The sequence below is a fragment of the Sorghum bicolor genome, chromosome 9 (genome assembly GCF_000003195.3).
Source record: "Sorghum bicolor cultivar BTx623 chromosome 9, Sorghum_bicolor_NCBIv3, whole genome shotgun sequence".
NCBI lineage: Eukaryota > Viridiplantae > Streptophyta > Magnoliopsida > Poales > Poaceae > Sorghum > Sorghum bicolor.
Window position 1 is genome coordinate 147,865 of NC_012878.2, and position 138,277 is coordinate 286,141.

General features: G+C 45.0%; 18 protein-coding genes across 26 annotated transcripts in view; 10 read left to right on the forward strand and 8 right to left on the reverse strand.

Moving 5' to 3' along the window:
* LOC8065276 (protein MEI2-like 3) overlaps positions 1 to 5,536 on the reverse strand; it is a 7,476-nt gene extending 1,940 nt beyond the window's left edge. Inside the window, exons 1-8 of one of the 4 annotated variants that reach the window (XM_002440354.2) lie at positions 5,101 to 5,535; positions 3,193 to 3,476; positions 3,061 to 3,109; positions 1,980 to 2,303; positions 1,499 to 1,815; positions 1,267 to 1,418; positions 665 to 744; positions 176 to 568 (exon numbers count right to left, since the gene is read on the reverse strand). In XM_002440354.2, the coding sequence (XP_002440399.1) occupies positions 176 to 568; positions 665 to 744; positions 1,267 to 1,418; positions 1,499 to 1,815; positions 1,980 to 2,303; positions 3,061 to 3,109; positions 3,193 to 3,300 (1,423 nt within the window). In that variant the 5' untranslated portion in view covers positions 3,301 to 3,476; positions 5,101 to 5,535. Of the gene's footprint in view, positions 1 to 175; positions 569 to 664; positions 745 to 1,266; positions 1,419 to 1,498; positions 1,816 to 1,979; positions 2,304 to 3,060; positions 3,110 to 3,192; positions 3,477 to 4,059; positions 4,575 to 5,100 lie in introns of those variants that run through there. The other 3 variants (XM_021447336.1, XM_021447337.1, XM_021447335.1) reach the window with 3 other exon arrangements.
* On the forward strand, positions 10,653 to 13,764 carry LOC8066585 (charged multivesicular body protein 5). Its single transcript, XM_002439046.2, has 8 exons — positions 10,653 to 10,891; positions 11,068 to 11,234; positions 11,331 to 11,482; positions 12,044 to 12,137; positions 12,237 to 12,308; positions 12,447 to 12,558; positions 12,715 to 12,851; positions 13,363 to 13,764. Exons 2-8 carry the CDS (start codon positions 11,166 to 11,168, stop codon positions 13,411 to 13,413), a joined length of 687 nt encoding a protein of 228 aa, XP_002439091.1. The 5' UTR covers positions 10,653 to 10,891; positions 11,068 to 11,165; the 3' UTR covers positions 13,414 to 13,764.
* Positions 15,245 to 18,242, forward strand: LOC8065277 (photosynthetic NDH subunit of lumenal location 5, chloroplastic). The gene is made up of 7 exons (XM_002439047.2): positions 15,245 to 15,403; positions 15,495 to 15,674; positions 16,344 to 16,494; positions 16,597 to 16,685; positions 17,373 to 17,427; positions 17,514 to 17,599; positions 17,743 to 18,242. The coding sequence occupies exons 1-7, from the start codon at positions 15,368 to 15,370 to the stop codon at positions 17,893 to 17,895; spliced, it is 750 nt and encodes a 249-aa protein (XP_002439092.1). The 5' UTR covers positions 15,245 to 15,367; the 3' UTR covers positions 17,896 to 18,242.
* Positions 18,936 to 19,772, forward strand: LOC8065278 (zein-beta). Its single transcript, XM_002439048.2, has one exon. The coding sequence runs from the start codon at positions 19,051 to 19,053 to the stop codon at positions 19,627 to 19,629; it is 579 nt and encodes a 192-aa protein (XP_002439093.1). The 5' UTR covers positions 18,936 to 19,050; the 3' UTR covers positions 19,630 to 19,772.
* Positions 24,780 to 25,766, forward strand: LOC8066586. Its single transcript, XM_002439049.2, has 2 exons — positions 24,780 to 24,929; positions 25,074 to 25,766. Exons 1-2 carry the CDS (start codon positions 24,916 to 24,918, stop codon positions 25,318 to 25,320), a joined length of 261 nt encoding a protein of 86 aa, XP_002439094.2. The 5' UTR covers positions 24,780 to 24,915; the 3' UTR covers positions 25,321 to 25,766.
* On the reverse strand, positions 32,879 to 34,119 carry LOC8065280 (leiomodin-2). Its single transcript, XM_002440356.2, has 2 exons — positions 33,937 to 34,119; positions 32,879 to 33,753 (listed from the first exon to the last, which is right to left on the reverse strand). The coding sequence occupies exon 2, from the start codon at positions 33,734 to 33,736 to the stop codon at positions 33,176 to 33,178; it is 561 nt and encodes a 186-aa protein (XP_002440401.1). The 5' UTR covers positions 33,737 to 33,753; positions 33,937 to 34,119; the 3' UTR covers positions 32,879 to 33,175.
* Positions 34,708 to 39,219, reverse strand: LOC8066587 (ankyrin-3). The gene is made up of 13 exons (XM_002440357.2): positions 39,053 to 39,219; positions 38,897 to 38,959; positions 38,622 to 38,795; positions 38,247 to 38,378; positions 38,014 to 38,153; positions 37,277 to 37,363; positions 36,482 to 36,607; positions 36,147 to 36,299; positions 35,983 to 36,036; positions 35,678 to 35,779; positions 35,343 to 35,513; positions 35,166 to 35,245; positions 34,708 to 35,055 (listed from the first exon to the last, which is right to left on the reverse strand). Exons 1-13 carry the CDS (start codon positions 39,090 to 39,092, stop codon positions 34,995 to 34,997), a joined length of 1,383 nt encoding a protein of 460 aa, XP_002440402.1. The 5' UTR covers positions 39,093 to 39,219; the 3' UTR covers positions 34,708 to 34,994.
* Positions 39,531 to 43,302, reverse strand: LOC8066588. The gene is made up of 13 exons (XM_021447939.1): positions 43,103 to 43,302; positions 42,513 to 42,586; positions 42,330 to 42,407; positions 42,161 to 42,236; positions 41,561 to 41,631; positions 41,236 to 41,337; positions 41,015 to 41,104; positions 40,849 to 40,923; positions 40,723 to 40,755; positions 40,562 to 40,642; positions 40,368 to 40,427; positions 40,082 to 40,201; positions 39,531 to 39,977 (listed from the first exon to the last, which is right to left on the reverse strand). The coding sequence occupies exons 1-13, from the start codon at positions 43,137 to 43,139 to the stop codon at positions 39,762 to 39,764; spliced, it is 1,113 nt and encodes a 370-aa protein (XP_021303614.1). The 5' UTR covers positions 43,140 to 43,302; the 3' UTR covers positions 39,531 to 39,761.
* LOC8066589 (formin-like protein 14) lies at positions 48,080 to 51,854 on the forward strand. The gene is made up of 4 exons (XM_002439050.2): positions 48,080 to 49,644; positions 49,734 to 49,894; positions 50,477 to 50,721; positions 50,869 to 51,854. The coding sequence occupies exons 1-4, from the start codon at positions 48,347 to 48,349 to the stop codon at positions 51,622 to 51,624; spliced, it is 2,460 nt and encodes an 819-aa protein (XP_002439095.1). The 5' UTR covers positions 48,080 to 48,346; the 3' UTR covers positions 51,625 to 51,854.
* LOC8065281 (transforming growth factor-beta receptor-associated protein 1) lies at positions 51,984 to 58,742 on the forward strand. 4 transcript variants are annotated; one of them, XR_002447567.1, is made up of 14 exons: positions 51,984 to 53,239; positions 53,753 to 54,028; positions 54,519 to 54,715; positions 54,801 to 54,942; positions 55,089 to 55,358; positions 55,427 to 55,499; positions 55,772 to 55,820; positions 56,283 to 56,547; positions 56,643 to 56,698; positions 56,814 to 56,882; positions 56,999 to 57,078; positions 57,830 to 57,892; positions 58,068 to 58,238; positions 58,340 to 58,742. XR_002447567.1 is itself a non-coding variant. In XM_002439051.2 (14 exons), the coding sequence occupies exons 1-14, from the start codon at positions 52,301 to 52,303 to the stop codon at positions 58,433 to 58,435; spliced, it is 2,805 nt and encodes a 934-aa protein (XP_002439096.1). In that variant the 5' UTR covers positions 51,984 to 52,300; the 3' UTR covers positions 58,436 to 58,742. The 4 variants fall into 4 exon arrangements, 2 of the variants coding, with proteins under 2 accessions (XP_002439096.1, XP_021303247.1); XM_002439051.2 differs by having other exon boundaries at positions 56,999 to 57,110; positions 57,803 to 57,892; XM_021447572.1 differs by having other exon boundaries at positions 56,999 to 57,110.
* LOC8065282 (polygalacturonase inhibitor) lies at positions 61,723 to 62,953 on the forward strand. Its single transcript, XM_002439052.2, has one exon. It carries the CDS (start codon positions 61,854 to 61,856, stop codon positions 62,922 to 62,924), a length of 1,071 nt encoding a protein of 356 aa, XP_002439097.1. The 5' UTR covers positions 61,723 to 61,853; the 3' UTR covers positions 62,925 to 62,953.
* LOC8065283 (polygalacturonase inhibitor) lies at positions 66,422 to 69,623 on the forward strand. The gene is made up of 2 exons (XM_002439053.2): positions 66,422 to 67,492; positions 69,533 to 69,623. The coding sequence occupies exon 1, from the start codon at positions 66,450 to 66,452 to the stop codon at positions 67,485 to 67,487; it is 1,038 nt and encodes a 345-aa protein (XP_002439098.1). The 5' UTR covers positions 66,422 to 66,449; the 3' UTR covers positions 67,488 to 67,492; positions 69,533 to 69,623.
* On the forward strand, positions 69,552 to 70,795 carry LOC8065284 (polygalacturonase inhibitor). The gene has a single exon (XM_002439054.2). The coding sequence runs from the start codon at positions 69,700 to 69,702 to the stop codon at positions 70,723 to 70,725; it is 1,026 nt and encodes a 341-aa protein (XP_002439099.1). The 5' UTR covers positions 69,552 to 69,699; the 3' UTR covers positions 70,726 to 70,795.
* LOC8065285 (serpin-ZXA) lies at positions 70,887 to 73,346 on the forward strand. 2 transcript variants are annotated; one of them, XM_021446731.1, is made up of 3 exons: positions 70,887 to 71,609; positions 72,419 to 72,908; positions 73,009 to 73,191. In XM_021446731.1, the coding sequence occupies exons 1-3, from the start codon at positions 71,193 to 71,195 to the stop codon at positions 73,062 to 73,064; spliced, it is 963 nt and encodes a 320-aa protein (XP_021302406.1). In that variant the 5' UTR covers positions 70,887 to 71,192; the 3' UTR covers positions 73,065 to 73,191. The 2 variants fall into 2 exon arrangements, with proteins under 2 accessions (XP_021302406.1, XP_002439100.1); XM_002439055.2 differs by having other exon boundaries at positions 72,419 to 73,346.
* On the reverse strand, positions 76,220 to 79,227 carry LOC8065286 (E3 ubiquitin-protein ligase CHIP). Its single transcript, XM_002440359.2, has 8 exons — positions 79,014 to 79,227; positions 78,624 to 78,691; positions 78,465 to 78,528; positions 78,234 to 78,305; positions 77,303 to 77,436; positions 77,011 to 77,161; positions 76,805 to 76,915; positions 76,220 to 76,701 (listed from the first exon to the last, which is right to left on the reverse strand). The coding sequence occupies exons 1-8, from the start codon at positions 79,122 to 79,124 to the stop codon at positions 76,576 to 76,578; spliced, it is 837 nt and encodes a 278-aa protein (XP_002440404.1). The 5' UTR covers positions 79,125 to 79,227; the 3' UTR covers positions 76,220 to 76,575.
* Positions 80,119 to 83,572, reverse strand: LOC8066590. The gene is made up of 9 exons (XM_021447231.1): positions 82,928 to 83,572; positions 82,668 to 82,826; positions 82,292 to 82,339; positions 82,108 to 82,167; positions 81,865 to 81,957; positions 81,626 to 81,769; positions 81,128 to 81,235; positions 80,621 to 80,672; positions 80,119 to 80,540 (listed from the first exon to the last, which is right to left on the reverse strand). Exons 1-9 carry the CDS (start codon positions 83,249 to 83,251, stop codon positions 80,509 to 80,511), a joined length of 1,020 nt encoding a protein of 339 aa, XP_021302906.1. The 5' UTR covers positions 83,252 to 83,572; the 3' UTR covers positions 80,119 to 80,508.
* Positions 84,581 to 95,710, reverse strand: LOC8066591 (methionine S-methyltransferase). 2 transcript variants are annotated; one of them, XM_021447320.1, is made up of 12 exons: positions 95,220 to 95,710; positions 89,511 to 89,704; positions 89,017 to 89,223; positions 88,835 to 88,930; positions 88,173 to 88,361; positions 87,847 to 88,035; positions 87,506 to 87,742; positions 87,284 to 87,418; positions 86,878 to 87,198; positions 86,587 to 86,766; positions 85,379 to 86,344; positions 84,581 to 85,174 (listed from the first exon to the last, which is right to left on the reverse strand). In XM_021447320.1, the coding sequence occupies exons 1-12, from the start codon at positions 95,557 to 95,559 to the stop codon at positions 84,857 to 84,859; spliced, it is 3,372 nt and encodes a 1,123-aa protein (XP_021302995.1). In that variant the 5' UTR covers positions 95,560 to 95,710; the 3' UTR covers positions 84,581 to 84,856. The 2 variants fall into 2 exon arrangements, with proteins under 2 accessions (XP_021302995.1, XP_002440406.1); XM_002440361.2 differs by lacking the exon at positions 95,220 to 95,710 and adding an exon at positions 90,775 to 91,216.
* On the reverse strand, positions 133,911 to 136,566 carry LOC8066592. Its single transcript, XM_002440362.2, has 3 exons — positions 136,041 to 136,566; positions 135,317 to 135,540; positions 133,911 to 134,841 (listed from the first exon to the last, which is right to left on the reverse strand). The coding sequence occupies exons 1-3, from the start codon at positions 136,468 to 136,470 to the stop codon at positions 134,272 to 134,274; spliced, it is 1,224 nt and encodes a 407-aa protein (XP_002440407.1). The 5' UTR covers positions 136,471 to 136,566; the 3' UTR covers positions 133,911 to 134,271.

Sequence of the window (138,277 nt, forward strand, 5' to 3'; positions counted from 1 at the left end):
TAACACATCAATGTTTGTACCCATATACCCGTGCTTGGCAACATTACATATGTGTAACTAAATCCAGTGGAAATAAAAAAGAGCACCAATTTTACAAATCCATGCTAAACAGGTGAAGCAGTTAAGCAAAGCATTGAAAAGACAAATTATAAGTAGTTTGCCGAAGAAATTTTACCTTCATTTTGATCAGAGGAATGACCATGAAGGTCACTGTGGTCAACTTTGTGATTATTGTAGTCCATTCCTTCAGTTAATCTGAAGTTAGAATTCCTTGCATTTAATGTCATGGAGTTAGAGCCATTGCAAATACCATTATGATACTCTGGCAGTGAGTGTGGGTGGAAGGCTTGCAGTCCACCTCCAAAGTTGCCATGACCAAGCGATCCACTAGGTTCACCAAGAGCAGTTTGATTACTGTGCTGTCGTGTAGATTCAATTCTGATAGGCGATGACAACTTCTGAGGAGCATTCACAGAGAAGCCATGTTGTGCTTTATCGTGTTGTGGTCTAACTGGAGAATATAAATTACGAACAGTGCTGCCCTCCCAACTTTTAGGGTCTAACTTCCCTGTTTGACATGTGAAAAGAAAGTGCGGGCTCAAAATGTATGAATAGTAGGAAGGGGCGAATAATGTTAAAAATGACAACAACTCATGTTACATACCAATGGTCCCAAGTGGAGAGTTCTTAAGTTGGTGAGGTACGGCATTTTGCTTCTGTTCTCCAGAACATTGCTCTGTGAAGCTGGTAAGCACAGAGAAAACATGTTACTTCACCACATAAACTGATAGGGTTTGGTGGCTCTATAGTATAATTTCATAATTTGCCAACCAGAATTCATGGGAATGGAAGTTTAGAATTCCGTTGAAGTTGTACGTTACTCAACCATTAGGCATGATAAAAGTACTAGTTATTGGCTATTTGTTTTGTTCTCATGCAAATTCTATTGTTAAAAGGATTTGTGCAAGTTGGTCTCGAATTACCGTGATGGAAGCACCACAAAGGCTACAAGAGAAACCGTGAAAATGTGAAGCACATTTTGTTTTACTTACACCTATAAGCACTTGATTACCTTTTTTTGTCCCACTATCCATATATTACTACTTGCAATATCTTTGGAAAATCTGCTATCGTATTAGTCCCATGTAATGAAGAAAGATGATAGTGTTCGAGGAAAAAAATGAAGATGATAGTATACAGTGTATGTATGACATCGTTATGAGATCCTACTGGAAATGGTGAAATGATGCCAGCCAAGTTAATTACCAAGATCCTGCTCCTCCAGAATAGCTATGCTCAACCTTGATTTGTGAGCATGACATGTCACCCTTGTTGAGGTCATTCAGTGTTTCTTGTGCTGCTCTGGTATTATAGAATTCTACAAATTTCTTATTGCAGCTTGTAGGAGCCTTGTAGATCTATAACCCAAAATAAAAAGAAGATCGTCAGAATAGTTTGGAACTCGAATTTCACAAAGAATTTTCAGAAGTAATATTACCTCGTTGACATCGCCAGAAAGTTGACTTTTGAAGGACACTTCACGAAATTTGTCGACATTGTTGGAATCATCATGCTCTAGCTCCAAACCTCCTCCAGTGTAGAATATATCTTCATCAGCATCATCCTTGTTAGACAAGCCAGTGTATTCGAAGCCATCTATAATCCCCGATATCAAGTCATCGTCATCAGGAAGGAGATCTCCAATAGTTTGAGCTTCCAATTCTTTCATGGACCCTAGAGGTTCATCTCCCTCACAACCAGAACCATTTGCATCAGCTGATTGACCATAAACGCCACTTGCCACCAATCTTGCTGCTGCAGCGTTGAGGCAAGGGGGGGAAACATTGTCAAGGTAAATAAAGAAACTGGGTAATAGCACATTTCAGACGAAATGATACATGCCGCAATAGTGATGGTACCAGCTTTCCAATTCCTAGCAAGTATTAGTTTCTTGAAAAAAAATGCAAAGGGGAACTCACATTTGCTACTGAAGACTTCGGTGTAGGAGCTGGATGAAGGGCAGTCTCCATAGTCATGCACATGTTGATCAGCACTAGTTGGTCCAACAAAAGCTGTCCCTCCAGTAGACAAGCCAAGACTGGACCTGGAGCTACTGAGGACATCGTCCCAAGAAATCGATGGTATGCCAGGAGCATTTTCTTGTTGACCCACCAAATTACCAAGGTTAAGCATGCCCATCTGCCCCTTAAAGGCTTGACCTTGCTGATGTTCCAGACCACCTGCAGGACTTGAGCCCATCGGATGGACCTTATCAAGTGGAGAAGTGAAAATAGGCTCGCTCCCTGACATTAATGAACATGAACAAATATACTCAGTTCCTGAAGAGTTGTTCAATCTATTGTCATGTTACAGCCTTCAACAAATGAGTCCGACGATATGTTGATCAAGGCATTTAATTGCTAGCTGTGCTCACTGAACCATTCAACTAACTCCTACCTAATGGTCTTGAGCAGAAGTTGTATAAACATTCCAGGAATAAGGGATGGCCAGGCTCATTCCCTGCCCAACTGCATCCAAAATGCTTACTAAAAACTGGATGCTGATGCATTAGGCAACCTAGGTGGCATGCATCTAGCAGTCCATATGGGGATTTCCTGGCAAGAGAAACGGTGAACTAAAACGATACAGCAGAGCAGCTAAGTTTCTGGTTTTAGTCAGTTAGTTATTAATAATATAAGGCGCAAAGAAAAATTAGTCGAGAATCGAGCAGAATATCTCCCCATCCCCGCACAATTTGTTAAAAAAAAACATGAATAATGAGCTTATCAGTTGGTATGTGCAGGACGAGCTGGACAGGGCAAGTTAGGTATGCATCATTTTAGGAGATTTAATTTATTTAAGGTACAATAACTCCACTAACTACCAACAGCAAGTATAGAAAGGTCCATACATTTTGCAAGGGTCAATACATGAGGAAATAAGAGAGGGAGGAAAAAAGAAAAGAAAGGCCTAACTGACAGTTTGCATCATGCAAGAAGTAACAATCATATGAAATGAAATAGCAGCCACGAATATTTTTTTAAAAAAGTGAAGCATCACCTTTGTGATGGACCATTGACCCTGATGATTTCCAGAATCCAACTTGCCTCTGCGTAAGGAAGACATGGGAGGGAGGTAAGGAAAGCATGTAGATGTACTGATTTTGCATAATTATTATTATTTGTTGCTAACCTCAGTGGGGACGAGATCCTGGGAGAAGAATGATGAAGATGAGGATTCTGACAGGGGAACAAACGGGGACAGGTGGCTCCTGTCAACGGCTCCGGATGCTATCACCATAGGTGCAGGATTACAGGAAGCTCCGTCTCTTGTTTTATTTGGCAGGGCTAAGTTAGTTGTCTGCGTATGGCACGGCACTCCACCAGTGTGTTTGTTGAGGAAACCCAAGCAACTCTCAAGTCAAAAACTGAAACGGCTGGAGGTTATGGCCCCTCCTCTGGACCATTAACTGCTTCCTGCTTAAGAAACATCGAAGTGAGAATGAGGCGACGAGGAGGAGGAAACATAAAGCCAAAGAAAGTCGCATTCATTTATTACAGGCAGGTAGTTATCTCATTGTCATAGATGAATAGACAGCAGGAAATGAAGACAAGTTTTGTGGCCATGGAATGAAATTACAGTATCTAATCTTTTAATAATAAAGTAAATAATACTAGTAGTAATAATAAAACTATGCGAGAGAGAAATTATTTCATAGATAGATATAGGAGTAAAATTGATTAAGGGAGGGAACGATGTGGAAAGAAAGAAAGAAAGAAAACGTGTGCAGGTAGGAGAAAAAGGTGAGAGGACAAGAAAAGAAAAGGGTTGCTTTTGCTTGCTAGTTTTTCTTTCACCATAATCAGAAGAAGAAAAACAAAAAAGGTCGCGTGCTGCCTGGCAGAAACTAGTAAGAGAAAAATACAGTAACTGGAGGCGGCATCAAATCCATGGCCATTGGTATTTGGTAACCAATTAAGAGCAGCAAGAGAAGAGGGGGGGAGGAAGAAAGGGAAAAGGACAGGAAAGGGGAGAGAAGAAGAAGAAGAAAGAACTGACCGAGACAATAAGGGAAGGCAGAGGAAGGGAAATCAGTCCGGTGCGGTGGTTCTTGAATGCTTTGCTATTGGCTTATTATGGGGAGCATGAATGTGGAAGGTCCCCTCTCGTCCTCAACCCCGGATTAATCAGCAGGTGCCTGTGCTATGGATAGATGGATTTGTAAGGAGGGGTATGTGAGAGAGAGAGAGAGAGACTGATTGGTGCTCGGAAGGCTGATTGGTGCTTGCTTTGCTGATACTAATACTAACGAGAAGATGGTGTTGCAACAGCAAAGCATGCCCTGCCTTGTGAGATGAGAGAAGGAGAGAGGAGTACAAGTGGAGAAGGCATTGCTTTGGCTTGAGATGGATGATGGGATTGGAGTGGAGTGCAGTGTTGGACAAGGAAGGAAGCAAGACATTGAGAATGCAGAGGAGACGACAGGCGAGGCGAGGCCTGGGGGGTGGGGGAGAAACTGATGAACGGAGGAGGAACGGAGGAGGAATGGAGGATAGGCTACGCCTGCTGCCTACGGGATTCCAATCCAATCCAACCGGGCCGCCACCGCCATGCCTAGTTGCCTTTGCCTTGCCTTCCCTTGCATTCATTCGTTAATTAAGAAATTCTCCCGCACCGCAAGCAAAGCAAGCCCCCCCACACACAAATGAAATGGCCAAATCACCTTCTTGGCTTGGATGGCTTGCCGCCGCACGCAACGCCCGCCATCCATTACGCAAAGGGAACATCAGCAGCAAGTAAATAAAATCAGGTGCTTGTGCTTGTTACTGGACTTTGGATTCACGGATCGGAATCCATCTCTATCTCTATGTAATCTATCTTATGATGCAAGAATATATAGATGGATCGATCCACATACTCCTTCTCCTAGTCATTCCTTGCTTGCTTGCTAGACTCTGAATGAATGACTAGGAGTCCCGTCTGTCTGACTCTCAGAGAGGGAGGGAGGAGGGAGAGCTATAGAGAACCATAACGATGAGAGCAAGCAGCAGCAGAATAAACAGACAGATGCATGGATGGCTAGTATTGCCATTGCCGTACCTCTAGGTCGCCTGATGCAATGGCAATGCAGCACACTGCTTCCTCGTCGGGGGCGAGGGGTCGCCGGCCGGAGCCCGAGGAGACGACCCAGAGGCTGCTGCAAACTGTCTTGTTTTCAATTCTTCTTCTTCTTCTCAACTCGACTCCGAGCTCCGAGCAGGCTGTTCTCCTGTGGTTCTGTTGGGTTGTGAGGAATTGATTGACGAGGGAGGGAGAGAGAAATGGCAGGGCAGGGCAGGGCAGCTGCTCTCTCTCTCTCTCTCTCTCTCTCGTCCTGTTGTTGTTCTGTTTCGTTGGGTGGGGGTGGGGGTGGGAACAACAATCATGGCTGGCTGCAGAGCCGAGCCAGACACCACACACAGAAGCACGACGACGAGACCAAACACCAAAGAGAGGGAGGGAGTCCTCGAGCTCTGCAGCTGGAGCTCCAACACAACATAACAGAGGATGATGATAAGAACAAGCAAGACGAATCAATTATTACAACTATTTATTTATTTATTTACTTACTTACTACAAATGGTATTGGTATGAGAATAGTGCTGTCGCCTTCCCCTCATTAGTCATTAATCAATCTCGAGGAGGAGGTCCTTGTTTGCTGTTGCTGCCGCGAGAAACACGAGGGAGTGCGGGCAGTGGAGGGGAGCCACAACACAAGAAGAGAACCCCTCCCCGTCTCCGTCTGCAACCTTGGATATGCTCACGGCTGGCTGGCTGATGACCACTCCCATACACAAGTGTCGTCGTTTTCCAAGAAAAAGTCAAACGTTATTAATTTTAACCCAAAATATCAATATATGTATATTTTATTTAAAAATATAAATTTTGCTAATGTTTCTTTTTATAAAATATTGCTAGTGTTTTATATAAAAAAACTTTACTAGAGCGTGTGCGTACAGAAACCCAATTTCTACATGTGCACTTTAATTTAGAAAAATATTATTTTGATTGCTAAAAAAGATGAAAACAAACAGATCTTTTATTCTCTAACTCCGCACCCTCGCCCCCACCGCCGGCCACCGCCCGTGCGCTAGGGTTGCAACCGACCTCTTTCCCTTATCCCACCACCTCCATCTTCTCTTGCTCCGCCAAGCTCATCCGCCTCCATCTTCTCCAGCTCCAACAAGCCTCTCCCACCTCGATCTGGCAGTCCAAACACTGCTAGCTCCCCTAAATCACCCATCAACTATCCCCACCGCTTGACATATCTTCCTCCCTAAACCCCTTTTACTTTCTAAGCTTGCCAGAGTTGGAAAAGAGAAGGGAAGAGCTCGTCGTAACCCTAGATAGTAGATCCAGGAGGAGGCTCACCTAGAGGTGGATCTGGTGCCGCCATCACTAGATCCGACAGCACCATCGTATCCAGCATAGCCGCATGGGAGGAGACGATGGGTTGCGAGCGCGGACGCGGGGAGATGGTGGGCCGTCGGAGCTCGCCAAGCGTGGATCCGTCGCAATATGGGGTGTTGTATTGTACTTTTTTTCTATCTTAATATAAAGATGTGTAAATTTTTTGCGTGATCGAAAAAAACGTAAGGCACGCTAGTCTTTTCTTCTTCGTTATACTACTAATGATGTGTTCTAGAAATGTTATTATAGTGGTATACGTACTATTTTTCTTTATTGATACTAGAAAAGAATGGGGACGGAGAAAGTAATTTATTTGTCAGGAAGGAAAAATAAGGATCCATCCAAGGCCCATTTAGTTTTATTTTTTTTTACAAAATGGACAGTACTTTCATTTGTATTGACAAATATTGTCTAATTATAGATTAACTAGGCTTAAAAGATTCGTCTCGTAAATTACAGACAAACTGTGTAATCAGTTATTACTTTTATCTATATTTAATGATCTATGCATACGGCGTAAAATTTGATGTGACGGGGAATCTAATTTTTTATTTTAAAATTTTTGGAAGGCCCAAGGATGAATGAAACGTTGGAACTTGCAGCCAACTGTAGCTTGCTCTCGTAATTGGTACTGGCAAGCACATGACAATCGGTATGTAGTATATACTCTCCGGGTCCAAAAGATACAATTCTAGAGCAATACTATGTAAAAAGTATTTAAATTTTTACAATGTAGCCTTTTTATAAATTTAATAATTATTGTTTAACCACAGACTAATTAGGTTCAAAAAAATTGTCTCGTAAATTATATGTAAACTATATAATTAGTTATTTTTATCTATATTTAATGTTATATGCATACGTCTAAAGATTTGATGTGGTAAGTGATCTAAACATGGCCTATGTCAAAAAGCATATTAAGTGAGTGTTTGAGATTGTTTCGCTTCACGTTTTTGAGCTCCGTTTTATATTTTTTTTAACCAAATGATTTTAGCTCTGTGCACTCCGTTTGAAAAAAGGGTGAAATTGTGAGAAATTCTAGTTTTTTGTGCTCCATAGTGGAGTTTGTGGAGAGAGTTTGTGAGTCCTAAACACCCCCTAAATTTAACCGCTCTAGATAAATTTGGTCTATTATAAAAAAATGTTATAAATTTAACCGGGTTGTCATATGTGTATGTGAAAATACGATATATACTAGACCCTATGCTAAAGGTCAGAAATCGAGATCACATTAAATTTAAATCTACTATGGGCAGTGCCGCGGGTGGCCTGGTATGTCTAATTGTTTATTATCAGTAGGGAGTAATTATTGCTGTGCCAGCTACAATAACGCGGAGAGTATCCGACTACTGTTATATTTAGTGATTAGTGCTTTCTAATACGTATATTTTGGTCAAATTACGCATTATATAAGACGTGTTCTGCTACATCTCTTCTCATATATAGTACGCTCAGCCAGGGACGCCCTCTCAAGGATGAGCAAGAAGTTAGAAATAATCGCTCTAGAAATATCCAATAGAGGTTGGAAATATTTATATTGTTTGCCTTAGCGTCCTGGTCGGTTTATAAGACTATGGCTCTCGCTGTATTTCTCCAAAACGCTGTAATAATTGGCTGTGTACATCTTTTGATGTAGAGGCCGGATATTTGTTTATCCATTAAAACTCTAACCATAATATAGCAGCCTTCACGTTTTTTTAGGAAGAGCAGCCTTCACGTTAATCTTCATAATAAGATGTATAGATAAAAGATAAAGAAAAACACCCTAAAATTCTCGTAAAAATCATAAACACCTTGCAAACAATCATTTCATAGACTGCAACGAGGACGACGGCCATTCGAATTATTCAGTTTTTTCTTTCATTTTTAAATTAAATACAGTACTCACGTGTGTCATTGTTAAAATATTACTTATATCTAAATTACTCATCCGGATCATTATTAAAAAAATAATGAATCGATTATATTCTACTACAGCTGCAATGGATGGGATGGATATGGATAAGGTGGAATGAAAGAAGCACATGCATGATTAGACTCATGATTAGCTTGAATAAGAAATTATTGTATGTATTGCTTCGCTGCTCATTTGCTCAGGACAAACTGAACTCTAAGCGTGTTCCCAATTATTCCCAAATATCTAGTCTAGAAAAAATTGTATTGACTATAGAAAAGAGATTAAATAGCTAGTGACTCTCAAATAGCTAGTCTACTACGATCTCCTAGGAACTCTAACGTACCTGTTAACTAAAGTATTTATTATTTCTATGTCTCATCTAGATAGCTATTTGCAAATTGTTATTGCAGACGCCTAAGGTAGCACCGCATGAACTGGAATGGAATGGAGATAAGACCACTAGGCCCTGATTAGTTTGCAGAAAATTTCGCAAAATGGCTACTATAACACTTTCATTTGTATTTGATAATTATTGTTTAATTATGGACTAACAAAGGTCAAAAGATTAGTCTAGCAAATTATAGAAAAATTATATAATTAGTTATTTTTAATTTATATTTAACATTTCATGAATGTGCCGTAAGATTCGAAATGACAGATAATCTTTAAAAAAATTGTATTTTTTTAAAAAACTAAACAGGCCTGTAGATGCTTGGCCGGCCCAGCTGCTGCCACTTGGGCGTTGGGCCACCCAGCTTCCATCCCTGCCGCTACTATTGTCGTCTTTTCTCCAATTAGTTTTCGCCATTTTTGAATCATAAATAAACCATGTCTAGACAACAATTTAAAAACATACCAATTGAAACTTTCTTAATGTCACAACACACAAACTACAAGTACAAAACAGTGAGTATCTCTAAGGCCAGTCTCAATGCATAGTTTCATGACACAGTTACCAAGACTATAAACTAGGTAACCGAGCCACAAGAGTTTCATGGGGATAAAACTCCTCTCTCATCTGATGAAACTCCTTCATTTAATGACTCTGCCAAGTCAGCAATTTTGCTTACGTGGCACCTTATTTAATGTGCATGACACTCTCATGAAACATGCATTGAGACTGACCTAAGCTACCCCCGAAGCCTCGGTACTTGACCTCACAAACAAAGTACATACCAAGGAAGAATAAACATATGAATACATTTCAATCCATAATGATCGTCTATACATTGGTGTTAGTTATTTACCATATTATTCATCAAATCATAGAATTTTTATTGCCATATCAAGATAAGAATTGCATATATATATTTTTATTTGCTGGATAAACACGTTTGTATTGCACGTAACTTCCTTGTTCGTTTGGCTGATAAGCCACTGTTGGCTGATTTGTTGTGAGAGAAAACATCGCTGAATGACTAACAAATTCGGTTGATAAGCTGAAGCAAATAGACGTTTTCCTCAACCCATCAACCCTTACTACCACCCATACTAGCTATTTGCCATCTCTCATCTAGGTTGAAGTTGTAAAGCCTTCACTGACTTAGCATAACTCGGCCTAGTGGACCGAGTTCGAGACGTGGGTGTAGCTTGCCATGCACATTTTGCTAGTCTTAGAATAGATATAGACAATAGCTACATATGTGTTGGTTACAGTTTGTCATACTATAAGATTAATTATTTACTGCAACTAACATTTACTGTAAAACTTATAGTTTAATTAAAATAATATGGGTGAAAGTTCAATTAAAATCGACAAACTATAATAAGTTAATAAGAACTAGTCCTTTTTGTCCCAAAACAAATATCATTTCACATGTCATCAAATATATCAAGTTTAAACCAAATATATACAGAAATGAACTATAGAAATGAACTATAGTAATACTAATGAAATGCCAAATAATAATTCTAGTGACCACACCCACACAATTTAAAGGCTCCACTGCAAGGTAGGCACGCGTCACGTCTCTAAGTTAACGATGGGGATGTCCCGATACCTACGGTTTCTTTTCTAGTGTAATTAAATAAATTAAATATACATTTTTCCTCATTTTTTTATTTAATTCATTTAGTTACATCATAGAAGAACCGCGGGTAGTCGTTTGGAGCATCGTCCCTATCATTACTCTAAAGAGTGTTTGGCACTACTCCACAAACTCTGCTCTATAAACTTCACCGTGGAGTAGCTTCACAAAAAACTGAAGTTTGTGAATTAACTCTTAAAATACTCTCACAACTCTATTCTTTTTATCGAAGGGTGGAGCTTTAAAAAAAAGTCTAACCGCCGTCCCCGTCTTGCCCGCCGGCCTCCCGAATCCCCTGGGGCTCCTGCTCCTCCATCTGTGGGATTCCTCCTGCTCCTAGAGATTGCAAGTCAGATCAGGCTACCGGTCCGCCGTCCGCCGGATCCCTTTGATTCTCCGCCCGATTCCGATTCCACCCATACCCTTTCTGGGTTTTGGGTTTGGGTTTGGGTTTGGGCCGGGGTCGGGACCGGCAGCCGGAACTGTGAGAGAAGCGTCCCGATCCCGACGAGGTCAGGTCAGGAGAAATTTCCCCTCTGCGTCCGAAGCGAAGCTAACCAACCCAAAAAATATTAACTGCACGGAAATTTCCTCTCCCCTGCTCCCTCCCTTGCGTTGCGCGTTCCTCTTCTTCCTTCCTTGATACTACGATCGATTCCAACTTCTTTATTAGCCTTATATTATTACTATCAGTCAATCCTGAGAAATTGGATTGGGGATCGCATCGCATCCAAATCCGATACACAACAAGCCAAGCGAGAGGCCGCCTGCCCACCTTCCGGCGCGGCGACATGAAGAAGATCTTCGGCGCCAAGAAGAACAAGGACCCGCCGCCCACCATCCAGGACGCAACCGACAGAGTATGTATCATCCACCCAAAACAAAGTTCCTTGCAATTCAGCAATCCCTATTCAGATTTCAGCATATATATCAATCTAATCGATTCCTCCTCGCAGATCACCAAGCGCGGCGACACCGTCGATGAAAAGATCAAGAAGCTCGACGCTGAGCTCGCGCGCTACAAGGAGCAGATCAAGAAGACGCGCCCAGGCCCCGCGCAGGAAGCCGTCAAGGCACGAGCCATGAGGGTCCTCAAGCAGCGCAGGATGTGAGCCACCCATCCCCCATCCCCCGTCCCCTCCTCCTCTCTGCCCCTTATCTTGCTCTCTCTCTCTCTCTCGACTAGTGGATTACCAATTACTAGAATTACGGTGACTACTTTACCACATACATGAGCCAGCCAAGCCTACCTACTTGCATCTACTCATCTTTTAGTTAACTGCTTTGGATTATGCTGAATCAATTAATGCATTCCATAAACATTCAACTGGTGTATTACTTGATACACACATTTTAGTAATCATAATCCTATTTCTATGGATAGTATATACTGGCATACCAGTATAAATAAATATCTATATAAATTGATTTTCTGAGGTGTGGTCATGCCAATTTTTCAAACAACAAACATATCAAATGCGTTATGACTCAACGGAGTTGAGTAGCGACAATTTTCTTCTAGGCTGGGCGGAAATGGAATTGCTTTTATACCCACCCCCTTAGTACATTCTTTTAGATTTTCAGAAAAAAAGAATTTTTAGAGAATCTTCCGTCCGTCAATGGATACTAACTCCTATCTTCACCCTCTGTTGTTATATTTTCCTTGCAGGTACGAGGGGCAGCGTGATATGCTCTACAACCAAACATATAACCTTGACCAAGTTGCTTTTGCCGCAGAGGGACTTAAAGATGCACAGCAAACTGTATGCCTCCAGTGTTACCTAACAAAAACCTTGATTTTTGTTGCTACTTTCCCTTCTAGAATCCTATAGGCTTACATTCAAGTGCTTTTCATTGGACAGATGACTGCAATGAAGGCTGCCAATAAAGAGCTCAAAGGGATGATGAAAACTGTCAAGCTCGAAGATATTGATGTACGTTATTTAGCATTCTTACTCTTAACAGAGTCATCTTGCTTTCAGTATTCACACCTTACATGCATTTCCAATTTGTTGCTTATTTTCCTGTTTGATTGATGTTGCATCTGAATATATACCTCCTATGATCCATAGAGCATGCAAGATGAGATGATGGATCTTATGGATGTGAGCAACGAAATACAAGAAACTCTTGGCAGAAGCTACAATGTTCCTGATGACATCGATGAGGAAGAACTTATGGGAGGTATGGTTCAATCATATTGGCAGTTTGATTCTCTTCGATAATAATTTGCGAATGCCATGTATTTTCTCAAACTGCATACATTGCTACAAAGTTTATGAAGAAGAACCAACTCATTTCTCTATCTGCTATCCTCATTTGGTCTCTTGGAAAATGCAGAGCTCGATGCTTTGGAAGCTGACATGGACTTTGAATCAGAGTCAGTCCCATCTTACCTCCAACCAGACCAAGAATCTGAACTCAACTTGCCTGCTGCACCAACTGGCCATGCAGCAGTCCCAGCAAATCAGCAGCAGGTAGTGGAATTTTTCTTTGATTTTAGTGCTGCTTTTCATACTTATACCATGGCAGTTATTTGGTTTTCTTTATCTTTGCTATGTGCACTAACCACCAATTAGCTCCTAGAACAATATCAAAGCCTATTGCAACATGGGGCCATGCTTTTAAATTTTATTATTATTTCTATAAAAAAATGAGCATGTTTCAACTTTATCCCAGTGATCAACAGAGAAGAAAAATGTGACAAGGAGAAGATAAAAAAAATTGAAACTCTTATATCTTTTTTGGGTGGTGGTTTATAAGGTAGAAAAAGGGTTACTTGAATTCCAATTGAACATGGATGCAATGAGCATCCACATCTGACCAACTTAGCTAGGTTCAGCTCTGTCATAGTTACGAGCATGGAAAAATCTTACGTTTGGATTCTTTTCCAGTGAGCTTGGAATTGCCTGCAGTGGCATATAATTCTCCATGGTTGATCCATAGTAATAATTTTTTTTTCTTGTTTTTCATTCCCTTTTGGTGCAGGAGGATGAGCTAGGGTTGCCGACAGTACCACAAGCTTCCATTCGTACCTAGTTAAACAGAATCACGTTTCTTGGAGTGAATGATGTAAAGAGAGTCGTATGATATCTACAATTGGATGTAAAATGTTCTTATGTACCGCACCACTGATTTTTTTGCCACTTCACTTGTGGACGGTGTAAATGTGATTGAATTGAATTGGTTGGGACATAATAAGATCCTCCTTGTATTTGGTGGTGGAGGGCTGTGCTCTGCCCTACATGGTTGTACATACATATGAGGATCTGTTGGCATCCATTTTGCTTTTCATGCTGTGCATTGTCTGCACTGATTGGGTTTAGCGAAGTACAATATGATTTGTTGTACATGTACAGCATATGACAATGCCTGTTCAAAAGTTTAGCATCATCTATATCTGTCAATGATAAAATAGCACAGGGCTCTGCCGGCCTAGTTCTGCAAGGGCAAGGATTGTAGGTTGCACAGTGTGCCCTCTCCTCACACACGAACGCTCCCTACATACAGATACAGTAGTAGCAGAGATGCTGTTATTTGTTTGGTTCGCACTCACAGGCCTTTATTTGCTTTCATGGCGACAGTACTAGCTTTGTAACAATGATAACGTGCATTGCAGCCCTTCAATGCTGGTCATAGTGAATTCAAGAACAGGACATGTTTGAGTGTCATGCCTACAGCATGAACCGTTGCAACAACTGGACTCGCTAATCTTGCGGTTTCAGCTAAACTTCACATTACCACAACCTCGTACCCTATGTTGGCAATATACATATAGCAAACATATCTGGAAAGCTAATGGTACAATCCATAAAGGAGCTAGGGGAGAAAACAAAAACTAGCTATATTTACATCTTCTTAAGCAAGCACAAATATTCATTGCTCAAATGAGTCGTGAAAGTTAGACACTCAATCTAGTCCTGCTCTGGCTACTTTCATTATACTGCTACATGGGAACCAACGTATCAAAATTTGCAAAGTTTCACTCCTGATTTAAGCCTAATAAGATTTAGTGCATTTAGAAACAGACAAAGAATAAGAGGACGATAGAATCCTCGATGTTCAAATAGACCTGATAATTGAGATTGAGTTTCTCTCTCTCTCTCTATACTACTCCCTCTATTGTAAATTATAAGACATTTTAAAATTTTAAATTGTTTGCTATACCCTTAGATATATACTATGTCTAAATACATACAATAATAACATACCTAGAAAAGTAAAAATGTCTTATAGTTTGAAACACAAGGTACTAGCCTGGTCGCTTAAGCTTATCTGTCGAATATGTCAATCATTTGGCAGTGTTTTTTTCTCATAATCAGCGAACAGTACTTTCAGCTATGACTTTTTAGCACAACTAATAGAGCCATATGTGTCAATATAGTATCGGTGCACCAAATATCTAACTGAGGCTAGAGCCTTATTTAGTTTTCAAAATTTTTTAAGATTCTTCGTCACATCAAATCTTACGGCATATGTATGGAGCATTAAATATAAAATAAAAAATAACTAATGCATAATTTACTTGTAATTTGCGAAATGAATTTTTTGAGTCTAGTTAGTTCATGGCTGGACGATAATTACCAAATACAAACGAAATTGCTACAGTAGCCAAACATAAAATTTTTCAGAAACTAAACAAAGCCTAGGTTGAAAAAAAGAATGTCGAAAGGACGCATTTGGATCAGGCAGAATGGCTGATAAGCCATGACTGAAAGTATTGTTCACTGATTTGATGTTAAAGAAAAATACGGTCGAATGACTTACAGATTCCACAGTCAAGCAAATAGGGTAGCACAATAGTTAGAACTGCAAGGCCCCAAACATAATTTCCATGATATGTGGGGGTTCATATGTAAGAGATATTTTTGGCTATCTTCCCATTTGGCCTTTCTTATCTATCCGTCGGCAACGGAGTGGAGTGCAGAGTCTCTTCCCCATCCCATTCCCATCTCCTCCTCCTCCTAAACCCTCCTCCTCTCCGTCTCCTCCAATGGCGGCGGCGGCTGCCACCTCCTTCGCCACCCTCGTAAGCCGAGGCGCCCCCTCCTCCGCCTCCTCTTTGTCCACCATCTTCCAACCCTTCAATCACCTGACGGACCCTCTCGTGTTGCTTGCAGGCCGTCGCGCGCTCGGCGGGGCAGCGGTCCCTCCTCGCCTCCAAGGCCGCCCCCTCGCCGCTCCTCTCCCTCCGCAGCGCCGGCCTCCCCTCGCAGGCCGTCTCCTTCTCCGGGGGCCTCGCGGCGTCGACCTCCCACAGCCGAGCGCGCTTCGCAACATCCGCCAGCGCCGAGCCCAAGGTACCATCTTTAAGCTGCTGTGTTCCTTCTCTCTCTCTCTCTCTCTCTCTCTCTCTCTCTCTCTCTCTCTCTCTCTCTCTCTCTCTCTCTCTTCTTTAATTAATCTATAGTATCTATCTATCTATCTATAGCGGCTGAAGTGGATACCGGGCCTGCGGTAAAGTTTGCATCTTTTTCCATTCTACTATTCTATTTTACAAAGGGGAGGGAGGTTTTTCCTTTAATATAAGGAGGCTAATTTGTAATCCTGGCAACTTAGACAGCTTTTGGACATTCCATCTGCCTTAGATGTCAACCTTCCCGCTATCCACTTTATTAAATTGGACTTACTCCTTTAGTTCAATGGGCATGCTAAATTAAAGTCACCACTAAAATTTCTGGGGACACAAGTTCTAATTGCAGCACATCATCAAGGATTTGTTAAGATAAAACGATTGAATCTTCAGACACTAGGAGGCCTTGAGTGGCCTGTAGTTGTCAGCATTATACCCACATTAGCCATTGCTTGTGCGAGGATGCAGATGCTCAATTGTATTTAACTCAAACTGTGGGTTAGGCAATTTTGTGGTTGCATCCAGTTAATATATGCAAAATACTCCTACCTATGTTACCTCAGTGTGTAATTATGGCAGGATACCTATGTTGATTTGTCTATTGTGCCTCTTGCAGGAAGCAGACCTTCAGTCTAAAATCACAAACAAGGTGTACTTTGACATAAGCATTGGGAACCCTGTGGGGAAGAATGTTGGGAGGATTGTCATCGGCCTATATGGGGATGATGTTCCACAAACAGCGGAGAACTTCCGTGCTCTTTGCACTGGTACGAGGGATTGCTGGACTACCATTTTGCTTGTTGTGCAGTCTTATTAGTTTGAGTATTGCCTTGTCCAGAAGAGAAACATAACAAGGTCCACTTTTGCAGGAGAGAAAGGGTTTGGATACAAGGGATCCAGTTTCCACCGTGTTATCAGCGACTTCATGATTCAGGGCGGAGATTTTGACAAGGGCAACGTATGTGTTCACTGGCTATCACTATGCACTTGGATATATATTTTTTTCCGCTGTGCATATTCAGTGCAGAGAAATTAAAGAATATCTGCATGCTAATGTGCTGATATGTTCTATCAAAAGAATGGATGATTTTTTAGCTTACTTTTTGTTCTACAAGTGTAACTGTTTTATCTTATTGATTATTCTGCTAAGTATTCTCGTTTTGGGATTAGTGAATTGAATTTACACAAGTTCAGAGTGGTTTATGCCAGACATTTAATTGGTGAACAAAAATAGGAATTATCCAACTCCTACATAGGTTTCTTGATAGTCTACTAGTTTTGTGTCATACAGTCACCTTTGTGACGCTGCTAAAATCTTGTCATAGTACATTATGTCCATGATTTATTTGTCTTTATACATACATGCATTTTGCAATTAGTATCTTAACTCATAAAATTAGAAGTGATTGGCATCTAGTCTTGTTTTCCAAACTTATGCACACATTTTCCATGTGTGACTTTATGAGGTCCAACTGGCAGTATATGGTTGGGACACTGAATTCTTTGTGTACAGTCTGGCAGATTGGTTTTTAAAAGACTACATAAAAGATTGGTTTTGTGCCTGAACAGTTGAACAAAGAGAAACTGAATTGGAGGATGCAGCTTTCAAGTTTTGCATGTGATTAACTAGAAGTTACATTTGCAGGGTACCGGTGGGAAAAGCATATATGGACGCACCTTCAAAGATGAGAACTTCAAATGTATGCTCTACATCTGAAACAGTAGTGATGTGCTGTGTGGTTTCTAACCATGCTAATCCTGATGGCATGCTGTTTTCATGCTTTAGTGGTTCACACTGGACCTGGAGTGGTCAGCATGGCTAATGCTGGACCGAACACCAACGGCAGCCAGTTTTTCATTTGCACTGTCAAGGTAATCTCGTACCTTGTTTAACTACCAGAAAAGTGGACCTTTTTGTTGCCTCTGCTACTTCGACAATTTATGTTTCAACCAGTCTCTCATGTACTAGCTCCAAAACTAACCTGCAACTGGTATGACTGGTGCCTTGGATGCAGACACCTTGGTTGGACGGAAGGCATGTTGTGTTTGGCCAGGTCCTGGAAGGGATGGACATCGTAAAGTTGATCGAGTCACAGGAGACTGACAGAGGTGACCGCCCGAAGAAGAAAGTAGTCATCAGCGAGTGTGGGGAGCTTCCAGTGGTTTAAGTGTTGCTCATCTGTTGTCCGTCTTACCTCGGATGGATGGTGATATCTCCCCCTGAGTTTACTGGTTCTGATGCTATGACCTTGTCTTGCTATCTCTATGCTAGTTATAGAGATATTCAAGTAAGATCCCAAATCTGAGGCATACTGTTGCTGCTCGGCTGGAATAAATGTGCTACTTTCCCCTTGCCCAGTTTAGGGAAAGGGTTTTGTTCACGAAGTCACCCTGTAACCTTGTATGTTTCATACTCGGAATGAAGGTTCAGGGAAATCATGATACAAAAATATTCTGTTGCATTGCATGCAAGAGCTGTTGATCGTCCAGAGCAATGTATATGGCCTGTTTGGTTTATGCCCAAATTTGCCATACCTAACTTTTGGCAAACTGTAGCAAAGTTTAGCAAGAACATGAGTCTATGATGTGAGGGACGGTGCTAAGAAAATACGGTGTGTCATAGTTACAGCAACGAACTAAACACACTTGACTTGTGCCATGGCAAGTTGTGATCACGAACCAAATAGGCCTTACCCCTTACGTGCAAACCGATAAAGTCATGTGGAGTGGCAATCATTCCAAGGTATTCTACTAACAACCAGCACAACATTACAAACTTGGTTTCACCAAGGCCTGAACTCACAGTACACTACCTTCACATGTAGAGTGAATGGGTGATGAGTCATGCATGCTGATTTGTCAAGGTGTGCATGAACTGATGGTGATGAGTCATGCTGATGTGTGAAGCAATACTGCTCAGCGTAGCCCAATTTATCTCAACAAAAAAACAAACAAACACACACGTATGCCATTACAAAGTTAGCTTCACAAGCGTATGAATAATTCAGTGACAATCCTTGACATGTAAAGTTGATTTTCATATGTGCTGACAGGAAGCTCAATGATCTATTTATACATCCAAATCCATGTAAAAAGGCACTTGTATTTCCACGTCATGCAATGCAACGACATTCCAAAAATCATCAGTTGCAGATGCTGCAGAATGCAGCAAACCATGGATCATCTATAAATAGCTCCCACATATGCACTACTACTCTATCATCAGATCCCACATCAAGATCAGAGACACTACTACTGCACCAAACTAATTAAGCAAGCAAAGCAGAGCCGTAGAGAGGATCGTCCAACAGATCAGGTGTAGCATGAAGATGGTCATCGTTCTCGCCGTGTGCCTGGCTCTGTCAGCTGCCAGCGCCTCTGCTCTGCAGATGCCCGGGATGGGGCTGCAGGACTTGTATGGCGCCGGCGCCCTGATGACGATGATGGGCGCCGGCGGCGGGCTGTACCCCTGCGCCGAGTACCTGAGGCAGCCGCAGTGCAGCCCGGTGGCGGCGCCCTTCTACGCCCTTCGTGAGCAGACAATGTGGCAGCCAAACTTCATCTGCCAGCCTCTCCGACAGCAGTGCTGCCAGCAGATGAGGATGATGGACATGCAGTCACGGTGCCAGGCCATGTGCGGCGTGGTGCAGTCCGTCGTGCAGCAGCTGCAGATGACGATGCAGCTCCAGGGCGTCGCCGCCGCCAGCAGCCTGCTGTACCAGCCAGCTCTGGTGCAGCAATGGCAGCAGCTGCTGCCGGCAGCTCAGGCCCTCACCCCCTTGGCCATGGCGGTGGCGCAGGTTGCGCAGAACATGCCGGCCATGTGTGGACTCTACCAGCTGCCCAGCTACTGCACCACCCCCTGTGCCACCTCCGCCGCCATTCCGCCCTACTACTATTGATGATTCTCCCTGGCCTGTTTGGAAGATCCGCTTCTCTCTACTGCAGTAATAAGACGTCACACATTATCATGTGTGGTGTGACCAATAATATATATATATGCATGATCATTGATCATAATAAAGTTTTGGTTCTAAAGAATCTACTTAATTTCTCCATCCCAAATTATAAGGCATTCTAAAAATCTTGGAGAGTTAAATTATTTCAAGTTTGACCAAATTTATAGAAAGAATTATAAAGATTTATAAGATCAAGTGGATATACTATAAAAATATAATCAATGAAGAACCAAATGATAATTAGTATCTATGTTGTACACCACCTCACTTGACTTGGTCAACACGTACGTTGTCTTAATCTTCATTCATCTGGTACTTTTCTCCATATCTATGTACGATGTGGATAAATCAAAATTTCTCTAGTCGGGCATGTAGATATTTCAAAATCTATGTTTAGGCTCAAAGTATAAGTATGCATCCGTGGTGCTTCCATAGAATGACAGATAATGCGTGAATGTCATAGGTAGCATGTTGAGATCAACAATTCACTGGCATAAGTGGTGCTTACATAGTATGTTTGAAAAGACTTAGGGTGACAAGGGATATTGGTACATGTGGATATTACTACTTCTGATCCACATGTCCCTCCCTCTTGGGGTGCTCAACATATCCTCTCGCCATAGCTCTAAGCTTGCTACCCGCTCATTGTGTTCATAGATGAAGAGTGTGTTAGCATCACTATCGATGTCGACGTAAGGGAAACGGACAAACACATCTCCAAAGACCGTGCTTACATTTGATGGCTTTTATGCAATGACCTAGTGAAGAAACGTGCTCCGACTGGGTGAGGCTACAAAGAAATCACAAAAGGTATATCGACTTCTGATATATGAGGTGGAATTGATCCACTAATTCTCCGATGCATATGCGTGAGAGCTTAGCAAGTTGTATAAGTCATTTTTCTTCGAGAAGCATGCCACAAGAAAAAAAATCATAGCATGACTGATATTAAGGTAGAGTGGTATGGGTAGCATGTTTGAGATCAACAACCTGCTGGCATTATAGTGGCGATTCCATAGTAGGGTTGAAAAGGTTTGAGCCTTCGAGGTACCAATGGATGTTGGTTTTTGGTGAGATGGTGCCAACAAATGGCTGCTTGAGGTAGAAGGGCCTCCAATTGACATGAGCAGAATTATGATAACCTAATGATGGTTTAGGATAAAAAAAGGAGCCAATTATGAATTTGCAAGAGAAGATAAAAAATCGTTAAAAAATTTAAATTTACAAGAGGGGCAAGGAACTGAACAATCTGTAGAAGACTTGGATATATAGTAGTTTTATTGAGGAATGGAGAATAAAATTGTCCGGTCTTGAGATTTAGCCTTAGTAAAAAAATGCACGGCCAGGTAACAGGGAAGCTAGGGGAGAACTGGAGAAGAGAATGAGAGTCAAAGAATTTGTTGATGATAGTTGTATAGAGTTCATGCAGATGGAAGTGATAGAAGTAGATAAAGAGAGGAAATTAGAATCAAAGACAAACAAAACTATTTACAAAAAAACATTCTCAAACAAAAAATAAAATAACAGAAAAATCTATGCAATTTGCATGGATAACCTTATTATACAACCAGATTTTTTAATTTCTCCTAATGATATGGGGTTCTCCTAACTACTTTAACTAATTTGAGTCTGATTTCATTCGCAGTGGACGGAACTGGAGTATAGTGCGTGATATGGTATGAGATGGAGCGGTGTCTTTTTCTCCTTTTTGTACTCTATTCTTCCAAAGAAGCTTTACAACAACCAGACTTGGGTTGCAATGGCCCATGCGGTCGATCTGTCCACCGTTGGTTTGTTTAATCCAACGGATTATACACAAACTAAATCAACACATGGTGCATATACCATGGTATAGGGTATAGAAGGTTCATTTCCATTTAGGCCTTGTTTAGTTCAAAAAAGAAAGTTTTTAGGTACTGTAGTATATTTATAAATTATAACTATAGTAATTATAGTCTAATCATAAACTAATTAAGCTTAAAAGATTTATCTCACAAAATATATGTAAACTATGTAATTAGTTATTTTTTAATCTATATCTAATGTTCTATATATGTGTCTAAATATTCGATGTGATGGGACGAAAAGTTTTTGAGTGAAAACTAAACAGGACTCCGCTGAACCTACCAGCCATCCAGTGATCCAGCGATGTTTTCCTTACAATAAATCAGCGAATAATATCTTCAATTATGACTTTTTAGCCAAACGAACGGGACGACGTCACGGTCGTCAGTCATCACAGCAAGAAAAAACTACCTAGCCGGCCTCCGTCTTCATTATCACACAACACAATATTTCTAGAGCGAGCGAGCAATAGCCATAGACACATGCATGTATATTATGTAGAATCATGCATCCAGCAGTCATATATCCTGCAGTAGTCTAGCTAGCAATCTTCAGATCGAGAGAGAGCACCTAGCTAGAAGCGTAGAAGAAGAAGATAGAATCGGGCGGGCGAGGAAGGAAGGAATTGAAGAAGATGCAGGACTGGGCACCGGTGTTCATCTCGTTGGTGCTCTTCATCCTGCTCTCCCCAGGCCAGGGCTCCTCTTCCAGATGCCTGCCAAGTCGCGCCTCATCGCCTTCGGCAACTTCCACACCAGCGTCGCCTCCATCATCGTCCACACCATCCTCTTCTTCGCCCTCGACGCCATCCTCCTCGTCGCCATCGGCGTCCGGATCGAGCTCGGCAACTAGGCAGGCAAAGCTCCTAGCTGATGACGATCCAGCTAGCCGTGATCACAATCGTCAGATCGATGCATGCATGATCGAGCGAGGTGCCTGCCTCCCTTGGATCACCTACCTACCTAGCTTCATCTCTCATCATACTGCGAGTATTAATTCCTCGTGTGTGTTTGTATGTGTACTACATGCATATATAGGATATAGGATTATACTTATATAAAAGCCTGAACTTTAATTATATATGCCAGCAAATTAAATTAAAGCTTAAGTCGTTGTTGCTCATTTCATAGCTCTATCTTTTAGTTACGTACTAGCTGCTATATATACTGGTCGAATAAGATATATGCATCTATCATCAGTACGTAACAGTAACAAACTAGCTATCAACCTGCAGCTAACTCCGATTCATACATGCATGCTCACCCTTCAAGGGGCTGTGCAAGCTATATATAGACAGATCCGTAGTACATACATACATACATACATACATACATACATACATACATACATACATACATACATACATACATACATACATACATACATACATACATACATACATACATACATACATACATACATACATACATACATACATACATACATACATACATACATACATACATACATACATACATGTTTCTTTAGTTTTCCTCACCAACTCTCTGACTAACAGTCTGCAAGTATGTCGTATATATATGTGAGCCAGCCACAAACTTTATTAATATAACCAGGAGAAATTGATTTATTCGCTAGCTACCCCACAAGGATCCAAAAGAACACTAGCTAGTAGTGTTTCGCAATATATCTCATGGATATATATGCATGTCAGCATGCATGTGAAGTCGATAAGTCCTCGTCTCATGTTATTGCAGTAAGTAAGCGAGGTTTGCAGAACAAGGTCATCCGAATATCCGATCCAAAACGATCCCGATTGCATGTGATCGACATAGCTAATTAATTAAAGATCGTAACAAGAAGATTCCTTGCTTTGCTCTTACGATCGACCGACCGATCGATTTGCATTTGGCTGCCTCATTTGGTTGGTGTTGCACGCACGCCACACACAGCAAAACAAGTTGTTAGTCCAAATCAGGAGTTGACACACGACAGGACAACCAAGACTCCAAGAGAGTTAGCTAGCTACTCCATTCGTTCCACAATAATTTTCATTCTAGGAATAAAAAAAAAATTCTCCCAATTACTCCTCATTTTCGGTTCTACTGATTGATTTTGCTGTTGCACTTTAATCCAAACGTGTTTAAAGGAACGAGCTATAAGAGATGGCGCACAAGAACAATTGGTTGTTGAGAGCGAGCTATATGTCATAGACTAGTTCTATGACGACTACAAGATTGTCAACGACCGTTCTATAGCAGAGAAAGCTCATGAGATTCAGACAACGGGCAAAAGAATTTGAGAATTTTCCATGTATGTTTGCCGGGTAATTAAGTTTGTGGCATGAAGAATTATTGCAAAGTTACTATCATCGTGTCCGGATTTTGTCACTTACCGAAAGCAAAAGAGGCAAGAGTTTACCATTGATGGATCTTTGGATGTTGAGAAGTCAAGGACACAAAGACACACTTGATCGAGGCGCAGGAGAAGAGTCGTCGGATCCATTATATGTTTGCTATTTGACAGATCTTTAATAACATGCATACTAGCATTTGGTTGACTAAATTATTGTGGACGAAGTAGATGGGCGCTCCCCGTTAATATACAGTGGATATATACATGCTCCAACATATATGTTGAGAATTCCACAATACTGAAGCCTAATGATTGTACGTACTCTGAAATTTATGCTCCATCCTGAAAGACACAGAAGGAAGTTAAAAGGCACACCTGAATGCATGTTGTATCAGTTGGGTTGTTGATGAGTGAGTCACGCAATTGAACAAAGACGTATTGCTCCTAGGCTTACCTCAGCTGCTCAACATATATATGCATTGCATAAATATCATTAGTTGAGGATAAGGAGAGACGTACGTACGTCCAGATAGATAGATCCCTCTCACTCTCGGTGTCTGTTATTATCACACTTTATACTTTCTAGTAAGATCGAAGCTAGAAACGCTAGCTAGCCCTGCCGCATACTGAATGAAAAAGAAATAAAGCAAGCAATTGTAATGAAGTGTCATCTGATGATGACAACTATCTCCACCACCTGACCTCTAATTAAGTAATGACCGGCAAATAAAAGTAGCTAGTGTTTTACTGTTTACGTACACAGACGACACACACCAAAAAAATAAGAGAGAGAGAGAGAGAGAGAGAAAAGCGTCTCCTGAACATACATATACATACCAGTATAATGTATATATATGGTACACAATAAGTGAAGGACGACATGCCATTGTCATGTGGGAACGGCCATGGAAAGCGAGACATCACCAACCAACCAGAAACAGCAGGCAGGCGGATCATCATATATCATATACTAGCAATATATCAATATGCAAGGCATGGCCGAGAGAGACTGAGAGAGCGCTAGAGCGAGCACCAGCAAACCAAACCAAATACGAAAAGCATGCAGGCCACATGCGTGTGATGAGGTAATAGCTGCAGGCTCACGCCTCACCTAGCTTCTCCGGCTGGCCTTCGTTGTTCCCCAGCAATTTCGTCAGCCACTCCTCCATATATCCAGCCACAAGTCAAACACAAGACACACAATTAATTAAGCGATCGATCATCATCAGGATTCAGGAGGCCAGGCGGATCGACGACGACGAGATGTCGGACTGGGGCCCCGTGGTGATCGGGCTGGTGCTGTTCGTGCTCCTCTCGCCGGGGCTGCTGATCCAGCTCCCCGGCCGCCACCACTTCGTCGAGTTCGGCAACCTGCAGACCAGCGCCGTCTCCATCCTCGTCCACTCCATCATCTACTTCGCGCTTATCACCATCTTCGTCATCGTCATCGGAGTGCACATCACCACCGGCAACTAGCTATCTACCTACCTATAATATCATATCTCGATTCAATCACCACCTTGATTGCTTGTTGTAGATTCAATCATATAAATCGTCGATCCTATTCTTCATTCGCTTCTTTCTTTCTTTCTTTCTTTCAAATTCATGCATCTGTATTACTACATCATATATACATGTCTTCCTACCTACTTCTGACTCCTCTCTGTCCTTCATCAGCATACTAGAGTATACTGTCGTGTATGTACTATGTATAGTACGGTACGGTGGATATGTAAAGGCTTTGTTTGTTTGTTTTGTTTTTTGCCCCTCCGATCCCCTTGCAAATAAAAGGATATCGGACCAACTCTTTACTTGCCTTCTCCAAGCTTCTAGCATTTCTCTTGTAACAACTAGAATATGTAGGAGCATATGTATGTTATTAGCTTCTATATATATGTATTGTATGATCCATTCTTTGAGTATGCTAATTACGTCTCTAACTAAGGGTACTTTCATAACCATATAAGTTTTTTGTGGTTTGTTAAGGGATAGGATATATATACACTGCTCCCTCCATCATAAAAAAATAATGTAATTCTAGGTTTTTAGCTAGTCAAACTTTGTTAATTAAGTTTTTAGAAAATATTATTTCTCTAAATAAGTTTATTATGGACATACATATTCCACTCCAATGGTACTTATTCCACATTATAGAAATTAGGACTTTTTTATAGATTGGTCCTTGAAAAGTGAGAATTATGTTCTTTTTTGAGACGAAGGACTATATAGGAGAAATTGTAGTGTTAAATTTTGTGTTATGGAGATCATACGTGCTATATTCAAGTCTCTCTCTCTTTTACCTTTTTGCGGGAAAAGGTTGAGCTTATATTAAATATGAACAGGGTTACAATTATCCGCCACTAAGGCTGTCTCCGGAGCCCTCATGATCCACACCTTGGAACAGAGTTGTTTACAAGCATGTTGGCCTAAACCATGAGCAACCCTATTACACATTATTACAGTGGATAAACTCAACCCCACTAAGCTCATCACCGAGCAACTTAGCTTCTTTCAGCTGTAATGCAAGCTTTGAGCGATTATCTTCATTAGATTTTAGAGCTTTGCAAATTGACAGACAATCTGTCTCCAAAACAACAGGTAGATCAATCCATTGGATTGCCAATCTCAATCCCTCAATTAGCGCCATAAGTTCAGCAACTTCGGGATCTAAGCAATGAAAGTGAAATTGGCTTTAAGCAAATAGAACTGAACCATGTGCATCTCTCGCAATGATTCCCAAACCAACAAGGCCATCCTTTAGACATGCATCAACATTTACTTTCACATACCCAGATTGTGGCGGTTGCCACTGAGATTGCAACCGAGGTGCCTCTCCATATACCCCAAATGTTATATAAGACATGCATGACATCGAGTTAGGAGGACCATATCTCAGGCATCTTATTAGTTAGGTCATGCATGCATGCTATCATAATAATCAACTTAATTCAATGCATGTCTCCCAACTACTACAACCATATCTGAGGCAGCTACTTAATTTCTCAGCATCCATCATCAGCCTCTTGCAAAATTAAATATTCTATCCTTTACAAAACTTTATTTGATAATTTTGACCTTACTGTTCAAAGTTTGATATTTGGTTGCTTCTTCATAGATATAGATATACATACATACTGCACGAGAGAATGAAACCAATATGTTGTTGTCAAAGTATCTAATTTCAACGGAAAATGTATTACACTCTTAATAGTATTTGAATTGACTAACAACTAACATTTGATAAATTATGACAAGTTAAAGGGATAGTTGTTTTTACATGGAGTGAGTATATATGTACTACACTTTCAAAAGAATACTTTCAAAGAATTAGAAAAGGCCCCATATGTTTTTTTTATTTTACATAAGAAATACATGTTGTGTAGACATGACAGAGACGTATATGATCGTCCACTACCTATCTGCTGTACATGATGATGATGAGACGATTCTTGTTCACCACTAAAGGATGATGATATGACTGAAGCTGAACGGTGGTAGCTATAGCTTGTGTGAAGATAAGGCTAAGCACATTATATATGGCTAGGCCTCTCCCTTGCGAAGCAGGAGCAGGAGCAGGAGCAGGAGCACCGTGCATCTCACTTTCTGCCTTTGGTTTCGAGAACGTGAAATGTGTTGTCTCCATTTGCAGTATATTTCACTTTCACAATGATGATCTGATGGCATGCGTGGCAGCATATATAATATAAGCTCTGAGTCTGACGACATGTATTTCACTTTCACAAAGAAAAAAATTTTCTTTTCGCGAACTAAACAATGCCTTCATTTCTTCTTCTTTTTTCCTCTAAACAAACAATTCTGGAACCAAGTGCTAATAATGAATGTCAGCAAGAAATGCAGTGGCAGAAAACAAAATGGCATACAATAGCTGATCAGACAAGGGCCTGTTCGCTTGGCACTGGCGATCTGGCATATACTCCAGATGGCACTGAGCCTGCTGCCTGCATTCCTAAAGATAGCAGCATCCAAGTCCAACAAACAATTTTATTAATAGAAATAGAGTTGCTAAACATAGCATAGCGGCTCTGCACCATCTGTTTTTTTTAGGCCCTGCTGACCTCTTTCTATTCTATATAGTAATAGTGTCATTATTTATAGAAGATTGGTAGTGTCGAATTCCTTCATCACTTCCGGTGATCGAAAAAGCAAGCAGCTAACATTACAACAGCACCTCGAGGGACGGCGATGGGCAAGGCATCATGGAGGACGCCGTCCTTGGTCGCATTGGCGCTGCTGGTGGCGCTCCTGGCGGCAGCAACGGTGGCTGCCGCGGCCGAGGAGGAGGGGTCGTCAGCGGCGCCGGCGCCGGCGGTTGCGGATGCTGATGCGCCGGCGGCGGCAGACGAGGACACGGCAGGCGGCGGCGGTGACGGAGCTCCGGCACCAGCGCCGGTGAGCGAGGAACCCAGCCACAAGACGATAGGCGCCAAGGCCAAGGCAGGGCTGCACACCGTCATGGCGAGCATCTCCAAGGGCAAGAACAAGTTCGAGTGCAAAGTCCTGGGCCGCCATTGCCCCGCCTCTGAAGCTCCCTCCGCCCAGTGATTAATTAATAATTAATTAAAACAACAACAACAACAAAAAGCCATCCATCAGATGATCATATCCATCCACACCACACCACACATTCTTCATTTGTTCAATGCAGTGATCTGCAATCTTATCTGTATGAATGTATGAATTATTATGATCACTCCCCTGCCCTCTTGGTCTCACAATGCGAGAAGAGAGCAGATGAGATACCTAATAATGCAGCCAAACATGGGTACATTAAGAATTTATTGTCATTTATATTCTTGACTTGATTCTCATTAAGAATGCCCAATCGAGCAATCAATTGGCCGGCAGGTGATTTATTCATTTTGATCAAAGCCGGCATGTAAATATTAAAACAACAAAACAGCAGAGGAATGTGTATGAATCTCACGAGTGAGTTTGCAAAGCGCAAGAATGACAGGCAGTCATCATTCAGACAGAAATTCTGTGTTTCAAAAGGAAAAATGTGGCCGAACACAAAATCCACAATATTGGAATATATTATCTTCTATATCATCAGAGCAGCAAACAGAGTACTCCATCCATTCCAAATTATAAGAATCTTTTGGCTTTTCTACATTCATGTCTTTTGCCACTATGTCTAGATACGTGGCAGAAAAGCCAAAATATCTTATAGTTTAGATTGGAGGGAGTATATATCTTCTTGTTGCCAAAACGAAAAGGAAGATTAAATGTCAAATTTCTTTGAGATCCTTAGTTGCAAAATAAAAGAGACATAGTTGTTTTTTTAGGAAAAATAAAAAATGGCCACGCATCATTCTCAGACTTCCATAGTTCTAAAACCAGGCATCACTAAGGTTTCCCTCATATAGTAGGAGATAAAACAGGATATATATTTCCTACGGCCCAATAGGAGATAATAATGGCATTGATTCACTTGGCACAGAATTCTACCGCCAATAAACTGAATAAAATAATACAGGTGGCAGGCATACATTTGTCTCATGCAATGTATTCTTGTTTCTTAATTGGGTATATCAAGAACATCCAATTAAGCAATTCATCCGTCAATTTGGTATATATTCATTTCGATCAAAAGACTATAAATTATGAACCAACAAAACAAAAGAAGAATGTAGATGACAGGAGTTGCACGGGGCAAGCAAGCACTTGCCTGACAATAGCTAAATCACTGTAAGTGAGTTTGCGAAGCACTAGAATAAAAGCCAGTTTGAGCAAATGGGACTTAACACAAGACAATGACAGTATTCAGACATACACTCTACGTTCCAAAAGAAACTCAAGGGTAGAATCAAAGATTCAAATACTAGAATACATTCTACTGATCTGATCAGATCAGCAAGCTAGAGTGGTGAAAGCATCTGTATGTTTTAGTAACAAAAAATAAAAGGCAGATTAAGTATCGACGTCTTAGAGGTCCTTGGTTGCAATTGCAAAAAATAAGAGACATGACCCTTTTTTTTAAGAAAAAAAGGTCACTTGCCTGGCCAGCACCATTCTCAGACTGAGATCTAAAAGCAGGCATCACTAGGCTATCTCATAGTCATGGGAGATAAACAGGACAATATTTTACTAACGCCAGTGAGGATATACCATTGGACCAATTGAAAACAGCAGAGGAATGTAGATGACACGAGTAGCACGGGCAACCAAAGTAACAATAGCTGAATCAGAGCAAATGAATTTACAAAGCAAGTAATTAAAGGCAGATGAGCAAATGTGTACCTGCTTTACACATTATAATGACAGTATAGAGACATAAACTCTATGTTTCAAAACAAACTCTATGGTAGAAGCAAAGATTCTATCCAGTAATATAATACATTCACTCTTCGAATCAGCAGGCTAACTGACAACATATAGAGTGCAGATTTGGTGCCCAGGGGGGCTGGCACCCTTGTTGGCTAAAATACCATGTTGCAATGTTTCAGAAACCATCACAAAAAAATCATGTATGTAGTACACATAAAGTTAAGTGTAGATGCAACAATTCAGTTTGAAATTCGTCCTAGATGCCAAGAAACAAAATAGACAGGCAACCAACCTGGCACTGTTCATCATGCGCTGACAGTAACACTTCTGCTTTTTTAATCTCAGCATCAAAGATGAATTTCAATCTGAATTCTTGTGGATACACTTAACTTTAGGTGTACTGCATACATGATTTTTTGTGATGACTTTTGAAACATTGTAACATGGTATTTTAGTCCTTTAGCTAACGAGGGCGCTATCAGCCTACCACTCTGGGTGCCATATGATTTTTCCAACATATATATGTTCTAGCTGTGAAAAATGGAAAGGCAGATTAAGTGGCAATTTCTTAGAGATCCTTAGTTGCAAAAAAATAAAACTTTTTTTTAAGAAAGACCACCTTGCCTGGCTTCAGGGGCGAATCCAGGATGGGGACAGAGGGGGGGAGGGGGGCGCTAAATATTGAAGATTTAGGGCTAGAGCTAGAGATTAATGGTGATTTGAGGCTAAGTAACAGTGATTTAAGGCAAACATCAGGCTCGCGAGGGGGGCTGCAGCTAGCACCGTTCTCAGGCTTTCAGAGTTTTTACTAGTGTGCAAAGCACAAGAATGAAAAGCAGCGTGCAAATAGGTACGTACTTCTGACATAAATTCTGTGTTTCAAAATAAAAGGTGTGGCCAACGGAAAAATTGAAGTACTAGAATATGTTGAACTCATTGGATCAGCAAGCCAGAGTGGCAACTATATATATGTGTTCTATTTGCAAAAAGAAAATGCAGAACATATTTCGATTTTTAGTCGAAGAAAAGGAGAGACAGAATTCTACAACCCATGAACTGAATGAAATAATAGAAGTATATATGCAATGTATTCTTGTTTCTTAATTGGCCAATTAAGCAAATCATCCATCGATTGGGTATATATTCATTTTGATCAAGAGTATAAATAATAAACCAACAAAACAACAGAGGAAGGCATGAGTTGCACAAAGAAGGCAGGTACTTGTCTGACAATAGCTAAATCACTAGTGAGTGAGTTTGCAAAGTACTAGAATGGAAGGCAGTTGAGAAAATGGGACCTAACACAAGACAATGGCAATATTCAATACACACTGTGTTTCAAAAAAAATGTACGAGCAAAGATCCGAATACTAGAATATATTCTGCTAATCAGATCAGCAAGCCAGGAAGCCATGGCAGAAAGTACTGTTGGCTGATTTGTTATGAGAGAAAAATACTGCTGAATAGGTGGCAGATTCGGCTGATAAGCAGCCAGGAAGCCATGGCAGAAAGCATGTTTTAGTTGCAAAAAAAGGCAGATTAAGTGTTGACTTGTTAGAGACCTTTGGATGCAAAAAAATAAGAGAGATGACCCCTTTTTTTTAAAAAAAAGGTCACCTTGCCTGACCAGCACCATTCTCAGACTTTCAGAGTTCTAAAAGCAGGCATCTCATGGTCATGGGAGATAAACAGGACAGTATTTTACAAAAGTATTCTACAAAAGCCCGTGAGGATATAATAACATTGGTCCAATTGAATAACTCATCCATCAATTGGCCGGAAATATATTATTCTTTTGATCAAGTGAGTATAAATAATGAACCAACAAAACAACAGAGGAATGTAGATGACACGAGTTGTGGGGCAACCAAAGTGACAATAGCTGAATCAGAGTGAATGAATTTGCAAGGCACGAGAATTAAAGGCAGTTGAGCAAATGTGTACCTCCTTTACACATGATAATGGAGTAGAGAGACATAAACTCTATGTTTCCAAAGAAACTCTAGGGTAGAAGCAAAGATTCTATCTAGTAACAAAATACATTTCACTCTTCGGATCAGCAAGCTAACTGATAACATGTGTATGTTCTAGCTGTGAAAAAGGAAAGGCAGATTACGTGGGGCGATTTCTTAAAGATCCTTAGTTGCAAAAAAAAAAATTGGACACCTTTTTTATTTTAAGAAAGACCACCTTGCCTGGCTAGCACCATTCTCAAATTTTCAGAATTCTAAAAGCACTCATTAGTCATTACTAGTGACTTAGTGAGCAAAGCACAAGAATGAAAAGCAGTGTGCAAATAGGTACATACTTCAGACATAAATTCTGTGTTTCAAAGGAAAGGTGTGGCTGAAGCAAAAATTGAAGTACTAGAATATGTTGAACTCATTGGATCAGCAAGCCAGAGTGGCAACAATAGTATGTGTTCTATTTGCAAAAGGAAAATGCAGATCATATTTCGAGTTTTAGTCATAAAAAAAGAAGTGGGGAAGACCACCTTGCCTGCCTGGCACCATTCTCAGAGTTCTAAAAGCAGTCATCACTAGCATTTCGCTCATGACAGATAAGCAGAACAATATTTCCTATAGCACAAGAGATATGATATTGATCCACTTGGAACAGAATTCTACAGCCCATGAGCTGAACGAAATGCAAAATAGCAATGCTGACACTAATAAAGCAATGCAAATCAAGGAAAAGATGTAAACAGAGGCATGCACACAAGAGTTCAACAATAGCCCAATAATGATACCATAGAACACAGCAAAAATATACAGCATGGCTAGTGGATACCATTCCAACACAAGATCCGATATATCTTTCAGACAAAAACCTTTTCACCAGCAATTTGATATACCAATTGTAACAAACATATGCAATATCCCTGGTGCTGCCTCAGGTAGCCCAGTGCAGTGGCATTAGAAATCTACAGTGGGTCCCATGAAAATCCCTGGTTATTTGAATCACCTCAACTCAAAAGATCAAAAGAAAACGCAGAGTCCGCGTATCCGCTCACCCCAACTCACAAAGCTTCACGGGCTACTTACTAATCAGCTTTTGCGGCAGCAGCAGCCTTGACGGCCATGAGAGCGCACGCCTCAAATCTCTTGACTGCTTCAGCACACTTGAGCGGGTCCTTTGCGTTGGTCTTGTAACACTCAAGGCAGCCTGCCCTCTCCTGGGTGCAGGGCATGGGGTTCTGGTACGGCAGCTTGAACTCCTTGTCGTGCAGCTCCTTTGCTCTCTTGCTGAGCTCTTGGCGTGCCCCAGCTTCCTGCTTCTCCAGCTTCTCGAGAACGGACTCGCTTTCTTTCAGGATGGAGCGGATGGCTTCCACCTCCGGCATTGTGGCCGGGGGTGGCGGGGGCGCAGGGGTCACAGGCAGAAACATTGGGGGAGGCTGCAGAGGCCACCCAGGAGCAGGAGCAGGAGCAGGAGCAGGGCTGCTCGTCTTGGGTTCGCTTGGGAATTCCGGGGGCTCTTCATGTGGCTGCACGATGGGCTTCTTCTTAGGCTTGGGCTTCCTGGCTTTCCGTTTCACCTTCTCATCATCGCGAGCAAGCTGGTCGATGAGCTTGGTGCTGATCTGGATTGTGTAGTCACCCATTGCAGCAGAGACGAGTCCTGCACCAATAGCAAGCATATCAATGGCCACCTTCACCTTGCAAGAATGCTGATCGGATCCAATAATTTTTGCAAAAACTTCAAAGTTAGAAGGATTGTCAAATAGCTAAATCGCTTTAGGTTAGGGTTTCGGTGCTCAGCTTCGCACAGCATAAGGGAAGGGAAGAGAAAGGGTAGGAGTACCTGGTGGGTGCTCGTCGCCGGCGAAGAGAACAAGGAAAGCCTCAGCACCCGGCGGAGGCGGCGGCGGCAGCGGCCCAACAGTCGTCGGGGAGCGACAGGGTCTCGAGAGAGAGAGGAGGAGGAGGAGAGGAGGAGGAGGAATAGGGATGCAGCGGACGGAAGGGGAAGCAGGTTATGCATCGCCGGCGGAAAAAAAACGCACGGGCTTCTTGTGGGCCGTTTTTTCAGTTTCTTTAAAAATTTGTGTTTTTTTTTTCTTTCTCTCCCTTTATATTTTTTATTATTCTTGTTGATTATATATATCTATTATATTGATTGGACACTATCAATGGCTTGGTATGAACTCATTAAAAAAATCCATGCTCCAATAAGAACTAATAAAAAGTATTGACACTTCAATATCTTATGAAAAATTTGAGTCTTTCTAGCACTCTCTTTTGATTTCTAGCACTCTCTTTTGATTCTATAATTTGCTAAGGATTTTTATGTTGTAACAGGGTTAAAGATTAAGTTTAAAAATACTTTTGTGTTAGAATTGCCACACTTTATCGACCTTAAATAATCTGGCTAAGCGAGTGTTATGCTTTATGGGAAAAAAATTGCTAAAAAGTATATAGCAAGAGTAAATAAAAAAAATGCTAGCGCAAATTGTGATAGACATCTCACATGAGAACAAAACGCGGCCAATGGCTAATAACGAGAGAGAAATAAGGTTGCATTTTATCTTTGTTTGCATTGCCAGGTTGATAGTTAATGAGACCCTAACAGTGATTAAAATGCAATTTAAACCAGGATAACACGAGAGAACAAGTTTAAGATCCATCCATGCACTTTACTCTCAAAACAATCACGAAACACAAAAATTGGCAAAATTCGCTCTTCCCAATTTCATGATCACATCTCATCGAACTTGAGTTGCACTATCATCATTCCTCATCTCAACGGATTCCAACTAAAATATTAATAATAATGTCCATCCAACTAGACTACCTCCACCTTATCATATCTATCTTCCCATCAAACAGCACAGCTTCAGTCCCCACCACATAATCCTCGTCTCATTGTGTTGAGCTTGGCGTGTCCACGCCATGGAACTTTCTCCCAGCTTCGATGGCCTCCCTGTTTGTGTGTTTCATCGACATGACCAAAAGATCTTAGCACAAGAACAGCCTGCTAGCAAAACAAAAGGCGTCTTCTGTACAAACCAGGTAATGCTTCCAAGTTCTAACCTGAATGCGCTGACAAGCTCTTTGTTCTCTGGATCCAGCTGCACCCCCTCATAAAAGGCATTTGCGGCGTCCTCAAACCTCTGCCAGGATCACCACAAACAGCAAATGAACTAGTCATCATCTAAACACAAATCAGTAGTGGTTGAATTCCCATTCAAATCACAGACCATCGCATACCTGTAACAGACGATGGGCTGCACCTTCCCTGTAGCAAGCTTTCGCCCAATCTGGTCTTAATGCCCGGCATGCTTTCGCATCTTCCAGAGCACGTTCAGCTTGCCCTGCTCGCAGCCAGCAGAGGCTCCTGTTTGAGAGCACTGTTGCATCAGTTGGGTCCAACTCTGTAGCCTGAAATGCAATTCCATACCAACATTAGTCTCTTGCAGCTAAACTGACAGCACTCAGGATATTGAAGAATAATAGTTGGATCTAAGGTATGGTTAAAAGCACAATCCCAGAGTTCAATATTGCTGTGCTTTGTCTATGCGGAAAAATCAATCCATCTTAGTTACCTGCGTATAAGCATCCACTGCTACAAGGTAGTCCTTTCTTCTGAAGGCATCATCACCTCTTGATTTGGCTTCCAAGGATCTTTTCTTTGCTTCAGGTGACACCTGCACAGCAAATTAACTAACGTCAGATTTCAATTTTCAGTTGACATCAACAATTAAATCAAGCCTACCTTTATTTAAGATGATAGAGGCCTGCAGCCCCTGATTATATGTCCTAATACATGTATATGAATAGACCTGACTGTCATTTAATATAGTACAAGCCCAGACTGACACCAAAACTATGTAACAAGTGCATGACATACCTCAACAGTTTGTGTTCGGCCTGATTTCAGAGATGCTGCTTCCTTCGATTGAGACTGCAAAGTTTGTTTACCAGTTAGCAGACACAGAGAGCTTTTCTTTTTCTGGTTAGAGGTTTATGGATCCGATGACAATGCAAAATAACTAAAAATCTAAAATGAGGCACCTTTTCCCCATATTCTTTAGGTAGCATCTGTTCTATAATCCCATCTACGTTCCAGTTTGAAACACCTGGAATTGGGGATGTTAATGGTAAAAGAAGTTCCACAGCTTCCCGGTTATTTCTCCAAGCAGCAACCTGAACTGGCTTCAGTTCATCCTGAGGTAAGAAATCACATGGCAATCAAGTTGTATTCAGTGTTCGTTGGCATGATCTGGATACAAAGACCAAAAGATTGCAGCATCTTTATGGATATTTAAAACAGGTCAACATATACCATGAACCTGATATTGAAATTTCAGTATGACGCTGCTTGTTTTATTACGATGAATACAACTTACATCATCGCAGATATTCGGGTCAGCTCCAGCTTTAAGCAAACATTTGATGACTTCTATATTTCCACTATCTGCAGCAATATGCAAAGGGGTTGCTCCACCAGCCTTGACATTTGGGTTTGCACCAGCCTACATTGCATATTATTCAGTTAGTTTCTGAGGTAGAAGACATAGTTGATCCTCCTTCCATCCATAGATAGAAGGCGCAACTCCTCCAGCACCAAGACCAATAAACGATTTGATTTATGTGCGTTCTGAGGAGAGCATTTTGGATGTCGTGCATGCAGGAATGGCCAGCCCATTCACTCCTCCACACGTGAGAGAGAGAACATGCATGCTCTGTGAGTAACGGTCTGTGCATGTGGTGAGGGAGGCGATGAGGTTAGCAGACACAGCAGTAAATGTTGCATGCACGTGAATGGTGCCAGGACTCGGCCGCCTTATATACTCTGACTATAGAAAAAAAGTGGTTACACTTGCACCTTCTATTCACAGACGGAAGGAGTACAAGGTATTAGTAACTAAGTACATGGAACAATATTGTGCTGCGTGTATCAGTCAACTAAGCATTTCAGCCTTCTTCCTTGAAACTCCTATATGCCAGCAAACAAGCATGACAGTTTGCATTGCGTAATATAAAGCAAGACTGGAAAATAGGGGCACCAGAAATATGCTTAATTTTATTTATGCGTGTATTCCTATGAATCCCAAGGGCATAGGACACAGCTGAAGTAAGAAGATATAGGGGGGGGGGAGGGGGATACAGGTGTTTTATGCTCATCAAATTAGACTATGTACCTTGATTAGAACCTCCAAGCATGGGAGGGAACCTGCAGCAACAGCAGATAGCAATGCTGTGACACCATCATCGTTTTCAGTATTTGGCTGCAAAAAGAAAAGATATATAAAAAGAATTAGCCCATTTGCAATGTCATAGGAAACTTAAATAACTTCATGCCATACTCAGGAATCACGATTTATTTATTGTGCTCCAGATTGACACATTTGGATCCAGAGAAACATATGCATCTCTTGCATGGTGGCTTGAACAATTCAAACAAGTCTAGATGAAAGATGTCACTAACGGCAGATATAAGTCTGGAAAAGGCAAAGGTTCACAAGTAACGTTTGCTGCACCTACTGGCTTGGCTACAAGATAATCAATTGATTGTCTTCGACATTTATATTAGTCCCGTTATACACCTCTGTGCTTTTGTCCTGATCTTGTAGGTTAGTAACGAACTAGGGGTCTCCTCTATTGTTCTCCGGACCAAACACGAAAAAGGAAAGAAAGATTGCTGCATGTTTTTTGTAGTCATTGGTTCAGATCAAGGAGATAGGGTTGCAATCAGGAAAAAATAAATAAATGGTCATGGAGAAGTACTGAGGTGAATTGACAGCATCGGAAGAGTTACATTCACAAAGCTTAGGCAGCCTAATGTTTGGTGCTAAACTGAATATGTAGTCAGCATGTTTTGAAAGAACAATCGAAAACTGAGCTCCGAACCATATAATAAATGTAAGAGGTACGGTACCTTAGCATTGTGTTGAAGCAGAAGTTTGACAGCATCCGAGTTGCCATGACCAGCAGCCCACACAAGGGGAGTGCCAGCGTCGCTTTCTGATTCGACGTCAACTCCCTTGGAGAGGAGAAGCTTCATGAGCTCCGTATTCCCTGCTCAAGCAAAAGAGATGTTGCTATACATGATTTGGTGATTATTGGCTGGTGGTGCGGAAGGGTTGGAGCACAAAGAGGCGCGCATGTTACCTATGCCTGCAGCATGGTGTAGCGCTGTGGCTCCTAGGTTGGTGGCCACCGAAGGATCAGCTCCATGGTCAAGGAGGTACTTGGCAGTGTCCAGATGGCCCTGGCGTGTAGCATGGATGAGTGGAGTTTCGCCTGGGGAGGATGAGGAGTATACAGATGAGATGGCATAATGCATGATACTACTACACTAGGCATACAGGATTACTGGGCCACACAGTGCATTATATACAGTAGAGATGAAAATCAAAGCAAAGGAAAACGGAAATGATGTATTGTACTGGGGTACACAGTGCAGTATATACAGTAGAGATGAAAATCAAAGCAAAGGAAAAGGGGAACGTGGTATTAGACTGGTATACTCTGGAAGGTACCAACCATCATCGTCCTTTGGGTCGACAGGGAGGCCGAGCTCGCCGATGAGGAATTCACAGACGTCGGCGCGGCCCTCGCGCGCGGCGAAGTGGAGAGCAGTGCGCTTGTTGGCGTCGCGCACGGCGGAGGCGACGGAGGCGGCGCCCGTGCCGTCCTCGTCGAGCACCGCGACTAAGCCTGCAGGTAAGCACCGGGTGCGAAGACGGCAAACACGGTGAGGGAGAGAGTTGAATCGATGAAGGAGGACAAAGGAATCTTGAAATCGAATTGGCACGTACTCTTGAGAGACTGGAGGTCGCCGGCGCGCGCAGCCTCCAGGAACGCCTGCACTTTGCTCCGAGCTGCCAATTCCAAGCAAGCAATGTGGGGAGTTAACCAAACTGAGCGACCGAGAAGCGGGGATTGTTTCGTTGGATCTAGTAGAAGCTAGGTACCTGAGAGGGCGGCGGTGGCGTCGGCCTCGGCCTCGGCCATGAGAGAAGCGGAAGCTTGGGTTTCCGACCGGGGTGGGGTGGGGTGGGGAGGGGGAAAGTGGAGGCGGCGGCGGCGGTGAGGGAGGCAGATTTCTCAGTCAGGCCAGGCAGAGTCGGGAAGGCAGGAGAAGAGTCGACTCGGGAGGCCGGGCCGAGTCTCTCTCTCTCTTTCTCGTCTACTAGGAACGGAAGGCCCATTAGAGTTAGAGCCCATTCCTTAGGCAAGTCTTAATGAGATTTCATCAAAGTTTGATGAACATTAAATATGCTGATGTCGCAGTGTATTAATGCAGAGAGTCTATTAAACTCTTCTGCATTATTTCTAAAGTAAGATGGGTTAGATATAAAACTCTCCATTAAATCATGTCGATTTGTTGGTGTTTGACTGAGGCCCATTTTTTTGTCTACCTAACATTCTTTTGACATAAACACAAGGACAAAGGTCAGTAAATCTATCAATTTGCTGCCAATGTATGCAAATCTTCACCATAGCCAGATAGTTTTGATATAGAGGCACACTCGTTTCGTTTGTATACAAACTTTTTTTGACGCAAATAGTGGTACGGTGGAACTCTTATTACCCACCCGTATTGCATTGCTAATTGCTATCACCTCCTCCTATTATCTATTCTAGCAGGACATAGCTAGCTAGCTACAAAATTTGCTAGTCCTAACTTAAAGCAGAAGCCCTGAGCAAAGTGCCAACCACAGGCATCCACAGGCCGCCCAAACGGCTCGAGCTTGGGTTTTGTGTCTTCGTGATAGCTGCTTTAGCCGCCGATGATGATGATGAGGCCCCATGTGAATGGGATGATTTCTCCTCAGACGCCCCTTCCCTGTTTCTCGTATGACGACATGTTCGGCCAACACCCTCCTGCTCCTGCTCCTGCAATGCAAACCTCAGTCAAAGAGCAACCAAATTGTTTGAATATAATAAACACTGAAACGGATTGGAAAAATAAAAAAAGCTCCAACCGAACCGAACCGAACCTGTGATACCGTCTCAGGCCCTTCAGCCGCAGGTGAAACCTGCATGGATGTCTCTGCTCTAGGCGATTCAGCTACAAGTGAAACTGGCGGCTCCAGAGCTAGACGAGGCAAACAAATAGCCTGTCGTAGGGGGCAACAAAACAAAGTCAACAAGTGAAACCAGTCTGACTAGGAAAAATGCCGGACAAGGTATAAATAAATAAATATATATATATATATATATATATATATATATATATATATATATATATATATATATATATATATATATATGACTCTTTATTACCCTCCCAACAATTCGATCTGAAGAGGAATCCATAACTGCAGGAATGGATGACGACGACACCTGAAACTCAAAACGCCTATTAAGATCAGAAGAGAACCAAAGGATGGGCTTAACTGGTAATAAAGAGTTTTGAGCAAAACACAGCACTTCAGATCACACGAGCAGCACGCTGCATGCCATAATAAGTGACTTGCCTGACGAACATTGGCATTCTGGCTAGGTTCCATCTTTAGGGTGAACTCACATAAGTGATTTATTCCATCTACCGTTTGATCCTACCAGGATTTGTAATCAGATAACGTTAGGCACATGTACAACCTGTAAAGGGAACTGTGGTGTTATGATTTCTCCTTACCTGAGAGCTTTCAAGACGCCCCATCTTGGATTCCTGCAAGATTTATATACAGGGAGCATGATTTCTATCAGTATGTGATACTTATATCCTCAACAAGGTACAAATGTTCTAGTACAAGGTCCCTACCAGAGTTCGAACTACAAGATTGACTGATTGCAAATCCTCCTGGAAAGCACTTAGATCTCCATGTATGATTCCAACCTACAGGTCAATAAGCTCTGCATGATTATCCACCTTCCAAATACATCAAAACCAGATAAACAAATAATTCTATGCTGCAATAAGGTTCCACCTCATCCCTTGTGCCTTCAATAATCTGCTGGGTTTCATCTAAACTAATATCCACACGATCAATCCTCCCAGCTAGATGTTTCCTTGTAACCTGAACAGTAGTAACTAGAGAATTATGAATATGTTTTGGTTGGCAATAAAACTGAAATTCCGGTGATGTAATGCAGTCTCTGAATGTAGCGCAAGTGAAAATGGAAACAAACAATTTAAGAAAAAACTTACAACAACAGAGTCTGAAACTTGATCCAAATGGCTGCCAACAGCAGTGCAAGCTTCAGCTAAACCACGTTTTGTCACAAACATCATATCAGAGAGTTTCCATCCCTGTACATTAATGCCCAAACTTTAGATACTAGTAGCTACCATTATTAGTCAAACATGGCGTTTAACTGGTAAGAAAGGGGCTGTAACAATAATACAATATATGCAGTTATTATGACCAGGATATTATAGCTGGCAAAAACATTAGCTGAAACTAAATAGTATTGAATGGTAATTTAGCATTGATGATCTGTACACTTCCATCCATAAACTAAGAGAACCTTACCTTCCACTTTATATAAGCATAGCCGATAGCCCCAGCAACAACAATGGCTGTTATAGTATATGTGTTGGGTCCTACAGGAGGAGGTAAGATAACAATTATTCAGGGCTCGTTTGGAAACAAAATAATCCCGTCCAATCCATATACGTAACGAAAAGAAGCTGGTGACGAAGTTAGTTCCACTAATCCATATGTTTTTGGGAGGGAATGGGTTTGTCAAAAGAAGCCCTCCAGGACTCTGATAAATATACTGTACAAATTACAAAGGAGTGGCAGTTATTGAGCCCTGTTTGTTTAATGGGAACAGTCTTAAAGAGATCAATACCAATAAAAGCAATTGAAATAGCAAGGAAGCATGAGAAACATGCAAAAGTTATAAGAAAAAATAAGCATTACAAGCATCTAAAAACTTATGAGAATGTAACTCCCATTCACATCTGATGCACGTTTTATCTGGACCTATACACAAAAGCCATTCGCCGTTAACTTTGCGTTTGTGAAAGTTCAATTGGTTACAGTCATAAACCACAACTAGTAGATGCAGAATCCACAGTGCATCAGTGCATGGATATCGTCAATAGAAGCCATAAGCAAAGCACTGACCAGAATTCGCAGCTGCTGTTACTATTGTATTTGGTGTTGTGGCTAGGGTCTGTATCTCCTCCCTGAGATTGTTGATCTGAAATATAAGAGATCCCATTAATCATCATATCTAGACGTTTAGAATTGTCCATGTAGAGCCAGACAAAAGTTAACATGTTGACGCACAAACCTGAGATAGCAACTGATTCTGATCGCTGCTGCCAGACTTTGTTGTGGCACCGCCTTCTTTCCCATGTTTCTTCACAAACTGTACAAGACAGACAGACAAGCACAAGCAAAGCTATGAACCCTGTTTCTATTCCTTGATAAGGGTCAATCTGACCAAGAAGGTAACAATGTAATACTATACTACCTCGGTGGCTCCAGAGAATACATCCCCCAGTTTAGGAAGTTTGGCGTCACCCGTGAGAACGGATCCAGCGACCCCTGCAAGCAACATTGAACATCTGGACACGTCACTACTTGCAGATAACTGTGATTTTACTATGAAGCAACAGGTTGCAAGATGTGATTGTAAGCACGCGCTGCAAGATCATTGTTATCTAGGAAAAGTAGATGGAGAAGCACTAGAGAATCCTTCTGATTTCACCAATACTTAATAGCAAGTGGAGGGACGTGCGTACGGCAGCAGACGAATTAACGTACCTGCCACCATGATCCAACCAGGACCTAACGCAGCAAAATAGTACAACAACTACTCGTGGCAAATTAAGCGAGCAACCTCTAGCACAGGGATGAACTAATAATAGCTAAGGTAGATTGGGTGTAGCCTAGGTCATGAGACGCCCCACATCTGCTAGTTGTCGTTGTTACCACAGACTGCTTCAAATTCCAATTCAATCTAGCACACAATCTCGATCAACACACCGCCGCGCCGCGAAATTAAAAGACGGAGCAAGGAGAGAAGCGGTTTGAGGGTGGGGAACGGCAGTGACGACGAACCGGAGCCGAGGAGGATCAGGACACCGCCGAGCACCATGGGTGAGGCCGGAACGTGAACCGCCGGCGACGGCGAGCGAACGATCTGCTTACCGCAGCGGCGGCGGCCGCGATGGCGATCTATCTATTTATTAGTCCGACCCCGACTGTTCAAATTTCCTCTATCAAATCAAACTGCAGTACTTATAATTCTCTATCTCTACTATTTATTTATTTTCTTGTTATTATTATATGATATATATATATATATAATTGGATTTATTAGTAGTACTAGTTACAACTTTTTAATAAAAACGCCCAGCCCAGCCCGTTAATCAGATCTGTTGGGCTGGATGATTTTCCTATTTTTTTTTTTTTGTTACAGCATTTTCTTATGAAAATGAATTATAAAATTTCTATATAATTCCTGTAAAAGATTTGGATTCTAAAAGAGCCCATCGTCTGATCTGATACTAGGAGCCTGCGTGGGTAGGGACTAGGGACGGTAGGATGGGCTTGGCTGGCTTGGGGTAACAAGATGAGTGAGTGAAATGGGCTTGGCTGGGCTGTTTGTCCATACATTCATGCTTGGCCCACTGGTCCCTCTTCACTCTTTTCTTTTTTCTTTTTTGATTGAAGAATAGATATAGGAGTACATATTTGGGTTGGGACCATACGGTACATATATATTATTATTATTACTATTACATCAGTAAGTAGTAGATGTAAACGGATGTTCGTTTCTACGAGACACGACAAGTAGGTAATCCCTCCACATTGTACATGGATAAGAATACATACATACAACAATGTGTGTGAGAGAGAGGCAACAACTTGGTATTAGCACTCGCACCTTATATATGAGCACAACTCTGAACTGAGTCACTGGCCATCGTCTTGTTTGTTGGTAAATAAAAGTAGTAAATTGAGAAACTATTCTGTTTCCATTTTGGGTCCTTGTTTAGTTTAAAACTTTTTTGTAAAATGAATATTGTAGCACTTTTGTTTGTATTTGACAAATATTATCTAATTATGAACTAACTATGATTAAAAGGTTCATCTCACAAATTACAGGTAAACTGTACAATTAATTATTTTTTATCTATATTTAATACTCCATGCATGTGTCACAAGATTCGATATGACGGGAATTTTGCAAAAAAAAAATGGAATTAAACAAGGCCTTGACAATGCTAAAAAGGTATACAAATGAATTTCCCCTCTATTTTATTTAAAATATAATTAGTTATAAAGAAATGAGAGCATCATCCTATAATATAAATAAGGCTAATTTTGTCATGGAATACCTGACAAACGCCGGATCACATTGGCAGATATTAGTAGTAGCAGTATTGGTGTTTGATTCAAGGTGTTAAAGTTTAATAGATATTGTAGTTTTTTCGTTTTATTTGATAATTAGTATTTAATTATGGACTAATTAAGCTCAAAAAATTTATCTTGAAATTAATCTTTAATTGTTTTTTAGTTCATAAATAGTCTATATTTAGTATTTTATGTATATATCTAAATATTTGATATGATAGAAGTTGAACTTTACCGACCCAAACCAAACAATGCCTTAAAAGAAAAAGAGAGAGAGGACGTGGCAGTATAAGACCTTGTTTAGTTCACACAAAAACTAAAAAGCTTTTTAAGATTCTCTGTAATCTTACGACATATGCATAAAGTATTAAATAAAAATAAAAATAAAACTAATTGTATAATTTATTTATAAATTATAAGATGAATTCTTTGACTCTATGATTGGACAAACAAAACCATGGGCTTTGTTTAGTTCCAAAATTTTTTGCAAAATCGACACTGTAGCACTTTCGTTTGTATTTGACAAAAATTGTCCAATCGTGGACTAACTAGGCTCAAAAGATTCGTCTCGTCAATTTCGACCAAACTGTACAATTAGTTTTTATTTTTATCTATATTTAATACTCCATGCATGAGTCTAAAGATTCGATGTGACGGGGAATCTGAAAAATTTTGCAAAATTTTTTGGGAACTAAACAAGGCCCAGAGGAGGGTAGAAATGGCAAAACGCACTCTTCCCGCCAAAACACCCACCTCCGCTGGGGCTTGGGCGATGCACTGCACCTGCACTGCACCCATGGGAGAATCCCAAAGAGGCAACAGGGCCCACTCCATAGCTGTCGTCCACTTCCTTGACCGCTCAGACTTCTGCACGCACGCAGAGCCAAAAAAAACATCTCTTCCGCTCTTCCCCTCCGTCAAAATTGTTTTCACACACGATCTCCTGCCCAAAATACAAGACATGTTAGTTTTTTATAGCACTAAGGCCTTGTTTAGGTCCAAAAATTTTGCAAAATTTTTCAGATTCTCCGTCACATCGAATCTTTAGACGTATGCATAGAATATTAAATATAGATAACAATAAAAACTAATTGCACAGTTTGGTCGAAATTGGCGAGACGAATCTTTTGAGCCTAGTTAGTCCATAATTGAACAATATTTGTCAAATACAAACGAAAGTCCTACTATTTCTATTTTACAAAAAAAATTAGAAGTAAACAAGGCCTAAAGATAAAAAGTTTTTAATATTTATTTTTAGTCTTTTTCAACAACAAAATTTAAAGACAACTTTTATTGGATATTTAGATTTAGGTTATACCTCTTCTAACACGTAGAGTAGATCTTGTATATACGTATTTTAACCCGTTTTATATTTAGGCCTTGTTTAGTTCCAAAAAATTTTGCAAAATTTTTCAGATTCCCCGTCACATCGAATCTTTAGACACATGCATGAAGTACTAAATATAGACAAAAATAAAAACTAATTGCACAGTTTGGTCGAAATTGACGAGACAAATCTTTTGAGCCTAGTTAGTCCATGATTGGATAATATTTGTCAAATACAAACGAAAAAGCTACAGTGTCCATTTTGCAAAATATTTTGGAACTAAACAAGGCCTTAGATTCCATAATAGAGCTTTGTTTAATTCACTAAAATCTAAAAACTTTTCAAGATTTCTCATTACATTGAATCTTACAGCACATACATGAAGCATTAAATATAAATAAAAAAACAACTAATTGAACAATTTGTTTGTAACTTGCGAACCGAATATTTTAAATCTAGTTAGTTCATGATTGACAATAATTATTAAATACAAACGAAAGTGCTATAGTATCAATTTTAAAAAAAAAACAGATTAAAGAAGGTCTAGGTCTCCCCCTTACCGCTATCATCAAACAATCTTCTATTGAAAAAGAAACTAAAATATTCATTGGTCTGAAAAATTATAGCTGAAAGTACCGTTCGTTCACTGATTTATTGTGAGAGAAAAACACTGTTGACTAGTATAAAAAGTACGGCTTATATGGTTTGAAGTTATTTTTCTTTTGATTTTTTTATAGACCTAATCTTTATTTAAATAAACCTTCCATCATCTAAGAGGACCCTCCTAACTTATCGATAATCATAAGAATTTATGATCCTGGTTAAAATGGTATTAAGGACTTATAAACTGTCTTAGGTACGTCCCAACGACACATGTTCACGTACCAGTAGAGTACTCCCTTTCTAAAAGCTTCAGTATTATAATTGTCTTAAGTCAACTTTTTTTTTAAACTTTGACTAATTTTTCTAGAAAAAATGCTAAAATTTATAAACCAAATTAGTAACATTAAATTTATCATAGAATACATTATACTCATTTTATACTATAGATATTGATGATCTTTTCTATAAAGTTAGCCAAACTTAAAAAATAATTTACACAGATTCTAGAAATTGAAGCCTTTAAGAACAAAGGAAATACCTCTCTATTCATCAAATTATATAAGTCTTTCTAATACATTTGGAGAATCAAAACGTAACACGTTTGATGGATTGTATATAATAAAATAATAATATTTATCGTATCAAATAAATATATTGGATTTTTTATTTATTGTATTTTCATAATATACCATATGTGCAATTTGCGGCACATGTATAGAGCATTAAATATAGATAAAAAATAACTAATTACGTAGTTACCTGTAATTTGTCAGATGAATTTTTTGAACCTAGTTAGTTCATGGTTGAACAATAATTATCAAATATAAACGAAAGTTCTAAAGTAGCCGAGACTAAAAAATTTCTAAAAACTTTTCAAGATTATCTGTCACATCAAATCTTACGACACATGCATAAAACATTAAATATAGATAAAAAAATAACTAATTATACAATTTACTTTTATTGTGCGAGATGAATATTTTAAGTTTAATTAGTATATAATTGAACAATAATTACTAAATACAAATGAAAAATACTAAAATAGCCAAATCTAAAAAGTTTTTAGATTTTAGAAAGCCCTAAACAAGGCATGAGAGAAAAACGAAAAGAGGATTCAAAAGGATCCTCAATGTGTGTTTTCTCTTCGTTCTAAGGGTCTATTTGACGGGGCTTCTTTCTAGCTTCAGCTGTGGCTTCTCTAAAGAAGCTCTGCTAAATGTTTATGTGGAGAAGCCGTTTTCTTAAATAAAAGCAGAGAAGTCACAACCGTTTTAGCGAAGTCCTAACTCCTCTACGGGAGCCCCTCGTAAGAGGCCCTACAAACAGCCTCTAAAATCGTACACATAATATATCATGTATAGATATATAGATATATAAGTATAATTCATGTATAAAAAAGCTAAACTGTATTTTAATTTTCATTTCGCCATAGCAGGAGAAAAAAAAATACTAGTATTAGTCCTTGAAAAGGCAGGGCAGGAAGAAAGAAACGGAAAAGAGTTTTTTTAATTGTGTAATAAAATCCCGCAAAAAGGGTGTGACTCATGTGAGCAAGTAAAAAGGCCCCGGATTTCGAAAAAAAAAAGGGGGCCCATGCCTCACACGTCTAGCAGTAGTACATACACGGTGCTGCAGCACTCGGCGCACTAGTGGACGGAACGGCGGTGCCTGCCTCTGCTGCTGTGTCCTCTTCTCTTCTCTCTCTTCCGCGATTCCCGAGACAAAAGCCCCTCCCCTCCCACTCCCACACCCAGTGGCAGTAGTGCAGGGCACTGGGCTGGCTGGGGCACGCAGCCTCTGCGAGGCCTCCGCCACCGCCACCACAACCACACAATTCTTTCTCCATCGCAGCGTCACCGTGCCTGCTCCCGTCGTCTTCCTCTTTCTCGCGTGCACGCACACAGACAAAGGCAGGGAACCAAACCATTTCTTCCCCCAAAGCCCCAAACCAAAACCCCCCTTTTCTCTTCCCCACCCGTGACGCCGGCGGAGGCCCCGCCGGATCGCGGCGCGCAATGCCGTTGCCGCCGCCTCCCGCCTTCCTACCCTTCCTCCTCCTCTCCCTGCAGCTGCTGCTGCTGCTCCCGGCCGCTACCACTTCCACCACCCGAACAAATGCCACCCTCCCGCTTCCGCCGCCTCCACCACCGCATCCTCCCCACCGCCACCACCACACCGCGTCTCCTCGCGCCCCGCTGACGCCGCCGCCGCCGCCCAGCCTGACCCCTCCTCCGCCGCACCCTACACCCTCTCCCGTCGCCGTGCCGCCGGCTCAGGCGCCGCCCCCGACGCCACAGCCCACGCCCACGCCAGCGCCGCCGGTCACCACTTCGCCGACGCCCAAGTACCCGTCCTCCTCCGCCACTCCCTCCACCGGGGATCCATACCCCTTCACCAACAACCCCTTCTTCCCAACAGCCAACTCGCCGCCGCCGCCAACGCCAGCCGCCGAGACACAGCCCTCCGGTGACGGCGGCCTCCCGACGTTCCCGGCCAACATCTCCACCCTGGTCGCCCCGACCCCGCGCGCCTCCGGCTCCCACCGCTTCCCCGTGCTCCAGGCGCTGCTCCTCTCCCTGCTCTCCCTCTGCCTCCTCCTCCTCTCCGCGCTCCTCTCCATCCACCTCGTCCGCCGCCTCCGCCACCGCGGCGGCGGCCGCTCCGGCGCCACGGCGTCCTCCGCCTCCGCCGCCCACCGCCGCGCCGCAAGCAACCACGACGACGACGATGACGGGGACGAGGAGGGACGCAGCCTCAAGCCGCCGCCAATGCCCACCTCCTCCACCAACCCCAGCACCGAGTTTCTCTACCTCGGCACCCTCGCCACCCCGCCGCCGTCGGGACCGCAGCACCCCGGGACCAGCTCCAATCTACGCCCTGGCTCGCCGGAGCTCCGCCCTCTGCCGCCGCTTCCGCGCGTCGGACCGCCGTCCGGCGAGTTCGCATCCCGCAGCTCCGCCTCCGACCCCAGCACCGTGCCTCCCGCCGCCGCTGCCGATGCCTCGTCCTCCTCGCTCTCTCCCTCCTCGCCGTCGGCTTCCTCACCCACGCTCGGCTCCAGCCCCGTCCATTTCCGCCCGCCGTCCATCCCGCAGCCGCGTGGCCGAGCTCCCAATCCGTCGCCACCTAAACGGAGGCCGTCGCCGCCCAAGGGTGCTGCGGAGCCCGTGGCGGCGCACGCGTGGAACCCCTTCGTGCCGCAGCCGCCGCGACAGGCAGTTGCTTCGTCAGATGATGGTGACTCCGATCAGATGATGGACCTGCGCAAATCGCGGCCTTTGCACTCGGACAAGCTCAAGCCAGGCTCTTTGCAGTAAGACCAAATCTTCCCGTTCCCTCCTCTTCTTCTTGCAGATCCGATTCGATTTCTTGAGTTGCCTCTCTTTGCCCTGTGTGCTATAGCATGAAGGACGAGGTGATTCAGCTATACCTCAACAACTCGGCGGCCCTTGCGACACCAAGGGAGGTGTGTTTGTTTGGTGCCCTCAGGTGTCATGGCATCGGCATGATTGTGGGGGCATTGGGAGTTTCCAAGGAGCAACTGAGGGATGCACTCTTGGAAGGTATATATAGACTGATCTTTCCTCCTATCATCAGTCAACCCAGGTTGAGTTTTCTCTGAATAATGCTGACAAAATTGCAATCTTTGTTCCACGAAAGTACTCTAGTGTTTATTACTTGTGGGGGGACCTTCAAATTGGTGGTTGTGCCATTGACCATGTTTGTAGCATCACATGGTGCCTTGTTGATTATTATGAGTTACATGAATGATTGTCTCTGATAAACGTTGGGGCCTTACCAATGGGCCACACGTCATATGCCCCTCCTACTGTCATACGTTTTGAAAAACCAGAGTTACTCAGCCCAGTTTCATTTTAGGTGCATTGTCTATCTATTTCCTAGAAAGAGATCGCATTTAGGGTACCATTGGAGCGTTTTGTTGTCCATGTGTTTAGCATCTTCATGGGACAAAGTTGTCTTTTCAAGGGTGCACCACTCTTCGTTTTGCATGTCATAGCAAATCTGTTTTGGTTCCGTGTAGTTGATCAATTACAACTTTCTCCAATCCGTCATGCTATGCCTTTATGTGGTACCGTATATTCTATCGCTACTAACTGTAGCATATTTCTGGTTGCTGGGTACAGGTAATGCACATGGTTTGGGAGTGGAAGCCTTGCGGATGCTCACTCAGATGGTGCTCAGCAACGAAGAAGAGCTTAACCTCAAATATTTCAAGGACGATTCCCTGACCAGACTTTGCCCAGTCGATGCTTTTTTGAAGGCAATGCTGGATGTTCCGTTTGCGTTCAAGCGAGTGGATGCCATGCTTTACATTGCCAGTTTCTATTTGGAGATCAATCAACTGAGAATGTCTTATGCTATTCTTGAGGTAATGCCGTGTTCTTGAGAGAAATACAACACAAGACATAGATTGCTTCTGCTGAAATGATGTCACTTATTAGTGATTTTACCTTCTTTCGACTATCATGTGTTCATATCTGAATGTTTAATCCGTTTTATTTATTTATTCATCTAGGGGGCTTGCCAGGAGATGAGAAACAGCAGGCTGTTCCACAAAGTCCTTGAGGCAGTTGTGAATTTCGGCAATTTCATGAACACCAATTCGGGGTCTCCATGTTCAAAAGGCTTGGAGCCAAACACTGTTCTGAAGATAGCTGATGTGAAAGGAGCTGATGGGAAGGCTGCTCTCATGCAGTTTCTTGTCCAGGAAATTGTGAAACCTGAAGGATACAATGTGATGGAGGATGGTTCAGGTACATGCAAGATGAATGCAAGCATTCTGCAGTATGATGCCGAATGCAGGAAGCACGGCCTTGAGATTGTCACCAAACTTGCAGCTGAGCTGAGCAACACGAAGAAAGCCACGTCCATTGACATAACAAGGCTGAGCCGAAGCGTGTCGGAGCTTGGAATGGGGCTTGGGAAGGTCCATGACGTGGTGAGGCTGAACAGCATGGTTACCTCTGCTGATAGCGCTCGGCGTTTCCACAATACCATGAGCACATTCCTGAGGCATGCCGAGGAGGAGATCCTGAAGCTCCAGTCTCAGGAGAGCATCTGCTTGTCGTCAGTGAAGGAGATGGCAGAGTGGTTCATTGGCGTGGAGTCAGGTAACGATGAAGCTCACATGTTCAGAATTTTCGCTGGAGTGAGGGAGTTCCTAGCTATGCTCGACCGGATCTGCAAGGAGGCTGGGGAGGTGAACAGCAACAACTGGGTCGGCGCGACAACGGCGAGCTGGATGGCTGCGCCCATGGGGATGACGCCTTAAGCTGCAGGAGCTGCCTTGGCAAAATCTGTAGCTGTCCTTTTTGTAGAATATCATATCCAATCGAGCTATTTGGACAAGTATGGTTCCTAGTATTAGCAGTAGATGAGAACAATGTTATGCTATGTTAAGCCTATGCCTCTCTCTATATAAATATCTTGATAATGTATGCTGGACACCCTGGCTATTGTAAAGTTTACTGTTACTGGTAATGATGTTGTTGGTTTGCCGTCTTCCCCTGAATGGTGCTGCTGTCTTCCTGTCAATGGAGCAGCCTGCTACTCCAACTCCATTGGTGATGGCCCTGCTTCTGAATTCTGATAGTTTGGGCTCATGGATGTCTCGGTCAGAATTTTGTGTGATGATGACATGGTCCATTATTTGGTTGTTTAGGCAATAGACGAACAACTTTTTTTTTTCTGTTTTTTTTTGTTCATTTTTTTGTGACGTGCTTTTGATCTGCAACAGCAAGTTGGTTTGTATCGGTGCCAGATTTACAAGTCAGATTCTGAAGTCCTGAAGTCGTCTTCCTCCTTCGCCTCCAAGCAAGCAGCCAAAGTAGTCGCCGGCAGTGGCCCCCCGCTCCCCCGCAGTGGCTGAGACACAGAGAGAGTTCTGCAGAGACTAGCGACGATGGCGCCACCATGCCCCGAACCCTAACCCCACTCCACCACCAGCCATGGGATCCCAGCCGCCGGCCTCCCGCGTGGCCCTGGAGCCCCTCGCCACGCTCGACCCCGCCGCGCTCGCCGGCCTCCCCGTCTCCTCCCCGCTCACCGTCCGCTCCGCCGCGCTCTCCGGCCACCTGCTCTACCTCGGCACCGGCGGCGGCAAGCTGCTCCTCTTCTCGCTCCAGGATCCCTCCTCCCCCGAGTTCCTCCGCCTCCTCCCCATCGGGGCCACCCTCCCCGTCTCCGCCATCGTCCCGCTCCCCTCCGTCGCCCGCCTCCTCGTACTCGCCGACGGGCTCCTCCTACTCGCCGACCCGCTCCTCTCCCGTCCCGTCCGCCGCCTCGGCTCCCTGCGCAACGTCGCGGCCGTCGCCGCCCGCCGCGTCGACCCCGCCGACCCATCATCATGCTCCGTCGCCATCTCCGTCGGGAAGAAGCTGCTCCGGGTCGACCTGACGCTGCACGACGCCGACGAGCTGGATGTGCAGACGCGCGAGATCACCTCTGTCGAGGGGGTCAAGGCGCTCGCTTGGGTCGACGACTCTGTCTTCGTTGCCACCGCCACTGGGTACTCCCTCTACTCGAGCACCACTGGCCAGGGTGTGGACATATTCTCCCTACCAGAATCCTCCGGTCACCCAAGGGTGAAGCCGCTCTCTGGAGGTGACGAGGTGATGCTCCTGGTCGACAATGTCGGTGTCGTGGTCGACAGATTTGGTCAGCCGGTTGGAAGCAGCTTGGTGTTCAGCACCATGCCCGACTGCATAGCTGAGGTGTTCCCCTATGTGATTGTTGCTGGGGACTCCAAGGTGGATGTGTACAGGAGGAGAAACGCTGCACACCTACAGACTATTCCGGTTGCAAGGACTGGTCAAGGCATTTTGATTGTGGTTAGTGATGATGATGGGATCGGCACGGAGCTAGTTGTGATTGCTACGACTTATAAGGTAACGTAGGTACGTCAACTCATCCGTTATTCATTTGAACTTCTGTATCCACATACTATTAGTGTATTTTCAATTAGTGTTATGCGGTGCCACAACTGTTGGAAAGAAAATAACTTTACATTACATTGCATCCTAAATAGATGTAGTCTCCCAAGCACACAGGACTAGATGAGCAGGAAAGACTGCCTATATGAATTTGGCATGGGTTGATAGCTAAAGGGTGTACACAACTGTGGTTGGCCTTTGGTTTTACTTTCACAAGGACGGACAGTAGGTTACCTTGTAGAATCATAATGTTTGTATATATATACTAGTTATAAGTTGCATAAATAAGGTTAGCCTTTTACATTCCCTGTACAATTTTAGTACCATATGTATAGTTATCTAAGATTCTAATGTAAAGGAAAGGCTAATAGTACTATAGTAGTCGAAACTGAGAATGTTTAGTCTGGCTCTAATTTACGCAGATTATACTTATGTTACACTGATATAGGAATCAATTGGCTTATCCAGGTTTTTTGCTACCGTAAAGTATCTGCAGTGGAGCAGATTAAGGCATCTTTACGAAGAAAGAACTACAAGGAAGCTATTTCTTTATTAGAAGAGTTTGAGTCAGATGGTGAAATTTCAAAGGAAATGATCTCCTTTGTCCAGGCACAACTTGGATTTTTGTTGTTTTTTGACTTGCGTTTCGAGGATGCTGTAAATCATTTCTTGTTATCGGAGACTATGCAGCCATCAGAAGTATTTCCATTCATTATGCGGGATCCCAACCGTTGGTCAGATCTGGTATGCTACATTGCCACTTGGTAGCTGGGATGTATATGAGATAAAAACTGTTTTAGTTCCGTTTCTAAATTAGTTGTGTACATCACAGTTTGTGTTCCACAAGTAGTTTCTTGTCACGTTGTCTTAACCTATTTCTTTTCATGATGAAAGTTCACTCTTAATGCTTACATTGAGCTCTTAAAATGATCCAATAAATCTGAATCAACTATTAAAATCTCTAGATGAACCAGCTTGACCCTATTTTAGCACAATAGTCATAGATAGGAACTTGTTGAGCCTTACTGAGTTAGAGTATTTATGATTCCTCAACTCATTCGTTCAGTTTATGACGAGTCAGTTTTTCCTTCATGGCTCTTTTGGCACTTAAGACTGATTATTATTGTACCCTATGTCCGTACCTACTGATTATAAGCTACAGAGAAACCAAACAATCTTTCATACATTTAGCTACTTGTTTCTAATAGTAACCATTAACAATTATATCCATTAGGTGCCAAGAAAGCGGTATTGGGGTTTGCATCCACCCCCTAAGCCCCTTGAAGAAGTTATTGATGATGGTCTGGTAGCTGTTCAACAGGCATTGTTTCTGAAAAAGGCAGGTGTGGATACAGTTGTGGATGAAGATTTCCTTTCAAATCCACCAAGTAGAGCTGATCTTTTGGAACTAGCAATCAGAAATATTATCAGGTATGGTATACACACGGGTTATATTCATTGTAATCACTGGGAAGCCACGTCTATCCTCAACTATCTTAATGCTGAATGAATCTAGGTACCTTTGTGCATCGCGGATGAAGAATTTATCTTCTCCAGAGATGGAAGGAGTTGATACTCTTCTAATGTATCTTTATAGAGCACTTCATCTTGTTGATGACATGGAGAAGCTTGCATCATCTCAGAATAGCTGTATCGTGGTATGTACATGCCCTTTAGTTTAGACATCTGCATCCGATTTTCTTTTGTATGTTAAAGTATTGAATTGACAGAGCACAATGGTCCCCTCCTAATGTTTCATCACATTTGAATGAACACTAAGAAAGCTGCTTGGTTCATGGTGCAGGATGAACTAGAATCCCTTTTGGATGACTCTGGACATTTACGGACACTTGCTTTCTTGTATGGCAGTAAAGGAATGTGCTCCAAAGCTCTTTCTATATGGCGTATACTGGCAAGGAATTATAGCACAGGTTTGTGGAAAGATCTGTCTGAGAATGGATCCTGTGGAACTTTGGTTGGCAAAAGGTCTGGCGAGGAAATTGCCGCTATAGAAGCAGCCAAGATCCTCAAAGAATTGTCTGATGAGGACCTTGTTCTGGAACATCTTGGATGGGTATGCATTTCAGGTTAAGAACTTGTTTATCTTATAACAAGTGTTTTATTACTGAATTTTATTTGCAGGTGGCAGACATTGATCAAGATCTAGCGATTGCAGTTTTAACATCTGAGACGAGGGAAAATCAACTCTCACCAGGTAATTGATATGTTCTGGATAGACCAATGTATCAGTGTGCTTTTACTACATAATCATGGCCAGACACATTTTCTAGTTTCTGCGCATGTGTCTCAGAGAATGACATAGGAACAGAGGGGTAGACTTTTAGATAAATTTTCATGGTTATAGCTGACCGTGTGACATTTAGGAATGTTTTTTTAGTAATTGGGGTTTAGGTGTCTTAAAAGGCTATTCTTTCTATTCTTTTAATAAAGTTCACTATCATTTATTTGAATAATGCTATTTTGCAGAAAAGGTTGTCGCTGCTGTTGATGCAGAAAAGGTTGTGATCCATCAAAGGTATAGATGATTATCCATTAACTTTTCAATAAGTTCAGATCTCTTAATTCAACAATCCAAATAGAATATTTTAGTTTCATATGAGTGACAAAATGTGAGTGAAGAAAATATGTGTGACAAAAGTAGTAGGATTACTCCATGGACATATTTGTATGGTAGCTTGTTAGTATATGTTTTTACAAATGGGCTAAATATGCAACATCCTTATAATCAACTTTTAGTGGCAAGTGTTTTACATGATTTGATTTTGCCCCTTGCTTTCAGTGAGGTGATAGAATCATTATGCAAATAGTGTTATTCCTTTACATGTTCTTTAGAACTGTTTGTCTATGTCTTCTCCTGCATCTTTTGTCTCTTTGGCCACCTTCATTTGTCATTCATCAGCAGAGAATGCTTTGTGGCAGTGTTTATTTTCTTATTATCCTTCTGTTATAAAAAGTCTGAACCAGCCAAGTTGTACAGATATCTGCAGTGGTTGATTGAAGATCAGGGCTGCGATGACCCTCACTATCACACATCATATGCTCTATCACTGGCTAAATCTGCGATTGAAGCTTTTGATATGGAGTCTAAATATAGAGGGAAAGACAATAGTGAAATTGATTCTGATGCACAGTTTGTTTATTTATTAAGAGAGAGCTTGCAATTGTTTCTGCAAGCTTCAGACCTGTATGATCCAGAAGATGTGCTCGATGTGATAGCAGAATCTGAGCTATGGCTGGAAAAGGTGATGTTATGATTTGTCTTCTTCCTGGCACTTCCATGCTTGCCTGATCATGCTCATGATTAATAGTACTGATACTCTAGACTTTCCCTTGTCAGGCAATACTGTATAGGAAAATGGGCCAAGAGAATATTGTACTTCAGATACTAGCATTGTAAGATTCTATGCTCTTGGGTTTGCTTTACTATATGTTGCTTTCCTTACATATTGGTTTGTTGTAGCCTGTAAATTGCTCTATTGAAATGTCTGCTGCTTGTTATGTTATGAAGGAAGCTGGAGGATAGTGAAGCCGCTGAGCAGTATTGTGCTGAGATTGGTCGAGATGATGCCTATATTCAGTATGTTTTTTTTTTCACATCAGTATTTCTAAATTAATTAACTTATTTTTTTCTTCGCCTTTTTGAACAATATGAAATAATCCCTGGTGTTCCTGCTGCCCTTTTTTCAAACTCAGGCTTTTGGGTTTGTATTTGGATCCTCAAAACGGGAAGGAGCCTATGTTTACAGCAGCTGTACGACTTCTTCATAATCATGGTGAATCTTTGGACCCCATACAAGTATTGGAGGTATTACTTTATTGTTGCTTCAATACTCACAGATTCTTTTGAGAATCTTGTAGCTTGCATATGCTAGTTTGCAAGATGTTGGTGTTCTGGCCTTCAGTATTTTAGGATGGCATATCAGTCATGTGAGGACTGTGGAGAGAATGGATATCGTGAAGGTAGTTGTTAGCTCTGGAAATGTGGTGTTCTGTTGAAAAATGAGCAGTTTTTGATCAATAAAAAAAAACAGGCCATGGATACAGTTGTTTCCCCCTTCACAAAAGGATTTTGGCTAATATCTGAAAATTTTATTGACCTGTTGGTCGTTAACATTCCAGTATAAACGATCACTATCCTTCAAACATGGCTGTCTAGTTTTCTATGAAGCAAACTTGCCATCTACAAGGCGATTAGAGTAAAGGTAATAAGATGATCCATAATCTCCTAGTACTGCTATTGGAAAAGAACAGATATGCAAAGCTGACGTCCAGCCATTTTTCTTGTATTACTGTTGCACACGATCCTAGGAAATGTGAGAAGTCTCAAAAAAGGTTACTGAATAGTTGATACTTAAGTACAAGGCACTCATTGCATCATTGAGTCACAATTGGTACATGTTGTAATAGCTGCAGTACTGCCATGTGCATCTTTGTCCTTGTGTTGTGCCATACACTAGTTTCTGGGAAAAAAAATCCTAAAACATAATCTTGTGCCAGAGATTATCTCCTGATATGCCTCTTCAGCTGGCATCAGATACAATTTTACGGATGCTGAGGGCCCGAGTGCACCATCATCGTCAAGGGCAGGTGAACATAATTCTTTTCTGTTTTCTTAGGTGGAGTTTTCTGTATTGAACAGTTGAACGGCCCTGTGGGTCATTGCCTAGTTGAACTGAGTTTGTTTCGGGTTAAACTTATGAGAGATGTGTCTTTCTTACCAGTCAAATTTCTTTGCTCTTTTGTTCTCCTTTGCATGTTTTAGATAGTCCACAATTTATCACGGGCGACAAACCTAGACGTACGGTTGACAAGACTGGAGGAGAGATCGAGGCACGTGCAGCTAACCGATGAGAGTATCTGTGACTCCTGTCGAGCTCGCCTCGGCACCAAGCTGTTTGCAATGTACCCAGATGACTCCGTTGTTTGCTACAGGGTATGCCTACTTAGGTGTTTTGTGTTTCCTGCTGATAGCAGTACCTGGTTTGCATGGAGGTTTCAGGTTTCTTTGTGTGTAACAATAACTTGGTTTTGCAGTGCTATCGATCCCAGCAAGGTGATTCCTCATCAGGGCGTGGCCGTAGCTTGAGGAAAGATGTTATATTCAAACAGAGCTGGCTTGTCAGTAGATAGATAGCGAGGAAGGAACCAAGAGTGGTGACCTTGATTGAGGCCAGCATTCGGCTGTGGCTGCTCGGAAATGGGCACTAAGTTTTTTGTGTCTGGATGGGCTCACTCTGGAAACTTGACCAGGGCGTTGTGTATTTTTTTGCTTAGGCCAATGGATGAATATACACAAATACAGGCATACCGCAAACAGGGGGAGGATGTGTAGTCTGTTCTAGTAGCTGTAGTACATTTTTCTGTAGAGACAAATGATACTATATAACACGCTGATACGAGATTTGGTAGCTGGAAATTGCAGATGACAATTTTGTTTGTCCTCAGTCCTCACCAGTAGCTCAGAAATGCAAATGCCCCACCCACTAGATCGCAGTGCTGGGGGTGTGTGAAACACGTTTTCGTGGAGACTGAAACGAATGGGGGTGGTCGTGAAAGTTGATAGATAGACGGAGACACCAATAATCTGTTTGGAAAGCTGGGTCTTACGTAACTTGCCTGTATCATTATTACAGGATGTCGTAGCTCTATGTAAACTGCAACAACTCACAACCTAAATACCTAATAGCCATCATTCTCTGAGCATAATCACATAAATTACATCATTGTATTAAACCAGTGGCAAAGTCAGGATTTTGCACCAAGGTAATCCTTGTAAATAAATTGAGCCACACAAATATACAATTAATAATAGGACCAAAGTGCAACTATGACATAATTGGACATAAATCCATGGTAATGATCTGAGTAATACAAACTGTTGACATAGTGGCATTATGGCACCATCTCTTAACAGTTTAGAAACTCTACAAAAGCATTTGTGGCCGCCGCCCTTATGGGCCTATTTGGTAGGGATTTTCATAGCTTCACAATGTTGTTTTTAGCTTCTACCAACCAGGCTATTTTTCAGCTTCCCTCACATCTACAGTTCTTCGAGTGAAGCTGAAAGTACTAGCTTCTCTTAACTTTCTCTTTGTTATCTTCTCTGAGAAGCTATTTTACCAAATATTTTTCTAAAATAGCTTTTACTTCACTGGTGAAGCTACTTTATGGAACTGAAGCTACAAAAGATGCTTCACTAGTGAATCTGAGCTATACCAAACATGTCCTATATTAAGTAAAGGTTCCAATATATTAGGCTAAGCCACTTTTCATTTCCTGGGGCCGATTTGGTGCCAAACCACCACATGTCCGCCCAATTAGACTGGCCACCTCACCTTGCTATACATTAGCATGATCACATTGCTGTTTTGGCACCATTGACAGCTAAAAAACACTCTTATCCCTTGTGGTTCGACATCACATACCTTTCGCGTGCGTGTAGAACCGTGGGCAAATTCGACTGTACTTGTCTCGTGTGCATGGTTAACTTTGTAACCCTTCGCCCCCATTGCATCTAGCCAGTGGGGTCTATCATTATGTCTCTAGTCTGCCTCCAACACTAATCACTCTCTTACCTTAGTTGCCTTGCCATGAGCTTCTTGTTCGCCACACCATGTATTGCCACTATCTACCGCCATCCACTTAGTCGAAGTTGTTGCCACCTATCACTCTAGGTAGCACTCAAGCCCTTACACACTAGTGAGTTTGTTTCTTCCTCTCCATGAAAGTGCAAAGGACACCCTATCCTGATACTGCTAACACAGGACCCCTTCTCATGCAATCCACCATAGCGGTGCGGTGAGCCTCACCTCCATCCCCTTTTCTCCTCATGATCCTGTCCGTCACAACCAGGGACAACATGGACATTGCCATTGTATTGCCTCAACACTTCGATGCATGTCAAAGTTGATTAGCAAAATTCACTTCCGCATCACCTAGAAGGTTTATGATAAAACCTTGCCATGAATTGTATCAAAGATCCTAGGGGGTTGGTGGTGGTTAGGCTATTCCTTGGGTCGATGCAATTGCCATGGGACATGGTAAGACTGGTAGTCACCCCAATACAACCACAATAAGTGGTGTTAGTACTCTAAACCCCTAAGTCCGGCTGGTCATGGTCCTTTGTTGATCTAACCGACCCTTCCTTAGGTTAGTCTAATCGCCAACCCTTGATTACACAATGTTGCCTTAAAGTTGATGTAGGTGACCAAAGGGCCATTTTGGTTACTTCTCATTCTACATGATCAATGGAGTTATGGACGAGGAGTGGAACCGATTCTATATAGTTTGCTTATGTACTCTGATGCTATGAGAGAGCGCTGAAATCTTAGCACTAAGAAATCGATGAAATGAGATGTAAAATTGGATATGGTTTTGTGAAACTTGAATGTTCATGCATGTGTTGCGACGATCGTGTATGGTATATATGTATAAAACATGGTTTATTGTGATGTCCTTGTGCTTGTGAGGTGTTCTTAATTTGTTGATCTCGGGCAGGTATGGATTGAGACACATGAATATTGGGGATAGTTTTGCTTAAATCAGGTGGATCAATGGAATAAACCTCAGTCGATTTATTAGTATGAATGATATATAATTTACGCGGTTTCTCACATAAGCCGTAAGAGACTTGTCAAATGGAGATTGAACTTATTTCTAGACTTTGCAAGAAGAAACAAATATCTAAGCACTAGACACACACTAGTTCATTTGATGGATGCGATGATCATGCATCAATGAAGTGGATATTATTGGAGAAGGAAGGAAGGCTCCTGACCTGACCTGACGCCTACCTCGGAAAAGAGATCGAAGCCGTACATGATGAATGGAGCAATTGGCCCGTCAGTGTCTCATGTCCATACATCAACGGAAAGGCCAGATTAAAGCGAGGGAAGCAGCAGGAGATGGAGCAGAGGCATGCGAGAACCCACTAGCTCATCGTTAGCTAGCTAATTGCCTATTATATTAGTGCTGATCCATGCATCAACCATGTCATACGTCATAAGTTAGGTTACACTACTGTATGTAATACACTCCTTTCTTGCTAGCTAGCCCTAGCTACTAGCTGCTAGTCATCCTTGGTTAGCATGAAGGAAATATCTGATAGATGATGATGCAGCAGCATGAGCAATGTAATAATGTGCATGCACAAGTGACCGTCGCTGCCTGCCCATCAGCAGGTCGGCCCATGACACATCTCATCAATTAATTCGATCTCTCGCACGAGCTGATGAGGTGCAGTACGTGGTGCTTGCAATGCATATACATACATGATCCATCGATCGATGTGCATGTCTGCATCCCTGTCCTCCACTGCGACTGCACTTTTGCAATGTTTAATTCCAGTGGAGCCTTTGCTTTGCTAGTGCAGGTGCTCCCAACTCGCACTTTTGCAAGCCTATAAATATATGCATGATGCATGGCGATGCCAGGCAACCAGCGATACCACCTCATCAGTCATCACTCTCACACTGCAGCTTAGCTAGCTTAGCTGCTGATCACAACAAGCAAAGCATATAGTAGCTAGCTAGGTGATCGATCGTCGACGATGGCCGCCGCCGCCTCCTCCTCCTCACAGCAGCAAATCCGTCCACTGGTGGGCGCCGCCGCGTTTCTTGCTGTGTGGTGCCTCGTCGTCGGCACGGCCAGGTCGTCGTCGTCGATGCAGATGCAGTGCCACGAGGAGGACCAGGAGGCGCTGCTGGCGGTGAACTCGGCGCTGGGCAGCCCGTACCACTTCGCGTCGTGGACGCCCGACACCTTCTGCTGCGACTGGTACGACGTGGACTGCGACAACACCACGGGCCGCGTCGTCGGCCTCACCGTCCTCGGCGACGGCAACCTCACGGGCGCCATCCCGGACGCCATCGCCAACCTCACCAACCTCCGCACGCTGGTCCTCCGCCACCTCCCGGGCCTCACGGGCAACATCCCGGACTCGCTCGCGCTGCTCTCCAACCTCTCCCAGCTCACCATCTCCTCCACGGGCGTCTCCGGCCCCGTCCCGGAGTTCCTCTCCCAGCTCACGGAGCTCACCATGCTCGACCTCTCCTTCAACTCTTTCGAGGGCACCATCCCGGCGTCGCTCGCCGACCTGCCCAGCCTCTCCACCATCGACCTCAGCCGCAACCGCCTCTCGGGCCCCGTCCCGTCGCTGCTCCTCACCAAGTGCTGCACCGACGATCAGCAGGCGGCGTACCTCCGGCTGTCGCACAACAACTTCTCCGGCGCCATCCCCGCCGGGTTCGCCGCCGTCAGCTTCGCGCATCTGGACCTGTCGCGCAACGCCTTCACCGGCGACGCGTCGGGAGTGCTGGGCAAGGGGAAGCCGCTGCAGCACCTGGACCTGTCCCGCAACGGCTTCGCCTTCAGCCTCACGGCGGTGGAGCTGCCGGAGCAGCTGAGCTACATGGACCTGAGCCACAACGCCATCCGGGGACGCATCCCGGCGCAGGTGGCGGACCTCGCCGGGCTGCAGCTCTTCAACGTCAGCTACAACAAGATGTGCGGCGTGGTGCCGACGGGAGGGAACATGGACAAGTTCGACGCCTACAGCTACCAGCACAACAAGTGCCTCTGCGGCACGCCGCTGCCGTCCTGCGGACACCGTAATTTCTAGCTAGTTTCATTTCATTTCCAGCATATATATTATTCACACATATATATATATATATATATATATATATATATATATATATATATATATATATATATATATATATATATATACTGCTAGCTGGGGATCGATGCATGGATGGACGTACGATGCATGGATCAATCCATGCATTGATCGATCGATGATCGATATAGGAGGAAGCAGATTCCTAATTAAAAAGCAAAGCTCACACATATATAAGAAGAAGAGTAGTGAAATAATATATATGCATGTAATAATCTAATCCCGGAATCAAACTTATGGTAATAAGGTTAGTCCATGCATATGCATCATCAATCCCAGGATGTGGATCGAGAGGCAACTACAAAAATCTGTACTCTCTCTCTATATATACTAGCTAGTGTAATGGTTGTGTGCTTGGGTTTGTGTGTGTACCTATCTAGGTAGAGACAGCTTAATAAGCTGAATGCATAATGTACTATATGAGTCTGTCCTTTGAGAAGTACCAACAATAGTAATATTAATTGCAATGCTACCCAATGCTTTAATTTCGATTATCAGCGGTGATTGGCATAAAATGTTTCCATTAATTTATGATTGCTAGCTGATGTCATAGCACAAAAACTGATGATGTTCATGTGGATCTAAACCATCCGTATCCATCGATATGTAAATCGGAAGATGCATTTCAATGTGTTGGCTCCCCTGCTTTGTGAGCATATATATTCCGTCGATGCTCGACCAGCTCTCACCACCAGCCATAAGATCGACACCAGAGGGCTGAGATTGAGCCACGTAACCTCAGCCCACAAGCCCTCCGATGACGTGGCTACATACCTTGTTGACTTCTCAACCCTCCAGTGCTGATCTGACGACAGACTATGAGCAACGCCATAGCTAGGGTGAACATCTGCCACTGGCGGAGCCTCCTCCTGGAGCTGAACCTAGGATATATATATATATATATATATATATATATATATATCGTACGTGTAGTTACTCTTATTATCTTCAAAAGCTACATTGTGTATGTATTCATACTTGTTTATCAGTTTGAGTATGTTTATATACTCATATTAAGATACTCTAGATCTTACCACGCGAAAATTTTTCAAAAAAAATTATATTTTAAATATATTACTAAAATGCCACTACTATATTATATACAATAAGTATAACCATATACTCGATGTATGTATGCATACTTAACATACATATCACTCTAGATGGTCTAGTATTATCATATACTTTGTCTATATACATTTCGTTCGGTCATATACACCTTAAATCTAGAGATATATAGATGAGAGTAACTACACGCGTGTGTAAAAGAAAAGCCTAGACTATATATAGAGAACCAAAAAAAAAGATACGAGAGCCTAACACAACATCATACTATATTGTTACTACCTGTTATAATTGTCATTGAATTTTTCTTAGCCCTCCCTTGTTTTATGTCCACGCTCCGCCACTGCATCTCCTGTATATATATGCTCATAAAATCCACTCTCAGCAGTTTAACTCCAATCCTTTTTTTCTTTGCTTTCCAAATATACTCATCAAAATTTAGAGGTTCTAGCTCCGTGTCAACAACCTTTGTGCCATGGAATAAATGAGATCAACATTTTGGCCAAGGTTTTGTAAAATGCTTTGGTTTTGACTTTTGAGGGAAAAAAACAAGGTCTATATGTTTGCATTATCGGACGCAACAAATCTTGTAGTTTTTAAAAACTATGATCGCTAAAACTCTAGTCTTCAATGTTTCTTTGCTGCTACGATCGAACCTTCTCAACTGCAGCTAGCTATCTTCCCACCCACCCCCACCCCCCCTCCTTTTTTGCATCTACAACCCCCTTTGCATTGTTTGGAAAGAACTGTATTCTTGTCTTGTGTCGAATCGGCTTTTGTTCGTGCTGAATTAGCACCTTCTTGTCTTGCAAATCCATAATGTTTTTTTGGGAAAGTCTGCTTGCCAATTTGCATGTCAACAACATGAGAGTGAGTCATGTGGTGCCTGAGCCCCGAGCCAAGAGTGGAGGAGCCCAAGGGCAGACACGGCAAGATTTATGCCGGCCCAATTTTGATCTACCATATATGAACGGGCTGTCGTCCATTTGACCACTTTTTTGTTTGCTCGTATAGATAGCAGTATAGATGGCCAACCGCCGCTCAACACGGCACGGCACGGCCGGCACGGGCACTATGCGGCACGGCGACCCATCGTGCCGTGCCTAATAATGCCAGTGTGCCGAAGTGGCAGCCCATGCACGGTCCTATCAGGGCCGGAGCGTGCCGTGCCATCAGGCACTAAGCCATCTTCAGCCATGTTGTCGTCGTCAGAGTTTCCTTGGAGGTCGCAGATCCTCTCCATCTCTTCTTCCATGGCCGTGGCACTAGCCTCCGCCGTGTCTTCGAAGACAGAGGGCGGAGGCCGGGGCAACACCCTCGCTTCAGCTTGACCTAGCCTCAATCGGCTTCCAAAAGAAGAGCAACATCAACAAAGAACTAGATATTGAAGAAGATGAGTCAACAACAGAGAAAATTGGAGCTAGGGTTTCGTACCTAGACAGCGCCGGTGACGTAGACGGAGCTATGGCCAGCACCACCAGATCAGCAGATCTGAAAAAAATGGCGACAGCGAGTCAGAGAAGAAGAAGAAGAGCTTACAGAAGAAGAGTCATGGCTGACGGCAAGTTAAGTTTCTAACCTTGTTCATCGAAGCTCCTGAGCATCTGGTGGATGAGAAGAAAAGGTGGGGCCAGCGGCAAGCCGCCGTCGCCCGCCCCCGTTGGAGGCGTCGTCGCCCTTCGCCACCATCGTCGGAGCAGGAGGCAGAGAGGAGAGGAGTGAGCGGCTGCGGCTTGGGCGCTGAGCGAAGCGGCTGCAGGAGCAGGGGGAAATAATTTAGGGTTCAAGGTCGGGGGGGGGGGGGGGATGCCGGCGGGCTTATATACAGCAAGATACAACGGTTATATCCAATGGCTCTTATCACCCCGAACCCTAGATCGGACGACTGCCATCCCCATGTAGATAGCGGGCCAGGCCGTTTTGCCGTGCCGTGCCCGTGCTGGCACTTGGACCGGAATGGCAGTCTAGGCACGAGCACTGTGGCGGGCCGTGCTTTTTTAGGTCGTGCTCAGACCGACCCACCGTGCTCGGCCTAGTTGGAAATCTAAGATAGCAACTAGATAATCCATCTCCACTCCAGAGACAGTGGTCAGCACAAGCATGCATGCTGCTCCTAGCTAGTCCTATCAAGTCAGACCCAGGTCGCTTCCATGACCAGGACAGGAGTGGCATGTCCTGCCTGCTCCTGCTAAAGTGCCAAACGCGCCGGCGGCTATCTTCTTGTCGATGCTCATATCCATCAGTTTCACAGTTGGCACTTGCCAGCAAGTCGATCTCTGTACATTGCATTGCATTGCTTGGCAAAGCTAGCTAGCCCAACAACAGGTAATATATATACATGGTCCATAGCCAGCTGCAGGCTGCAGCGACCCCGTGGCTCGTGCGCGTCCAAGAACCAAGATGAAGACGACGGCGCCGATGCGCAAGTACTCCCTCGTCGTCGTCCTCCTCGCTGCAGCTGCGGCTTCGGCTTCGGCTTCGGCTGCCGCCGCCTCCTCAAGCAAGGCGGACCGCTGCCATTCCGACGACAAGAGAGCGCTGCTGGCTATCAAGGCGGCGCTCGGCAACCCGTATCACTTTGCGTCGTGGACACCCGACAACCCCTGCTGCGACTGGTACGACGTCGATTTCGACGCCACCAACGGCCGCGTCGTCGGCCTCTCCATCTTCCAGGACGCCAACCTCACGGGCACCATCCCCGACGCCATCGCCGGCCTCGTCCACCTCCGGAACCTCATGCTGCACCACCTCCCGGGCATCTCCGGCCCCATCCCGCCCGCCATCGCCACGCTCTCCAACCTCTCCACGCTCACCATCTCCTACACCGGCGTGTCCGGCCCCGTGCCATCGTTCCTGGGCAAGCTCACTGCGCTCACCTTGCTGGATCTGCCATTCAACTCCCTCACGGGCGCCATCCCGCCGTCGCTCGCCGCCCTCCCGTACCTCTCCGGGATCGACCTCAGCCGCAACCGCCTCACCGGCGCCATCCCTCCGCTGCTCCTCAGCAGGTCCCCCGACCAGGCCTACCTCGTGCTGTCGCACAACAACCTGTCCGGCGCCATCCCCGCCGAGTTCGCCGCCGTCAACTTCGCGCACCTCGACCTGTCGCGTAACGCACTCACGGGCGGCGACGCGTCGGGCCTGTTCGGCCGTGGAAAGGAGCTGCAGTACCTGGACCTGTCGCGCAACGCCCTGAGCTTCAATCTCTCCGGCGTGGAGCTGCCGGAGCAGCTCTACTTCGTGGACGTAAGCCACAACGCCATCTACGGCGGCATCCCGGCGCAGGTGGCGAACCTGACCAACCTGCACTTCTTCAACGTCAGCTACAACCGCCTCTGCGGCGGCGTGCCCACCGGCGGCAACATGGCGAGGTTGGATGCCTACAACTACCAGCACAACAAGTGCCTGTGTGGAACTCCGCTGCCGACATGCAAGTGATCTACGTATGTAACAATCAGTTCATCACAAGTGCCTCTACATCATTTTTAAATAAACCAAATTAAGGCCTTGTTTAGTTCCCAACAAAATCCAAAAAAAATTCAAGATTCCTCATCACATCGAATCTTGCGGCACATGCATGAAGTACTAAATATAAACGAAAACAAAAACTAATTACACAGTTTGTCTGTAAATCGCGTCACGAATCTTTTGACCCTAGTTAGTCTATGATTGGACAATATTTGCCACAAACAAACGAAAGTGCTATACAGTAGCGAAATCTAAAATTTTTTCACATTTAAACAAGGATAAATGATGGAGCCATGCAACCTTGACATGTAAGGGCAATATGCATGTTTTTGGAGCATGAGAAATTTCCCCTAGACAAACCACGGTTCTGATTTCAAAAAATTGAGAAACTGAGAATAGCACCGGAACCGGACTGTGGGTTCCAAAACATGTACAAGTGAATGTGTGATTATCATAACTTTGAGAGCAATTGATTCACAAGATGTAAAACACAAGAATGAATTCTATTTTCCAATATATAGGCTTTAATTTGGACAATATAATAAGTAGTCACTCCATCTAACATACACAAACGGCATAGTTATGACCAACGATCGCACCAAAGTAGCGACTGTAATCTTGATTAGAGAGGAATCAGGAAAAAATCACAGACGTGGTTCATAGCACTTAGACTGCATTTCTTTTTCTCGAACACAGGAGAACCGCAATTGCGCGTCATTTTATTAAGATAGAAATATACTGCCTCTACAATAACACAAAAAATCATTTAAATCCTGCCTAACTCCACCCAAAGATCATAGTGGTGCACTAGTATAGAGCTTAAAGTGAGGTCTTGGAAGGTCAACATCAGTGCCAACCTATAATGTGGGTTATTGATATTTGAGCTTAACAACAAAATCACTCTTCACAATAAGGCCTTGTTTAGCAGGGCTTTTTCAGCGGCTCTAGGAATGGTTTGGAGACGTTTTCTGTCAAACAAACAGTGGCGGAGCCACCGCCCGACCACCCCGGGCAGCCGGCCTGGCTCGCTGCCAAAGTTCAAAAGGAAAAATATCTTGCTGTCAAAGTAGAACTCTATAATTTTCTAGCTAAATATTTTTGCATAACAAGAACTGCCCGGCTCCAAAAAAATCTAGCTCCGCTAATGCAAACAAAGTATAATGAAATGGCTCTACAGATGAAGTCCCTAAAAACGTGCTCACAAAGAGTTTAGGATGGAAAGGAGCCAAAAATAATGCCTTTTTTAACATCACCTCATCCTAAATGGTGTTATGTAAAAGCATATTTTTTAAAAACTCTATATAGAGCTATTTTGACAAAGAATTTACTAAAATAGCTCTAGCACGTGTCCTTGGAGCTTAAGCAAAAAAAAGAAAAGAAAAGACGGCTTCACTAATGAAGTGAAGCCATGCCGAACAGAATCTAAATAATATTAAAAAAACTAGGTAGGCCATGGTTACCTTTTGTTTGCATGCCATTAGTTAAGATGTTCAATTTTTCCTCAATCAAAAAATTATACCTAGTACATGGATTATTTTTCCCTTGCTAGTATAGAACAAATTAGCAGTTCCAGTGAATCTGAATCCATTATATGTTATCATGTACTACTTTGCAAGCAAGAGATTATGACAGTACGTAGGTAAATCTATGCGGATGCGTTTTTTAAAACTATATTTGAGGTCAAAGTTTGGAATTTTGACCAGATCTTCTTAGACCTTGTTTAGTTTCGAAAACTTTTTGGTTTTCAAAACTGTAGCACTTTCGTTTTTATTTGACAAACATTGTTCAATCATAGACTTAAAAGATTCATCTGTGCAATTAGTTTTTATTTCATCTATATTTAGTGCTCTATGCATGTGCCGCAATATTCGATGTGACGAAGAATCTTGAAAATTTTTTAGTTTTAAGGTGAACTAAACAAGGCCTTATCCATCTAGTCAGAGCTTTGGTTGAGTAATTTGACCATCGTCCCCCTTGGTCGTCTTTCACTTGCACACCGCATATGCACCATGCAGGGCGGTGAGCGGGCAAACGCGGCGGCGCTGGTCCGTCGTCTTGGTGTCTGTCGGCGCTTATCATTCGGGCAGTCTGTTCAATTGGCACTGGCAGTGACAGACAACCACCAGTACTATATAGCTAGCTAGCTGCAGCGATACCCACAACACACCCACAAGAATCCAAGATGAAGATGATGCGCTCCTTCATCTTCGTCCTCCTGTTCCTCGCCGCTGCATCACCACCAGCTGGAGCATCCGCCGACTCCTCCAGCAAGCAGGACCGGTGCCACTCGGGCGACAAGGCGGCGCTGCTGGCCATCAAGGCGGCGCTCGGCAACCCATACCACTTCGCGTCGTGGACACCCGACAACCCCTGCTGCGACTGGTACGACGTCGACTGCGACGCCGCCACCGGCCGCGTCGTCGGCCTCGCCGTGTTCCAGGACGCCAACCTGACGGGCACCATCCCGGACGCCATCGCGGGGCTCGTCCACCTCCAGAACCTCATGCTGCACCACCTCCCGGGCATCTCTGGCCCCATCCCACAGGCCATCGCCAGGCTCTCCAACCTCTCCTTCCTCACCATCTCCTGGACGGGCGTCTCCGGCCCCGTGCCGTCGTTCCTGGGCTCGCTCACCAGGCTCAACCAGCTCGACCTCTCCTTCAACTCCCTCGCCGGCGCCGTCCCGGCCTCGCTCGCCGCGCTGCCCAGCCTCTACAGCATCGACATCAGCCGCAACCGCCTCACGGGCTCCCTGCCGCCGCCGCTCTTCAGCAAGCTTAAGGCGCAGGAGGCGTACCTCCGGCTGTCGCACAACAACCTCACCGGCACCGTCCCAGCCGAGTTCACGGCGGTGGCGTTCGCGCAGGTCGACCTGTCCCGGAACGCCTTCGCCGGCGACGCGTCCGGCCTGTTCGGCAGGGCGAAGCCGGTGCAGCAGATGGACCTGTCGCGCAACGCTTTCAGATTCAACCTGTCCACCGTGGAGCTGCCGGAGCAGCTCATCTCGCTGGACCTCAGCCACAACGCCATCTACGGCGGCATCCCGGCGCAGGTGGCGAACCTGACCAACCTGCAGTTCTTCAACGTCAGCTACAACCGCCTCTGCGGCGCGGTGCCCACCGGCGGCAACACGGCGAGCTTCGATGCCTCCAGCTACCAGCACAACAGGTGCTTGTGTGGGACTCCGCTTGCTGATCCCTGCAAGTGAACGTGTAACTCTTTTAATCAAACTATTATTATTCTAATAAAGGAATAAATCGATTTTTCTCTGTCTTTGCAAACATGCAAGCTTCTGCCTTTCTGGTAAACAAGAGTAAACCATGCATTTGTTTTTAATTCATTGTCAAGATCAATCATTCCAAATGCAAATAATAATAATAATAATCCCAGCACTGCTATGTTAAAAACAGAGTAAGTATCAGGAACTAACTTTGACCAACAGAAACAAGGGAAACATGTAGATATAACCACATGCAGTCGCATGATCTCAAAAAAAAAACATATATATAAGAATTATTACCAAACAAGGAAAGGAGTAGGAACTAAATGTGCATGTTTGCTCTAGTAGATTACCAAAACTGAAATTATTACCAAATAAACACCTCTTCTTGTACTGCTAATATATATAAGAATTGAATTGCTACTCCCCACCGGATCCGATCAGCGACAGCGACCATGGCCGGCACGCTCCTGTCCATCGCGCAGCAGACCCGCTTCGCGCTCTGCCTCGCCGCTGCCTTCTCCTCTCCCGCTCTCCCTGTCAGCAACAACACCAACGCCGTCTTCTCCCCGCTCTCGCTCCACGTCGCGCTCAGCCTCCTCGCCGCCGGCTCGGGCGGCGCCACGCGCGACCAGCTGCTCGCCGCACTCGCCGCCGGAGCCCATGGGCCGGACGCAGCAGATAGCCTGCACGCGCTCGCCGACCAGGTGGCGCGGAACGTCATGGCCGACGGGTCCGAGGCGGGCGGCCCACGGATCGCCTTCGCCGACGCCGTCTTGGCGGACGCGTCGTGGAAGCTGAACCCGGCCTTCCAGGAGCTCGCCGTGGGAAAGTACAAGGCCCACACCCACTCCGTCGACTTCCAGAAAAAGGTCTGTATCTGATCGATCCCCTTGAATTGCTTGCAAACATCTCAATCTAGCTAGCGAACTACTCGATTAATTGTTGTATACTCCAATTTGTTGTGGGGCGATACATCTCTCCAGCGCCAGTTGTGAGCTAGTGTTTCTTTGGAATTTATCCCTCCAGTGCACACCTTCTCTCGTCAAATTATGTTGGAAGCTGTTTGTTGCTATTCAATAACTTGCTTTGGAATTTGATATTTGGACTCGTTAGTAGTATTGATCTGTTAATCTTACTCAGTACAATGTACGGGTTCGAAATACCTTGTTACCGAGTTAGTGCCTTTTTATATAGGATTTAATTTGCAATCGTGTGCAACCTTCAGTTTTGTAGGATTAAGTGGTTCACATGGTGCTTCTGGGAGTCCGGTGATAATTTATAAATTCAGCTCTTTATTTGGATCATAGCAATACTTGTGGGTTCACATTATTAGAAATAATCTAGTATGGTTTTGCTGTGGACTGAATTACGAATACTATATACATCACCATTTAAATGGCATTCATGTGAACAGCCTCTAGTTGCATATAAATTCCTTCCCAAATGAGTCGAATGCCACACTAATGCTTGATGCCATTGTCACCATCTAAAAACTGTTTCATAAGTAGTAGTTTCCAGTACGTTTTAGGTTTGGTAGCAAATTAGCAGTTCTTTACACAATGTTATCCGTTCACTGCTCCAATCAATTTGGAAACCATGCGCATAGCTCTTCTGTTATTATATGACTTATTTGCATGGAGGGCTCATATATATATATATGTTGTTTTTTTTTTGTCAGGCTGCAGAAGTTGCTGCTCAAGTGAACACATGGGTAGAGGAAGTCACCTCAGGTACAATCAAAGAGCTTCTGCCACCGGGCTCTGTTGATGAATCCACTAGGCTGGTTCTTGGCAATGCACTCTATTTCAAAGGAGCTTGGACTAACAAGTTCGATGCATCTGAAACAAGAGACGGTGAGTTCCACCTTCTTAACGGGACTTCAGTTGGAGCACCTTTCATGTCCAGCAGAGACGACCAATATATGGCATCTTACGGCGACTTGAAGGTGCTCAGGCTTCCGTATGAGCAAGGTGGTGATAAGAGGCAGTTCTCCATGTACATACTTCTTCCAGAAGCACAGGATGGCCTCTGGAGCTTGGCTGAAAAGTTGAGTTCTGAACCTGAGTTCCTGGACAGGCATATCCCAACGAGGAAGATTCCAGTTGGGCAGATCAAAGTCCCCAAGTTCAAGATATCCTTTGGATTCGAAGCATCCGAGTTGCTCAAAGGTTTGGGGATCCAGCTGCCGTTTAGCTCAGAAGCAGATCTATCGGAGTTTTTTGATTCACCTGTGCCACTGGGATTATCTGTTTCGTCCATTCTTCACAGGTCATTTGTGGAAGTTAACGAGGAAGGAACCGAGGCTGCAGCAGCATCTGCTATAGTGACGAGGGGTACTTCACTTTTGAGAAGACACCCAGATGATTTCATCACGGATCACCCTTTCCTCTTCTTGATCCGAGAAGACACGACTGGTGTGGTGCTGTTCGTCGGCCATGTGGTCGATCCCCTACTCGCTTAATGTTGTAGGTCTGGTCTAAATCATATTGCTTTTTGTTATGTTGCAGAAACCTGTAAATCTTTAACTCTGTAGCAATTATATACAAAATACTGCTACTAAAAGAGGCCGACTGACTGCGACCTACATGAATGATTAATTGCTGCTATATCTATATGCAACAACAAATAAATACAAAGAAAGGCACTGCAATTTGGTTGAAATCTTTATCTTTAGAAATCATTGACAGTTCTCCATTACACACAAAAGCTGTTGGATATCCCACACACAATCATGACTCGCTGGATCAACGATGGCGCGGAAATACCGTGCCCCATGATTTCTAGTATGAGCACATCGGTGCCCCACGATTTCTAGTTAGCGCATGTGGGTGAATCTGAAGTAATATAACTCCTTATTAGGCAAACTTAATATCCCATACAGAAGCATAGTTTCCATATAAAAAAAATGTCAAGTTTGGTTGTCAACAGAGTGTTATAGAAAAACATTTTTTTCAAGTAGGTTTTTTTTTTGAAATTTAAACGGGGGGGAGAGATTCCCCACCTTCTTCATTCCAAACGAACCCACCCCCTAAAAAAGGGGAGGGTGAAAGCAGTTTAAGAGATACAAGTGTTTAGGTGATCACACCAAGCCCGGAGGCCGTTTTGAAGTGCTATGGGGAGGCGGCTACGCCATACAACAAGGTCGTCACAAACCTTAGCGAGAACAGACTGGTTACAAAAAGTCTCATTGCGAAAAACATGGCCATTACGGCCATCCCAAATCCTCCACAGGATGGTTAGATAGATGAAAGGCCACAAGGAGTCGTCTAGGCCAGCAGGAGTGTCGGCTCGCCAGCTCTCGTCGTCTGTAAGAGTTCCCACATGAGTCATACCAATCTTGGTCCAGATCAAGCGGCTCCCGCCACAGCCGAAGAAAACATGGTGCCGGTCCTCTGTAGTCTGGGAACATCTCTCACAGCGTTCGTTGTCGACAACGTTTTTGGCGTGCAGATTGTTTTTGGTGCTCAAACGATTTTTGAAGTACAACCAGGAAAAGACTTTCACCTTGTTGGGCAGTTTTGTACCCCAAATCCTTCTGCCATGCATATCCGTTGAGTCCCCGGAGTTATCAAGCGCAGCGTAAGCGTTTCTGGCCGTGTATGGACGTCCTGTTAGCTTCAAGACACGAACATCATCACCTTCTCCAAGGTGGACTTCCTGCAAAGTAGAGAGAAGGCTAGCGAGCTGTTGCCTCGCAGCGTTAGAAAGCCGTGGGCGCAAACGCAAATCAAAACCACTTCTAAAGACACGCTGCACCGAAATGTTAGGCATGACAGTGTGGGAAAACAAGGCATGATGGGTGGAGAAGAGGGGGCCATCGGGAAGCCAGTGATCGAACCAAAAGGAAGTGGCTGCACCGCTGTTGATGCGAACAACAGTGATGGAACGGTAAGTGTTTAGCTCATCGTTGACAATCCTCCACAGATAGCTGGTGGCACCGTTGGTAGGGGTATCGAAGGAAGCAGCATTGTTAAGAATCCAATCCTTCCAGCTAGTGTGCTCACCAGAGAAAAGCTTGTCGATAAACTTCATGAGCAGACATCTATTCTGGAGCTCAAGATCCTTAACCCCGAGCCCACCTTTGTTCTTGGGGGCTTGGACAGCATCCCAGGCGACGAGACACTTGGAGCCATGGCAGTTGTCCTCCCCCGTCAAGAAGAAAGCACGACGTCTCTTGTCTATAGCTTTGATGACCGTTTTTGGGATATTCAGAGCCGACATATAGTGAAGAGGAACGGCACTAAGGACAGAGGTGCAGAGGGTAAGCCTCCCTGCTCTATTAAGCAAAGAGGCGCGCCAGCCAGACAAGTACTTATCACAGGATGAGATAAGGGGGAGGCAATCAGAAACCGAGATTTTGTGGGGGGAGAGCGGCAGGCCAAGATAAGTTTGAGGAAAGGTGGAGAGGGAGGTGCCGAAAGCGGTGGCAAGGGCAGAAGCTTCATCAGCAGCAACCGCAATAGGCAGGAAGGTGGTTTTGTGGTAGTTGATGGCAAGGCCTGTTGCGAGCTCGAACATCTGGAGAATTTGTTTGGTTGCTGAAACAGCAGCAGGCGTGCAGCTCATGAAGATAAGAGTGTCGTCAGCGTACTGGAGGACAGCACAAGGATCGTTCGGGACAAGAGGGTGGCGGATAGGAGCAGCTAGGGGGTGATTGTGAAGAAGGCGGCCGAGGACGTCAGCAACTAAAATGAACAGATAGGGAGAAAGAGGGTCGCCTTGGCGGAGACCCCTACGACAGTTGATCCACTTGCCACTCACACCATTTAGGAGGACGGAGGTTTTTCCTGAGGTTAACATGTCATTGATCCAGCGACACCATTTTTCCGAGAACCCACGGTGTCTCATGATTTTGGTTAGGCTGTCCCAGGCTACACAATCAAAAGCCTTGTGGAAGTCCAGTTTAAGCACAAGGGTGGGGCGATCTCTCTTGTAGCAGCAGTTCAGTAGGTTCATCAAACATGGACATTAAGTTTCACAGCATTTGGACTGAGATAAGCTTAGATGAAGAGGGTTAAAATCCATAGTGATTCCCATGGTTGATAACCTTGTGGATCCATAAGTTGTTTCTCTGATGGACCATCTCATCATCTGCTGTCTTTTCCAGCGTCTGTCATTTGACATGATGATAGCCTCTTGGTCTTGGAAACATCTTACATTTGACATGTGGATCTGAATATGTCACTTCTGTTTGTTGCCAGAGATATTTTAGAATAAAATTGTTGCTAATGTAATATGGTAAATTTGAGATGAGAATGTATGCATTTCCAGAAGATGAAATCAAAAGTGCAGTATGGATGCTCGATCAGTGTTCATTGGAAATTTAAGTTTTATCTCTCCACTTAATATATATTAAGAGGATTGTGCACAGTTCAATACTATTTTATACCATATGGCTATGTATATAGCTGATGATTAATCTGTTTTGAGTGAGAGCGAGAGCCCTGATGTTTTTTTTTATAGAAAGACTGGCAAGAGATTTGGCGAAGTATTATTAGACGAGGGCAAGAGCCCTGATTTTGCGACATGATTTTTGCACCATATATACATATACACTGCTGCAATCACACACGCAGTGAACCAACCAAGCAGTTGGTAAGTCAACAACTTGTGCAAATCTCCATTCTAACCTCCAATGTTTTATGTACACTTGCTCCGTTACATCCATCCAATCAGTGTTTGCAATTACAAGTCAAGTTGCCCAATCAATACTAAGAATGATGAATCGAGCTATCTAATCAATCTCATTATCCCAATGCATCAGAAAATCAAACTCTAATAAAAGGCGACCCCCATTCATCAGCATCTGCAGTCAGCAAAGCACTCAGACATCCATCAGTTCAGCTTGTAAGCCCAGCTGTGCTCCTTCAGGTAGGCTTGCACTGCTTCCTTGATGGCTAGATTCGGAACCAGCTGATGCTCTTTCAAAGGATTTCGCGTCACCGGGTCAAAATTGCCAACCTGAAACAGCAAGGCAATGGTTAGGTTAGGCTAATGGTAACCACATCTGTCAGTGTGTCCATACAAAAAGTAAACAAGTTCACAAGTTAGCGAAAGGGCACACCTTGTGGAGATGTTCAACAAGTGTAGCCCTCTCATATGTTACACCACTGGGTGTGATCACTGGATCTCGGAAAATCTCGAAAGTTATCTGACAGCAAAGGTAATCGGGCACCTAGGGATTCAGCATGGCAGCAGCAGTTTCAGATAACAGTTATAGAAACCAAAGGGTTAACAAAAACAAAAGTTAATTCTGAGCATTGCTCATACATCCGCTGGTGTATCGGCAATTGTTGCTTGGCTGAAGACCTCCGATAGCAGTTTGATATGCTCTGAACACTCATTGCTTGACCCATTGGAGTCTTCCTCAAATGTACCAGTAAGAAAGTGATGCTCCTGCAGAGCACTTTCACAGGCTTCCCTGCATGTCCACAGGATACGCTTCTGTTAAGAGACTTTAACAACCAGAAACTTCAACTGATCAGCCATATCAAGACAAGAAGTTCTTGATCTAAAGCAAAATGATAGTGCTATGTTGTTTTAGGTTTAATATCTAACATACTTCAGACTTTGCATCCTCCATAGTCGTTCAGTGGAATGCTTCTCCCAATCTAAGTATTTTGCCTTCGCAAGGACCTGCCAAATTTCCTCGGCCATTACATCCGTTGAATTCGCGGACTTCAAGAGAATCAGAGCCTGTTTCCCATGATAAGACGAGCAAGAGCTTAGAAATAATGTGACAGGACAAGACATCAGTAGCCGGAGTCAAAACAAGGTACTAAACAAGGATGCCAATACATTATTGTAGTGTGTAGTGACCCAGCTAGCCACCCTTAGCAAAGTAAACAGGCATCCCAATAGCCTTTGCATGTCGCCAGTTACTAGTAGTATATAGGTTGTTATTACAATTCTTGACTCAGTGGCACTTCACAGTTCACAGGGAGAGGCGCCCAGGAATATACTAATTTTTACACATCTATTACATTACTGTGCTTCTACTTCTCAAAAGTAAAGTACCGACAAGGAACAATATATCCACCACAGAACAGAGGAAACATATATCAAGATAATGTTATGCGATTATTAATTATGGTTGAGTACTATCGACCACTGCTATTGAAAAGTTTGAGTAAATGGAACCCACAGCTTATCAGCCAAACGAACAAGGTAAGTACAACTTAGATGCATGAAACAACCACATGAAACAACCTAGAAACTTTCAAGTTAACTATTTATCGTAATTATTCCTTAGAGGTCAGCGCCATTTACTTTCTGCTACTATGGTAGTACATATTTGGATGTTTTATTAACCATAAATTGAAGTTAGTGCATCTTAAATATGGAAGTTTGTGCACCTAGTTGGCGTTTCAGGGGCAAGATATAATCATGACAAGACAGGCAAAAATGCCTCCATATGTGGTAAATCTAATTACTCCTACACAAGGAAACTCCTTGAGAATTCACATCATGCGTACAAGGGACAAATGAGGAACCTTTTCGAATTCCTTGATAGCAAGAGCAGACTCTTCCTTCTCGAGCAGTGCACACCCCAGCAGATAGTGCCCCTACATCACACAAAGAACAGAGCAATCACGTGGCGTCAATGGTGACTTTTGTGTCTTTATTATTGTGAAACGGTTAGTTAAAGATAGTGATTACATAATATAGAGGTGGTTGAAGTTGGCACATTAGTTTTGAGAAGAAAGAAGAAATAAAAATGTGACCTTGACCAAAGTGTGATCAAGCGCGAGAGCCTTCCTGCTGTCCTCTTCGACCTTGGCCCACTCCCTGTTCACAAGATTATTTCAGACGTTGGTTTCTTTCTTGCCAAAAAAAAAAAAAGGAGGTGAGGACAGAGGAGGTAGCGAAGAGGAGACACTCACTTGCGCTTGAAATGGCATAGGGCTCGATTCATCCAGTAGACGGCGACGTCGGGGCAGAGCGCAATTGCCTGGCGAGGAAACACAAATTAGGCAATCAAATTTTCGTCAAGAAACAACCAACCAAGGAGAAGAAGAAGATGTTTCGGAATCGCTCCCCGAAGCACAGAAACATGTGGGTTCGTGTAACACACGGCACGGAACCAAAGAGAATCATTGCAGGGGATCAGAGGACAGGAGGGCGCGTGAATCGCATCGTGGCGGAGCGCATTCAGAGATAGATAGGAAGGAATCTCCGAGCTCAGGCCACAGCCAGCTCGCGGGAGTGGATGGAGGGCACGCACGGGGGAATTTGGGGGAAGTCAGGGAGGAGGGCGCCGGGAGGTTTCTTGCCTCGGTGTAGCAGTCGATGGCGGCACCGAGGCGGGCCTTCTTGAAGCAGACGTTGCCCTCGATCCGGCGGAGCTCCGCCTGGTGAGCCACGCCGTCCCGGCCCGCCGCCATGGCTTTGGCTTCCCCTCCGGAGTCCGGACACAGACACACAGGCACAGCAGCAGGGACAGGGAGGGAAGAGAAGGGGAGCGACGCTGACGCCAAACGCAAGTACTGTACTGTACGTCTTCAAACAAGGAAAGATAATATGGTGTTGGTTGTTGAGTTCACAATCCATACTACTACCATAACGCTAATAACTAGTCAAACAATTTTAAATTTAACTCTAAAAAATAGTAAAATTTATAATACCAAATAAGTATTATTAAATTAATTGTAGAATAATTTTCAAAGTAAATCTGTTTGTTAAATTAAAAAAAAATAGTAAACCTATTTGGAGGCAAAAATATTGACATTGTTGTTTTCTATTACTAATTTAGTAAAATTTTAGTTCAAGTCTCGAATTAGATTCTTTTTGGACGATGATTGTGGACGTACGTTGCGGATTTAAGGATACGGCACCCATTATTGAATAGTTTTTCCGTAACCATGTACTTCTGTCCTCTGTAAAGAAGCTAGGGAGCTGATTTCTTTATGTTTTGATTCTGTACAAGTTTCTCATATTTTTAGATCATGTAATAAGAGTGCGCACAAACTCGCTCGCTTGAGTCTTGGTTGGAACCTAGATCAACTTCATGTTTGGTTTAATCCCCTCCCTAGTTTTGTATCTGAAATGTTCGCGATTGCGCTGAACCGAGTGTGCATGAATAAAGAGTCTTGGTGAGTTTATATATATATAAAAAGTAGTACTCCAATTCAATTCATAATTTCGTGTACAAAGAATCAAGGTCTTCATGAGTCATGGCAACACAAAACCAAACCAAATTAAACTATGTACGCCAAACGTGGTTAGACATTCAAACCTTTAGGATCTGTCTTCGCTCAAGAGCAAAATATTGCAGGTATGGTACTTGGTCATACCTGCTTGTGGAAAAAATGTGGCAGTTGACATCCACGTCGGCTACCAAAATGCTCAGTCAACTGTTAGTTGCTACAACAATGGTCATACGCATACTATATTTTTACTCCTTACAATAAATATTTTTCATAATATATAGTTCACATGTTGTAAAACTTCATGAAGTTTTTGAAAATGGTGGCTAAAGTTAAGAATGTTTGACTTAGGACAACCATAATACGGCATGTAATAAAGAAAACGAAAGGGCAAGGCAGGGCAGGGCACAAGAGAAGAAAATTTCCCAGCAACACTTCAACTTCTGCCCTGACTTCCAAAATACAGTGGATTGGCACTGCACAGATGTTCTGCCGAACGTGTCACTACACAGATGTGAATATCTAATATCAACTGCACCCTGTGATGTAATCACATGGGTCAATTAGTATTAATAGTCTATACCCTCAAGTCCCAAGTCTTGTTTTCTCTGCCAATGGCAACTCAACAAACGGACAGCTCTTGAACTTCATCAACTGTACAAAAGAAGAGATCAAATCAGGTATCTGTTTTGTAACTAGCAATTCAAGGTGATGTAATCACAGCAGCCTCGTACCAGCAAGTTGGGCTCCAAAGTTAGCTTGAACGTCAGCATCCGAGTTGAATTCCTGTGTAACAAACAAATTTTAGTAACAATGTTTTCAAGGATTAGTTGCCGGTAAGTCCTGGAGAAAACTCCAAGTGCGATTGAAATCTAGAGTTTATATATGTGCCTGCCATGCTAACAGATCAAATGTCGAGTTCCTACTTGAGAGGTATTCAGAGAGCTGCTGAAAATCACCACCTTGTCATGACTGCTAAATCAAACTAGGAAACTCTTTCAAATCTATAGTGCCGTCAACCTAGATGTTTTCAGGTCATAAAGATTGATGAAAATTCTGGAGTAAATATGTTAACTAGCACCTGGCATTGGGATACCTGGAAGCAACAGTCTTGAACATCATTTACCACTCCATCCATTCTGAACTAATGCTATGCTAATGTCTAGCTAACACATATTGTACCACGAATCTAGCAGTACATACGAACAAGGCCAAATGACAATGGAAAATGTGAGACCTACCCTCAAAACATGGTTGATTTGAAATGTAAGAAACGTTTCCTTTAGTTCCTTGGCTATATCGCACAAGACAGCCATATTATCACTCCTAGCACGCCAGTCACCTCGAACCTGCTCCAGAAATCATAACTGTTACTCTTGTTAAGAAATAGTTGAATGTTGCTAGAGCTGCTTGCAGCTAGACAAGCTATTCCAAGTGCTCTAGCATCTAGGCTCACCAGACTTTATATGCTGTAGAAAACTAGAAATGAAGGCCCGTTAATACAAATGAAACCTGATTCTATCATTGTGACATATATGGGCCATGTATTTTAAGTGATTGGAATAAAAAAAATTCCTTTGGTGAAGAAAAACTGCAGAATATGACTTTCAGATCGAAGTCCATGAGGAAAAACCATTTAAAATTGCCAGCCCTCCACACACTTAGTTAGTGCTCTAGTGAAATTTGAAGAGTTAGAATGAACTGCAGCACTCGTTACGAAAGCCAACAAAGCAACTCACCTGGTTACAGACAAGCTTAGAATCACCTTGACAACGAATATACTTGAATCCCTTCTTGGAAGCATAATTTAGCCCCAGGATCAATGCACGATATTCAGCAGCGTTGTTGGTCATAATACCCAAACCCTCACGTAGTAGAGCAATCTTCAGTAGAAGGGGGGAACACAATAAATAGCTAGGCATGATAATTGAAGAAAAGAAAAAACAGCTTAACTAAGCTGGTGTACAATTGTACATACCACAGATCCATCTAACCGGCGAATTATGACTCCAGCACCTGATTTCCCAGGATTTCCTTTACAAGCACCGTCAAATTCAAGAATACAAGAGAGCTGTAAAAGATAGAGTGCACTGATGGGAAGAGCTCAAGATTCCTAAAACAGTGAAGGTACATCACAAATATACATGCAGACATCAACCCATAAGTATAGAACAAATCAGGCAAGAAGCCAGAAGTAAGCATATTTCATTCATATACTCACCTCACTATCAGGTAATGTTTCCAGATCAGCAGCTTTTGGATGCTCTGACAGTCTTGTTTCCTTCAGAAAATGATAGTCAGTGTGAGTAAACAAGACAATAACAAATTCATAAGTATTGTAGGGAGCAATTTTGAAGAGACCATACATTCACACTTATCATTTAGAAAAAAAAAATATATCTTACCATCCCCTGTGACATTTTCAAAGTAGATTGTTTGGCTTCATCAGGTTGCTGAAATGAAACTTGCATAAATCAGTACTGTGCAATAAATCCATGGGAAAGAATTGAAAAATCAAGTAGCAACACAACCACCTAAAGATATAACTTTTAAAAGCTCAGCTTAATACTCAAGCTGTGTGAGACAAAGTAAGGCCCTGAGAATCAGGGGCAGTTGCATATAGATACTACTATATAATGTATAGACACAACACTATTTTCGTGATAATAATGTGTGGCTTTATATATCACTATATGAATGGATACCATGTATAGAAATTGGATTAATCTGTAGTGTAAAACACTGGTAAGTGATAGAGACATAGAGCACTGCATTGTTTACCTGAAAAGGGCAGGGAACCAGATCACCAAACAATTCGTCCCTTGCATCCGCTGCATCAATGGAATAGACAGCGTTCCTTAACCCACGCGCAGCAAGATATTCCTCAGTTTCTTTACGCAGAGAATAGCCTTTGTAGACCGTGACTGGAGGGTCGCATACCTAGGTCGGAGCAGGATAAATTTGATATCATAAGCAAGAAATCAAGCAATAGCTGACTTCTTTGTAAGGGAAGGAAAAGTCATGATGTTTATCGTCCTCACCGAATTGCTGACTTGGGCTTGGCAATCACTGAGGGTCTTACAGATGCCAATGACATCCCCTTTGCGGATGACATAGAAGGGCTCTCTGGAAGAGTACATTGGCACCTTTGCGGCAGATTTCTCCATTGGCGCCTTTGCGGCAAGAATGGAAGAGTGCATTGGCGCCTTTACGGCAGATTTCTTGGTGGACCGTCGAGCGGAGGAGGAGAAGTGGTGGATAGGAAGCGATGCAGTAGGCCTGGGGGACAAGAGTGTGTAGTGCCTCATCCATGCCGCTCTGGGAATGAATCCACGGAGACAAGAAGAGCAACTCCAAAACACCATGGCATACCACAGGAGGACAGGGTGAAGTGGGGCTGGGGCTTATCAGCAAGCAATGGCTGACCTAGGATTCTTGAGCATTGGGATTTGGCGTTAAGAAAACATGGACCAGGTGATGAAGAAGAACTAATAAAGATTCACCATTACGAAATAAAGCACAGATACCCCTGCCGTTTGCTGGCGCAGCACGGCCGGAGACGCGGAGTACGAAGTGGAGGCCCGAGACGAAGTGCGGAGCAGGCGGCGGGGCTGCGGGCACCCGAGCGGCGGTTGCGGAGGCACACCCGCGCGACGGAGGCGGAGGGGAGGCGCAACGAAAGGATGGGAGTGGGTGCCTTCTTTGCTGGGCTCTGGGCTGCTACTTTAGGCCCACCAGTTTCCTTTAATGTACTACTAAGCAACTCCAACAGATATGTTATTTTTATATTTTCAAAGCAAAAATTAAAGTCCAACAGGTATGTTATCTAGTTTGCTAAAATAGTAAGTTTGTTATTTCTAAATTTTTGCTTGTAATATATAGCATGTCGTTTTCACTAGCTATCCTATATAGCAACTCCAAGAGTCTCGCTAAAATTAGTAGCCAAATTTTATTGTTTAGCCAATTTGTAAAGTAGAAAACTTCTTAAAAAATAAGAGATTTACAACAGTCTTGTTATTTTATAAAATCGTAAAGCTTGTGTCAGTGTTTGGCTATATATGGCCAGCGAAAATCAAAGAATAGTCAACTTTCTATTTTACAAAACTAGATAGCACATTTGTTAGAATCTACCTTTTGTTATGTAAATTCTAAAATAGCCTTCACAACAAAAATAACCAAGCTGTCAGAGTTGCTCTAAAGACGGTTGTGGAACTCTATGTTTTGAATATGTTTTTTATTTTACATAATGGCTAAATCTATATAATTTTATCTAGTCTCTTGGAGATGCTCTAAATGCTTTTTTTTTTTGCTTTTTGCATTTGCTATTTTCTCTTGCTTGCTGAGCGAGTGTGCGTGTATCTACGTTGTACGTGTAATTCTTAAAAAAAAAAACTTATTTTATGATTCAAACATTGACAAAAAAAAAATGATGTGTTTAGGGCAGCCTGCATATCTCCACTCCCTCCGTTTAAAATAATGAGTGTATGTTGTACAATATTTTTGGCCTATACTCTATTTGTGTCATTTACATGATATATACAACATCATAGTTATAGCTACTTTGTCTTAGGACAATCTAATGGCATTATTTTATATTACAAAAACTGTGCATTTTATTTTATAATGAAAAAAAATATCAAAGGCGTGAAACAACTTTCTAGAGTTTGTCGATTATGGGTGACTGGGACAAGAGGAAAACAAGAAATGGAAACAGTAAAAGCTTCGTGACCTCATGTTTATTCTCCGTGCACACCACAGCACAGCAAATCGAAGACAGAAGAAGCAAAGCGCCCTATCGATCCTACATTCAATTCACAGCAGGCGTTTATTTGCTGCTGCTATTATTCCTCTACATGTTTGATATCTCCATCACCCGGAACAATATTACCACTTGTACAAAGCGCTAAGGTGCGTATAAGGTTTCCAGACAAAGATGGATTGCCTCCCAAAAGCGTGTCAGCCTTACTCCATCAGACACCATTCATCTGAGCCTGGCCACTGCCTCCCAGAACCAGCTCCTTGAACCGAGCTATGCATCCCATTGCACGCTCGAATTCACCGCTCTCCAGAGCAAAGCTGAACCGGCAGTAGTCAGGGATCCCCGTCCAGGAGCTGCTGTTTATGCTGAGCCCAGTGGCCTTGAGGATGGCTTCCCTGATGTTGCTTGCATCCAGCTTGCCGTCGAAACCATCAGCTTTGAAGGGCTTCCCGATGTAGGCAGTTGGCTTCGCCAACATTGAGATGCCACCACAACCAATGGCAACATCCCAGCCACAGCTCTCCAGTGTCTGTTCATTGTACAATGAAAAAAATGACGCTGAGTGACCAACATAAATTCAGTTCATAGCTAGCTAGATGTGTTTATCAAGCCACAGTCAGATATTTAAATGTAGTGAAATGGATATAATCAGCTACATTCAGGTGATCTTACTACAAGTGCGAAAAGGATAGATGTTATCAGACAAGAGTTTCAAAGTGTGTGATGAGCTAACCTTTATCAAGTGGTTGGCGCGATTCTTCAGTTCCTCCTTCTGCTCCACCATTAGATTCGAGAAATGCTGATCCTTCTGGTTCTTAAGACCCAGTAGCTTTTTGAAAGTGTACTTTAATGTGTTGTGCGGCCGACTCAAGCTGGGGAAACTATGAAACGTCTCAGCCAATGATGAGTCGCTCAATATCACAAACCCAAAGTCATGCCCTGCTGCAGTCAGCTCAAAGGACAGCTCTCCAAGCAGGACCACAGAGAATGATGGCTTTGAACGTTTCAAAGAGGAAAGGCATCCTTCCAGATTCCACTGACTCCAGCCATCAGTTTGGTACTCCAGGCCAGAGAAGGAGGTATCTATCACTACCCTAGCGCCATATTCAGCGCATACAGAGAGCAGCTCTTGAATATCATTGTCACTGTACAGAAAACCAGTAGGGTTGATTGTGGGGCCAGAAATATACACCCATGGCTGAGATACATTCTTAAGAGTGTCAGCTAGAACCTTTGGTTCAATCCTGAATCCTGTACCAAAATTTGTCGGTATAGTCAAGGTGCTCGCGTTCACAAACTTTGCTGCAGAGACGTAATGGCCATTGGTGCCCAAGGGGAAAAGCAAGGTGCCCTGTTCTTGCATGCAACAAAGAACAAGCTTGTTGAAGAGTGCTAGGGAGGTGTTGCCATAGATAATTTCTGAACAACCATCTGCGGATAAACCATAGCTATCTTTCACCAGCTGCTGGATGCTGGAATGGACATCAGTTTCAGAATCAGTGATGTTCTGCCTGACAAAACTTTCAAAAACAGAGGCACTCACTGCAGAAGGTACTGGCAGAAAGCTGCGATCTAAATCCATATGAATAATGCTGGACTCAGCTGAATCAGGAACGAAAAATTCAGCAGCCTTTAGAGTAGACATAGCTGGATCAGAAAATCCTATCATCTGCTGAGGTATCACTTCTGCAGGTTGTCTCTGAAAAAAGAACAACGATAAATAAGGCAACAAATAAAAGGATACCATTAAGGTCTGAAAAACAAAATAAGTCGTCCTACTACACATTTAGCTGTTCATTTTGAGTAGCTACTATCCAACTAGATGAAGATAAGGACTACTGACTTAGGCTAAGGGGAAGGTTCATTAATCATTACAAAGGGAAACTGTTGAACATGAAAGTTAATGGTAAGCATGGTTTATGGATGAGGTAAACCCTTTACCTCTTGCTGTGGATGCCGGTCAGCAATTTGAAATGCCAGAAGCTCATGGAAAAGGCAGCCGTAATAGTGCTGGCTGATCAGAGAAGTGTGACCTTCCAATAGCTCAATAGTTTGTGATAATGCTTTGTATACAGCTGCATCTTCGGAAATGGCAAAAGCAACTTCCAGATCAGAATACACCTACAAGTTTAATCCACAAAATCAGATAAAGTGATTACAAATGGAACAGATAACATCATGCCAGTCCAGTGCACCAATGGAAATCAATTGATGTGTTAAAGTTGTAGGCACCTGATTTTTTACTAAACCACACAGTATAGCTGCATGCGACGGTAATGTCTTTCCAGCAAGATATTTTAATACACCATTAGAGCTTGGCAGACTAGACAACTCCAAATGCTCAGAAATATCCAGGAACAACCGGGAACCAACATCTTTTGTTACATTTAGTAAGTTCTCAAAAGCAGCACTGGTGATAGCCTCAAATTGAGCCATGCCAGTAACAACCACCTGAGGCTTCAGCTTCCTGATCAACTCAATCAGTAAATCTGACTGGCGTGGTGCCTCAATTACAGTGACTGTACCGTCTGCGTGATTACAATCTGCTCTTCCCTGAAATTTCATTAAAAAAATGTGTGTATTGCAGAATATCCAGATCCATGACCATTCACACAGTATAACAGAGTAAGCAAGGCACCTCAATTGCTAAGGATGTTAACCATTGCTTGGGCAAGTGTCTGGTCAAATGTTCATCAACGATTGCAAGCGCCGGTGAGAACAATTGAAGAGCATTCTCTATTGCCACAGCACGGGAAGGGAACACAACGACATTCTAGTGACAGGAGAAAAATGAGTATCATGTGAATCATAGGCAAGAAACATATAACTGGATTTTAAGACAAATTTAGACAAATCTTACATCAGGAGTTAGAGGAATGTGATGGTAGCTCTTCATAAATCCAGCAACAAGTTTCCTAAAGTTTAGACATCCAGCTGGCGGCTCACAGGGATTTGACTTATTCTCTTTCAGAAAACTAGCAAGGTATGCTAGGAAGGGAATTTTTTCATCAGCTACAGAATCGTCGTCAAAGGATAAATCAAGGGAACTGCTGACTTCATGGAATCCATCTTTAAGAAACTCAAATATTTTCTTCACCTGAAAGTTCAATAATCAGAGTACTACTCCAACTGCCACATTATTACTCTTATTGGTTATGTAGACTTTTTCCTATTAGAAATCATTGGGGAACACAAAGTAACCTGGTTGGGCTGGCGAAGTTGACAGCTATACACAGACAAAGCATGTGAAATGCGGCCACCAGATTTCAAGTATGCCCAGGCTGTGCGAGCACAGATAGGCTGATCCCCAACAAGATCCATGAAGAACTCAAACCGATGTCTGCTATTTTTCTCAATTTCAACCAAAGCTGAAATATCTGTGTCAGCAGCCTGCAAGCAAACCAATTAATTAGTAACGATGCTGAACAAATAAAGCCTCAAGAAATAGATGAAACTATAGGCATTAGAAGACCGAAACCAGAACATACTGACACGAAAAATCTTCTAATGTGCCACAGCCTTACTACCTGCATAATTTTGGTTTGCCAGAGCTTAGTGATGCGAAATCCACGTCGTCGAAATAGACGTTCACAGACACCCTGTCCTGGTCGACCTCCCATGTTGAATACCATAATACCTGAAGGCTTTATGACAGATATCCCTTCTTCCACCGCCCGTGCAATCAACCCAAGGCCAAATTGGTCCTCGACAAAACCCTGCAGCAAACAAGGAAATTTAAATAATAGTTAATGTAAATATTGACTTGAGGAAACCTACGTGCAGCATTTTATCCTAACATTTTTAGAAAACACTGTTAACTTCAACTGTGATAAATGATTCAATACATCCAGAATTGTTACAAGATATTCAACTTGCATGGATCTTAGAACCGCAACACAAATAAATAGCATTGCTGCAGTTGCTAGTACTTTATAAATAAATTTCACATACACCATTTCGAGAAACAACATGTCATACACTTAAGACGTCTATTGTTTCAATGGACACAGCCAAAAATGTAGCTACCAAGTAAATAGTGCATAAATTGATTTACTCTGATCCAAAACTCCAGATCAACATATAACTTGAAGACAAATCATTATAATTAAATAGCTTGGCTTAGGTTTCATGCATCTGACTGCATTTGTTTTGATCGAGAGGAATATATGAAAGACATCCTTCAACTAACCTGAAGAGCACAGTAGTTACTCAAGGAGTACAAGAACTCCTCACTTGAATTCTCTGTTACAATCTTTGACATCGCCTCTGGATTTGGGTTGAGAATCTGAAATAAAGATAATATTGGAAGTAAATATCTTCTTCTTTCACTTCTTCTCACCAAGCATGGGAACAATTGACTCTTGACTGTACCTGTGGTATGCATCCAACAATGCGATCAAGCTCTATCTTGTTGTCTCTACAGTAAGAAAGGAGATCTGATTCATAGAATTCAACTCTATCGAGCAATGTTTTGCCCTCCCCATCATATATTGGGAGACCATCATCATCTAATGCGTTCAAGTACAGGTTTATCCATGCAATCTTCACAGCTCTTGGGTTTATATCCAGACCATAGACCTTCAAAGATTTTTTTGTTCAAAAACAGTTAGTTTGAATTCCAACAAAAAAATAGCCTAGACAAATGATTAAAATGACACGGTCATGTGATCATGTCAAGCTGAATGCAAATAAAATTTTGAGTCAGTGGATGTTGTTTCCTCAGATGCACTAGGCAAGTCAGAAGCTCATAATCCATCTTGTAACATGAACAAATGCCCAATTGTAAAAGTGCTCCCAGATCAGCTTATGGTACCAATGAGGAATTAAGGGTACAAAAATATGTGCACAGGAAAATAGAGGTCAACCTTTGAAGGGCACCACTTTTCTGCAAGAGCAATGGATATCCAACCATTGCCACATCCCAGCTCTGCTACTGTCTTGTCCCTGAAAATGGAGTCTGGATGACGGTTGAGGCCCTCGTAGAAAGTGAAGGACCAATCTTCAGGAATGAAGATGCTTGGTATCTCCATCATTGTCAGCTTCTTCCTTTGTTGGAAACCTAGAAGCAGTTTATAAATTTGTTATAATAAGCCAGGTGTGCTAGATCCTTGGTAGAATTTGTGTGCTGATATACTGGAAGCTTTTGTCACTGGGCCGAAGCCAACAAGAGACAACAGTTTATACACCCAAATGACAACGATAGACCTCCCACATCAGGTAATGGACTATAGGCAGTGTTACAATTACAATCTAATAAATTATAATCATTCCAATGCAACTCCCTTCTCAATGCATCATAAGAAAACCAAGTAAAAGATATTAAAATGCAAGCTTGTCCGGTGGGAATTCCAAGAGATACTCAACTGACATTTCTAATTCAATGTAGTCAGAGTGAATCATCCTGACAAATATGCCTTGCACGAGGGGCACATATTTATATAACGGAAAATTCTGAAGACAAAGGCTGATGTCATTTAAAGCAAATAATTTACCCCCAAAAACAAGACTGGAAGCCAGATGAAGGAAACAGTTTCCTTTTATGTGCAGTAGACAAACAGATAATCTAAATTATTCAACAACCAAAGCATATTGTTCCCTGGATAACGAGCATGGAAATCAGAGCTTTCCAGAAGTGTACACATAAATCCCTGTAGCAAACGATAGCATTATGTATCGGCCACATGGTTCGATAGCATTATTCTTATGCGTCGGCCACATGGTTCCAGAAGATCCTGTGGGTACTGGGTACTGACTACTGTACTGTATGCATAATTCCGCTCTTTTTCTTATATATAAAGATAATTGTTTTCCGATGAAAAACCATGGGTCCGGTACTGAAACTAGTTACAATAGAAGTAGCGGATAGTGGAGGTTTCACAAGATTCTTTTTTTCTCTTTTACAATGAAGATGAAAATTATGGGCAGATTTTACCACGGATTACTGGTGACAGGCCGTAAAAAATGGGCATGAAAAATCACGTAAGATTTGATTTGATGAAAAGCAAATCGCGGAGTGCAGTCCAAATACAACCAAAACTGACGAAAACAACAACAAATCGGTGGCTGTGGGCCTGTGGCGCGGCGGGATGAGAGATGGAGAAGCAGTGGATGCAGTAGAGGTAGCAGGACCTTGTACGTGTGGGTCGAGGACGACGTCGTGGATGCGGAAGTGGAAGGTGCGGAAGCACTCCTCCCCCGCGGCGCGTGAGGCGGCGAAGCGTCGGCGGACGGCGCCGAGGAGGCGGCGCGCGGCGGGGCGGGTGGCGGGGTCGTGGAGGCGCTCGAGCACGGCCTTGGCGGCGCCGTACGCGGCGTCGCCCGAGGGCGTGCAGTCCGCGAGGAAGGCGTCGACGTCCTTGTCCTCGCCCGCCGTCGCCGCCATCGGATTGGTCTGGAGATCGCGGGTGGGGAAGATGGTTGGATGGTTCGAGGAGAGTGCGAGGTGGGAGGAAGGAGACGGAGAGTGTCAGAGTGAGGTGGACAGAAAATGGCAGGGAGGGGACCTTTTATAGGCGGTGGTGAGCCGGGCCGACGAGGCGACGCCGCCGTCGACGACGAGCGCACGGGCCACGGGGGGCGGTAGGGGGACAGGACAGGAGGGACACGGGGGCAAACAAGTAAAATGATTTTACCTGCTTATACCGCAGCTTAAGGGCAAAAGAAACTCACCTAGTTTCTATACCTATTAATTTTTATGAAATATATATATATATATATAATGGTCTTAATTGATAACTTTTATAGAATAATTTTTTATCCAATTATATTTATTTTCTTCCCATTGTCGACCAATTATATCATTTTATGTCTTGGTTCTAGTGTAGATATGATTTCTAACTTAGATCCGGTTTCTATAATTTTTGTTTTCTCTCTTAAATAACTACATTGCCGCATTATCAAAATGTTTGTGTCATCATAATTAATATCTATAAAAACTATAATAATTTCTACATCAAAAGTGCTCTAACCGGATTTTGAACATTCTATGATGCCTTACATTTATCTTGAGTTATGTGTTTTTTTGTGATGGTAATAAATAGCCCCCGACCACGTATATTTTTACTCCCTCTGTCGCTTCAACTCCTAGAATTTATTAAGCTTTTTTAAGTTTAATCAACTTTGTAGAAAAAAGTATTAATATCTATGACATAAAATAAGTATTTTATGAAAATATATTCTATGATAAGTCTAATGGTATTAATTTGGTACTACAAATCTTAGCATTTTTTCTAAAAATTTGGTCAAAGTTTTAAAAGTTTGACTTAAGATAAGTCTAGAAGTTTAAACTTTTATGGACAAAGGGAGTATACCATAGTTATATCTAGTTTTTATTGAAAATTATAGCTACTTTATAGTTCAATAATGTGTGGTCATATATATAAAATAAGTGTCACAATCTCCAATTTTCTATCGATATAAACTAATTTAAACTGTGAAATTGTAAATGACTCATTAAATCAGTATTGATAGTACATGCTACTTGTAATAACTTTAGAGTTGTGCGACAAACACTGGCTTTGAGGACGGGCCTATTTATTATTAGATAAAAGGTTGATCAGGCTCTGCTCGCTCATCTGATGATTCATGATAACTTACGGGTTACATGACCCATTGTGTTGTTGACGCATCATTCAAATTTTTGCTCTAGTAATTTTTGACAGTAGGATAAGAGTTTATTATGGTGGTGATGGGCGACCAATAATATAGTTTGACTCTGGAGACTGATAATAAGAAACAACTACCACATCCAGAAAGGCAACAAACACACAAATTATCCAATCCTAACATAGGGTAGTAATAATAAATAATAATATTGGGCGCGTTGGTGTCTAGTAGTTAGAATGGTACAATCCAAATCCCTTAACAAGGATTCCTTAGAGGGCAAGTCTGGTGCCAGTAGCTACAAAAATTTTAGATCCAACAGTGTATATTTGAGTTGTTGCAGTTAAAAATCTCATAGTTGGACCTTAGGGCTCGGGTCGGGTTGAGTTTGAATCATGGCAAAAACTGATCTACTCGACCTTTCTATCGCTGATGCGCTCCTACCTCCTAGCCTTTTTGTTTGGGTCATGCTTCGATGTTGTTACTTTCAAGAAATTAAAGTACTCAAAGTAACCCATCGCTCTAGATACATTAGCTTGGATAACATCATCAGATTCTATGTGTTGTTTGCTTCTACTTATTAGCCAAAATCAGTTGTACTTTTTCAGCCACAGAATATTATTTTCTCTCACAACAAATCAGCATCAGACATAAAAATGCTAGCGAACATGGTAAATGATTAATAGGGACAGTCGGAAGGAGAGGTGCAATTCGTATTTCATAGTCAGAGATGAGATTTTTAGACTTACGAACAACAAACAACTATGGAAGAATTTGCTAGGAAGCTCGAAGATGATCAGATAGTATGTGTGTATATATATATAACACTATATTGAATATAAGTTAAGCCATAAATCATAAGATTGGTGCATCTCCCTTCGTATTCTCTTTGACCTCAAGATACACGTCCCACAAAATACATCAAATGCTCTAGAATTGGTAAAATGTCCTTGAAGTGTTTTCTAAAATTTCTCCTAAAGAAAGGCAGGGTATATACACATGCCTTAACGTTTCCCACGCACGGGAGGCTAAAGCCTTCCGGTCGCTTTCTTTGCATGCACATAGACTCATGTGTGTGTGGTGTAAGCGTGAATTATGTGGTTGTGTCCTGTTGTACCATCTCAAAGAAATGCTATAGATATAAGGTGTCCTTTTTTATAAAAAAAATATAACTTAATTTTTGAACAGACGTGATATTTGTTTATAAAGAAAAACTTCTAAAAACTACCCGTAAATTTATACTTTTATTCTAAAAAGATACTTCTCGGTGCGTCATCAAATAAAAAAAAATAAAAATCCTGTGCTCCACAAAAAAAAAATCGAAAGAAAAGGAGAGGCAGGCTCATGCGTGCGTTAGGTGAGTCGGGGAAGGCAAGGCAGCTTTCCGATCCTTTTCACATATCGAGGTCCCGATACGAATCTACCTTTCTGTTGTTGTTGAAACAAATTAAAAATAATATTCCTCCCTCCTCGCTCTTTTTTAGTTCTCGTGGATCACAATGCCAATAATCGATGCCAAAAAAAAAAAAAGAGCCGGCCATCAATAGAATGCACTCATGCTTTTTCGCTAGCGCGTGCTAAACCTTATGATTACCTTTGTCGATCGATTGACGGCAGCATCATGCATGTTTGTTTTTTTCCTACGTACTAAAGGTAGGTTTTGCTAAAACTATACCCGCATATGTTGCCTCAAAAATACAACTCTTTTTCGCGAACGTGTCCTTATGACACGTCAAAAATACAACACTCTAGCTTATGAATAGTTGTAGTACGTATATCCTAAAAAAGTAAGCTATATATAGATGTACGGCGATGCGATAAAGTATAAGTGCTATGGTTTGCTTTTGTTCAATCAGCACACGTGAAGAAGAATAAAAACAGTAGGGCGCATGTGTCCTTTTTGTTGTCTTTTTCAAGACCGAGGGATCAGTAAAGGTTCTTGTACTTTTTTTCTCTTGGAAATGTTACATCTCACTCCACCACCATGGAAGGGGTTGTGACTTGTGAGGTACTGTAGAAATGATCATGGTGTGGTGTCCATTCAACAAGATGTAGCTTTGGAAGTCTTGATATATACTAATGGAACTATCTTATTATTCAAGTGTGGACTATATATCATGCATGCTTCAGCCTTGTCAAATATATGGTTCATCATATCATATGCTTGCTTAACTTTCTGTGTTTCTTTTCTTTTCTTTGTGACGGTGACAGTGTCTATACTATATACGTTGACGGGTGGAGCGGGAAGGACCAAGTGGTAATGCATGGATAATGACCAGAGAATTGAAGAGACAAGCAACCTTAGATTATCGGATTTGAGCTATAATAATTTTCCCTTTCAGTAGGATGTTTCATGCAAGGGCTTCTGCATGCTATAAGCGCTCAGCTAGCTAGCACGACTCTAAACGACTTTTTTTGTATGTCCTTAATTAGTAATGCGGAAGAGGCAGAGCCGATAGTGGTTTTAATTACTAGCTCCTAGTTATATATATAGAAAAATCAGGTTGGTACAAGCAAGCAAAGCACCGCCCCCGCATGGAGTCAAAGAAGAAAAAAACAGAGTGTGAGAATGTGATGTGCCAAGTGCAGAGACACACTTAATTTTGTATATATGGCGCCACCATCTCTCAACCACTGTATGTACTTGCATTATTGTGTGTGTTGCAATTGCAGTACAGTACGTGTGTGTGATGCATTATCATATATATGCATATGTGGAAATTGTAGTGTGTGTTAGTAGTAGTAATAAGCTTTATGTAATTTTCATTATTAGCTAATGAAAGCAACTGATATGATGATAATCATGTGTCGATCGGTGTCGCTACTTTGCACGACGATTAATTAATTGTTTAGTTGTTTGTAGTATTTACGATGATATTGACGGCTTGCTTAATTATTAGTTTGAAAAGGAAGAAATAAATTAAGAGCGAGTTTATTATTATAGTAAGTAAAATATATACGTATTTCTATACCTGCGGCGTTGGTGGAGAGGAAGGTGGAGGCGGTGATGTCGGTGGTGGTGGTGGGATCCTGGAGGAGCAGCTCCTGGATGCGGAAGCCGAAGCGCCGGAAGAACTCCTCATGTGTTGGGTCGCCGCCCGACGAGCTGATCTGCTGCTGCTGGTGGCGGCGGAGCGCGGCGAGGAAGAGGCGAGCGTCGCGCCTGGTGGCGGGGTCGTGGAGGCGCTCCAGCAGCGCCCTGAGCTCGCCGTAGGCGGCGTCGCCGGAGGGCTCGCACCGCTGCAGGAACTCCTTGACGACGACGCTACTACTGCTGTCATCCGCCGCCGCCTCCACGCCAACGCTGCCCATCGACGATCGTCTCTAGTGCCGCCCGTCGTCGGTTTAGGATCGATGGACGAGACCGACCGGCCGCCCGGCGAGGTAGCTAGGTCGTCGTCGTCGTCGTCGCTAGCCTTGCCTTGCCTTATTTGCTTTGCCTGTACGGTGGTGTGCAGTGCTATTATCTTATGCTGACTTTTATAGACATGGTCGACGACGGACGACCTTAGCTTTGTGCTACCTCTCGTCATGTATATTCATATATTATATTCATAATAATAACTAGCAACAATAACGTGTGCGCTGCTACAGAATAAAAAAAAGTATCAAATGTTAATAGAAAATAAGGCTGATGGGGACATTACATATATATTTATGTTTTACCATTTCTATAAAATTTAGAATCTATAATTTATTTGTGATGATCATAACATCCATACTATCCATGTATTGGTAGAGTTAAATATTGAATTTCCTTATTTTCTTTGAGGGCCCATACAATTAGTCCGTTCGCTTTTCTTATTAGCCGTACTTTTTCGGCCACTCATAATTTACTTTTTCTGTCAGCCAGCAGTGTTTTTTCTCTCACAATAAATCAGTCAATATTAATTTTAATCACGACAGCGAACAGACCCACGTAAGGAGAGCTAATGTCAATGGTTGATGTGTCCATTGATGATTAATTATAGCGTCGAGGATTTGTTAGTATATATATGTACAACTTGAAGATACATTTGCTTAGATTAGATTGGCTAATAAATAACCGTCAATATTTGACTTCATGGTTACATGTAATCTGACTGATCTAGATTTTAATAAAAATAAATCTAATCAAAATTACATCAGCAATACAATGGGAATATTTATTTACTAGGATAAGTTAAGAGTTTAAAACCTATAATATTTTTTTATGTTGCTTATATAAGAAAAAGAATGGGAGAAATTTAAGTGCCCACGGGATTGACTACAGGAAAAAAAAATAATGGTTCCGTGGGTGGCAGAGCGGGCGTAAGGGTGGCCCACACCAGCCAATGGTTAACGGAGGAGGCCCAAATAAAGAACGTTTCCACAGCAGTTGAAGAAGAAGATTGAGCACACTGATAATTGCTCCTTGATCTACCTCTAGTTCTTCAATAATGCAGTTGCAAGTTGGTTTTTTTATACACTGTGCTTCTTGTTATTTGTTGATGTCTGCTTGCGTATCATTCCTGTCGCACGCCAACTAGCAACTACTCGGCGGGGGTTAAGATCACCCTATTTTTTGTGCGAGTCGACGACGTTAAAGCCATGAATGTTTCACGTTAATTTAAATAATTAAGTTGATGTAACATAGTATAAATAAAGAAAGATAAAATAAAAATTTAATGAAATAAGATGAATTTCATAAGAATAAAACTAGTACTCCGTATACACTATTCTCGATACATGATAATTTATATATATACTACCTTTGTGGTATCTTTTATAGACGCGACAGACATGGTCGACGACGACCTTTGTGCTACCTCTCTCGTCATGTATATTAATCATTTATTATATATATTATTCTTAATATATCCATATCGTCGCTGTCGGGCCTTGCTTGCGATCCATTATATATTATATTCGTCCTCTCCTCACCAGCATCTCCATCATCTGTACCTTCGTTGATCCGTCCTGACTGATCCATCACCAAGTGTGAATGGTGCGATGAAATATGCATCCATCGAGGCTGCCAGTGAGCCCACCACCAAAGATGTGTACCTATAGTATATGATATGATAGGCTTTTTCTCAAAAAAATCTAAAATTTCTCGTCACATTAAATCTTGCGGTAATATTAAATATAGATAAAAATAAAAATAAATTACATAATTTATCTATAATTCACGAGATGAATCTTTTAAGCCTAATTAGTCCATAATTAAACAATAATTACTAAATACAAACGAAAATACGACAATATTCAAAATCTAAAATTTTTGCCAACTAAACAAAGCCTAAAAAAGGCTATCTATAGTGTGTGTTGTACGCACACACTCAACTTCCAAATTATTTTTTGGCCGTTTTAGTTCTGTTCTAAGACAAAAAAAAAGTTTACCAATTTATTTTTAGAAAATACACCAACACACATAGTTTTATTTAACCATGACATATTAATTAATTATACATTGCTACATAGTTTATTTATTACTATTCTATTATATAGATGAATCATTTTTAAAACATATTTGCTAGGTAAAACAACTTGACGTCACGGGACAAAATTAGAGCGATCTATAATTTGGAACCGACAAAATGGGTGTACATTTAGGTCAAGTTAATTAATTTGTTTTTATTAAGCCAACAAATTAAATTAAGCAACTAACCGGTTGCTCACCCTATCTCTAAACCAAAGGGCAATGCCCACCATCTTATCTTATTTGGTTTTGATTTCTGGCCGCATTCCACTGAGCTCTGAAGATTTACATAGGGTTATTAAAATTTTTGAGACTTTGACGCGTCAATTAACAAAAACCGAGACCCTTTCGTGTAGTACGTATCTAAAATTTGTTATATATAGCATGCATTGCATGTAGGGCCCCGGCCAACATATCATTTGAGCAACACATCACATGTATGCATGTGATGTTATTGTTTCTCTTTTTCGCGCGCCTCGTAAACGAACCACCGCGCCGGCGTGGTTTTTCTTCTAGCGTGCCCCTTTATGATCTGTTTACTACCAACCACCGATTTTACCTTTTTTAAATAATATCTGTTTCTATTTCTTAATATATTCTGACGTTGTTGTTGTCCAGATACTTTTCCTTTTTAAAATTTCTAAATATAGATGGGGATTTGTTGGTAAGCAATATAGATATCCTATTTACGTATGAATGGAAATTAATTTCCTGGAGACTGGAAAAAAAATGAATTTGCAGTAAGAAATATAGAAATAATTGGAGAACAAACTTATTGAAAAGTGTGACTATAATTATTGTGGTTCAATATTTGTTTGTATACATGGCTGTAGGGATAAGGTTGTTATTCTATGATGAATGGCACCATACAAGATTTGTTAAATTATTTTGTCATGCGGAAAGGGCGATAAAAAACACGTACTTTTTTGCCAGCATTGTTTTTTTTCAACATCAGCACACACACATAGTCTTGGTCATACACATACCCCACCAAATGGTATGTTAAAAAATCACAACTGCTATATAAACATGCGCCCAGATCTGTATACATTACTATACACAGCAAGTTGAGAGGGCACGCTACTTCAAGGTACAACACTAATCAAGGCATAAGCATTTGTGGTCCAATAGGCAGCACATCTGTCAGAGAGACTGCTCCGCAAGGCAAAGTTCAAGTCTTCTCTCAGTCAACCTTCGTTCTACCTTCGTTCTGTTATATATAGCCACAAGGAGGAAAATGTGAGTGGCTTGTGGTTTAACTTGAAAAAACCACATAATATCTAAATTTGCAAGGAAACAAGATATACCAAGGTAGCCAGAATGATAGCATGGAGCACTACTACTCCTAGTGTTACTAATGGTTCTAGTTTGTTACCTTTCAGTCTTGGTGTGGGGGTATAAACCCCTATACCCTTACGGCTAGACTTGGGCCAGGAGGCTTGGCCTATTACGAGACGAGTTCGAGGCTTGATCCGACTGCTCGGAGTTTCGCGTAAGGAAACAAGACGTGGAGATCAAGCCGGATTCTAGTCGGTTAGAATAGGAATTGATATCGAACTATCTATGTCAATTGTAACTGACTAGGATTAGTTTCCAGATCTGTAACCCTGCCCTCCGGACTATATAAGGAGGGGCAGGGGACCCCCTAGGACACATTATTATCTCTCAACACAATACAATCAGACGCAGGACGTAGGTATTACGCCCACACGGCGGCTGAACCTGGATAAAAACCTTGTCTGTGTCTTGCGTCACCATCGAGTTCGTAGCTTGCGCACCGTCTACCGATAAACTACTACCGTGGGTATACCCCAAGGTAGACTGCCGACTAGCTTTCGTCGACAGTGGCGCGCCAGGTAGGGGGTGTGCGTACAGCTCTCTCGACGAACAAGATGGTCATCGTTCCAGCTTCCGCGGCCGTACCCGAAGGTCTCACGTTCACCGTCGGCTAGATCACGTGGACGACTCATGGCGGCGGCCTCACGACCATGACTTTGGAAGAAACCCAGATCCGATCTGGGACGACAGCGACGTCGACTCCGATCACGCTGACACCGAGCACTCGACCACCGCTCCCTCGTTACAAGGAAAAGAAGGTCGACGACTCGGATCTTTTCCGAGCCCTTGATCGCGCCGATCTCAGTCTCCTCGAAGCTTCCCGACTGGTAGATGGGATCTCGCGCCGATCTGATCAAGTCGCGCCGACAGACTCCTTCGACTTCTGCTGGCCAACTCGTGTCGTCACACACGAACAGCTGGGGACGTCTCTGACAATAACGTCCACCCCCATGGGGCGGTCCGTCGAGCTCAAGGCAGACCCAGACCAGAGTCCTCCCTATGGACTAAATAACTCGGCCGTTCACTATTCATGGCACGTCCAATCCCTTTTTGACAAGGCAGGTTGGTCGCCACAACAGATCAGTCGACCAGTTCGCCACTATGTCAACATGGTGTCAATCCAAGTGCTACCGGACGGTCAGGCTTCCAGCACAAACTCCAGCACGGGATCCGTCCCCACCGAGGTTATAAACTCTGAGGACGAAGACTACGACCTGGATTTACCCCCGTATCCCCCGGGTTTCTCTCGCTTCCCGGTCTTTCCGCCCCGGTGGGGAGATCTTATCTTCAATGTCAGTAACGACGAAACGGTCGTCGATGGGGAAACCGACGAGCAGAAGCAGCTCCACGAACAGCGCAATGCCGACCGTGCTCGGCGACGCGCGGATGAGAAACGGCAACTCGTGTCGCATAACCTCAGTGACGCTTTCGACATGGTCGGAGATCAGCTAGTCTACAAAACGCCAAGCGCTAACGTGGCTGTTGCTATGGCGAACCTGGACCGACTCCCTGATACTCCTGAGTGCCAGGGCGTCCGATCCAGCGTACGCGCACACCTGATCGCTGCGATGGGACAGACAACCACCTTACTCAAAAGGGTCCAAGCTATCTCCTACACAGAAGTCTCTTCCGACCAGACTCATCGCAGCCGGACTTCACCACAACCTAGCAAACACCACCGTAGCCGCTCCCCCAATAATCGCAGGAAGGATGTGGGGCGTGGCAACCGTGGTCGGGGCGCCGCCGGATACCACGGGCAGAGGCATGGGCACGGTCAAGAAGTAAACCAGGACAGGGATCTACGGTACAACATCCCTCCCATGGACGCCCGAGACCGCATCAATAGGCGCGCCACGGAAAGAGCGGTGCACGAGAACTTGCGGCGCATTGAGTATGATGCCGTGCATGGCCCCCCCGGCCTGAGACAGTTTTCTGCACACCTTCGCCAAGTTGTATGGCCCCGCAACTTTAAACTCGAGAAGCTTAAAAAATACGACGGCAAGGAAAATCTAGAAAACTGGATCACTCTCTATGAGATTGCAGTCCGATCAGCAGCAGGAGATGAGCACGTCATGGCTAACTCCTTCCCGGTTGTCCTCGACCAGGCTGGTCATCAGTGGCTCCTTGGCCTGCCCGAGGACTCTTTCGACTCTTGGGAAGAATTGCGCCAGGCCTTTATCGACAACTTCATCGCTACCTGCGAGCAGCCTGGGAACAAGTACGACCTCGAGAGAATAAGGGACAGAAAAAACGAACCTCTGCGCGATTACATCCGACGATTCTCGGATATGCGTCTTAAGATCCCGAAAATTTCTCACGACGAGGCCATATCGGCTTTCATCAAAGGGCTACGCTTCCACGAAGCTTTGAGGAACAAGCTACTGCGCAAAAGGCCGACCATGATGGCCGAACTCCTCACCACGGCAGAAAACTACGCTGACGCCGACGACGCGGAAAAGCTCATCCGAGAAGATGCGAGAGGTCCCGACCAGCCCCCTCGACGGGACGACAGTCGTGGTCGTTTTGACAACAGGAACCATCGTCGCCCTGACAACCGTGACCATAGAGAAGGTTGGGATAGGCGGCGTGACAACCGCGATGACTTCAGGGGCAAGCGCCCTCGCGACCACGACCACGAGGTGAATACGGTCAAGCGTCCCAATGGGCAGCGAGACTACCAGGAAGATTACAACAAAACATTAAAGGGACCGTGTCAACTCCACCCCAAGTCCAATCACACGATGGAAGAATGCCGTGTCCTTAAAAACATCTACACGTGGCAGGCCGCTCAAGACGATTCTGCTAAGAACAACGGGAAGCAGGACGGGCGTGGTCACGAAGACGAAGACGACGACCAGGATAGGGACCCGCGACACCAGTACGTCAGTTCCACCGACGTGGTCCACTCCATCTTTGGAGGCAAAGTTTCCATCGAGTCTAAGCAAGAAAGAAAGCTCCTGAAGAGAGCCTGCCTCAACGTGGATACCACAGATGGTCTGATCGCCGATCCGAAATTTCCCCCCTGGTCACACAGGGAGATCTCCTTCAGCAGGAAGGATCAATGGGCAGCCATCCCGGAGCCAGGACGCTTCCCTCTAATCCTGGATTCTTGCATCAACAGCATCAGATTCGAGCGCGTGCTCGTTGACGGGGGAAGCTCCATCGACATCCTCTTTTGCAATAGCTTGCCTGCTCTCAAGATAACCCCGGCACAACTAAAACCATGTGACGCACAATTTTGGAGAGTCCTGCCGGGCCAAAGTTCAGTACCCCTCGGACAGATAACACTGCCTGTCCAGTTCGGAACGCCCGACCACTTTCGAACAGAGTTCGTCAACTTTGTGGTCGCCGACTTTGATGGCACTTACCACGCAATACTGGGCCGACCATCGCTGACAAAGTTCATGGCAGTGCCACACTACTCATACCTGGTCCTCAAAATGCCAACAGAGAAGGGCGTCCTAACTGTCAGAGGCAATGTCTATACCGTATACACTTGCGAGGAGGAAAGCTTCAAGATCACCGAGGCAATTGACCTCTCAATCCGCATGGCAGAAACCGTGGCCCAAGCCGCGCAGCTTCCACCCGACCACCTTCGGCTACCCGAACAGGAGACTCTGAGGAAAAATTCAAAGTCCAAAGAGCACAAGGAGGTACAACTGGTCGACGGCAGCCCCGAGAAGACGGCCCTCATCGGGGCCAACCTGGACCCTAAATAGGAAGACGCGCTCGTCAGGTTTCTAAGGGACAACGTGAACGTTTTCGCATGGAAACCTGCAGACATGCCCGGCGTCCCACGAAACCTGATCGAGCACTCCTTAAACGTCTCGAAGACCGCAAGACCCATCAAGCAAAAGCTACGATGGTTCGCTCGTGACAAAAAGGAGGCTATTAGGACAAAAATAATGCGGCTTCTAGCAGCCAGATTCATCAAAGAAGTGTATCATCCCGATTAGCTTGCCAATCCGGTTCTTGTAAGAAAAAAGAACAATGAATGGAGAATGTGCGTTGATTATACTGATATCAATAAACACTGTCCTAAAGATCCTTTTGGTCTCTCTCGCATCGACGCGGTGGTCGACTCAACGGCCGGATGCGAACTCCTTTCCTTTCTAGATTGCTACTCTGGTTATCACCAGATCTCACTAAAGGAAGACGACCAGATCAAAACATCTTTTATCACTCCTTTCGGTGCGTATTGCTACACGACCATGTCCTTCGAACTCAAAAACGCTGGAGCCACTTATCAACGGGCTATTCAGCAATGCCTCCACGACGAGATTCGTGACGACCTCGTCGAGGCCTATGTAGACGACGTCGTCGTCAAAACAAGGGACGTGAGCACCCTGATCGACAACCTAGACCGAACCTTTAAAGCACTAAATAAATACAAGTAGAAGCTTAACCCCAAAAAGTGCATCTTTGGGGTCCCTTCTAGTCTACTACTCGGCAACGTCGTCAGCCGCGACGGCATACGACCGAATCCCTCAAAAGTAAAAGCAGTGCTCGACATACGACCACCCAAGAATGTCAAAGATATTCAAAAGCTCACCGATTGTATGGCCGCTCTCAGCCGTTTTATCTCTAGACTGGGAGAAAAAGACCTTCCCTTCTTCAAACTTCTAAAAGCATCGGAAAAATTCTCCTGGACAGAGGAAGCTGATGCTGCGTTCACCCAGCTCAAAACTTTCTTCACCTCACCACCCGTTCTCACAGCACCTCAACCCAACGAGGATCTGCTCCTTTACATAGCAGCGACCGATAGGGTTGTCTCCACGGCAATTGTGGTCGAGCGAGACGAGCCAGGACACGTATACAGAGTCCAGAGACCCGTTTATTTCATAAGCGAAGTCTTAAATGAGTCCAAGACCATGTACCCTCAGATACAGAAGCTTATCTACGCCATCTTAATAACCTCAAGAAAGCTAAAACATTACTTCGACGGTCATCGGGTCCTGGTAACCACCAGTTTCCCTCTGGGGGATATCTTGCGCAACAAGGATGCCAACGGCAGAATCGTAAAATGGGCAATGGAATTATGCCCATTCTTGTTGGATTTCCAGAGCCGCACTACCGTCAAGTCCCAGGCCCTGGTCGATTTCATTGCAGAATGGACGGACCTCAACGAGCCCCCCTTTCCGACACTTCCGACCACTGGTCAATGTTCTTCGACGGTTCCCTAAACATCAACGGCGCCGGCGCTGGAATACCCTTCATATCGCCTAACAAGGACAAACTACACTACGTCCTTAGGATCCTCTTTCCAGCGTCGAACAACGTCGCCGAATATGAGGCATGCCTACATGGCATACGACTGGCTGTCGAACTGGGAGTCAAACGCCTCTACGTCCACGGTGACTCCGCCCTGGTCATCAACCAGTTAAATAAGGAATGGGATACAACCCATGAAAAGATGGACCTCTACTGTAAAGAAATTCGCAAATGGGAATCCAATTTCTATGGCATAGAATACATCCATGTGGTCCAGGATAGGAACCAAGCAGCGGATGCGTTGTCCAAGATAGGATCATCCCGGGCCCAGATTCCGTAAGGCGTTTTCGTTCAGGATATCCACGCGCCAAGTGTGGGCACAGACCTGGACGAAAAGCAACCCGACGAGGCAATGATCATAAACGACACCACTCCGACAACCAACAGCCATGATTAGCGTGCACCCTTCATTAGGTATATATCGGATGGATTGGGTTTTCAAGATAAAACAGAGAACGAGCGCCTCATCCGGCGGTCCAAGAACTGTACACTGGTGGATGGCAAGCTTATGCGAAAAAACGCAAGTTCCGAAGTGTTGCTCAAATGCATATCCCAAGATGACGGCGTCAAACTCTTAGACGACATACACGCTGGGTCTTGCGGCAACCACGCGGCCTCCAGAAAACTGGTCGGGAAGGCCTTCCGAGCAGGTTTTTATTGGCCAACTGCGGTCGCCGACGCCGAGAAACTGGTCCGACATTGTGAAGGATGCCAGTTCTTCGCCAAGAGGATCCACGTGCCTGCTCACGAGATCCAAACCATTCCGTCATCTTGGCCTTTCGCCTGCTGGGGTCTCGACATGATCGGGCCATTTAAGCCGGCCCCCGGCAACTTCAAGTTCGTCTTTGTACTAATCGACAAATTCTTGAAGTGGATCGAGTACATGCCACTGGTCAAAGCAACCTTCGAGAAGGCTGTGGAGTTCCTCAATCAGATCATACACAGATTTGGGGTTCCCAATAGCATAATCACTGACCTGGGCACCTAGTTCACTGGCACTACATTCTGGGACTTCTGTAATGACAGGGGCATAGTCATAAAGTACGTGTCAGTAGCTCACCCATGGGCCAACGGTCAAGTAGAGCGAGCGAACGTAATGATTATCGATGCTTTAAAGAAAAGGCTGTACACCGAGAATGACAGAGCACCAGGACGATGGATGAAAGAGCTACCGTCCGTGGTCTGGGGTCTCCGAACGCAAGCTAGTCGCAACACGGGTATCTCACCCTACTTCATGGTTTACGGCACCGAGGCAGTGCTTTCGTCCAACGTAACCTTTGGATCTCCAAGAGTCGAAAATTTCAACCAGTCTTTGGCTGACATCGCCAGGGAGCTTGAAATCAACAGCATGGAGGAAAAGCGTCTAATCTCATGCCTACAAACAGCAAAGTATCTAGAGGCCATCAGGCGGTATCACAACAAGAACGTCAAAGACCGTTCCTTCGTGGTCGGTGATCTGGTACTCAAGTGGAAAACAAGCCAGGAAGGAACACACAAGTTATCCACGCCTTGGGAAGGACCCTTTGTGGTCGCCGAAGTCACACGCCCTACATCTTACAGACTGGCGTACCCAGACGGAACACGCCTGCCTAATTCTTGGCACATAGACAAATTGCGCGGTTTCTATCCATAAGTTCCAGTACTTTTTGTTTGTAAATTTCTTATGATTAGCAATAATAAATTTTTTTTTCGCTATATACTTTTTTACATGCAGAACTTTCGACAAGTGCTACAATCTCCTTCTAGGACCAAGATCCTTAAAGATTATTAACTCAACTCAGTGATACATCACTCACACAACGTTGCAGCGCTCAAAACCATGGTTATGACAAATCAATCTTTATTACAAACTTTACATACAAAGTTTACAATAAACACCCCTTGTGGCGGTCCCTAGTCTACTCCTACTGGCTACTCTACACGTCTACTGCTCGGGCTGATCACCCGCATGGCCCTGCCGTCCAGCTGAAGGGGTCGGGGCCACCGGCGCCTGGCTGGTCGAGACCGCAGGCGTCGACCGCCCATCTCCGGCAATGGACGCTCCCGACAACTCTCTGGCCGACCTATCTGACCCGGGCTGGTCGGGGGGAGTTGCTGTCCCACAGAGGTTGATGTCACCGATTACTGTCGACGACAGATCAAGCAGACCAACACGAAGGTTGTCTGCCTCCTGCGGACCAACCTCCTTGGGGTACCCCCTCTCCAGTCGGGACAGGTCGACCAGAGGATAGTGAGCGCGCACCATGCTGAGGACGTGCGCGCCGGCGAACTCCCCGGCGTCCTTGACAAACTGTTGGAGCCAGTCCCACACCCGTTGCGCTTTTCTCGACCGGAGTCAGCTTTGGTGCGCGGGGCTGGTCTTCAGGGAGCTCGGGGCTGATCAAATCAAGAACCGGGGCAACTCCTTTCTAAAGCTTGATGCAGTTGGCCTTCCAGGAGTCCCAGTCCTTGATCAGCTCGTCGAGGTGCTTCTTGGTGTTTACTTTGAGCACTGAGAACCAAGCAGGAAGTTAGTGCGCACACAAGACAAGGAATGTTGAGCAATCAAAGAAGAAGGAAACACGGTTCTTACCAGTCAACTCTCGATTCTTGTTGCTCAACTCCTCACCAGCTCGGCGCCCGGCCTCCAGCGCGCTGGCACGCTCCTGGTCGAGCCTCTCATTTTCTTGTCGGAGGCGCGCAACCTCCTCCTCCAAGTCTACAAGAGCAATTTCTGGTCAACAAAAATGACTACGTGGTTATATACAGCTGCTTGGAATACATGACTGACCTCTCCTTTCCCGATCCTTGTCGGGTAACCGCCGATTGAGATCGAGGAGGCGCTCTTCCTGAGCACCCATCTTGGCCGTCTTCTCCTCGGCCTCCGACCGAAGACGGTCTACCTCCGCGGACAGGGCCTTGTTCTCGGCCACGATTCCCTCAATCTGGTCGAAGCACCTTTTCCGTTACTTCGCCGTTTTCATCGCGCCCTACAGGAATCATGCATTAAAGTAAGCAATAGTGCATAAACATCTCAAGCAGAGTACAAGACCACTTACCTTAACCTCGTCAACAAGACGCTTGGCTGCGTGCTCCACCCTCGCGGCCTCCTCCGTCTCCACGAGCTCTTTGTGACCAATGAAATGGTCCCCACGTTGGCGCCACACGTAAACGTGTTGGCGACCATCATGGGGACAGCCTTGGATTTCCTCTACTTCGTCGTCGGAGGTCGCTCGGGTCCCTTCGCCCTTCGCACTACCTCCAGCCGCGGTCACAGGTGTTACCGGACCCTGAAATCAGCCAGGGGAGCCCTTTGGTGAAGAGGCCTCCGCTCGGGGTGGAGTCGGGCCCCTCCTCCCTTAAGAAGGCGGGGTAGTCGGAGCCCTGTCCTCCTCCTCCATGACACTGCTCGAGGGAGGCATCCTCTCAGACTCATCATCCCCTGCAGGGGTGCTCGCTCGGGTCCTCGCCTGAGCCGAATGCTCCTCGGCACTCTCAGTTGCGGTCGTCGCAGCGGGCTGCTCCTCGGGTTGCTCCTGGGCGGCCTGCTGCGCTGCATCCCCGACGACAGCCGCTGGCTCGGCTGTCTTCTGACCAGCGACGTTGTCGGGATCGACGTCGGACGCCGCACTAACAGAAATATGACATTTTACCAATGTCAAACGTTGCGGCAACAAACGCAAAAACAGTAATAATGATAGGAGGAAGTGTCCATAAGAGATTTTTCTCTACTTACAGATTGGAGCGCCTATGCATCGCCGTAAAGACCCTCCTCCTGGTCCTACCGGTCGCCGCTGCCGCCTCTGTCGCCCCAAGACGCGTCGGCTCGGTGTGAGGGACAGGGGGGTCACTAGTCACCCGATCACCAGTGATCGGCGCGACGTTCGGATGACTGCGTGACCTTCGGACCAAAGAGGGCGCGGCCTCCTCTTCCTCGTCGTCGTCATCGGTGATCCTGACGAGCCAACGGCGCTTCGGCGCTTGGCTGCTCTCCGCCGGCAGCGCCTGCGCAGGGGACGGATCCACCACCAGTGGCCTTTTCCCCGCCACTCTGTCCTCGGTGCTCGGGGCGGGACGGTTCCGCTCCTCCTCGCTGCTGGTGTATTGAGGACATCGGCCAGCGTCGTCCTCTGGTAGGTCCATCCCCGCAGGATTTTCCATACCAGGTGCCAGTGACACGTACACTGCGCACCGGTCAACGTCTCCAATCTGCACTAGAAACATCGACAAGTCATCAACTAAAGGGACAAGTACTCAATGAGCAATACTAGTCAATAATATTATTTATTTACCTTAGGAGCTGGTCGTCCCAGCTTGAAGGCGTGCATCCGATCACTGCTTCGAACGAAGTTGTCGTCCGTAAAGTTGAACAGCTCGTTCATCAGCTGCTGCACCTCCGCCTTCTCCAGACCATCAGGGCTCATCCTGGTCAGGTCTTGGCTCCCCGTGTACTCGTATGCCGAGTGTACCCTCCTCTGGCAGGGCATCACCCGACAAACAATAAAGTTACCGACCACTCCTGGCCCATCTAAGCAGGACCAGTCGATCAGTTTCATCAGGTCGGCCACCTGACCAGTGAATTTCGGGCGGTCCGTCCAGCTGACCCTCTTCTCGGGGATGTAGCCCACGTCGCAGAACGTGGAGCTGCCCGGCTCTTCTCTGATATAGAACCACTTCTTGTACCATTCGGTGAGAGAAGTGTTCCATGGGCAGTTGAGGTACCGGTTCTTCATCCCATCACGCAGATTGAGGTATACCCCACCTGCAATCTTATTGCCTCCAACTGCTCCCTTCTTCCTCAAACAAAAAAGATAGCAAAAAAGGTCGAAGTGCGGCTCTATCCCAACATAGGCCTCGCACAAATGAATGAAGGTGGAGATGAGAAGAATAGAGTTCGGGTGCAGGTTGCAGATCCCGATCTCATAGTAAAGAAGAAGACCCTAGAGGAAAGGGTGGACACGAATCCCAAAGCCCCTCTTGAAAAAATCTTCAAAAACTACAATCTCACCGGCACGGGGGTCGGGGTAGCTTTCCCTTCCGGCACCCTCCAGCCGCCAAGCTCTTGGTTGTGAAGTAGCCCCATTCCGACGAGGTCGTTGAGGCACCTCGTGCTGCTCCGGGACTTCTTCCACTCCTTCGCCATCAGTTCAGCCCTTTTCTTCGAGTCACTCTTCGCCATTGGTGCTACAAGAGCGATTGCGAGCTGGATGACTCAAGATGGAGGTTGCAGAAGGCAGGAATGGCGAGAACAGAAGGTTTGAAGGCAAAGGCAGGGTAAAAATTACGAGCGTGGTGTTGAGTCTTTATAGGCAACGACCCCACCTCTCCCACTTCCCGCATTCTTGAGAAGTGGGTGGGCCCTGCGGCGGACGCGGCGTTTCGGTTTCCAATAATTACCGGCAGTTAATACGGTGGTTTTTTTTGTATAGTTGGTCGTTTCCTTTTCTTGAACCACGCAAAGAGCGGCTGCACAGTTACCCGGCGCACCTTTTCACGCAACCGTCTGACAATACGCCAGGATACCTCGTCACATCACGCATTAATTTGTCAATATGCTTTTTCCAAAAGAACAAGCAGAATTGGTGGAGGACCGTGTATGACATTCCTAGGGACTGCACCGACCACCGAGCACTATAGGCTCGGGGACTGGTTGACCAGTCTACTAGTTTGGAGACCTGGGGACTGCACCGACCACCGAGCACTATAGACTCGGGAACTGGTCGACCAGTCTACCAGTTTGGAGACCTGGGGACTGCACCGACCACCGAGCACTATAGGCTCAGGGACTGGTCGATCAGTCTACCAGTTTGGAGACCTGGGGACTGTACCGACCATTCTGAGCACTATACGCTCGGGGACTAGTCGACTAGTCCACTAGTTTGAGAGTTTGGGGATTGTACCGACCACATAGCGTTACATGCTCGGGGACTGGTAAATTTAATTTTTTAGACCTTGCTACAAGGCTCATACTTCGCCTTCCAGCAAGCTCGGGGACTACATCGGTACGATACATCTGGCGACGCATCTCAGTTTTAAAATTTCTATGAAGACTTTTTTGACCCTAGCACCACGTACCTACGTCACCTACTACCAGGCTCGGGGACTAAGTGGGCACACTTCACCTTGCGGTCACCTACTAGTAGACTGTCGACTAGCTTTCGTTGACACTTGGTATGCAAAAAATGAAGTAATTAATGGCTTCTGATTCATCCATAGACCCATATAAATTGCACTAGGGAATCACTTCCTAGTACTACTAGCACCATGGTACTTCTTAGGTCGTTGTCATGCAGAGAAAACACAAAATAGTTGTAAGATAACTGTCGAGGGTATCATTAAGGGGTATCCTAACTGATGTACATAACGAGATTGTCCGTACGCAGGTCGAGGCCCTCAACTCGACGCTCTGTTCAGTCACACGTACAATCATCGACGACCACAGCCTCGAAGACGGAAAGGGCGTCGAGCGAATCGATCAGGGCTCGAGCACCAACTACCGTCGAATACGGAAACAGGCTCGAGCGAACCAGGAGGCGTCGAGCGCAAGGACGCCGCCCGCCGCCTTACGCGCACACGGGAACCAGGGCATTTAATGCGCCTGTCGCGCTCCCACCTAACACGCTAGTCACGGGAAGCGTGATAGGGAACAGGCACCCGTCCCGTCATTCTTTTTGCAGCCTTCCCCACCAAACAACCCAGAGCCTGTCAGGATGCGGGAAGCGGGGATGGAACGTCTAATCAGGACCCCCACGAGACATCCAAGGTCAACGCTCTAGATAACAAGGCATGACACGACGTCCGACCCTCGACCAGCTATGTTTCCTTCCCGGAGAAGGGTTAGGCGTCGACTGACAATACTGCAACCACTCCGACGTGTTAGCCGCCATGACGTACAGGCGTGCAACCGATAAGCCAATCCAAGACGGCGCCCAGAGCGGGATATAGGGGCACGCGTAATCATCATCAAGCTACCAGGACGGGACGGCTCGAGACCACGCCGGTACGGAGGCCTCGAGTAGGTCCGCGTGCCATGCCTCTATCGACCCCTTCTCTGACACCTATACTTGTACCCTGAGCTTCTCCTTAGAACTATAAAAGGGGAAGCCCGGGAGCAAACTAGGGGATCACGCAACATTACACCCATAACACAGTAGAACTTCCATACTCTACCTCATTCCATACCACGCTTGTATTCACCCCTGTACAAGCACTTAGGTGCGAAATAATACAAACTCTCCTCCCCCGCTGGACGTAGGGCCTTCTCTTGCTCGAACCAGGATAAATCTGTGTGTCTTTTTGCATCACCATGTGGAAAAGGGAGCACGCATACAAATTCACTCGTTGGTGTGACCCTCCGTGGGGAAAACACCGACAGTTGGCGCGCCAGGTAGGGGTCCTGCGTGTTTTTCATCGATTTCCTATCCTTTCCAGATGGCCACTCTCGCCTCGCCGATTCCGCGCTCCACGGTGATTTGGTTCGGGAGCCTCGAGTTCATGTCCACGGGCTCCGGCTATGACATGATCTTGCTCTCGATCAAAGGACCGGGAGGAGCCCGCGTTGCGCCAGCACGGTTGAGGGCCCCGAGACGTCCTCGCCACCACGCCTCCCCGCCAAAGAAGAGGCGTGAACAGCACCACCGTCGCCCCTCTGCCTCGTCGCGACCAGCAGTTCGTGCCAGGCAGGAGGTGGCACAGGAGCCGACAGCACCGCACGCTGGAACCGCGAGCATGACGGTTCAGCGCCGCACGACGACAGGAGGGGACGTGCCCCGCACACTCTCTCCCACCGCCAGGTTACTTCCACATGGGCTGTTCACTCCAAGAAGGGCGCTGCCGTTCGGTCTGGACAATGCCGCGGCGTCGCTCGCCTGGGCGATATGCCCAAACGCCCAGACGTACGTGGAGAGACCAATGGTCCTCCCACGTGACCCTGAAGCACAGCGGCCGACATCCGAGGTGCCGGATTTCTCCCAGGTACGAGGCCTCCGTCGCCTAGGCCCTGGGCGATACACGATCACCTCGCTCAGGCAGCGGCTGCTGGAGGAGGGACGCGGATGCTTCTACGCCGCCGAACCGGACTCCGGCTCGGAATCCGACAGCTGCGACCCTACTAGGGAGTGCTTCCATATCGATGGAGCGGTGGAAACCACCGACGAGACACAAGACGCCGTTGCAGGCGGGCGAGCCCCTGCAGCGAGAGAAGACCCCAGGACGCCTGGGAATGACGGTCAGGTCGACCCATTGCCACAAGAAGACAGAGCCGCGCCAATCGCGTAGCTACGAGAGCTCAAGGCAAAGCTTGACGAGGATCGCGAGCGCCTTGTTCTGCTTGAGCAAATCCTCGAGCAGGATTTGCCTTACCCGCCTGGCGGAAGTGTCCGCAGACGAGCTCGAGAGGTACACCGGCAAATCGTCGGAGACGCAGAGCCTGAGCAGCCCGTCAGCCGTTTCCCTCGAGCGGGACAGAACGTTGTGGCAGCAACAATGCTGCTGCGAAACATGCCGGAGCCGTCGAACTCCCAAGCGCGGCGCATCCGAGACGAGGTGCAGACCCTGCTCCAGGTGGCGGCAGTTCAACAGGCAGAAAGCTCGGCTTCTCGACGTCGAGGAGTGGCCACTGAAAAGCGCAAAGAGCCAGCCCAAAACGAAAAGGAGGTGTCGGTCCATCAACAGCCGCCCCCTCGAGGGAAAAAGACCACGCTCGTCCTCCCCACTAACAACCAACGTCGACACGACGCGCGATGCGACATTGAAGAGAATCGTCGACGTCGGTACGGGGACGCGGAAGAGCACGGTTACAGCGCCCATCGCGGCGGGAGGTACGACAGCGATGAGGACCGGATGGCCCCAGAGCCACTAGGCCCACGGGTGTTCAGCAGGGCAATCCGCAGCACGCCGCTGCCTAGTCCGTTCCGACCCCCGACCAGCATCGCGAAATACAACGGCGAAACCAAACCAGAGCAGTGGTTGGCAGACTTCATGCTGGCCTGTCAGCTGGGAGGCGCTCGAGGATATGATCGAGCCATCATCAGACAGCTGCCACTCTTCCTCTCTGACACCGCCCGCAGGTGGCTCGAGGAGCTCCCAGTCGATCAGATCCACGACTGGGTCGATTTGGTCAGGGTGTTCGAGGGCAATTTCAAGGGAACCTACATTAGACCCGGCAACTCGTGGGACCTCAGCAAATGCAAGCAGAGGACAGGGGAAACCCTCCGAGAATATGCTCGACGCTTCTCGAAGCAGCGCACCGAGCTGTCACACATCCCCGACCATGACGTCATCCTGGCCTTTGTCTCTGGTACCACCAGTCGAGACTTGGTACGGGAATTGGGCCGGAATCGCCCTCAAACCGTCGATGAGCTGATGGACGTGGTGGCCAACTACGCTGCAGGGGAAGAAGCGGTCGGCGCCTTCTTCAGTTGTGAAGGAAGGAAAGGCAAGCAGCCCGCCAATGAGGACGAGGGCCCCAGTCGGGGGCCCAAGAAGAACAAAAAGAAGAAGAAAACCCGCCCGTTCCAGCGGGAAGACCTCGACGATGATCTTGTTGCTACCATGGAACGCAAAAAACCTCGAGGCCCTCCGGATGGGGGCATCTTCGATAAGATGCTAGAGGAGCCGTGCCCTTACCATAAGGGAGGGGGCAACCACAAGCTCAAGGACTGTCGTATGCTGAAAAAGCATTTCGACGGTTTGGGGTTCAAGAAGGACGCACGCGACGACCCAAAGAAAGAGAAGGGCGGCGATAAGGAGGACAACAAAGACGACGACGGTTTCCCCGCCGTCCATGACTGCTACATGATCTATGGTGGGCCCTCGACGCAGCTGACCACAAGGCAGCGCAAGTGGGAACGCCGTGAGGTCTTCGCGGCAAGGATGGCGGTGCCCCAGTACCTCAGCTGGTCGAGCACCCCCATCACCTTCGATCGAGAGGATCACCCCGACAAGGTAGTCGCCCCTGGCGTCTACCCGCTTGTTGTCGACCCCATCATCGTCAACACCCGGCTCTCAAAGGTGCTGATGGATGGCGGCAACAGCCTCAACATTATCTACCTCGAGACCCTCGACCTCCTAGGCATCAACAGGTCACAGCTCCAACCAAGCGCCGGAGGCTTCCATGGCGTCGTTCCTGGGAAGAAGGCGTTGCCGGTAGGTCGAATCGACCTACCGGTCTGCTTTGGCACAGCGGCCAACTTCAGAAAGGAAACCCTCACCTTTGAGGTGGTGGGATTCCAGGGCACGTACCACGCCATCATCGGGCGCCCGGGCTACGCCAAATTCATGGCTATCCCCAACTACACCTACTTGAAGATGAAGATGCCTGGGCCCAAGGGCCTCATCACAGTCAACTCCTCCTTCGAGCATGCATACGAATGCGACGTCGAGTGCGTCGAGTATGGAGAAGCGGTCGAGAATTCCACCGAGCTCGCCTCGAAGCTCGAGGCCCTGGCCGCTGAGGCTCCAGAGCCCAAGCGCCACGCGGGCAGCTTCGAGCCGGCGGAAGGAACCAAGAAGATCCCGCTCGACCCCAACGACTCCGACGGCAAGGTGCTGACGATCAGCGCCGACCTCGACCCTAAATAGGAGGCCGTGCTCGTCGACTTTCTCCATGCCAACGCCGACATGTTTGCATGGAGTCCCTCGGATATGCCTGGCATACCGAGGGAAGTCACCGAGCACTCCTTGGAAATTCGAGCCGGTTCCAAGCTAGTGAAGCAAAGGTTGCGCCGATTCGACGAGGAGAAGCGCAAGATCATTGGCGAGGAGACCCACAAGCTTTTGACGGCCGGATTCATCAAGGAGGTTCACCATCCCGACTGGTTAGCAAACCCTATACTAGTTAAGAAAAAGAATGGGAAAATGAGGATGTGTGTCAATTATACGAGTTTAAATAAAGTATGTCCGAAAGTTCCTTTTCCATTACCACGTATTGATCAAATTGTTGACTCTACTGCGGGATGTGAAACCCTTTTGTTCCTTGATGCATATTCTGGTTACCATCAAATAAAAATGAAAGAGTCCGATCAACTCGCGACATCTTTCATCACACCTTTTGGGATGTATTGCTATGTAACCATGCCGTTCGGGCTTCGAAACGCGGGAGCAACGTATCAACGCTGCATGCTCCACGTGTTCGGCAAGCACATAGGGTCGACGGTCAAGGCCTACGTCGACGACATCATCATCAAGTCAAAGCGACGGGGAGACCTGATCCAGGACCTCGAGATCGCTTTCAGCTGCTTACGCGCCAACCAGATCAAGCTCAACCCCGAGAAGTGCATTTTCGGCGTACCTCGAGGCATGCTCTTGGGTTACATCGTATCCCAGCGCGGCATCGAGGCCAACCCCGAGAAAGTCTCGGCCATCACAAGGATGGGGCCAATCCGAGACGTCAAGGGCGTGCAGAGAGTCACGGGATGCCTAGCGGCGCTGAGTCGTTTTATCTCCAGGTTGGGAGAAAAGGCGTTGCCGCTATATCGACTCCTGAAGAAAGTCGAGCGTTTCTCTTGGACCCCCGAGGCCGAGGAAGCCCTCGAAAACCTGAAGAAAACGCTGACCTCAGCACCAGTCTTGGTCCCACCTCAACCTGCGGAACCGCTGCTCCTTTACGTTGCCTCGACGACCCAGGTCGTCAGTGCAGCTGTGGTGGTCGAAAGGCAGGAGGAGGGACATGCATTGCCAGTCCAGAGGCCGGTCTATTTCGTCAGCGAGGTGCTCTCGAAGACCAAGGCGCGTTACCCACAGATCCAGAAGCTAATCTACGCCGTAATCCTCGCCCGACGCAAGCTGCAGCACTACTTCCTCGGCCACCCTATCACGGTGGTCTCATCCTTCCCCTTGGGAGAGATCATCCAGAGTCGGGAGGCCACGGGAAGAATCGCAAAGTGGTCGGTCGAGCTCATGAGCGAGACCCTCACTTACGCGCCCCGAAAAGCCATCAAATCGCATGCCCTGGTGGATTTCGTCGCAGAATGGACTGACTCCCAGCTCCCCCTGGCTCAAGTTCAAGCAGAGTTGTGGACGATGTATTTCGACGGGTCCCTCATGAAGACGGGAGCTGGGGCGGGCCTGCTGTTCATCTCGCCCCTGGGCGTTCATATGAGGTACGTCATCAGGATAAATTTTGCCGCATCCAACAATGTTGCATAGTACGAGGCCCTTATCAACGGACTGAAGATCGCCATCGAGCTTAGAGTTCGATGCCTCGACGTTCGAGGCGACTCCCAGCTCGTCATCGACCAAGTAATGAAAGCCTCGAACTGCCACGACCCGAAAATGGAGGCATACTGCAAGGAGGTCCGTTGACTCGAGGACAAGTTTCATGGCCTCGAGCTCGCCCACGTCGCCCGACGCTACAACGAGGCAGCCGACGAACTCGCCAAGATCGCGTCGACTCGAGGCACGGTCCCACCTGACGCGTTTTCAAGAGATCTACACGAGCCATCCCTCGACTTGGGCTCGGGGGCTGGCGTCGAGACCGCTCCTGCCCAGCGAACCGACACTGTCGAGGCACTTCTAATAGCGGCTGAGGTAATGGAAGTGCGGCCCGGTCGACCGTTCGATTGGCGCACGCCGTTCATCGACTGCCTGATTCGTTGCGAGCTGCCGGAAGATCGATCCAAGGCCCGTCGTATTGCTCGACGGGCCAAGTCATATGTAATCTATGGCGAGGACAAAGAGCTATATCCACGAAGCCCGACGGGGGTCTTGCAGCGTTGCATCACCATAGAGGAAGGCCGAAAACTCCTCAAGGACCTACACTCGGGGGCTTGCGGCCACCATGCTGCTCCACGGACCCTCATAGGGAATGTCTTCCGACAAGGCTTCTACTAGCCAACGGCCGTAGCTGATGCCGTCGAACTCGTGCGCTCATGCCATGGGTGCCAATTCTACGCGAAACAGACGCACCTGCCCGCCCACGCTCTCCAGATGATCCCTATCACATGGCCGTTTGCGGTATGGGAGCTCGACTTAGTAGGGCCTCTACAAAAGGCAAAAGGGGGGTACACCCACTTATTGGTGGCCATCGACAAATTCTCCAAATGGATCGAGGCTCGACCCATCACCAACATCCACTCCGAGCAAATCGTCCTTTTCTTCACCGACATCATCCACCGGTTTGGGATTCCCAACGTCATCATCACCGACAACGGCACTCAGTTCACCAGCAAGAAGTTCTTGGACTTCTGCGATCAGCATCACATCCGTGTGAACTTGTCTGCAGTGGCCCACCCTCGAACTAACGGCCAGGTCGAGCGTGCCAACGGCATGATTTTGCAAGGGCTCAAACCAAGGATCTACAATCGCTTGAAGAAATTCGGCAAGAAATGGGTCGAGGAACTTTCCTCGGTCCTATGGAGCTTAAGGACAACGCCAAGCAGGGCCACAAAGTACACCCCATTCTTCATGGTCTATGGCTCTGAGGCTGTGCTCCCAACGGACCTCGAGTATGGATCCCCTCGGCTCAAAGCATACAACGAGCAATCAAATAAAGAGACTCAAGAAAATGCGATCGACCAACTCGAGGAGGCTCGAGACATGGCCCTCCTCAACTCTGCCAGATACCAGCAAAAACTTGAACGTGGGCAAGAGGGACTTGAACGTGGGCGACCTCGTCCTACGACGGCGGCAAAGCAATCAAGGACGCCACAAGCTGACTCCACCCTGGGAGGGCCCATACGTGGTGGCCGAAGTCTTGAAGCCAGGGACATACAAGCTCGCGAACGAAAAGGGGGTGATCTTCACCAACGCGTGGAACATCGAACAGCTACGTCGATTCTACCCCTAGAATTTCAAAGCTTTATGTTCCTGCGTACATCCTGTACCAAGGCCTTGTAAATGAATGCATGAATAAAATAAAGTCTTTCCCTCGAGCGACTTACTTTTTCACAAAGTCTCGACGTTAGAAGGGAGTATCGACTATGACCCATCATAGTCGATACCCCCTCGGGGGCTAGCAAGGGGGGTGACCCCCCAAGTGTCGAAAAAACCAAGTAATCCTTTCGTTCCTATCAGTAATCTCATACGGTTGAGTAGTAAAGGTACCTCGAGCCCCTTAAGGGCCGAGAAACGACGAGCCTAAGAACTCCTACGCCCTCGGGCTACGGAAACTCTACTCGCCTCCTCACCCTTGAGGCAATCGAGACTGCCTTAAACAAAAGACCAAGCAAGAAAAACAAACATAGGCGCAAAGGGAAATAAAAGAGCCTCGAGCGGAAAGACAGATAAACATTTGACAACCACTTAAAAGACATTGTATCATTTAAAGACAGATTAACAGAGTACTATACAAAGGGCCCAGGCACCTAGAGTAGGCTCGCAGGCCTCAGTCCGCGTCTCGGCCCTCACCATCCTCACCCGCACCTGAGCTAGTCTCAGGAGGAAGTACCTCTGGCTCGAATAGCTTAGCCAACCTCTCTCCAGGAACTTCTGCATCGTTGATCAAGGCGTAGAGCCTCTCCTCGTTCTCCGCGTCAGTCTTCGAGATGTCGGTGACGAAGCCGTGGGACACCACCTCCATGTCATAGGAGAAGCCTGAGCAGACTACCGCCATCGCCCGCTTCACTCCGACGTGGAGGGTGTCCCGCACCCGGTCTCTCAGCGTAGCTCCGAGATAGCATAGCTGGTTGACGATTGCATCGCCCCGAGCCTCCTCCCTCGACTCGTCAACAGGCTCGAGCTCCCAGGAGGCTGAGAGGTCGCTTATCGCAGTCCTTGGACGACCGTTCAGGGCGACCTCCCCCTCGAGCTGGGTCTTGACAGAGCGAGCCTCGACTTGGGCAGCCAGCAGCACATCCTTGAGCCCTGCGAGGATCAACGAGAGTAGATTAGATAACACCAAACACGCCTCAGAAAAGAAACTTGATAATAGAAAACGTACCGCGGATGCTCTCCTCCAGAGCCATGTTTTCGCCAACCAAATTGGTGTTGGCCCTCTCGACCTCCCTATTGGAGCGCGCCAGCTCGGTGTTGGCGATGCGCAGATCCTCGATCGCCTTGCCGGCCTGCGTAATGACTCCTTCCTTCTCCAGCAGCGCCCTCTTCAGACGATCGACGTCGTTAGAGAGGCTGCGGGATTGAGCCCGCTCCGCCTCGAGGTCTTCGAGGGCCTTCTTCTTTGCCTCCTCCATGGCACCCCTAGCGACCTCGCTGTTCACATACTCCACCTTCATCCTTTGGAAGGATTCTCGGGGGGAGTCCAGGTCGGTCTTGAGGAGGCCCTTCTCCTTGTCCAGGTCAGCAACGACGTTCTTGTAGGACAGGGCCTCCTCCTGGGCTTTGGACGCAGCCTCCTCGACCGTCAGAGCCCGCTCCCTCAGCAGCGTCGCCTCTTCCACCGCCTTCCTTGAGTCCTCTCGAGCCTCGACCAGGGCAGCCTCCCTCTCCTTCTTCTCCTCCTCAAGCGCCACGAGCTCTTTATAAGCCTTGAGGAGTTTCTCTTGCGACTCCAGGAGCTGGTCCTTGAGGATGGGGAGCTGCTCCCAGCCACCTCTCGTGGCGTGGATGAAGCTCGACTTAATATGGGAGGTCTCTTTCAGGTCCTGCGAGCCAGTGATCGAGCAGTTAGAACCCAAAACCAACAAGTTCCATAAAGATTAAAGGACTAGGAGACTTACAAAGTAGGCCGGCCTGAGTGCGTTGTTTACAACGTCCGATAGGAGCCCCACCGTGTGCTTCATCCAAAGGCAGAGCTCCTCGATGTGCTCCCACTTCTCGGCTTCCTTCCGATCGTCCAGAAAGATGTTGGGCTCGGACGGATCGGTGGAAGCCCGGATGCGGATCCGATCGGGGCACCAGTTCTCCATCTCCTGGTCGGCCCGTGCCTTGACGCCGCGGATGAGCTCCTCGACAGTCTCGAGGGACCCCCATGGCGCAGGAACAAGTCGACGAGGGAGGGGAACCGCCCGTCATCGTCCACCGTCTTCCAGGTGCCCGTTTCGCTGCCTCCGCCTCCGCCGACGTCCCAACCTCGTCCTCCTCGGCGGGAATACGGTCCTCCCACGACCGACGCTCCCAGAGGAATCCCGGGGCGATCCCGTCCATGCCGTAGATCATCCTCCTGATCTCAGAATCTGGGTCGGCGGGAGTGCGCATTATGCAGGCAAGTGCCACTACGCCGTCCGCCCGCCCTGACTCTGCAGGGATCGCGGCCGGCGCCCCCGGAAGGAGCCACGCCGGGGTCGGAGGTCCAAAAGCCGCCAGGCCCTCCTCCTGGTTTCCAGGCTCCTACGGTGCTTCCAGCTCTGGTTGGGGCGGATCAAGCGGCTCCGCCAGCTGCTGGCCCCCCTGCTGCTGCTCTTGGAGCTCTTGCAGCTCCGGTCGACGTTCCTGCTCCTGCAGTTGCCGCCGCGTCTCTTGCTCCCGCTCCTCCTCCTCCTTCTTTCTCTGCTCCTTGATAGAGCGAAGACCGGCAGGCCAGGGCGTCCGTCCCGCGACAAGAGAGGTCGAGGCCTCCTCGTCCGTAGGACGGGCATCCCTCGAGGTCCCGTCGCCGCCAGACCCATCACTTATGGTAATGAGATCCCCCTCGACCCCCAATCAGGGAGGCTCGGGGGCTCCCTCTTGCCCTTGGGGCCGAGGCGCCTCGGCCTATTTAGGCGACGATGGGGCAGACTCAGGATGGGGTGGGGCACTCTCAGCGTCGGTCGGAGGTTGAGGGTCGGAGGAGCCTATAAAACGCAAAAGCAAAAGTCAGTCATTATGATGGCCAACGTAAGAGCAACACAAATCCTATGACAATGGGAATAGGCTATAAACCTGAGTCATTGGAAGCCACTCCCACCTTGAGCCTTCTTGCCATTGAAGGCTGGGCCTGCTCGAGCGTCCGCTTCAACCTGAGAAAAGAGAAACGGGCGTAAGGGAGACCGCTATACGAAGAAACATAAAGAAATAGGAGGATGAAGATCACAACGTCGAAGAACTTACCCCATAGGGAGAATAGCTCGCCTGCCGGTACCCCAACCGGTGGGCCTCGAACCACCTCGCGTCGAGGCTTCAGGCCCCTCATGGGCAGGCGCGGGCCTTGGTCCGGCGTCTCCCACCGGACAAGGGCCGGGGCTAGCGCCCCTGTGGCCGGCGTCTCCCTTTTCGGAAGCCGCGGCGCAGCCACAGGTCAAGGGCCCCGTCGCCTGGGGCTCAGCCCGGCCACCCGCCTTTGGTGCAGGGGGAGGTTGGTGGTGCGGGACGGCCCGACTTGACGCAGGGACGGGAGGAGTGTCAGCACGGGTGCGGTGAGATCCGCCTGGCCCCTCCTTTGGCGCTCCCGTCCGCGGGGCGTTGACGTCGCCACGAGGCGGACCCTCGAGGATCCGGTCGAGACGAGACGCCATCCCCTCGGAGTCGTCGCTATCGTCGTCGCCGTCTCCACCGTCATCTTCACTGGGGGATTCTTCTTCAGGCTCCCCCCTCTGCCTGGATTTAGCTCGACACGCCTCTAGTGCTTGGCGGTCGAGGTTCCTTTTCTTCTTCCCTTTCTTCTCAGAGTCCTTGGCGGACTTTTGTTTCTCGGCAGACTGGCGCCGCTTGTCACGGTCGACCTCGTCCTCCTTTACTGGAGGCCTCGAGGACCGGACATCGATCTGTCCCTGCCAGAACAAAGGCCAGCTTAAAAAGGGGATCAAAGGAAGTCCAGAATCAAAGCCATGTACAAGAAAGTAACGTACCAGGTTGATCGAGCCCTCATCAGGCCTCATGGGGAAGCCATTGACGTGCTCCGGCTTAAAGTCGCCGGCAATAGCCGCCCTAACCCGGGCTGCGGCTTCGTCGTCCGCCAGAGCCTCGTTGGACATCTGGCATGCCTCGAGGTCTCGGGATGAAACACCGGGCCCCATCTCGTCCATCCTCAGCGGCCGAGACATTAGCGGGAGAACTCTCCGGTGATGGACGGCCGAGAGGACGAGAGCGGCGGACAGGCCCTCTAAACGTAGTTTCTTCAGGGCGTCGAGGATGGGGTCGAGTCGCGACTGGTGGTCCTGGACGACGCTGTATGTCCAGTTGTCCGGGCGCTCCATAATCAGGCGGCCGGTGTAGGCAGGGAGAAGACCATCGTCGTTCCTCAGGTAGAACCACTGGGAGTCCCATCCAGCGTGGTTCGATGACAACCCCACCGGGATGTACTCGCGTGGCCTCTCCGTCTTCTTCGTCTTCAGCACCAGGTTGAGGCACCCGGCCCGCACGGGTTTCCTCACGCCTGTAGTTCCAGTAGGGGTGTTGAAGAGCTCGCCCCTGTAGAGGTGGAGCCACAGCTCCCAGTGGGGCATCATCCCCAAATAACCCTCACACACCGCGGCAAAGACCGCCGCGACGGTGATGGCATTCGGGGAGAAGTGCTGGAGCTCCACCCCGTAATGGCGGTAGAGCGCCCGCATGAAGCGGCTCGGAGGAGCACCCAAGCCGTGGCGGTGGAACTTGGCGAACGACACCATGTGGCCCTTGGGCGGCTTGGGCTCCCTGTGGTCCGCTGGCGGCGCGATCCACTCCAGCGACGACAGCGAGGTGCGGTGGCGCAGGAGTCCCTCCCCCTCAAGCTCTAGCAACCGGCGCTCCGTCATCGACGACGGGCGCCAGTCGTCGGCGGCGACGAGTCTCACAGGCATCTTGGACGGAAGGTAGGTGGTTTCGCTACCGCTCGAGGGGGTGCGCGCGTGCGTGAGATGGCAAGAGAGCTAAGACGGCGAGAAGGCTGAGGCAAGAATGGAGACGGAATGCAGAAGGGAGAACGGCGGCGATGCCATAGGATACTTATAGGAAGCGACCCACCAACGGACAGATCCGATAAATGAGGTAACTCCCCCCATAAATGCGCCGTCTAACGGTCCCTTTCCTCCTCACAGGTGGGGCGCTCCGAATTCTGCGCCAACACAGTGTCGTAACGGCTCCCGCCTGAAAAGACGCGCCCAACGGGCAGAAAGGCGAACCGCCACGGCCTCTTCCTTCCCTCGTAAGCCAAGGCACGCACCCGCAAAAGCCTCGAGAGGTCGCAGGCTGACCCGCCGAAAGGGTTCGACAGCCGATCTCGAGCACCAGAGTGAGGGATGCCCAACGAGTGGTCGAAAATCGAAGCCCGCCTCGAAAACTCGCTGGGGATATCCGAGGCAGGGTCGAGACAGTCGAGAGGAATCCCCCTGATGGAAGGCATCGAGCCACTGGACTCATCGAACGAGACCAGCATCCCCGACCATGTCGACCCCGCTTTATGAGAACGCCTCCGGGCTACAGCTGACCCCCTCGAAAGGGGCACAGGTTCTCACTTGGACTACCCGTTATGAGCTCAATCCGGGGTGGATGACGCTCGCTCTATCGAGAGTACGTCGAAACCCCCTACGTAAAACGAGCCAACCAGAACCTTCCACCACTGGTGTCGACAACGTTTCTGCGAATTAGACAATATAACCCTCGAAGGAGTCAAAAACTCCTCTAGGGGCTCGGGGGCTACCCCCGCGAGGTCGCTCGCGCGCCCGCACGGAAATTCAACCGCAAAATAAAAGCCTCCACTCGAGCGCCAGCGCTCAAATGGAGACTCGGGGCCTATTGTCGAGGGAATCAGTAAGGGGTATCCTAACTGATGTACATAACGAGATTGTCCGTACGCAGGTCAAGGCCCTCAACTCGACGCTCTGTTCAGTCACACGTACAATCATCGACGACAACAGCCTCGAAGACGGAAAGGGCGTCGAGCGAATCGATCAGGGCTCGAGCACCAACTACCATCGAATACGGAAACAGGCTCGAGCGAACCAGGAGGCGTCGAGCGCAAGGACGCCGCCCCGCGCCTGACGCGCGCATGGGAGCCAGGGCATTTAATGCGCCTGTCGCGCTCCCACCTAACACGCCAGTCACGGGAAGCGTGATAGGGAACAGGCACCCGTCCAGTCATTCTTTTTGCAGCCTTCCCCACCAAACAACCCAGAGCCTGTCAGGATGCGGGAAGCGGGGATGGAACGTCTAATCAGGACCCCCTCGAGACATCCAAGGTCAACGCTCTGGATAACAAGGCATAACACGACGTCCGACCCACGACCAGCTATGTTTCCTTCCTGGAGAAGGGTTAGGCGTCGACTGACAATACTGCAACCACTCCGACGTGTCAGCCGCCATGATGTACAGGTGTGCAACCGATAAGCCAGTCCAAGACGACGCCCAAAGCGGGATACAGGGGCACGCGTAATCATCATCAAGCTACCAGGACGGGACGGCTCGAGACCACGCCGGTACGGAGGTTTCGAGTAGGTCCGCGCGCCATGCCTCTATCGACCCCTACTCTGACACCTATACTTGTACCCTGAGCTTCTCCTTAGAACTATAAAAGGGGAAGCCCGGGAGCGAACTAGGGGATCACGCAACATTACACCCATAACACAGTAGAACTTCCATACTCTACCTCATATCATACCACGCTTGTATTCACCTCTGTACAAGCACTTAGGTGCGAAATAATACAAACTCTCCTCCCCCGCTGGACGTAGGGCCTTCTCTTACCCGAACCAGGATAAATCTTTGTGTCTTTTTGCATCACCATCTGAAAAAGGGAGCACGCATACAAATTCACTCGTTGGTGTGACCCCCCGTGGGGAAAACACCGACAATAACTCATGTGGAGGCTTATCTCACACAATGAAAAAATAGATAAGAAATAAAAGAAGCTGAGCTGAGGACATCATATCAACCAGGCGCTGGTCAGCATCCATCCTGTAAAGGAATGGACGTTCAAAGAAAATTGCATGATGAATGATTACATAGCACATACAAGAACTGAGGTTTTATGCAGCATAATTTGTCAGAATAGACAAATTAGAAGGGACTCATAAGATTGTGATCGGTTATTATTAGGAGAGCATTTTAGTAAGCGAGAGTAAACAAAAACATCATAATATAGAAAAGTATGACCTTCTATGTGAACACTCCTGGGGAGTAGCTAGCGGAGGGTTCTTTGAAGGAGAATGCCTTGGATCTGCAGACACAAGCATCAAGCAAAGAGCAAAACAGGAAAAAAGCAATAAACAACATATGTATATTATCAGGGAAAAAGAGACCGAGAAGCAACTAAAAAATTCAGAACTGTATGGTGACAGCTAGGACGAATCAAAGATCTAGTACATGCAAGATTAGTTCTTAATACAAAAATAAAAACCCAAACATTTTTCTTGAACCAAGCAGACTGGTTTCAGATGCAGAGAATTATTATTAAAACAATAACCAATAGTTTTTCATTAGAAAAACGTGTGGAACTTGAAGATTAATAATAAACCATGCATACGGATTTTCTGCAAACTCATATACTTATTTGTGCTTTCTTAAACAGCTGGAAAAACATCAAGGAATCAAAAAATTTTAATGGGAAAATAGGAAGTACGAAATCTAGCAAATAAAAGCAACTAAAGCTGGGAGGCTCCACCAACAGCTATATGCGTTTATTACCTCACCCCTAAAGTGCAATAAATAATAATAGCTCGCCGGTGGCATGCCCATTCATAATTGAACATCGAAAAAATATGATTTAGAAGTAAAGATATCACCTATGAATACTAAGAAAAATGGTATTTCCTGGACTGTTCTGAGCAAACTTGGATGTTACAGACTAATTGCATCTGCATGACTGAAAATTGTAAAGAAATCGTAAGGAAGTTTGCAAGTAGATCTTCATACATGACCACTAATTTGTGCATGCATTAGCTGCAGTGATAATCAAGTTCAAGTTTTCATTTGCCATGCTTATGCATTGAGAAAAAAAGAAGCTGCTAATTAATCCACCATAGTTATTATATCACAACAGTCACTTATAATGCCATAAATTAATCATTGTACTAACTCTTGTGTCTCGGAATCAGTAGTTAACTGAATAAGTGAATCCACTCAATTATAGTTTTATTAATGAATCATATTGTGGAATGTATTTCAAAATATATTTTTTGATGTCATGTAGCAGGCTAGGGTTCTTATGAACACCTGTTTTCTGGAACAATCCTAATATCAGTTTCTAGAAATGAATATTTATGGTGATACCTAATTGGTTAACCTTTAATTGTTTATTGGACTATCTGCAGCTAATATGTTTTGCCTAACATATCTAGTTGGTAACACTTGGACACTTGATAACCAAAATATAAGAGATAGCCCGATAGTCTACCATAAAATGGCTTCCTAGAGAAACCACAAAATACTCTGGATCCATGGTTTGACTATGCAATAAATGTCTTGTAAGTATGTATACTTTATCTCCCACCTATGAGCTCCAGATATCAAAGCCTTATTAGAGTAGGATGAGAGAAGGCAATGTCACTATGCCTCATACCACAAAGACTACATACTTTGAGAGAAGGCATATACCATCACTGCCTTGGTAAGGATCCAGAAATACCACAAAAGAGAGAATTGAGAGAGTCATACAAGGAATCTCTGAGTTTTATTTTGAAAATCTGCAAAAACTCCAGAGCTATAGTTGATCAAAGAACAAGAGACATGGCACTTGACTTGACCATTCTATCTTTTAGCTGCTCAAGACATAAGTGACGGTTGCAAGACCCATGGTGGAAGGTAAAATGAGTAAGTTTTAAGTCTTAACAGTTTACTCTAACTCAGAGATAAGACCTTGTTTGAAAGCATGTGTACCGTCAACTTTCTAAGACATCGCAGCAACTTCTGATCCATCACTAAGTCTATCCTTGCTCAGGGACGAGCAAGAGGTAAGCTTGGGAGAGTTTGTTGACGGTCCTTAAGTACCAAATTTAATCATCAAATAAATAAATAAAAGGATCCAAATGCAACCAACACCCAGACTTAGGGTTTTATCTGATAGAATTCCACGAGTTTTGGTGTTTATCTATTTTTGCAGGGGGTTATTAGGAAATATGGAGAAAAAGCCCACACGTCGGGTTTACATAGAGATATTAATGTGTGTGGCAATTTTCTATCATCTAGAAGACTCCAGAAGCCACGGGAACGAATGGGAGGCCGAGCGGGCCTGGGGGCAGGGCGCCCGCCCTGCCCTGGCGGCCAATCAGTGCCCGGCTCGAGGATTATGCTCCACCGTTTTTGAGGATCAAGGAAAACCGTGCGATTAAGGTCGGTTTGATCCGACGGCCCACGTTCATTTGAGGGGGCTATATAAGCAGGGCCCTAGCCCCTAGAGGAGGCATCCCTATTCATTATTCATAGACAGAGCAAAAGCTAGGGTTTGGAGATGAGAGCTCTCCTCTCTTCTCTAAACTAGAGTAGATCTAGATAGTAGCGAGATGGAGAGCGAGGGAGGATTGGAGGAGAGGCCGGCCTGTCAGTTCTTCCTCCGGTTGTACTTCGCCATGATCACGCTCTAATCAAGCTTGCTCATGGGATGACTCTGGTAATCTACTTCTATTTCATTATCCTATAACTATCCATGTATGTTCTGGTTCACAACTCTTTTGAGTACTTTTAATCTATAGGATCCTATAGGTTAGAGTTGTAGTATAGGTGTAAGCGTGGTGCTTAGACCTAGATTACTTGTGGATATCCCCTGTCTAGCCGGATCGTGTGGTAGGCCGCGTAGGTGGCAACTACATTGGTCCTCTGTAGTCCACCTCCCATTAGCAGGACTGGTAGGGTTTATCGGCCTATGGATAAGCATCCTTTGTGGTGTATTCTTATCACGTGGTTCGTCCCAGACATAGACATACCCCTTTGAAGTAGAGAAACCATAGTTATCCTCTCTATTCTCCTACCATCGCCCATATATTATATTGCTCTACTCTCTATTCCCCTATTCTCATCCATTGTTATCTTACCTTTAATATTGTTCTTATTCAATTCTACCATCTTTCCTATTTACACCTACCTATCTATCTAGGTTAAGTTAGAGCGTACATCAGTTCTCCCGTTCCCCTGTGGATACGATAAAACCTTTAACCGGGTAAAAGCTACAACGGTATCCGTGCACTTGTGGATTTATCTGTGTGCGTATAAATACCATAGTACACTCTAGTGCCATACTGGGGATGACAACCTAGTATTCAAGTGGTGTTAGCAAGTATCAATAGTGGGCAGGACAAGTTCATATCCTAGTCTTAGAAGCACCATGCCTGCAATGAACATAATAATGGGGTGGGCGCCTAGAAGATAAATTTTATTATTTATTCAGCATTTAAACTATTCTATCATTCTAACTATATACACTCACTCATACATGATGCCAAGACCAAAGATTAGAGCAGACTGGTTTGGATCCTAGGGTCTGAAGAAAAAAAAGAAACATTTTTTGATATTTGCAATGTGTATATATGAAATGCTTCCTGTAGCATGCTATTGTGCTACTATTAATAAGGCTTTGTTGCCTTATTACTAGCTTGAAAAATGAATATGAATGACAATGAAAGTGACTGCTATTTCATCCATTCCTAGAATATTATATTAAGTAAGCATAGAGCAACAAAATTGGAGATTTAGATCTAGACTCAACATGTCTAGTCATGTATCTAATTGAGAGAAATCAATCAGACGATGACAATCAAGAACATTTCAATGGCCACATAAATCATACAACAGAGAATAACAAATTCAAGCTGCATGTTCAGGATATTCTAAGACTAAACTTCAATAAATGGATTCTCAATTTTCTGCAGAGATGCAATATCATGTCCTTCAACTATATGGAGGAATAATATACAAACCAATGGTAATCATGTTTAGCCTACCTAATTCAATTGAATGATAAAAATTTTCTTATTTCACAGATTTTTTTCTTAAAACAAATCTAGCAATTTGACAAATCCAGTAAATTTGAGGCGATTGAATTTACCTAGTGCTAGGTTGGCACCATGGGAGCAGGAGGGGTGGGAGTTGACTGGCCACTCATCCGGCATCGAGCAGCGGAAGGCAGCTGCAACTTTCACTAGAACATTAGCTGAGAAAACAAATCCACAAAACATAAGTAAAGAAATTTAAAACACAAACCTTTAGAAATACAAAATAGTTCTGATAGTCAGGGATTGTCCCAAGATCATAAGAAAATAAGAAAAAGGGCTCTATTATAGAAGATATAGAAGTTTGAAACTACTGATTAGCTGAACTATTGATTCTGAAAGGACAAATCAATAGTTAGATACCACCAGCTCTCTCTGAATGGATTAGAATTCATTAGCTTCCTGGCTCAGCAAATCTATGCACAATTACATTAACAAGGACTAAAGGCTAGCCTTACCTCACGTGTAGGAGGCCGGGTAACTGGGTTGCAGGCCAGGGGCTGCGCAGCAACATCCCTCGAGAGGTATCTCCGAATGAATACACTATGTTGGAACACACAAAAATAAGTGATGCTACAGCTCATTCCGATAGAAGGTAGCCGATTAATCTGTGAATCCAAATAAAAATACTTTATACTTACCAATCTGTGGAAAAAAATCTCAGGAAACAAATGTAAGTTCAGTCATAGCTCATAAGTTTGCTGGAATCACACATATCTGAGCATTTACAATGTGTAAAAAAAAGCAACTTGCACATCCTGTGTTCTTATTCACAAATAAAAATAATAAATCTCTAATTATGCTCCACAGCCAGCACACAACCCACATATGAAATCATATTAGCAACATCTCCCACAGATGGATTAAAAATGACTACCATCCTCCCACAATCAAGAAATCGATGCACCTCAATAATTAATTGTAAAAATTTTATATCATCATCATCATCCTAGTACCATTTACAACTATGGAATCACTAATAGAAATTTCAAGCAGCAATTTCAAGAATACAATTTTTAAGCTAGTTGCAGGAATGAAGGGTTTAGTTATATTCATATGAGATAATAAGAGCATCTCCAGCAGTGCTACCTAAATCACACTACCTAAATGTCTATTTAAGTAGCCACCTATTTTTCTACTAGTCATATTTTGCTCCAAACTCCAGCAGCACTACCTAAAACTAACTACCTAAATTCATTTACAAAGTGAATGACATGTGGGGCTATGTTGTCATCCTCTCCCTCTTGTTTGTCTACGCCGGCGAGGAGATGTGCCCGTGCCCGTGCCGTGTGCCTGTGCCGGGGAGCTCCGCCGCGCCGGATCCGTCGCGTACACTCGTCGTGGAGGCCGGATCCGTCGCGGCCAGGGCGGAGGTCGCGGTGGGAAGACGCCTCTTGCCGTTGTCTGCCGGACGGTTCCATGGCCGGAGCAGAGGAGCCTACGCCCTTGCCGAGATCCGCCGCCGGGAGCTATCTAGGGAGCTCCGCGCCACCGAAGAAGCCCGTCGAGGGAGGAAGCCATAGAGCCGCACTGGTGACAGGGCGAGCTCCGCCCACGCTGGGGAGCTCCGCTGCGCCGAGGGCAGGGCCACCCGCGCCGGTGAGGGGCACGCCGGTGATGCTCCCCTGCAGTGGAGATGCTCCCCTACGGCAGCAACTTGGGAGGACGAGCTCGATGCCGCGGCACTGGGCGAGCACGAACGACGCAACGGGGAGAGAGAGGCGCGTGGGTGGGAGAGAGAAGATTTACGTAGTGCCCTTGACCCAACAGGAATGGGTAGTGGAGAGGGGGATTTGGGTAGGCAACAAATCTGTTGGGTGGAATATGTAGTCTGTTGGAGCGGATTTTTAGCCATCCACTACCTAGATTGGAGATAGGTAGTCCATTTAGGTAGTCTGCTGGAGATGCTCTAATGAAATGCATGTGCTAGCTTCTGGAAAGAAGATTATCACTTCTAGGTTGATATCAAGCTTTTGTCTACCATGTCAGTGTTTTGCCAAGACAAGCGACACAACAATAGGAACATGGAAGTGCACTACACCAAGGGGACATGATTCCTGAACTTTGCTGCTTCCACGCCCTTTATCTGCTGACCATGAGAGGATGTATGAATCTGTGTCAAAAAATCAAATTCATGCATGTTTCGGAACAGGCAAAGAAGACCAGCGGCAGCGACAAGGATGCAAAGAATCCTACAGCTTGTGTAACCTCTGCCGACATGAAAACAAGAATATGTAATATGTAATTGTACAATGAAGCAACAATCCTAATCGAAAATGCATTGGATCCGGATACCTACCAACCCTAATCCAAAATACATGAGACTGAGATACCTACCTAATGACCTACCTGAATGTCGTGGTCCAGAACTCCAATGGCGGGGGTATGATGTGGAGGGGCCGGACGCTGGAATCAGGAGACCGAGCGGGCGGCGCTGGTGGCAGTGCACTGGGTCCAGAGGCTAGGGTACGCCGACTGAGACCGGAGGACCGGCGACGCGATGCGTCTGCAGCCAAATAGTCGTGGCGGCGCCACTGCGGTAAGGGACGCAGGAAGGAGACCAGGCAGACGCCGGACTGGCAGAGGATGCCCTAGGTGGCGCCGCGGCGGTGAGAGACGTAGGAAGACCGAGCGGCCGCCGGACGGACAGAGGGCGCCCTGGGTGGCGCTGCGACCTGGGCGGCGCCACGGCGGTGAGGGACGCAGATAAACCGAGCTGACGCCGAACGGGTAGAGGGTTCCCTGGGCAGCGCCGCGGTGGTGAGGGGACAGGCAGAGGGCGGCAGTGATGTAAGGTCCTGCGGCGAGGACGATGGTGATATATAGGGTCTGCAACTTTCGGAAGCTGTGAAACCGCCTGGGAGGCTGCGGAGGGCGAGCTCGGATCGTGTGTAGGGGGGACAACGATCTGGATTTTTTTTTGGGGACGATGCGATATGGAGGAGGTGGGAGCGAGGAACGGCACTCGGGTACGAGGGGACCAACACACCTTCCCGACACCAACACAAGCTGCACCTCCCATTGCACCGTCAGCAGACAACACTGCACATACACGATCGAGGACGACGTATACCACAATCTACCTGCAGGTTGCAGGTAACTACAGCACAACCTGCGCACATGAAGGCCAACTACAAGGCCTTGTTTAGATGTGAAAAAAATTTGGATTTCGCTACAGTAGCATTTTCGTTGGTTTGTGGTAAATATTGTCCAATCATAGACTAGCTAGGATCAAAAGATTTGTCTCGCGATTTACAGTCAAACTGTGTGATTAGTTTTTGTTTTCGTCTATATTTAATGCTTCATGCATGTGCCGCAAGATTCAATGTGACAAGGAATCTTGAAAATTTTTTGAATTTCGGGGTGAACTAAGGCCCTGTTTAGTTTTCCATCCAAAAAAATTTTATCCATCCCATCGAATCTTTGGCCCTGTGTAGTTCCTCTCTCTTTTTACACCGGATGCTGTTGGAGATCTGGAATGATGTCAATTTCGGTTAACATTGCCATTGAGATGGCTGCTGCTAAAGATGCTCCCCATAGATTGATGCCTTTGGACTAATGTTCGTTTTGTATGCATCGTGCTTTAGCAGGTACTGTATAGTTTGAATGTATCATGGCCTCATGGACCATTCCTATGCCATTATGGGGACGGTGTTCCAAACGGGTACCCGCGGTTCTTCTCTAGTGTAACTAAATAAACTAAATGAAAAAAATGAGAAAAATAATTGTTTATTTAGTTCATTAAATTACACTAGAGAAGAACCGCGAGTATCCATTTGGAGGGCCATCCCCATCCTAAAGCAATGTATTTTGCATTGCATTTCTCTCAGTGCGATACCAGTTTCATATCTTGCATTTTTCTTTGTTTCAGCTTGTGAGTGACTGATACTACTGCATCACGATCTGCATGAACTGTACTATGAAGACTGCCTACACTACTTATCATTATAATTTATACCAATCTACCAAGGTAATTCTTTCAGACATGACCCTATCATGGGAGTTGTGACCCAGCAAGTGTAAAACTCACGAACATCACTCTGCATTGTTTCTTTGCAGGCTGGGCAATCCCCGACGAATCGATTGGAGATCTTGGAGGACAAAGCTGTGAATACTCTCAAAGCGCGGCTAACGCTTATTTTAGCAGAAGATGGCTAGAGCAGCAGATGTAGACCTGTGGCAAGTTACTGGACCAAGAACTCTGAGCCGTGGTAGTTTAGGTAGCTGACCATAGTTGCAAGTGAAGCAAAGAACTACAGATTGTATATAGCATTTTCAACTGTGGATATGTCGTACAGCCACTTGGTAATCCATGCGGGATGAATCGAATTTCTGATTTTTAATAGAACATCACATTGTTCAGATGGTGGAATGCTTTACCTAAAATTTGCAAGGGTTACTTTTATAGTTTCGAATTGATTTGATACAAGATATCCTACAGATCTGTATCTGCAACTTTTAGCCAAACAATGAAATTTATGTCTCAGATTTATCAGAATTCAGAAGTTTGTTCAGGCACATGATCATTTAGTGGAAACTTCTAGGAATTGTTTGTTTTTGCTTGCTGTTATAGCACAACTGGTTCGTCCGATAAACGATGAATGGATGTACACCAAGAAATCAGTGCATGGGCATTTTGTTACCGAATAAACTAATCAAGGACATCTGGCATAGTAATTCAATGTAATACAACATAAATCGCATTACATAGGAATCAAATATCACATAATATGGTTAAGTACTCAGTAAGTATCACATGATGCGGCATTATTACAAGACGTGATGCGACAAACAATACTTTCAGTCAGCCAAGCGTACAAGGTAGAAATGAACATAGTACATGCATGAGCCACAACCTACCTACCTGTATCAAAATAAGTCATGTCTGGCTAGCTCCGGGGGAAAATAAATTCTTGGTCCCAATATATAGAAAATAATTTGGCACAATCTCGTGCATTTTCATTCACAGCATAAAGCGCAACACATTTTAGATAACTGATAATTCAGCATAACAAGCCCTACCAGCCCAGCACGGCACAAGTGCGTCCAAATATAATAAGCTAGGCACAATATACAGAAGAGTCTCACACACACACACACACACACTACTATTACTTGTGAGGTCCGACACACTAGTTACTTATCAGGTCCAACTAAGTCCACATAACTTAGGTGACTACAGTGTCACTGAGAGACAGATAGCTATTCAGGGGTTCATTACTGACCAACAAATCTTCACACGCAACTCTTAGGTGACTACAGTGTCACTGAGAGACAGATAGCTATTCAGGGGTTCATTACTGACCAACAAATCTTCACACGCAACTCAGTTCCACCGACAACAAGTGGGCCTTCAGCTTTGTCGTTGATCCTTGGGGAGAATGATATGCGCTCAGATTTACCATCACTTGTCTGTGCAGCAATCATGAGCAAATCCTTAACATAGACACATACAACATGTCGCAAAAGCTTGAGGTCTCCACAATTGTCAACAGTCATCGCATCAGCCTCTTTGCTATCGTAGAGCACAAGCTCGTTGCACATGTTGGCAGTGTTGGCAGTGATTCTTCCATGAAAACTTCCCTGCACAACTTCAACTGCAATAGTTCCCTCCAGTGCACGATCCACGACTGAATAATACACATCCACAGTACTGAGCCTGGTTGCAAGAGATTTGGTTGCAGACGTGTATCCCTTCTCAAATAGACGAGCTGGTGTGCCCCTGATGATTATCAGTCCTTTACTAAGTTCTCTGTCCTGGACTAGGTCATCCTTCATCTTGAGATCAGTCTCCACATAGATATCTCCTGCCAATGCAAGGCCGCGTTTTGGCCCAGTCAAGATCAGTGATTCAGACTACAGCAGAGGTTTATTTACAGGATATACGTCAGTGACACATGAATTATGTCTACAAATAAATAGTGCTGAAAAAAAATTATAGCCACTGTATTATAAGTAATTATGCTGTTGGGTACGTATATAGCTAGCTAGCTGATGAAAATGTCAATGGCATGGGATCCGAAGCAATAGATGCAACAGTTGATCTATAACATCCAGGATCTCTCTCTATCTTTTTCCTACAAAAAGAGCAGCGCTAAACGACAAAAGTGTAACAAGAAGCATATATATGTGTCTTTCTGAAAGTATGGATTTTATTAGGCAGCAAGCATTATGGTGCCTACCTACAGTCGTGGTTACACTGTCCAGCATGCAAAATAGGAATTGGTTACAGGCAGGTCAGGTAAGTATATCAGTCTTAATCTTTTCTCTATATATACACGAGTGAAAATAAAAACAAGGCGGTAATGCACAACTAGTACGAAAGGAATACCTCAGAACTGATGAGTTGGCAATTGTCACTGTCGCGGCGGAAGTGATAAACACACCTCTCATCGATGCTGTCCCTGACAATGATAGTGCCATAGACATGGATTGGGTAGCCAACATCAGAACAGCCTATCTTGACAGACAGGAAGTTTACTGCCTTACACAGGCGGAGAAAGTAGCTCTCTTTTTTGTAAGGGGAATCGATATGTCTCATGGGACCAATGGGTGCTGTCATGCATGCAAAGGAAATTAATGAATGAGATACTAGATCATCAGTTGCATCTATATAATCATCATGCCTAATTGGAACTGAAGTGAAGATGGGTACAAATTAATAATGTGGAGAAGTGGAAACCATCGTACAGGAGTGAAAATTTAGCTCCAATTAGTCCAAAACCCAAATACATATCTATTACGAAAATTCTAGCATGTGGAATCAATACTGTACAGGAGTGAAAAATTTAGCTCCAATTAATCCAAAACCCAAATAGATAGATAGGGAACAACAAAAATCAATTTGCAGTTGCAGAACTAATTCAAAGGAACAATTATTAGTTGCATATTGTTACATATCTATTACAACATAAATACTATAGTTGCCGAATTAATCAATTTGTCGGATTGAACTGCAACGGGTGGGTGGGTGGGTGGCATGCAGAACATGCAAAAGGATGGATGGAATTGAAACAATGGAAAGGCAAGGCAAGTGCGGCGGGCCAGAGACTTACACTCCTCGTCGAGGTTGAATCTGATGAGGCCGCCGCTGGTGTATCGGCTGTAGTAGAGGCCCCCCTGCTTGGGATCGAAGTCGACGATGCGAGCAGAGGCCTGGATCGACTGACCCCTGGGGTCGCCTTCATGCATAAGGCGGAGCCCATACTTGACCTCGATGCTCCTCACCCTCTCCGCCGCCTCCGCTCGCTCGGCCTCGGTCATGCATGAGAAATCCGGCTGCGGCGACATCTCAAGGACGAGCCGACGAACCTCCTCTCGCAAGGCCGTGCGCTCTTCCTTGAGCCTGCCCACCTCCTCCTCTGACAAATCTTTGTCCATCGCCAACCTCTTGGATATGGACCCTATCTTCTTAAAGTTCGCCTCCTCGCGGTACTCCACCTCTCGCAGCTCTTCATACCACGCCGCCGCCGCCGCCACAGCCATCGCCGCCGCCACAGAGCTAGAACAAGCCGATCGATCTAGGGTTTGCAAGTGGGGATGCGGCACCGATGGGAGGGGGCCTGCTGAGTCTTATTATTTGGAGATGATAGCCCGTCGGCCTCCTTTTTTTTTTTCTTTTTCTTTTCTCTATCTACGGGGCCTGCCTATAATAATAACCACGTTTCAAGCCCAACTCGGAAGGAAGGAATGTCTCCAGCCCAGCCCAGCCCATCACCCAATCCAGTCTTTTAAGGCCTCCTGTCTAGGCTAGATTACAAAAAGCAAAAAGAAAAGGGTCGATATTACCTCCCTCAACTGAATTCCGAAACCTCTCTCAACTTTGTAAACCGCTCACCTTACCTCCTGGCCCTGTTATAAGCAACTTTTTTTCTTTTTTATTTATTTCAGCTGAATCTTCAAAAAAATTATAGTAAACCACATGAAACAAAAAATCATAAGATAGAATTGGATTTTTTTTTTATTTATGATTTTTTTTCTATCACTTACTATGGTTTTTCCTAGGATCTGCCAAAATGGTGGTCCTTATTAATATCCCTGGAGAAAGATCAAAACACTTGGTTGCTACCTTTGGTTGCTCTATTGGGAGTCTACCTTTCATTTATCTTGGTTTACCTCTTGGTCTCACCAAGCCAAGAATTGAAGACTTCCTGCCATTAATAACTAGATGTGAGAGGAGATTGAACAGCACTTTCCTATTTCTTTCTCAAACTAAGAAGCTGCAAATGGTTCATTTTGTTTTCACCTCACTCCTTACTTTTTTTCATGGGCACCTTCCTCCTTCATTCTTCTGTAAGGGAACATGTGGATAAATATAGAAAGCATTGTTTGTGGAGAGGCTATGATGAAAATAGTAGGATTAATGCTAAAGCTACCTGGCCAATTGTTAGCAGGCCAAAAAATGATGGTGGTTTAGGAATTATTGATTTAAACTAGTATAGTGCCCGTGGCACGCCACGGTTTTATTCTAGGGTGTACTTAAAAAGAACCAAAAACCATTTTTTCGATAGTTTAAGTCACATTCCATTCTAGAGAATGCTAATGTATAACAAGGCACAATAAAATCATATCTCGTATAATTCAACTAATTTATCTATTGAAGTGGAACTTGGAGTTCTCCAGGATATTATATGTATATTCATTTGTGCTGCTCTTTAAAATATTCACTATAAATTCTGTTCTCAGTGAATGTGACCTATGTGAATGATAGATAATAAATTAACTTATTAATTTTCTATATAGGCTATAAGATATACATAGAAATTATATAAGCTTACAGTATCGATAAACGTCAGTCTTTCACCATTCCATGACTTTATGAAGTTGTATACAAGGAAGCCTCCTAATTTCCTATCGAAGAAGAGAGAAAGTGTTTGCTTGTTGTAGATAAAATCAAATGACTATTTGATAAGAAAGATAAAAAAATCAAAATAAGCTTCTTGGATGATTTTTTTAATTCACGACGCCAGACAAAGATTTTGTCGTTCCATATAGGATTTGCCAATTTCATAGCGAGATTGAAATGATTCAAAATAATATTTAGTATAGTTATATATGACTAAGGAAGGTGTCCTATAAGCTGAATACGTTTCTCCAACAGTCATAGTCTGCGGATATTTCAGCACGGTTGAAGTAAATAGTGCAAGGACCCGTGAACAAAAATAAACATCATATTCTTATACCACGCAAGAATAGTGAAGATCATGCACCTGATTGATCTAGTGCATATGAAAGTACACTTGTTTCAGCCTTTCGGCGAGCACAATACTCACGCTGCCTCGTATTTATCTCC

What these genes read in the sequence shown, in the direction of transcription:
- LOC8066585 (XM_002439046.2), top strand. Translation starts at nt 11,166, where the DNA reads ATGAAGAAGATCTTCGGCGCCAAGAAGAACAAGGACCCGCCGCCCACC. An exon ending in GTCCTCAAGCAGCGCAGGAT is followed by an intron (nt 11,483 to 12,043) that starts GTGAGCCACCCA and finishes TTTTCCTTGCAG; the next exon opens with GTACGAGGGGCAGCGTGATA. An exon ending in TGAGGAAGAACTTATGGGAG is followed by an intron (nt 12,559 to 12,714) that starts GTATGGTTCAAT and finishes TGGAAAATGCAG; the next exon opens with AGCTCGATGCTTTGGAAGCT.
- LOC8065277 (XM_002439047.2), top strand. Translation starts at nt 15,368, where the DNA reads ATGGCGGCGGCGGCTGCCACCTCCTTCGCCACCCTC. An exon ending in CTTCCGTGCTCTTTGCACTG is followed by an intron (nt 16,495 to 16,596) that starts GTACGAGGGATT and finishes CCACTTTTGCAG; the next exon opens with GAGAGAAAGGGTTTGGATAC. An exon ending in GAGATTTTGACAAGGGCAAC is followed by an intron (nt 16,686 to 17,372) that starts GTATGTGTTCAC and finishes TTACATTTGCAG; the next exon opens with GGTACCGGTGGGAAAAGCAT.
- LOC8065278 (XM_002439048.2), top strand. Translation starts at nt 19,051, where the DNA reads ATGAAGATGGTCATCGTTCTCGCCGTGTGCCTGGCTCTGTCAGCTGCC.
- LOC8065280 (XM_002440356.2), bottom strand. Translation starts at nt 33,736, where the DNA reads ATGGGTGACTACACAATCCAGATCAGCACCAAGCTCATCGACCAGCTT.
- LOC8066587 (XM_002440357.2), bottom strand. Translation starts at nt 39,092, where the DNA reads ATGGCCGAGGCCGAGGCCGACGCCACCGCCGCCCTCTCAG. An exon ending in CGACCTCCAGTCTCTCAAGA is followed by an intron (nt 38,796 to 38,896) that starts GTACGTGCCAAT and finishes GCTTACCTGCAG; the next exon opens with GCTTAGTCGCGGTGCTCGAC. An exon ending in ACACCATGCTGCAGGCATAG is followed by an intron (nt 38,154 to 38,246) that starts GTAACATGCGCG and finishes TTGCTTGAGCAG; the next exon opens with GGAATACGGAGCTCATGAAG.
- LOC8066588 (XM_021447939.1), bottom strand. Translation starts at nt 43,139, where the DNA reads ATGGTGCTCGGCGGTGTCCTGATCCTCCTCGGCTCCG. An exon ending in AACAGCAGCTGCGAATTCTG is followed by an intron (nt 41,632 to 42,160) that starts GTCAGTGCTTTG and finishes CTCCTCCTGTAG; the next exon opens with GACCCAACACATATACTATA. An exon ending in AGAATGCCAATGTTCGTCAG is followed by an intron (nt 40,428 to 40,561) that starts GCAAGTCACTTA and finishes TTTGAGTTTCAG; the next exon opens with GTGTCGTCGTCATCCATTCC.
- LOC8066589 (XM_002439050.2), top strand. Translation starts at nt 48,347, where the DNA reads ATGCCGTTGCCGCCGCCTCCCGCCTTCCTACCCTTCCTCCTCCTCTCC. An exon ending in GAGGGATGCACTCTTGGAAG is followed by an intron (nt 49,895 to 50,476) that starts GTATATATAGAC and finishes TGCTGGGTACAG; the next exon opens with GTAATGCACATGGTTTGGGA. An exon ending in TGTCTTATGCTATTCTTGAG is followed by an intron (nt 50,722 to 50,868) that starts GTAATGCCGTGT and finishes TTATTCATCTAG; the next exon opens with GGGGCTTGCCAGGAGATGAG.
- LOC8065281 (XM_002439051.2), top strand. Translation starts at nt 52,301, where the DNA reads ATGGGATCCCAGCCGCCGGCCTCCCGCGTGGCCCTGGAGCCCCTCGCC. An exon ending in CTCAGAATAGCTGTATCGTG is followed by an intron (nt 54,943 to 55,088) that starts GTATGTACATGC and finishes TTCATGGTGCAG; the next exon opens with GATGAACTAGAATCCCTTTT. An exon ending in GGAAAATCAACTCTCACCAG is followed by an intron (nt 55,500 to 55,771) that starts GTAATTGATATG and finishes GCTATTTTGCAG; the next exon opens with AAAAGGTTGTCGCTGCTGTT.
- LOC8065282 (XM_002439052.2), top strand. Translation starts at nt 61,854, where the DNA reads ATGGCCGCCGCCGCCTCCTCCTCCTCACAGCAGCAAATCCGTCCACTG.
- LOC8065283 (XM_002439053.2), top strand. Translation starts at nt 66,450, where the DNA reads ATGAAGACGACGGCGCCGATGCGCAAGTACTCCCTCGTCGTCGTCCTC.
- LOC8065284 (XM_002439054.2), top strand. Translation starts at nt 69,700, where the DNA reads ATGAAGATGATGCGCTCCTTCATCTTCGTCCTCCTGTTCCTCGCCGCT.
- LOC8065285 (XM_002439055.2), top strand. Translation starts at nt 71,193, where the DNA reads ATGGCCGGCACGCTCCTGTCCATCGCGCAGCAGACCCGCTTCGCGCTC. An exon ending in CCGTCGACTTCCAGAAAAAG is followed by an intron (nt 71,610 to 72,418) that starts GTCTGTATCTGA and finishes TTTTTTTGTCAG; the next exon opens with GCTGCAGAAGTTGCTGCTCA.
- LOC8065286 (XM_002440359.2), bottom strand. Translation starts at nt 79,124, where the DNA reads ATGGCGGCGGGCCGGGACGGCGTGGCTCACCAGGCGGAGCTCCGCCGG. An exon ending in CTATCAAGGAATTCGAAAAG is followed by an intron (nt 77,437 to 78,233) that starts GTTCCTCATTTG and finishes CATGGGAAACAG; the next exon opens with GCTCTGATTCTCTTGAAGTC. An exon ending in TTGTTGAACATCTCCACAAG is followed by an intron (nt 76,702 to 76,804) that starts GTGTGCCCTTTC and finishes TTGCTGTTTCAG; the next exon opens with GTTGGCAATTTTGACCCGGT.
- LOC8066590 (XM_021447231.1), bottom strand. Translation starts at nt 83,251, where the DNA reads ATGGTGTTTTGGAGTTGCTCTTCTTGTCTCCGTGGATTCATTCCCAGA. An exon ending in TGGTTCCCTGCCCTTTTCAG is followed by an intron (nt 82,340 to 82,667) that starts GTAAACAATGCA and finishes GTTTCATTTCAG; the next exon opens with CAACCTGATGAAGCCAAACA. An exon ending in TGAAAATGTCACAGGGGATG is followed by an intron (nt 82,168 to 82,291) that starts GTAAGATATATT and finishes CATTTTCTGAAG; the next exon opens with GAAACAAGACTGTCAGAGCA.
- LOC8066591 (XM_021447320.1), bottom strand. Translation starts at nt 95,559, where the DNA reads ATGGGCAGCGTTGGCGTGGAGGCGGCGGCGGATGACAGCAGTAGTAGC. An exon ending in CCTCTCCACCAACGCCGCAG is followed by an intron (nt 89,705 to 95,219) that starts GTATAGAAATAC and finishes AACTGCTTCTAG; the next exon opens with GTTTCCAACAAAGGAAGAAG. An exon ending in ACATTCCTCTAACTCCTGAT is followed by an intron (nt 87,419 to 87,505) that starts GTAAGATTTGTC and finishes TCCTGTCACTAG; the next exon opens with AATGTCGTTGTGTTCCCTTC.
- LOC8066592 (XM_002440362.2), bottom strand. Translation starts at nt 136,470, where the DNA reads ATGGCTGTGGCGGCGGCGGCGGCGTGGTATGAAGAGCTGCGAGAGGTG. An exon ending in ATTCAACCTCGACGAGGAGT is followed by an intron (nt 135,541 to 136,040) that starts GTAAGTCTCTGG and finishes CATGCATGACAG; the next exon opens with CACCCATTGGTCCCATGAGA. An exon ending in GCCAACTCATCAGTTCTGAG is followed by an intron (nt 134,842 to 135,316) that starts GTATTCCTTTCG and finishes CCTCTGCTGTAG; the next exon opens with TCTGAATCACTGATCTTGAC.